Genomic DNA, 144,179 nt, shown 5'->3' with positions numbered 1-144,179 from the left:
CTTCAGTTTGTGTTATATGGGACCTTTCTCAGGACAGAATAAAATGTTTGGGCTGGTTGATTTGTTTTTCGCAGCAAGGAAGCTATTGCTTTATTCATTGAAAGAAACCTTTATCTCTTCCCTCTTGAGAACTATACAAGGGGAGTAATGAAGAGTGCTGCATAAAAGCAGAATAAGCAGTTTCCATGACTGATTGACGATTGATTATTGTGGGGATGTCTCCCTATGGTAGCTTGTCATGATGCTTTTTTTGACAACCTTCCTCCTCTCCCAACATGAAAAGGGCATTTTGATGTGCATTAATTTGGTTTGCTAACTGGGACAAAAAGTGAAACCCTGCTACCCATGTTCCGATGTTTATGCTGATTTGGCTTCCCCAAACACTTAGCTTCAAAACAGAATGCCAGAAATAAACACATCTGATTCCTTGCCAAATACATTTCCCTTATTGGGAAGGTTTAATAGCTAAGGGTTTTCTCCTTTTCTCTCCCCTCCTCTCTTTCCACCACTAGATTAAAATGCCATTTATAAGACAGCCTCAATATAAATTCATTTAGCCACAGGAACTTGCTGCTCATTTATTGTGGTGACATTCCACCATAAAATTAATCTCCACTTGTGCTTTTGCCGGTTAATCTTCACCTTTTGCTCTTTGAAAATTTTTTAAACACTGCCTTCTTTTTGTTCACAAGCCCTGCCAATGAACTGAACTGCATTGCAGCAGCCAGCACAGTTTGAATATATATTTTTCTCAATGCAAAGCTGGAAAAAAATTCCACAGCGAATCTAGACCATTATGTAACATGACAAGGAAATATAAATTTAGACAAATAAAACAGTGGAAATATTCTGGGCTGCTGCTGCTATGGGTCTTTTACACACAATATAGCATGCTTATTTGTGATCCTCTGGCAATGTGAATGTTCAAACAGTGATCACTTGTCAAGCTGCAAAACTCTCATATTTTACTCATATTCTCCATCCCCATTGTTCAGTCTGGACACTGAGGTCTAGCACTGAGGGCCATCTGGCGGTTCCCTCCCTGTGAGAAATGAGGTTACAGGGAACCAGGCAGAGGGCCTTCTCAGTAGTGGCGCCTGCCCTGTAGAACACCCTCCCATCAGATGTCAAGGAAATAAACAACTATCTGACTTTCAGAAGACATCTGAAGGCAGCCCTGTTTAGGGAAGTTTTTAATGTCTGATGTTTTATCATGTTTTTAATATTCTGTTGGTCAGATGGGTGGAATAATAATAATAATAATAATAATAATAATAATAATAATAATAATAATAATAATGGTAAATTCCTAAGAAGGATGCAAAGGCAGAACCCTACAGATAAATGATGCTCTTGAACTATCTTCCGCTGTCCATTTTTAGAGAGTTGAATTAATATATTCTGCATCAAGCAGGTTGTGCGGATAAGGGAAGACCCGGGTGGGGAGGAAGAAAGGGATCTCTTTGTACGACAGGTTCTCAACTGAGAGGGCAAAAGTGGTAGTTTCACACAATGGAAGAAGTTTGAGTATAGCAGTGGTGGGAAGCCTTTGAGCGGAAAAAGTAGTGGTTTAAAACAAAGGCAGAAGTTTGAAGAAAGCAAGGATGGAGGATGCCAGGATGCCAGGATACCTCGTCCAGAATACCAGTTCTTTTAATAGGGCTCAGTTGAGGCAGAGAGATGGAAGTTAGAAACAGCCAGGTCGCCAGCCACTATGAACAGGAGCTGGTCCCAGCAGTGAGCGAAAGAATGGCAAGTGAAGGTCCTTCTGAGTTTGGGCCCCTCAGCTGATGCCTGACCTGACAAACTGCTTTTGCTGGACCTGACCAGACCTCCCTTCAGCTGTTTTGGCTAGGACTGATGGAAAACGTGGTCCAAAACATTTGGAGGGCACCAGGTTCGCAGAGGCTGGTCTATACACTCTCTGACTTTAGACGCTACTCATAGGAAGGACTCTCAATTGCATACTTATAAAGAATAAGCTCTTTGTTGCAAGGAGTAAAGGTTCTAAACCCACATATATCCATCAGGTTTCTTCAGCTGGTGTAAGATCCCGAATCTCCCATATAATACATTAACTGGGATTTTCTCTGCATTTGTATGATTAATTCTTTCAGCCATTAGAGAGTTTCATTACCATACTGACCTTACTGAGGCTCAAACGATATGCAAACATTTGTAATGACTTCCAATGATGCATTCAGATCAGGAAAAGCTGCTTCTCGTGGATTGGGAGTAGCGGAGTGGTAGGTGATGGGCATATTTAACTGTTTCCCCATCTGCTGTTTCAACATCTAAGTACCGGTAGTTTCCTCCAGGTGACTTGTAACTCTGTGAGGGGTAAACCACAGTGCCCAGAATGCTTTGAGAGACAGAATGCACGATGAATGTGCTTTGAAAATACAGTGTGTACACAGTCTAAGATTCCAAGCAGGTTCTCCTTTGCTGTGGAGGTGTAGCAGCTATTTTAGTACAGAAGTATAAGCATGTACATTCATTTTTCAGTTGCACCGGGAAAAATTATTTACATAGAAGATTGTGTGTATGTTTACCAACGACTCATTTGCCTGTGATCATCTCTCCCAACAAACTTCAACAGTAATCAGGAAACTGAGGGATTAGGTTACTTTCTCTACCTATATCAAAACCCACACATCAGTGGAAAATAAGACAGAGAAGTATGTACTTCTTAGAAACTTACTGGGTAAATAAATTTAGTTTCGTATTGAATTGTTCAAAGGGAGAAGGCCTGTCTTTCCCAGGGGATACTATGGAACTCTGGGGCATTTTCGCCACACCCAGTATTAGAAAGGATAATGGCCTCAACTGCAACTGGGTATCGTCTACACACTGTCCGGTTAAATGTACTTTAACTTTTTAATAGAGGCCTGAGGGTTTAAATCAAAGTGAGTTGTAGCAAAGCATCTCAGACAATGATCTGATCAATCATAAGAGGGTCAGGCAAAAGCAAAACCATTTTTCTTCTCAACCAGACGTATTCTTGTGCCTGTAGAAAATATACTGTTGGTGAATTTATTGTTTAGGAAACATAGGTGACAGCAGTTTGGATGAAAGGGAAGGTATACATCAGCAATATCACAAATCTTGCGAATGAGTTGTAAAACCAAATTCCATAGCATAAATTAAAAGTTCCATTGTGGGGTTTGCCTGCTAATTTTTTCAGTAAAGAGCTGAATGTTTGGTTTGAAAACCCTGTGTCAATTTTTCATTCCACTTTTCAGAAATAGTTGCAGCAGTTTTTAAAAGAGAAGGCGAGGGGGGCTGGCCAACAATCTAGCAATGTATTTTAAAATCAATTCCCACCACCCGCAGTAATTACAGGGTAACCTTGTGGGAAACGCGGCTGCCTCTTATGTACAACATTCTGATTAGAGCATCTGTTGCTGGTCTGTTAAATTACCTTTTAGACGTAACTGAGGCACATGAGATCTGTGTGAATTTCCCTTCATTCGCATTCTCAAGGGACAAATGGAGAGCAACAACTTTTGGACATTGTCTTAGAACAGCCTCACCCAGTCTTGTGCTCTCCACGTGTTTTGAACTACAACTCCAGTCAGGCCCAGCATGCAGTGGCTGGGGTTTGATGGAAGCTGTTGTCCCAAATACCTGGAGGGCACCAGGTTGCCAAATCCTGTCATAGAATATATAGTGGGATAGTGGAAGTTGAAAAGGAATCCATTTTGTTTGAGAATGATGCTAGACAATACATGGTTCTTAAACCACACAATATTCAAGGGAAAGATCCTCATCTTTGTGTGTCCTTCAGGAGTCCATATGTTCTCCTGCGCCATTTGACATCCATATAAAACAGTTGGGAGTGGCCATCTGGGAATTTGGAATTTAGTGCCTTCAGGAAGCCAGTGACATACAGCTCTATCTCTCCATTCCATCTGAATCAAGAGAGGTCTGCAGGTGTTGGACTGGTGCCTTAAAAAAGTGGAGCTGGATGGCAGCCAATAGACTATGTCTGAAGCCTAGTAAGAAATGAGTGCTGTGGGGTGGGTGCTTTTGTGTCTGGGAATTATGTGGATGACCTGCTTTGGGAGGGAACGTACAGGCTCATAGTCAGCAACAGTCAACCTGAAATTGAGCCCTATCTAGGATCAGCACTTTGTTGATAATAGCAAGCTCCTCCTTGCAATGAGTGACTGCAAAGTGACTGTTCGATTATTAGGGCCCAGACCAGACCAGGAGTCTTTTCCTCTGACAGAGCAGAGGAGACTCTCATTGTACTGGGGCTTCTGAGATGGAGTCCACTGAATCAGAGCATGGCAGTGAGATATTCTCAGGCCAGAGGGCCACTGGCACTGTGGTCTACTCTTGTGGAAGTGATTCTGGGGTTTGCCCCCTATGCAACTCCTCTTCTGACCAGAGGAAGGGGAATCTAACCCCAGGGATCATGACATTCAAGGGCATTCATTATCAACCTCCAATCCTTAAGTCTAGTGTGGGTGATATACTGTATATAAAAACATATTTGCAAGTGAATTTTCACACAGAGCTTTGACAGAATGGATTTAGAAAAGCATATGTGTAAAATGGATTTGGAGTTGAAATAGACCTATCCATCCATCCCTACTCAGAAGAATACTGTATCGCTAATTAGCAAAGTTCTCTTCAGTGCATTTATAGTGAGCGGGCAGGCATATCAGACTAGATTGGAAGAAGATGCATCAGGAACTGTATCCTTTAGCCACTATATTTCTCTTTTCAGTGTATCATGTTCTTTTGCTTGCATTAGCTCTGAACATTCAGAAATCAGCAATGGACGCATTAATCCATTCCTGGGGAAAGGCCATCCAAACTTATTTATCTGTCATGGTGAGTCCAGCACGACATCATAAATTGCTTGAGCCATTGAAAAACAATAAACTGAACATGTTACAAGAGGAGCCAGTGTCTTTCATTGGTATTGCTTCTTTCAAGATGACAGGAGACCTCAAGAGGCCTGAAAATTCTTAGTTGTACGAGTTTGTGACTAATAGGTGGTTTGATGTGACAAGGGCTAACTGTCTAGGGAAATTGAAGCATCTTTAAGCTCAAAACCCTTTGTGTCTCATTCTTCTTTAGGTTATTGTTGTGAGGTCTGTGGGGGCCTCTTTTACAGTTTGCATTTACAGACAATATGCGATCAGCAAGATCTCTGTAGTTTTACTGTCAGTATTGATCTGCTGTCATTCAGTTCTGTAGCTAATTTGCTTGTTAGCAATAGTTTTTCAAGTAAGTGATAGTTTGGGTTGCATTTTAAAGACAGCCTACCTATATAATTATGAAATTATTTTCTACAAAGATGAAGCAATATGATACGTCCACAGAATGTTGCTGAACTTTTAAGGTATGAAAGAACATCCTTTCTAAAGCTGACATTATTTTAGGTGCATGGGGAGTCTCATGCAATTTTTTCAGATTTTGGATTTATGTGGTTATAGAAATGCAAATATCTCAATGTCAGAAATTAAATTGTATGTTTTTGGTGCCAATCTGAGCAAAATTTCAGATTGGAGTGGAGGTTTTAGCTTCTGGTGATTTTTTTATGTACACATACTCAAATCTGGGTAAGAGGATTTTTGTCTCAGGCTGAAAAGTCAAATACAGTGGTACCTCGGGTTACAGACGCTTCAGATTACAGACTCCGCTAACCCAGAAATAGTACCTTGGGTTAAGAACTTTGCTTCAGGATGAGAACAGAAATCGTGTGGTGGTAGCAGGAAGCCCCATTACCTAAAGTGGTACCTCAGGTTAAGAACAGTTTCAGGTTAAGAATGGACCTCCAGAATGAATTAGGTTCTTAACCCGAGGTACCACTGTATGAAAAAAAAAAGAGGCTGGACTATAGATAATGACTGTGCATTGTATCCTATTTGAGGAAGATTCTCCAATATTCTAAGCATGGCTGATAAGAATCTGGAAAAATGTTATTTTTGATTAACAGCTGTTTCTGGGCCATTTTCAAAGATATTAGAAAAAGTGAGCAGGGATCGTAGCATCATAGAATTATAGTTGGAAGGGTCCCTGAGGGTCATCTAGTTCAACCCCCCATAATGAAGTAATCTCAACTAAGGCATCCATGACAGATGGCCATCCAAACTCTGCTAAGAAACCTCCAGTGAAGGTGAGTCCACCAGTCCATTCCACTGTCAAATAGCTCTTACCACCAGAAAGTTCTTCCTGATGTTTAGTCAGAATCTCCTTTCTTGTAACTTGTATCCATTTGTTCAGGTTCTACCATCTGGAGCAGGAGAAAACAAGCTAGCTCCATCTTCTGTGTGACAACCCATCAGATATTTGAAGATGGCTCTCATATCTCCTCTCAGTACAGTGGTGCCTTGCAAGACGAAATTAATTCGTTCCGCGAGTTTTTTCGTCTAGCGAATTTTTCGTCTTGCGAAGCACGGTGTCGGAAAAGTTTTGGAAAAGCTTCAAAAACCGCCAAAAACCTCAAAAAAGGCTACCACACCGTGTTCTATGAGTTGCTCCTCGAAGTCAAGTCACAACTGTATTAACGGTGTTAAGGAAAAGGAAACAAACTTGCAAAAAACGCAAAACGTTTTCGTCTTGCGAAGCAAGCCCATAGGGAAATTCGTCTTGCGAAGCAGCTCAAAAACCGCAAAACCCTTTCGTCTAGCGAGTTTTTCGTCTTGCGAGGCATTCGTCTTGCGGGGCACCACTGTATCTTCTTTACCAATGTAAACATACCCAGCTCCCTCAACCATTCCTCATAAGCCCTTGTTTCCAGACCCTTTATCATCTTGGTTGCCATCCTCTGTTCCACATTCCAGCCTGTCCTTCTTCTTCTTACATTGTGGCATCCAGAACTGGACACCATAGTCCAGGTGTGGTCTGACCAAGGCAAAATAGAACATCATTCTACCCAGTTTCTCACAAAGAATAATGCATTTAACAGCACAATCCTGCATGTTTATACTTACAAGTAAGCATTGCTTAGTTCATCTGAACTTACCACAAGGTTACATGTCTTTTTCTTATCCCCTTAGAGCTTCTCAGCTTGAATCCTGTGATTCTCTGATCTCCTACAGTACACCTTTGTGCCCTCTCCCTTTGTAATGGAACACGTTGACTGTTCTGATCCTTGGAGTCAAAATGGAGACACTGAAAGAACAGGCAACATGTCACCCTTTCTGAATTTATACATTACAAATGCATTAGCCAAGCAGGGTGATAATCATACAGTACCTATCCATTGAATTTAAACTGTGGCCTGGTTAACCAGTGGACCTCCAATGCGGACATTCCAGAGTGTGTGTGTGTGTGTGTGTGTGTGTGTGTGTGTGTATGCTGAAGAATCAACCAATTTTTGGAAATTAAAATGTGACACTTAAACAGAAAGGTAATATGCTGCTCTCTAAAGCAAACCAGGGCAGTCATTGTCAAGATACCAAAGTTAAAGAAACAATATGCAACTGTGAACATTTAGAAATTTCTAAATGTTAGACTATTGTTTTAGACAGCCACTGAAAATCTTTTCATTTCAGCAAGCCTAATTAGACATAATTTAGTTACCCATATTCATTTTAAAAGTTTTAGTAATTTTATTTGTGTTTTAAGGATAATTATTTCATGTATAAATGTTTGTTAAGCTTTTGTGAATTTCAGCTGTGTTTTATTTACTATTTTGTTATATTGCTCAAAGGGTTTTTTTATTAAGCAATTTATAAGTGTTCCAAAATAAATAAATACAACAAACAGAAATATACTGTTGTGAGGATAGGTTGTCAATTGATGGCACAAACCATTAGCATTTCTATAAAAGTCAGATTCCGGATGTATTCAAAACACACATATTTTACATGATTGACTAGAATTGCAGATTTAGTGTAAAATCCTAATTAGCTGAAGTCAATGTGAAAACTCCTATTGATTATATTCCCAAAGCAGTTTGAGACTGCATGTCTTCTAATTACAGTAGGCAAGAGATGTGATTTAACAAATGTTCCCCTATTGAATAGAAATAAAAAATGCATAAGAAAAGTGTTTCTTCCATCTTATTGATAGCTAAAGAGCATCACTTTTCTGCTGCAAGTTTGTTTGTTTAATTCCTCCTTCCTGTAAAAGCTCCAGCCTTTTTCAGTAGTAATAAGCTAAATATAAATATCTCAGACTCTTATCTATTCAGTGCTAACTCTAACATGGCTGCATTCCAAAGATTTTTTAAAAAATAAATAAAATAAAATCCACTATATATTTTGGAAGGTGGTTTGTCTCTCCCTTTACCTGTTTTTTTCTTTCTTTATGTTTGGACGGCTCTTTTTTCAGGGTGGGAGAGCAGCAAGAGAGCACAGCAAGAGAGCTTGTAGCACCCAAAATAGCTGCCACAATCTCACGTGAACAAACAGGATGTCCCATTTTTTTCCAGGGCACATAGCAGGTATGCTATTACTAATGCCGATAATGCCTGTTGCCTTTGTCCATGGAGTTTTCTTGGCAAGGATACTGGAGTGGCTTGCCGGTTCCTGCTCCAGGTGGATCACGTTAGGTCAAAACTCTCCACTATGACCTGTCCATCTTGGGTGGCCCTGCACGGCATAGCTCATAGCTTCTCTGAGTTATTCAAGCCCCTTCGCCACAAGGGGCCACAAGGCAGTGATCCATTAAGAAATCTCAATAACCTCAGATATGCAGATGACATAACCTTGATGGCAGAAAGTGAGGAGGAATTAAAAAACCTTTTAATGAGGGTGAAAGAGGAGAGCACAAAATATGGTCTGAAGCTTAACATCAAAAAAAGAAGATCATGGCCACTGGGCCCATCACCTCCTGCCAAATAGAAGGGGGAGAAATAGAGGCAGTGAGAGATTTACTTTCTTGGGCTCCATGATCACTGCAGATGGTGACAGCAGTAACGAAATTAAAAGACGCCTGCTCCTTGGGAGAAAGGTGATAGCAAACCTAGACAGCATCTTAAAAAGCAGAGATATCACCTTGCCAACAAAGGCCCGTATAGTTAAAGCCATGGTTTTCCCAGTAGTGATGTATGGAAGTGAGAGCTGGACCATAAAGAAGGCTGATCGCCGAAGAATTGATGCTTTTGAATTATGGTGATGGAGGAGACTCTTGAGAGTCCCATGGACTGCAAGAAGATCAAACCTATCCATTCTTAAGAAAATCAGCCCTGAGTGCTCACTGGAAGGACAGATCGTGAAGCTGAGGCTCCAGTACTTTGGCCACCTCATGAGAAGAGAAGACTCCCTGGAAAAGACCCTGATGTTGGGAAAGATGGAGGGCACAAGGAGAAGGGGACGACAGAGGAAGAGATGGTTGGACAGTGTTCTCAAAGCTACAAACATGAGTCTGACCAAACTGCAGGAGGCAGTGGAAGATAGGAGTGCCTGGCGTGCTCTGGTCCATGGGGTCACGAAGAGTTGGACACGACTAAACAACGAATGCTGATAATAAAACAAATTCACAAAGTTAAAAACAAGCTCAGAATTAATATGATTGCAGCTTCTATCTAGCAAACAGGGGCAAAAAAATTACTCTGGGAAGGCCACTTGAAACAGGTGAGTCTTTAACACCTTCTAAAAATCCTGAAGTGTGACTGGACATTGCAATGTTACTGGAAGGGAGTTTCAAAACTGTGGAGCCAGCACAGTATTGTCTCTCTTTCTCTCTCTCTTTTGAGGTTGCCCATTTCATAGACCAAGGAAGTGGACACAACAAGAGGTCCTCTGATTGAGATCTCAGTGTACTGGCGGGGTGGTATTGGTACAGGTATAAACCTACTTAAAACTTTCAAGGTTCAAATCAGCACTTCAGAAATGCAGTGGAAGCCAGTGAAGGTTGTTTAAAACAGAAGTTATTGAAACCTTCAGGACACTGGTGGTTGCATTTTGAACCAGGTGAAGTTTCTGGACTGTCTTTAAAGGCAGCCCCATGTAGAATGCATTGCAGTAGTCTAGTCTGGCTGACACCACCAGAGCCTGCATTACTGTGACTAAGTCTGCCATCCCCAAAAAGGGCTACAGTTAGCATACCAGCCCATACTGATAAAACTGTCCTGGCCAGGTCCAACATTCTTCAGCAAGAATGTCAGATCTTCAGCTGGCTTTTAATGGCAAGCTATATGGAGGTAGGCAGTTACTAAAAATACCTACATAGGTTTCATATGTGATGTGTCATATGCTCCGAGCCTTCAGAACACAACAAGGTACACATAAATAAAAGGGCAATGCCCATTTAGTGTTTTCTCACCAGGTTCCTTAATGATGGTACTTTGTTTCCCTCTCTCCCTGGCTAATAAGGAAAAAGAAATAATTTTAAACACAACAAGCAATTAAGTTGTCGGGAAATCAATAAGGATTCTTCTCATTTGTAGATCAGATTTAGGAAGAATTAAAACTCAAACCTGCATAATGACTTTTTAAATCTGCCAACAGCCTGCATGAGCCACTTTTTCATTTATTTATCTGTTGATCTAGCTGCTTATTTATTTAAAAATAAGGTTTATCAATTTGAAGAGTTAATTATAATGTTATGAATGTGATATAGACCACAGCTTAGGCAAAACATTGGCTGAAGTAGCATGTGCTATTCAAATCGCTTGTAAAACTTAGTGGAACAAGTGTTTTACATATTTCGTTAAAGATATATTAATCTCATCTCACAGGAGCTGTCAGTGTTACAACTAACCCCGGAGCTGTAAAATGAGCTGTAAAATGGATTTGATGTTAGAATATTTATTATAAGTTTTGTCATTATGGGTAAGATTAACGATACAGCCCGATGATAGTCTATTGCTCTTTGTGATACAGTGATGTCTAATACAAGAACTGCTTAGTAATTATAGCTGACTTAGTGGAAATAAAAGGGCATGGAAGGGGCATGCTGGAATAATTATGAGTAATAGAGAGACAAATGCTTTGAGCAAGGTAATAGGGAGATAGCAATTTCATGGGGGCTGATTGTAGAAAGGGTTAAGTCCCAAATAAGTTGGCAGCTTTAATGCTAGAATAAAGTTGTAATTTATTTTTGTTCAACTGAATTATAAACCAGAGATTTGCTCGATATGTGAGATTTGTCTTTGGGGCTCTACGCAGAGGGCTGCATGTAAGCCACATGGTTAACTCTGTCCCCAAGATGTTACATGCACATTATCAAATCTGAAGGCAGGCTTTCTGATCCACCCAAGGCGATCTGTGCATGGGAACAGGGCTTCTCTTCTCTTTGATGTCTGTGTTTGGGAAGGGGGTGCCTCAATCACATTTTGGTGGGGCTGAACCCAGACACTCCCTTCCCCCAACTTTCCCAAACATGAGTTGACAGCATCGATCATTTGGTCAGCTGGAAAAGCTTCGCTTCGGAGTAACAGGTCTGCAGGGATGCTAGCAGAATTTCCTGGGTCAGGTGTACTATATGTGCATTGGGGTCCCTGCATTTCTCTCGCAATATGTTGGCAAGAACTGCTGATTAATTTAGCCTGGCCTACCTAACAAGGATTTATGGAAGTGAGAGCTGGACCATAAAGAAGGCTGATCGCCGAAGAATTGAAGCTTTTGAATTCTGGTGCTGGAGGAGACTCTTGAGAATCCCATGGACTGCAAGAAGATCAAACCTATCCATTCTTAAGGAAATCAGCCCTGAGTGCTCACTGGAAGGACAGATCCTGATGCTGAGGCTCCAATACTTTGGCCACCTCATGAGAAGAGAAGACTCCCTGGAAAAGACCCTGATGTTGGGAAAGATGGAGAGCACAAGGAGAAGGGGACGACAGAGAATGAGATGGTTGGATAGTGTTCTCGAAGCTACCAGCATGAGTTTGACCAAACTGTGGGAGGCAGAGGAAGACAGGAGTGCCTGGCGTGTTCTGGTCCAGGGGGTCACGAAGAGTCAAACCCAACTAAACAACTAAACAACAACACCTAACAGGGATGTTGCAAAGATGAATGGGAGAATAATGTACATAATCTTGAAGTCCTCACCTCTTGCAGCAATATCCTGTAGTGATATAAATAACATTTTTTGAAACAACCAAGAAGTGGAACATAATGACAGAACATGACATGTGGTAGAGACTGAACCCATCCTCATGTGCATATCAGCATCAGAACTCATGAAAAGTAGTTGGTGTTGACAAAGTAAAAACACACACACACAAAAATACAATTTTTTCCCCTAGAATTGGTCACTGGCAATTTGAGAAAACCTGGGTTGGCTTTTGATGGGAGTCATGCCATGACCAGTGAGTTCATCTTGGCCTCGATTACTGGAATTAGCACATTACCATCTCTGTGGTTTGCAGGCTATAATATTAGGTCATCTGGGTTTGTGAGACTCACCACCCCCAGCAAGATAATGGGTAGCGTATTAAAGCGTTTTAAAAGAATGAAGGACAAGCGCTGACAGTTATGATCATGATGTACTTATTATTCAAAATACTTACAGATTTGGTATCTATAAGGGTTATTGATGAGATAAAAGATCAATGTTGGGCTCATGTACACAGACCACCACTTCATCAACTATAAGATCCTGCACTTCCTTGACCTTCTGCAATGGTAATGAGATTGACTTCAGTACTGAGCTGTTATCTATACCTGATAAAGAACAAATTATACAATCAGCAGAATCAAACAGTAAAACTTTACCACCTCAAGCTGCATTGGGGGAGACATCTTTATATGCTCTCTAGTTGGGTGGGGGTGAGGAGAGTAAACTCCCTGAATATTGATTTCTGCTTAACCTATTGTCTTCAGATCTTCAGGCATTCTTGCTCAGTGTCCCCTATTCTGTGTTTTCTTTCTTTTCAAAGGAGAGAACATGAGCTCCTTTGGGACCAATTCCATGTTCCATCTAGTCCAGCACCCTGTGCTTACATTGCAGGAAACCCACAAACGGGATCCAAACACAAGAGCACCGTCTGCTCCTACAGTTACCAACAACTGATATTCAGAAGTGATATTGCCTCTGACTGTGGAGGCAAAGTATAGCCATCATGGCTGCTATGCTTTGCACCAGACACGAACCAATCTCTTTTTATAAAGTAGTTTGGTTGAATGTGCATATATCATTTGAAGCATGGCATTGAAGAGATTGGTGAAATCAAACGTAAATGCACTGAACACACAGACCTGAGTCAGGTCATTGGTCCATCTAGCTCACTAGGATTGACTGTTCTGACTCATGGTTCCTCTTCAAGGTTTGCACATTATTATTTCTATTATTATTTATTAAATTTCTATACCACCCATCATTTGAGGAGCACAGAGCGGTTTACAATACAAAACAAAAAATACATAAAATAGTAACAACAACAACAAGACCTCCCCTCAAATGGGACATTCTAAGTTAAAGATAGAGCTTAATCAATTCGTATAAACTATTCCTTCCCAAGCTTGTGTGTTGAACCTCAACTACTAGATTTAGTTTCCACACATGTGCTGATAACTGTCAGAGTTATCAAACAAGGTCATGTAGAACTCACCAGCAAGACTCTTAAGTGCCCTTGAGGGGACAGTGCACAGTTAATTCACTGTGCCAAAAAAACCAACACCAGAGCCATCCCAGCCCAGATGTCCAGAAGAGGAATAAATATGAATAATAATAATAATAATAATAATAATAATAATAATAATAATAATAATAATAATAATAATAATTTATTATTTATACCCCACCCATCTGGCTGGGCCTCCCCAGCCACTCTGGGCGGCTTCCATAGAAACCAAAAATACAGTAAAATATCACAGGGCTGCCTTAAGATGTCTTCTGAATGTCAGGTAGTTGTTTATTGCTTTGACATCTGCTGGAAGGGCGTTCCACAGGGCGGGCACCACTACCGAGAAGGCCCTCTGCCTGGTTCCCTGTAGCTTTGCTTCTCGCAATGAGGGAACCGCCAGAAGGCCCTCGGCGCTGGACCTCAGCGTCCGGGCAGACTGATGGGGGTGGAGACGCTCCTTCAGGTATACTGGACCGAGGCCGTTTAGGGCTTTAAAGGTCAGCACCAACACTTTGAATTGTGCTCGGAAACGTACTGGGAGCCAATGTAGGTCTTTCAAGACCGGTGTTATATGGTCTCGGCGGCCGCCCCCAGTCACCGTCTAGCTGCCGCATTCTGGATTAGTTGTAGTTTCCGAGTCACCTTCAAAGGTAGCCCCACGTAGAGTGCATTGCAGTAGTCCAAGCGGGAGATAACCAGAGCATGCACCACTCTGGCGAGACGGTCCACAGGCAGATAGGGTCTCAGCCTACGTACCAGATGGAGCTGGTAAACAGCTGCCCTGGACACAGATTTGACCTGTGCCTCCATGGACAGCCGTGAGTCCAAAATGACTCCCAGGCTGCGCACCTGGTCCTTCAGGGGCACAGTTACCCCATTCAGGACAAGGGAATCCTCCACACCTGCCCGCCTCAATCTGTGGGATTGGGAAATGGGGTATCTGTACTGAGTTATCTCTTCCCATGAGGAGGGAAATGTATAGGGGTACATGAGGGCATCATCTGAGGGCATCATCAAGCACACAGTGTTCTTCAACAGAAATCTTGGGATCGAGTGAAGATTTGAAATCCTGCCATACTCTTGGAATGCCATACTTCTGTGTATCTCCTTCCCGCCCATCCCTCCAGCTCCAGCCTTTTATTTCACTGATTGCCAGACTAGGTGTAGAGTTTCTCTCTCCCGCAATGAATGGCATCTGATTTCCAAAACCCCTGGAGGCCAGGCATAGTTGCTATAAGCATTCCTATCAAGTCTATGGTGAACAAATAATTGTATCTTTCTGATTGTACTTACCACCAGTGTCTTAACATCCTAGCCTTTGCATAATGTTTTAAGCTGTGAGGTTTATTTTAGAATCAGGTGTGCAATTAATCTGAATGAGTAATTATTTTAACTAAATGGACTGTGTGCCTGGCCAAATTAATTTTAAGCCCCAAGTGTTTTTTATTCACAGGGCCAAGGCTGGGTGTTGAATAATTATCTACATAAACTTCTGTTTTATTTTAGGGATTGCACTCCTCAGTCTGTTTGGCACTTGGAAACAGTCCTGGAAATGTCTGCTGTTGCTCACTTTATGTCTGTCCCAAATCTAAAGCAATTGCAGTGTAATCCCATGCAAGTCCAATGGGGTTTACTCCCAGGTAAAGGAATATGAGATTGCAGTCTTATGTTGCTTTAAAAAGAGACCAAAGAGATTGGCAAAATGAAATCCAATATATTTATTTACTTATTTGATTGAAGGTATTTACATGCCATTTAATCATTAGCATGGAGATAAAGCAAAACACATATCACTGGCACAGGTGAATACATAATAATCCACTGCATCATTTAAAAGTCTGGTTCTTTTACCTTACATCAATTTTAAAAATTCCTTCCTAATTTGCAAAATAAAAAAATGTAATATTTAAGGGTAATCTTCTGATACTATGAATTTGGCATCAAGTGCAGAAAATGACTTAGTGAAATGTTTTTAATCCATGTATTTTATTATTTTTTTATATAAATCCTTGGAAGGGGCCATCTTTCAAATGTTAGAGAAATCACAGTATTTATTTGGAATTGCCTTTTGTTTCATCTGAAGACTCTTGCATATAAAAGAATTGACCAGATTTCAATCTTAGTAACTGCATTTGCTGTGCTATCATTTCACGTAGAGGGGTTTGTGCATGTTTCATATACAGATGTTGGGAAGTAGATAGAAATCTCTGGTTTGCAGTTCTCTAACCTCTTATAGCAGAGTGACCCTTCACTGGTTTCATGGACAGCAGGGAGACCACTATAATGTGTTTGCAAAGAGATGATGTGCACATATATGTAAATACACATGCAGGATCTTCAGAGAGCTTCCCTTAAGAGATGATAATTTAATTTTGGGACACTGCTGCTCTGTTTACTACCATTCCCTCCCACCTGGAGGGAGGGATCAATGATGAGGAAAAGCTTCAGAGCCTAATTTGCATCTCGAAAGTTTTCAGCTTAGGCTGGGTGATAGTTAAATGAACAACTACAGTTGCATAACAGCTTAACTCCATCTAACATAAGGTTCTCAATGAACCTTAAATTTTAGGTGATGGTTTTAGTGTACACCAAATATTCAGAGTAAGTTTTTTTGGTATCTTGCCTTTCTAATGCAAAGCATTTAAATGCATAATCACAGAAGTATCAGTTGGACTAGCACCTTTGGAAATCTGGGAAGAAAATGTTTAACCAACCTTCAGACTCCTTTCACTAGAGAACCTAGAGAAAGGGACATATTATTATTATTATTATTATTATTATTATTATTATTATTATTATTATTATTATTATTATTATTATGTTAGTTACTTTGTCTTGCTCAGGGTGACCCAAAGTGACTACAAACAAATAAACAACATCCCACCCACTTCTAAACAGCCACAGGTAGTCAAAGGCCAAATATCTGGTTATAGAGGAAAGCTTTTGCCTGGTGCTTAAAGCTATGTAATGAAGATATCAGGCAAACCTCCCCGGAGACAGCATTCCACAAATGGGGAGCCATTACAGAAAAGGCCCGTTCTTGTGTTGTTCTTCTCTGAACCTCAGATGATGACTGCAGGGTCTGGAATGATTCATATGGGGAGAGGGAGTCCTTGAGGTACTGGGGGTCCTGAGCCATTTAAGGATTTATAGGTCAAAACTAATACTTTGAATTGGGCCCAGAAACTAATTGGCAGTCAATGCAGTCAGCTCAGGATTATTTGCTCAAACTGTCTTGCCTGGTGAGCTGCTGAATTCTACAACAATGGAAGGTTTATAAAGCATCGTTCGAATGTTGATAAGGCTTGGCTCCTTCCCACCTGCCCTGGTAATGTACGAAGCCTTAAAAGCTAGTGATGGAATGAGAAGTTTGACATCATCTATTCCTCCTAAATGGCTTCCAATTTTTACATTACCCGAGTGGTTCAGCATCTCCCACAACACTGGAGAAATGCTAGGAACTGATCTAAATCATTTACAACCTGCCCAGAGAACTTTTGTTATTGAGTGGGATATACATATTGAAAATGAATGAATAAATCTGATTCTGATATTTGTGTGTGTGTGTGTGTGTGTGTGTGTGTGTGTGTGTGTGTGTGTGTTTAATGACATTCAGATGTGATTAAAACTTCAGTCAAGTGGAGGTGTCAAAATCCCTGGTGAGGCTGCGATGTGCTTTAGAAGACTGTCTCCATATTATAATGCTGAAGGACTTTTGCACTTTCACATTCCATTTCATTTTATTTGACAGCCCCATGAATTGGTGGGTTTGTTTGTTTGTTTTCCTGTTTGCTTTTAAGCAAAAGCCCTTTCCCTTTTCCAGCATGATGACCCCCTAAGTAAATAACAGAGGGCCTTATGGAGACTCCACATGCTTTTGTGTGATTATTTATAGGTCTACAGTGAATTCTCCACTTTAACGCTGCTTATTGGTACTTATTCTTGAGTAATCCACACTCAACAGCTGGCCAATTCTTTTCTACGGAAATGTCAGCTCTTGTGCCCATCCTACTTAGGGTCTATTTTGGTGGGCACCACGACACTCCACGTAGTCCATTTTAAACGTATATCCATATATATTGGTTGCCTCTGCAAAGGTCCACATCCTCAGATTAGTAGCTCAGAGAAATGGTGTTCCAAATATGGATGATTTTTGCTTGTATATTGCACAAAAGCTAGTTCAGGAAATAGAGAAGGACTGTACTGCAGTGGCAGAGTGATCTGAATGCTTCATATATTGGCATCTTCAAACCTGGGACTCTTCAGATAAGATTGGAAACATTATTTGTCCAAGACCCTGGAGAGACACTCCCTGTCAGTGTCCACAATACTGAGATGGACCAGTGGTACAACTCTGTAGAAGGCAGCTTTCTGGGTCCTGTTCTGTGTATCTCAGTGTCTAGAAGCATGTTATCCTCAGCATGAATGCTAATCTTACTATTTTTTTCTGTTTCATTACAAAGGACAGCTCTCCATTTGAAGGGGCCCTGGGATTAAAGGGCACCCATTTCAAATCTGATTTTCTTAGGGGACAGGAGGGACCTTGAAGCTGCCAACCAACACTTAATATCTGGACAGCAAACTAAGCAGATGTGCGAGTCATCTGGCTACAGTTCTCCCCAATATTGTGGGATGTATTGTATTTCTACTTTAGTTACAGCAATTGAGTTAGACACACCAGAGTAGACTCAATGAAATTAAAGGACATTATTTACATTGGTTTATTCCTTTCAGTGGGTCTACTCTGAGTAGAACTTAGTTGGATAGAAGCCATTATTCCTCCTCGCCCCCAAAAAAAAATTCCCCGAAGGGGAAATTTAGTTTAGTCACAAATTATATTCACACTTTTCTTTGTTTTTCCTAGAAGTTGGTGCCTTCCCCCCCCCATCACATATCCTGCCTGCCCCCCCGCCATGTTTGTTCTAATGAATTCATGTAGTGCTATTGACTTTTTCGAACTTTTTGTTTTTTGCATCTCACCCTCCCATTCAAATTATTTGGGTTATGGATTTTTACAATCTGACCCTAAAGCTACCTAATTCCTTGAACATTGATTGACTCTCTCCATTGCACTGAAGGAACCAAGTATGCATTCTTTACCACACCCTGAAACTGCATTTTTTCTCCTTAGTCAGCATGCACAAATACTTCTTATCCTCCCATCTCTTTTTTGGTGACCTTAAAGCCACAGATGTTAGATTTTTCTAGATTTGTCTCTCCACCCACCCCTTTCAAGGATGTATTTGAAAAATGTATTAGCTAAAATTGAACATGTTAAACTAATTAGGCTATGCAAATGCAGCTCAGCAGGACTGCTTTTAAAGTCAATTATACTTACCCAAATGTTCAAATAAAAGAAAATCTGTTTCAATAACAACCTAACAAGCATGTGGAACAAATAAGGCCTCTAATTAACTTTTCAGAATGTGTTTTAGAGTTCTGCTTTTTTCCAATGCTGAAAATGTAACTGAATCTGATTCTCTCTTAGTGTCCTGCTCAGCACTCACAAACCTCTGCAACCTGGCTATCCTTTGAGCAACCCAGCCATCAATGCTGGCCACAAGCTTGTGGCTACACGGAACAAACCTTTTTTCAGTTATAGCATCCATCCTTTGCCACTCGAAGCTATACCACCACTTGTCTTAAGGAAGAGGAAGGGATGTTGTTGTGGGTGGCACAGAGGGTGGGGTTGACCCCTGGATTCCCCCCCCCCACCAGCCCATTTTTGTTTGTTTAGAAAAGTGGGGAAATAAAGAATGGGGAGGGAGACAAGTGATATGCTATTCTCTGGAAAATTCATAGAATTGTAGACTTGGAAGGGACCACAAAAGTCATTTAGTCCAACTGCAATGCAGGAATCTTTTGCCCAACATGGGGCTTGAACCCACAACCTCTGAGATTAAGAGTCTTGTGCTGTACTGGCTGAACTATTCATACTTAAGCTTATAACCTTATTGTCATGGGGTGTTATAATTAACGTTTCTAAGGCTTTGTACACACCATACACTTAAGGCACACCCACCCCAAGAATCCTGGGAACCAGAGTTTATCCCTCATAGAGCTACAGTTCCAAGCACCTTCTAACAAACTAGTTTCCAGGATTCTGGGGGGGGTGTGTGTGTGTGCTTTAAATGTATAGTGTATGCAGCCTTAGTTACAATAATCCTCAAGGCAAACAGTATATATAAACAAGAGGAATATGAAGACCGGTATAGCAGAAAGAGGATGGTAGGGGAGGCACATAGTAGTAGTAGTAGTAGTAGTAGTAGTAGTAGTAGTAGTAATAATACTTTTATTATTTATATCCTGCCCATCTTCCTGGGTTTCCCCAGCCACTCTGGGAAGCTTACAGAGTGAAAATAAAGTGTAAGATTGCACACTGTCTTGGAATGTGTGTATTCCAATAATTTACAAAAAGGCTTCACCTACCAAGAAGCTTATTGGTCTCTCAGCCTTCTCTGTTTCTTCTATGAATGTGTGAGCTTAGCTGAAAAAGTTACTTCCTAAATTCTGTTCCACTATTCACATATATACAGTGTTTAAAAGATTTCTAATTAATGTAATGATCATTAGTTCTGGTTTGATTTAGTTTTGATGTAGTTTTAGGTTAACTGTAAATATAAACTGTACACACAGTAAACTCCAATTTATATTTTGTTAATTTTATGGTGTGTGTAGGCTTTTAGTACTGGATTCATTGCTTTTTTATATGTTTTAAGCTTTGTATATTTTTTGGTGTGTTTGTGTGTGTGTTGTGTGTATATATTCTCTCTCTGTCAATCCTTTTTTGGTGATGTTTGATATTTTTTCCTGTCTGATATATTGGCAGGAAGTATGTGATCTATTTTCTGATGAAAAATACTGATGTTTAAAAATTATTTGTTTGTTTTTTCTCTTGGCATTTCTGTGTCTTTGTGACATAGCATTTCAGGTATTAGAAGCCTGGGCTGTAGCATCTTCTTGCCATGGGCTGCCAGGTCTGGCTGGCTTCGGTTCCTGGGTCAAAAGCTCCAGACTGCTTTAAAAGGCAGGTCTTGGGTTTGTGGAGTGAAGCAAGGATACTCCACTGCTTGGAAAGTAGCACTACTCTGCTGGGAAGACACAAGCCAGCCTTGCAGATGTGTGTCAGCTTCAGAGAGGTTGGCAGAGTGCAACGGAGCTCAGCTGGGAGAACTGCCTGCTTGTGGCAACTTGGCAGGAAGTCTTACAAATAAATACAAAAGCAAACACTGGCCAGGATCCCAAGAAGGCTTTGGACTTGTAGTTCTCAAATAACATCCCCATCCCACACTCCACATGGCAAACCCCTTTGGAAATGGAGAGGTTTCAAAAACTGATGGTGCATGAGTAGCCTAACCATGATCCACTGCACAGCATTCTCAGTATGAGGAGGAGGAAGAAGAAGAGTTTGGATTTGATATCCCACTTTATCACTACCCGAAGGAGTCTCAAAGCAGCTAACATTCTCCTTTCCCTTCCTCCCCCACAACAAACACTCTGTGAGGTGAGTGGGGCTGAGAGACTTCAAAGAAGTGTGACTGGCCCAAGGTCATCCAGCAGCTGCATGTGGAGGAGCGGAGACGCGAACCTGGTTCCCCAGATTACGAGTCCACTGGTCTTAACCACTACACCACACTGACTCTACAGGAACAGGGCTACAACATAAATGCACATGCCACCAGATCCTTTATGTGCTGATTCAAGGCTTATACTGGAACTTATGACGTTGCCTTGCAAGAGGGATAGGGACCCCGTGGCTATCCAGAGGTTGTTCAGTTCTAAATCCCATTTACCCAGGCAGCTTGGCCAATGATTAGGGATGGTTTTTAGTCCTGTTCTATCTGGAAAGCTACAGGTTCCCCATTTGTGCCTTGTACTGAGTACAGTGGTACCTCAGGTTACATACGCTTCAGGTTGCATATGCTTCAGGTTGCATATGCTTCAGGTTACCGACTCCGCTAACCCAGATTAGAACTTTGGGTTAAGAACTTTGCTTCAGGATGAGAACAGAAATCGTGCAGCAGCAGCGCAGCAGCAGCAGCAGGTCCCATTAGCTAAAGTGGTACCTCAGGTTAAGAACAGTTTCAGGTTAAGAACAGACCTCCAGAACAAATTAAGTTCTTAACCCGAGGTACCACTGTACCAGAAGAAGCGTCTCCATCCCTATCATTCAGCAAGAAGTGAGATTGCAGGGAACCAGGTAGAGGGTCTTCTCAGTAGCTGTGCCCAACCTTGTGGAATGCCCTCCGCTCGGATGTCAGGGAAATAAAAAACTATCTGACTTAGAAGACATCTGAAGGCAGCCCTGTATAGGGAAGTTTTCGGTGTTTGATTTGTGTGTGTGTGTGTGCGGTTTTCTAATTTGTTGGAAGCCACCGAGAGTGGCTGGGGCAACCCAGTTAGATGGAAATCATCATCATCATCATCATTCACCATCCTCCTCTAAATCCCTTCCCCATTGAGTTCAATAAAACTTACCCCCAAGTATGTATGCATATGGTCACACTCAGCAATATAGTTTACCCCTCACAGAGCTACAATTCCAAGCACGCTTAATGAACTACAGTTCCTATGATTGTTTCATGGAAGCAAAGATGGGAGAAAGAAAGAACAACAATAACAAAACAACAACAACAACAATTTTATTATTTATACCCTGCCCATCTGGCTGGGTTTCCCCAGCCACTCTGGGCAGCTTACAGCATATCTAAAAACGTAATAAGAACACCAAACATTAAAAACCTCCCAATACAGCACTGCCTTCAGATGTCTTCTAAACGTTGTGTAATTCTTTATCTCCTTGACACCTGAAGGGAGGGCATTCCACAGAGAGGGAGCCACTACCAAGAATTTCCTCCACCTGGTTCCCTGCAACTTCACTTCTCGCAGTGAGGGAACCAGCAGAAGACCCTCAGAGGAGGACCTCAGTGTCCAGGCTAAGCAATGGAGGGGGAGATGCTCCTTCAGGTATACTGGGACGAGGGCGTTTAGGGCTTTAAAGATCAGCACCAACACTTTGAATTGTGCTCAGAAACGTACTGAGAGCCAGTGAAGATCCTAAAAGATAGAGTTGTGCTTTCGTTTTGGAGCTCTGTTAAATGCTTTCGTTTTGGAGCTCTGTTATTTGGTTAAAAATAAATAAATCCACTGAAGTGCAAGATTTGCTGCCAAAGATATTAATGGAATGAATCAGGGTGGAAAACCTTTGACCCTCCAGATGTTGCTTGACTACAACTCCCATCATCCCTGACTGCTGGCCATGCCTATGTTTAACTCTCCTAATAAAACTTGGGTTGTGATCATGCCATAGATAGATAGATAGATAGATAGATAGATAGATAGATAGATAGATAGATAGATGATAGATAGACAGACAGAGACATTTTATTCTTGGGACAAAAGGGGAGCTAGCTTTTTCTGAGCTTCATCCCAGCCTAGAAGATGAGCTCAACATGTACGCAAGTGTGGTGAACTCAGGGGATTTACTAAGCATCAATGAAAGCATTTTATTGTGCGCTCCAATGCTGTCATCCAGTTAGCTAACAAATATGATAGGTTTTTAACCTAATCCACCGTGTCCTTGCCAAAGCTCCTTGAGTATTACGTCACCTTGCTTTGGGCCAAGAGTCTGATTCCCCCAGATGGTCATCACAGAGCTGCTGACAGGTCTTCTGACTGAGACACCAGAGAACAGGAACTCTCCCGTTTATCTAGTACTACTGACAAAGTGGGAGAGAACTGCTGATATGCTTATGCAAAAGCACTCTATCAGGCATTACATACTGTCTGTGTTCTCGGAATGTTTGGGGTGTGATAAATCAGAGCACATGCTTTCTGACATCTTCCTGCTTTTTTGCCACAGTGTAGAGTTTCCCTCGGTTGAAACCAGGGTGACAGAAAAAGATGTGGAAAAAGCCAAGTGTGACATCATCAGCCAACTGGTAGCAGTCACGGAACAATAAATAATACTTTGTAGGCTTGTAAAAGTGAATCCCAGATAATATGCGCTCCATAATTCCTCTGATCTGCACATTTGACCTGTTATGCAATCTATGATATTAAATATCAACCTGCTCTATCAAATATTGGGGATGATGGCTGCTTGGAAACATGGAAGGCGGAAGAGGAGAACATCACAGGCTGGCTTGGACATCAAACAATATTGCAATGCAAAGCCCCATTTACTATATGTGTTCATACTATATTATTCATTCATTTATACAATATCTATTTTATTTGCCTTGCACTATGAATGTATCATTTGACCAAACTGCGGGAGGCAGTGGAAGACAGGAGTGCCTGGCGTGCTCTGGTCCATGGGGTCACGAAGAGTCAGACACAGCTAAATAACTAAACAACAACAACAACATGAATGTATCAGGAAGTTTTTAATATTTGACATTTTATTATTTTTTATATTTTACTGGAAGCTGCCCAGAATGGCTGGGGAAACCCAGCCAGATGGGCGGGGTATAAATAATAAAATAATTATTGAATGAACATGGCGCTGTGCAGAAGAACATAAGCAAAAAGGAAGGAAGGAAGGAAGGAAGGAAGGAAGGAAGGAAGGAAGGAAGGAAGGAAGGAAGGAAGGAAACCCAACAAGCCTTTCACAACAACAGTGATGACTTGTAGAACCCTGGAACTGAAGGCCAGCCAGACCTGGCAGCACATGGCAAGAAGATGCTACAGCACAGACCTCTATGTATATCACTGGGTGGCCAGTCACTGCCTCTCAGCCTAACCTTCCTCACAGGGTTGTTGTGGGGATTAAATGAAGAGAGAAGAGAACTCTGCCTGCCACCTTGAGCTTCTTGGAGAAAAGGGCAGCATCCAAGTCCAGTAAATAAATAAAAAATATATCACACCATTGATATGCATGACACTATACAGAGTGTTAAAGGGAATAGCCCCTGGCCTGGGGAACTTACCCTCTGAAGCCCGACCCAGAGGAAACAACAGCAATGGGAGGGAGGAGGACTAGGAAGCAATATCTAGGGAAGAATATACTTCATGACAGATCCATTTACCTGGGCTTACTTACGTGGGGTAAAATAGTTGTACCAAAGGCTTCATGGAAAAGGTGGGCCTTTGAGTAAGGAAGCCTTGGGAATTTGTTCTTTGTGTAGAACCAAAGGTGTTGCAACAACAGGGCAAACCAAGCATGCACTTCTATTTTATCCAGAGGCAGCTGAGAAATCAGCTGTCAGTTGGATAGGAGAAAGATTTGTTTTAAATGGAATGTGTTTCATGCAGTTTTAGGTCTTGTGGCCCAGTCTCATTAGGTCTCATGGAGGACAGCTCCAATCACATTGGCCACCCACACATTACTGATCATGGTGAATTCCTGGACTCGGGAAAGTCTGTGTGCATATAGAGACTGCCTCACCTCTTGACACTTCCCTTTTAATGTATTGTTTTTGGCATGCTGATCAGCTTCATTTGTGACTGGTACCTGGAGTTGCTTGGGAATTCTAAGAAGCTAAAAATAATCAGAGCAGTTTTGAAAAGTTCATGCCATCGTTTTGATTCACTGTGGTATCTAATTGTAGCCAAACCTGCTCCTTGATCTCAGGTACCACCCCAGGAAACATTGTGGATGGCTATCTGTCATGTACCATCTAGACGAGCTTCCTGCTTTGCAGGGGGTTGGACTAGATGACCCCTGAGTGCCTTTCCAACTCTACGATTCTATGATCCTTCAAAGCTTCTCCATGTGTCTGGTGCATATGCATAGCAAAGAGAATCTTTCCAAAATCTTTCTGTGTATAAACAGCTGATACTCAGATTTGCTGCTTTCCAAATAGTCTCAGTTGCAGCAGTGTAGTGTAGGTTGTAGTGGGAGCCACTAAAGCTGCCTGAGTACTGTAATACTAGCCTGTACACTGAAGAGAAGCCTGGCCTCAATAATTTGTCCTTACGAGCACAAGGAAGGTAGATGGAGCCCTCTGCTTGGCCTGCACAGAGCCTCCACAGTTTCCAACCTCTGCTGGGGAAGTGGCAGTAAGGCCACACTGGGCTCCAGGGCACAGAGACCCCCAGAGGCAGGCAGGCAGGCAAGTTTGGGGAGCAGAAGATGGGACCCGCCAGGATGTGCCTGGGCAGTGGCAGCCTGTCACGGTCTGGTTCACAGGCGATCAAAGTCCCAGCTGGGGACGTCGGGACCGGGGGCAAGATGGCAGGGTGGGAGCAAGAATGGGAGTCCAGAAGCCAGGAGTCAGGAGGCCAAGAGTCCGAGGGTCAGAGAGCCAGGAGTCAAGAAGCTAAGGGTCCGAGGGTCAGGAAGCAAGGAATCACGAAGTCACGCGTCCGAGGATCAAGAAGCAAGGAGCCAAACGCAGCAAGGCAGGGAATGTATTGCTGTGGCAAAGAGCTGAAGGGAAATGCTGACCTTATATCCCATATATCCCTTCCTGGCTCTTGCCACCAGGTGCTGTGAGTTACCAGTTGGCCTCACCTCTCCTCAACTTAGGAAGGCCCCAGTCCTGCAAAGCCCTACTGGTCACAGAGCCTGGCTCCTGCACGCACTCGTGACGCAGCCCACCAATGGACTGCTCTGCTACCTTCTCCAGGGTGGGGTGGGGATCCTCGCAGAAGCTAGCACCTGTGTGGGGACACTTTGTTGCATCCCCTCAGAATTTGGCCATGCCCCCTGGACCTCGCCATGCTGCTCACTTGTGCTTCCAGCCCATGGAATGGGACGTGTGTGAGAGAGAGAATGGCAATATATTAATGCGTCCAGGAGCATGCATGGGGCATCAAGATAGAGGGACCAGCTACCTTGCACAGAACAAAATACTTGGATCAGAAGAGACCATCAAATACTGGATATACTCAGTGGGCCTTGCCTTCATATTAAAGGGCAGCTGAAACAATCTGCTCCATTTTATGGAAATTAGATGCAGCTGTTGCGCTCCTGGCAAGTTGTTCCTCCAGAAATATTGGATATCCCGAGTCTATAAATACTGCTGCCAATATATATTTAGTTATATCTGTGTTTATTTAAAAGAAACATAAATGGAGGGTCCTTCCCCACCACTCAGGGAGCATTTTGAAAGACAAACTATGTGAGTTTCTCCCATTCATCCCCTTTCTCTCTGCTTTGGCCTACTGTAAGATTTTCAATTTTGGAACAGCCCTTGTTTGAAACTTGCATGGTAACGTAATAAGAAGTGGGTTGCACTGCAGATGAGAGATTTGGCACGGGGAGGAGTAGGAACAAGCGAGGCCATTGTATCTCTCTGAGGAATGTATGTTCTAGGATCAAAAAACCCTTTGGTGTGATTGAAGGGGTAAGGCATTTAAAGAGTCACTCATGCATTGAAAAGTCTAGAAATTATAGATTAAGGTTCCCATCTTAACTTTTGTGCTGTGCAGACTTTAAACATTCCCTACATCTTGGACTCACTTCCAACTTAGCCTTCATATGCCCACACTACAGCAGTGAGTAGGATGGCTACTTATGCCTGATTCTCCTTAAGGTGTAATTTTTGTGTGTGTGACCTGAAAAGTGGGGAAAAATTGGGAGTGGATACAAAGAAATGCTAGTGGAAACACAGTAAATGTGTGCTTAGAATTGCATGGGACAATGACAATAAAGATCTATCTATCTATCTATCTATCTATCTATCATCTATCTATCTATCTATCTATCATCTATCTATCTATCTATCTATCTATCTATCTATCTATCTATCTATGATGATCCAGCAATTGGGTGATAACTGGGCACAGGGGTAGTGCTTCGTCGTTTGTCACCTGAGGTGGATCAGGAAGTACTGTCCCCCCCCTGCCACTGCCATGCCACACCAATTCAAAGTGTTGATGCTGACCTTTAAAGCCCTAAACGGCCTCAGTCCTCTATACCTGAAGGAGCATTTCCATCCCAATCATCCAGCCCAGACACTGAGGTCCAGTGCCGAAGACCTTCTGGCAGTTCCCTTGCTGTGAGAAGTGAGGTTACAGGGAACCAGGCAGAGGGCCTTATCGGTAGTGGCGCCTGCCCTGTGGAACGCCCTCCCATCAGATGTCAAGGAAATAAACTATTTTACTTTTAAAAGATAACTGTTTAGAGAAGTTTTTAATGTCTGACGCTGTATTGTTTTTAATATTCAGTTGGAAGCCGCCCAGAGTGACTGGGGAAACCTAGCCAGATGGGTGGGGTATAAATAATAAATTATTAAATTATTATTATTACCAGCCCCACTGAAGACTCCCATATCTAGGTTATGTGGTGGTACAGGTTCCAACAAGATCTCAAGCAGATCTTGCCAGAATTCGGTGCTTATGTCAGTACTGCTTCTCCACTGGTGCTTTTTCGCCACCAGCAGTTGAGGTGACATAGCAGACAAGGCACCCGAAATAGCTGCTTTACCCCGTCTCATGGGTGGGCTGGCACCTGATTGCGTGAAATGGGAAAGGGGGAAATGTTCTTTCTCTCCCTTCTCGGTCCATAAAAATGGCAGAAAGACAGGCAGCCAATGTTCTCAAGGACAGGAAGTCACAGATCCCACTGACACAAAGCTGCCCAGAAGAAATATATCTTTTCATTTTGCTGTTAGGATTATTGTTGCTTTGATCTAATTTGCTTGCATCTTTCTAGCTATGCCTCAACTTTGTGTGTGTGTCTGTGTGTCATATCAAACACATCACATTTTGCTGGGAATATCCCTTAAACTCTTCAGCTTTTTGAAAAAACAAACAAAATGAATGTTCGCAAAGGTAAGGACACCATTTATTTAACATTTTGACAAAAAAGTGTGACTAGTCCCTTCGTTGAACAGATGCTTTGAGGTAAAGCAGCATTCCCATTATATTTTATAATATTTCTTATCAAGATCTTTATTCACTACTGCCAGGTTTGAGAATGCTGTCAGCTGGGCCTCCTATGGTGGCCACCCCATAGTGGTGCAGCTGAGAGCATCTGCAAACCTGGAATAAAGATCTTGATAAGGGAAGGAGAATGACCTTCATTCTGTCTGGCAACATACAAGAAGGGTAAATCAAAATTACATTGGGAGAAATATTGGTCCAAATCTGCAAAATGCAGTGTAAATATGTGATATAATCCAAGTCCATTAGAGTTTTCATGGCAATGTGACCCACAGTATACAAAGTGGAGCTGGAGACTCTTTTTGGATAAAACGGGTCCCTTCGCTTCAAAAAACAAAACAAAACCCAACAACTAGAAATTGTTCCACAGAGTTGTATGCAATTCAAGACAGAAGCCCAAGTTGCCTATTGAAAATGGGATTGTCATGGAAGTCTATTTCATAGGAAATCTAAGCTTAGAGTGTTTGTCATGCCTGCCCCCCCCCCCCGTCTGTCTGTCTGTCTGTCTCTCTCTCTCTCTCGCTTCTGTTTTTATGGTATACATAGATACGTTGTGGGGTCAGATGAAACATTATACTGTAATCCAGCCCCTTAGGTTGGCAAGTATCACCTTAGATTAGAGTCACGACATTTCATGGACAGCTTTTTTGTGCTCCTAAGTTCGGGATCTTGAAAAGAAGTCTCTTATTTCTGGGTGGTCACTGTCGAGGTAGCTTCAAGCATACAAAATATAAAAAGTATGCATGAAATATGCCAGTATATTAAATTAACATCCTGCAAAAAGCTCCCTTTTTAAAATCCAGATGCTTATATTGCTTTTGACAGACTCTCGGCGGTAAAGTTTTAACTTTAAAGAAGGAGCTTTCTGTTTCTGTTTTCAAGTTAAAAATAATGAAAGGAAAACACACTGAAATTCCCACATTATTAAATAAAACATTTAAATGGCCGGGGGCCAATAATTGTCACGCCATGAACAAATGCCTTACGGTAATATGTTCCATAACTGTTTGCTAAAAACTACCAATTTTAACACATTTGCACATGATTAGACACAATAAAAAGTTACTTATTGAAGCCAGTGAGACAGAAGACTTGTGCCCAGGGGAAGGAAAACTTCACTGCACAACTCAACGAGAGAGGTGGTTTTGAAATAAGTTCCATGCTGTGAAAACAGATCATAAATACGCAGGCACTGTGTGATTGCCTTTGTTCTTCTGGTCAGGAGTTCATAACACTGCCACTTGGTGACTGCATCCTGGGGGATTTAGGAATAAAAGAATTTTTAACAATAAGTATTGGGTAAAACAAGCATGACCCTAGACAAAAGGTATAATTAAAACATCATTTTAATATTTTAATCCTCCTTTTTTAAAAAAAAGAGAAATCAGAAATGTATTTTGTCAAACAGTATGGATTAAGGTTGATTCTAATGCATGCATTTAGATTTGTGGTTTAACTTTTAAAGGTTTGGGTGCCATTTTGCATTCTTATGAAATTGATGGGGTCGCTTCACTTATTCTCAAGCCATCCCAGGAGGGAAGTTATGCTGGGAGATGGGTGATTTGTCCAAAATTATCCAGGGTGCTTCACTGATGGAGGGAAGTTTAAATCCACATGGTCCTGGCCAAATCCAATTCAATCCACCATGGCACATTTGCTTTCTTATTTAGTCCTTTGACAAATCTTGTGGAATCATGATGGGGGGGGGGATTAGACCCCATATTTCATAGTAAATTACGGTTTGACATCAAATGATGCTGATGACCATATCATAGTATCAGCCAATGAAGACTTATTTTGAATAACTTCTATTTTTGTCTTTCATGCTGGGACAACTTAGTGCAAGGTAATGCATTTGAAAACGCTGTATTTAGACCCCAGCTCCAATTAGGGTATGATATTAATTTCATCCTCACGTTTTATTTTGAGTAGTCTGGTTAATGTAGGATGTTTATATTTAGGATACAATTCCCAAACATTTTTAGAGAACATTTTTCCTTCCTAATACCCAGCTTCCAGTAATATTCCTGGTTAATGAGCTTCAAGTTCCTGAGCAAAAGTCCACCTTCAAGAAACAAGCAGCAGAATCTTAGCTCTCTGTGCACAGAAACAGACGACATTTCTGGAAATGAATGATTGAACATGCTGTGGAGCATCTGCATGACACATCAGCACGCCTCATGGCATACGCTAGTGATGTCAACACGCCCTGCAGCAAGCTCAACGCAGCCTCTGAGACCAGCTCTCTCAGCTCAGGCAGGGAGACTGCTGGGCAGTGAGGCAGGCAGCAAACCTAGCCTGTCCCAATTGCCCAATGTCAGGAACAAAGACTGCAGATTCTGCCCCCGACCCGCAATTGCACAGAGAACCTGCAACAAGGCTGAGCATCCCTGGATCCTGATAAATTGTAGTTTTCCCCATGGCAAAACATATTGGTACCCATGATGGCTATAACAGCTCCAGGAGAGATCTGGATTGGTTCTGTATTGACCCTTTAAAACCCACAGGGTATCCAATCTCATAGAATCAGAGAATCAGAGAATCAGAGAATCATAGAGTTGGAAGAGACCACAAGGGCCATCGAGTCCAACCCCCTGCCAAGCAGGAAACACCATCAGAGCACTCCTGACATATGGTTGTCAAGCCTCTGCTTAAAGACCTCCAAAGAAGGAGACTCCACCATGGAGCATTGGATCTCAATTGCACCCTCAGTGCCACCAGTTTAAGGACAAAGATGCACTAAAATCAGAATGCTCAATTTACGCAGACAGTAAACCAAAATTAAACTCTGCTGAGTGCGAGCTCAAACTTTGCAATTGGTGGCGGATGGGTCAACCTTTGGAAAAGTAACTGCTCTGTTTCTGGCTGCCAAGCCTGAGACACTGAATTAGGGTCTGTCTTTCAAAAACTGCTGAGTGCTTGCAATCTGAGAAAACAAGCTCTGTAACAGCATTTTAAGAAGGCCATCCAAAATCAATGGTTGTTTTAAATAATATTGGTTTAGTTTTCAGAGATGCTGGGCAACTGTAGCTGCTATTGAGTTCAAATGGAGGTGTTGATACTCAACACTTCTTAATCCGAGACGACTTCTTTTCATTTGCTTTGCAAAAAGAAGGTCCAGTGTTCAGGATACGGTATGCTTTCTCCCCGCATCCCCAGCTGAAATAAGCTATATTTCTTAGCAGTGATATTGTTGCATAGCTCATGAATGGTTTGAGAGAGCTTCCTCAAAACATGCTGCTGAACTAGAAATATTAATAGCAACCTAAAAATTATTGCACAACTTCTGAGTAAACATGGTTACGATAGCAGCCTCAGCCATTAAGGACACAGAGTAAATGAATGTGCTCTCTATTTTGTGCTGCAAATTAGCAAAGCCTATTCATCCTCCAGTAGCTGCATGCCTGATGACTGTGGTTTCCTTTCTCCCATAGCTGCTGGACAATGTTCGGAATGCTGTTGTTCGGAATGCTGGGAATGCTGCTGAAATCCAAAAATAACCCAATTCAGGTATGCAGGCCAACATCAACATTTCCCCCTGAATATATAGGCATGTTTCCTGGAGTCTGGAAATCCTAGCTTCCATCTCTTTTAGTCAATGCACTTCACAGAAAGACATTTCTGCCCAGCAAGGTGCGATCACATTACTTAGTAGTCGGAGAAGATGACAGCAGCATGTGCGTTCACCTGCACCCTGCTGTCTTGCATCATCGTTGCTGGCAAATGGTGGTGTACATCCTTCAAGAGAGCCAGGATCACTCCCTTCTACAAGGATGCATTGAACACCCCCTGAATCTGCTTGCTCGTAGCCCCTCTGCAAATTTTTATAATCTGAGTGGGGCAAGGGGCAAGGAGACATGTTGTTGCTGGCCAGATTATCGCAAGGACCTTGTCTGTTGTGGTTTGCAATAAGAGCACATTAGGCATAGGAGCCAATTCCTAGGGACTGTGGGGACTTCAGAATAAAATATTTGAGGGGAACGGGCCCCCGCAAAGTTGATGGGCACTCCCATTCCAATAGTTTGTGTGCACTGCATCATGTGATTTATTACAGATGGTGGGGCTTACCTGGGCCCCACAATTTTTTATTCAAGTTGGCATCCCTGCTGCTGACCTGCTTCTTCAAAATGAAAAATAAAAAAGCAAAGGAAGAAAACCAATCTATATAAAAACTTGAATTGACTTCATGGGCAGGAGAAATTACAGGTTTTCTGCAGTCACACAATTTCACTAACTCAGAAGTCGGTGAATTACAAATCCGAATGTTTATTTTAGATGCAGTTAATAACTGTTATACAAGTATTCTATCTAATTAACTTACAAGCAGTACAGGGAAAGTATTCCTATTTTCACATGCCACTTAATGTTTCCAGAGAACAAAGAGTTTGAGTCTTGGTTCTGATGTCATCTGTAGGGTGAACTACTCTTTGAAAGCAGAAGGAGGAGGATGAAAAATGAAAAAAGAAGCAAAAATGGAGGTGGGGGAAGAGATTAGTAAAAGAAAAGAAGCCAGTAGGAGCTATATGTTCCATGCAGAACTTTCTCCTGGGGGCTAGCCTAGATGGTGAAGCTTGAAGTGTTTGGTGAATATTAATAAGATGAATTGATTTTCTCACAGGTTTATTGTCTTTTCCTTCTGTGTATGATGCTAGGAAAAAAGAGGAGCTGAGCTACAGTCAGCTACAGTGCAGGTTTTAGGAAATATTAAAATGATCTCTAGCAAAGGCAGATTTACGGCAGTGTGACTGATTCCACCACACTGGGCACTGAGCTGAGGGGTGCCACAACTACGACATATTGAATTGAGCAGAATGGAAACAAAATTTGGGCCTCACACAGGGCAGCACTGAAATTTGGAAGACCAAAGTCCTTCCCTGTCTCCAGGATTCATATATGGCATTTGATGTGCAAGCAACAGCAGCTTTGAGACCCTGGAGGTTTTCAAACAATAAAGATCAACCTCCATTTAGGTGGTCCACAAAGAGGTTGTGGAATAGTCAAGAAACTCTGTATTTTGCCCTGCACTTGAGAGAGAAAGTCCACCAACCAACAATGGAGATCAAGGCCATTTTGACTGTCTAACACAAGGCCCTATTCCAGGGTCCATGGTTTTCATAATATGGTGCTGGGATGGTCTAACATGGCCCTTGGCAGCAGCCTGGCCTAGAGCCTGGGATTTTCATAACACAGTACTAGCTTTGACAATGGCTACATTCATACCATAAACTTTAAGCACTATCATACCACTTTGAACAGTCATGAATTATGAGAGCTGAAGTTTGTTAAAGGTGATGAGAATTGTAGGAGACTCCCTATTCCGTACAGAGCTACAATTCTCAGAGTTCCCAGTGAATAGGGATTGAATGCTAAAGCACTCTGGGGAATAAGGGTCTCCTAACACATCTCAGAATAAGGAATAAACTACAACTCCCAGAATTCTTTGGGGGGAAGCCATGACTGCTTAAAGTGGTACCATAGTGTTTTAAATGCATGCTGTGAATGTGGCCAGTGAGACTGGTGCTGAAGATAAAAAGTTTATTATATTGTCTTGCAAGATGCCCAGCAATTTCCAAGTGACCCACATGTGGGGGGGGGGGAGTGAGCTCAAGGGCCTAGGGAGAGGAGTGTCAGATTGGGAATTTATATGATTCTGCCCTTCCTCGTTTCATTTTTCCTCAGCATCCTTCATCCTGTCAAGCAAATAAATAAGAGTTTGCAGTTGCTGAAAGTCTAATTATTTGCCCTGATGCCAAGTCTCTGAAGGTGGACAAATTGCTAGTCCAAGGATTCCTGCACTGAATATTCAAGAATCACTTCTGCCTGGTTTTTACTGACCACACTCCAATTATAATATTTGCCAAAGCCAAGCGGAAGGAGTTATGCACACCAGGGAAAACACATTCTTCTGTTTTGATTTCTTTTTTTAACAACAAAATATTTTTATGCTGCTTTTTTTACATCTCAGTAGAGGACACACTCTACACACAGAGAAAGAACACTTTTTTTAAAAAAAAGCAACTGTCTTTTAAATTTTTAAACACTTATTTTTAGTAACTTTTACTGCGGGAAATAAGAGGACGAGAAAATGATTCATGTATAGAGAAGTAAGCAAAGTAGGTGCAAGTAGTGACTTTAAATTGGACATTAAACTAATCCAGGGCTATACCTTAATAAAGGCTAGAGCTGGGAATTCTTATGGATTTTCTAGCTCATTGCTAGGATGACAGAGAAATGCAATAAATGTTCTATTACTTACACAAGCTGCTAGTTTTCAGAAAATTAGTCACCAGTGACCTTTTACCCTTTGTCTTGCTCTCCCCCCACAGTAAATGCAAATGAAGCTCCAGGTTTATTTGATGGAGTTTCTCTAGTTTATGCAGTTAGACTCACCATTGTTATGCTGCTCCCATTTTCAGCATTAAAGTTTTTTTTTAAAAAAAAAAATGTTTGTATGCCTTTTACAAACGAAAAAGTCAAGTCCTAGTACTTGGCTAAGCCATCTCAAATCCAGATCATCTAATGAAAGAATAATCACCATTCGAAATACAAAACTTAACTTCAGCTCATTGTGCAGGAAAAATAACAATATTTTATTTGAGTACTGAAATTTAACATTTATATTCAGTTGTAGGAGGCACATAGACTGGGCTGGAGAAGGAGGGGGGGAGAGAAGGTTTACGTCGCTCTGTGTGTGCCAACTCCATGGTGGAATTATATTGATTAGTTTTCCAGTTAGCAGGTAGACCTCCTTCTGACCCTATTTTCAGGGTCACTAGATCATAATGCGATAGCACTAAGAGGCTGACGTCCCTCCCATATTGGTTTCTGAGAAAAGTATGGACACTGGGACAGGGAGAAATCACACTCTCATTTATTTATTTATTTAGGGAGGCATAAATGCATATATAAATTGCATGCACAATGTAATAGCATGTGGCTGTGCCACATATAAGATAGAAAAATTAATCCAGCCTTCAGCACAGAGAGACCTTTAAAAATTGAATCTTGCCCAACCCTGCTCTGTCTTGTCTAGATCAGAAATATAGCTGTAGATAATCTCTACATAGCTATAGATACAAAATGTTGGCCTTCATATTATATATTATGATAGATAGATGGGTAGATAGATAGACAGATAGATATAGATATATCTGCACCTGAGAAATGCAACTTCCCCCAGGGAACTTTTATATAACTTTTTGTTATTCTTCAGCTATTTGCACATCAAGCGAATAAAGAATCCTCCCCAAAAGAGGGGAAATACCTTTATTTCCCTCTTCCTCTGGGTGTCAGGCATATGCGCCGCTGTTTATTTGTGGGAAATAATTTTGTGAAAGCTCAATGCAGGGTTCATAGCTGACATTTTCCATGGCAGGTGCACAACCCTGGAGAAAAAGCAAAGAACAAGCAAAGAAAGTGTCTAAAGAATGCTTTTAGGTGCTATTTCTGATTGTTATTTGAAGCGTACAGTTGACCTGAGTTCTGCAAAGGCACAAAGTCTGGACGCAAGGACTCAAATATCCTCTCCTTAACGTTGGACCTTTCAGTATGCCTTTGAACTCGGTGCTCTCTGAACGTGTTGTAACTGTAGGAGAGCGCATGGATGGTCGGTCGGAGTGGGGTTCTTTTAAAAAATGAAAAAGGCTTAGTTTCCAGCAGTTGCAGCAGCTGTTGCATCTGTCTCTGAGTTTCCTTAACTGAAATATAAGCAGGAAGAGAACAATGAAGAACATGTTACTAGTACAATTATCATTTATGCAGGGGTTGTTTTTTTTAAAGAGTCTAGGCAGTGCTGAACAGAAATATTTCACAGCAAATGGCTTCATGCCTTCTTTGGATAAAGCAATCCTTCTCTGGAAAGGAGCAAGGAGAATTCATTAGGTGGGTAGAAGTCTCTGTCGTGTGGCAAATCAGCAAATGGGATTGGCAAGGTGAGTATTAGGCAGGCTTCTGCTCTGGCATATCGGAGCATAATGTTCATTTGGTAGAGCAAATAAATGTGCCACCAGAGTTAACAGGCAGAGGATGTTCAGAGAATAGCTCACCCCCATGTGCACACACATTTTGCACAAGTACAGTGGTACCTCGGGTTACATACGCTTCAGGTTACATACGCTTCAGGTTACAGACCCCGCTAACCCAGAAATAGTGCTTCAGGTAAAGAACTTTGCTTCAGGATAAGAACAGAAATCGTGCTCCGGCGGCGCGGCAGCAGCAGGAGGCCCCGTTAGCTAAAGTGGTGCTTCAGGTTAAGAACAGTTTCAGGTTAAAAACGGACCTCCAGAACGAATTAAGTACTTAAGCCGAGGCACCACTGTATTGTTAAAATGTGGAATTGGTTTTTCAGAACAGGAAAAAACAAAAATGAGACATTCCTATATATTTCCTGATCATATAGGGAGGAAACCGCAGTTTTGCTTGCCTGATGGAGAACTCTCCCCTCTTCCTCCCCTGAATGTTGTTCTGGGGGTTCTCCCCCCCAATAATTTTGTGAGGGATCAGGGGGAGGAGAACAGGGGAACCCTGTCGCACTAGCAAAAGTTCCTGTGCAGACTTCCACTATCAGGACCACTACAGACCCTCTTGATTGTTAAGAGCAGCTCTTGGTAGTGCCAGCACACAGAAATTCAGGGTTGGTGGGCTGGTAGAGGACATTTTCTGTGGCAGCCCCCAAATGTCAGGGACCGTGCTGAGGAGGGCTGCACTGAGGAAGAATGATTGGAGCCACCCCCTCCCCCAATCCTGATCCTGATCCTGAATCTTCCCAGGAGCAGTAAGACAGCATAGATTTAGAAGAATGGTTTGCAGAGGGGCATAGTTCAGAAGGCAGAAGCTGGGAAATACTGGATGGGGAACAGCTAGCAGAAGAAACACTAGAAGAAAGTTAACAGATTCACAGTCTCTGGATAGCATCCACCCCCTTCTCCAAAGTCACAGAGAGCTCATAAAGTGTCAGAACAGAAAGCACAGAGGATACAAGCTCAGATTGCAAGATGTAGAAGTGACGTAGATTAATAGGGATGCAAGTGGAGGGGGTAAGCCTTAATTGGGAGCACCACCATTTCTAGGAGATGTGTTCTTCGTTCTCTCACTGTGATTATTAAAGATTCTAACTAGTAAGGCTTTCCTTTTGTTTGATCTCATATCTACTGCCGGGGGGGAGGAAGCCGATCCCCTGAAGCATGACACCAAATTGTGAAAGTCCATCCCCACAGAGGTGCACCTGACACCTTCATTGTGTAGTTTTCATCACATTCTGAAGTCACACCCCTTTGCCCTAACCCTTTGAGACTTGATGTGAATATTTTTAGAACTGCTCCCATGCTGGCTATTTGATTTTTTTTAAAAAAAATGCTGTAAGTCACCCTGGGACCTTGTGGTGAACAGCAGGTAAGAAACTGTTAACTCTGGTGGGGGAATAATGGTAATAATACAGAAAGCTGATGTTGACGTTTAAAGCATTATACAGCCAGGGATTCCTATACCTAAAGGACTGCCTCTCTCTGTACGAACTTTCCCAGGTTGTGAGAGCATCATCTGAGACCCTCTGTGTGTATAGGAGAGGTCTAGAGGGTGGTAATGAGAGAACAGGGTTTTTCTGTATTTGCTCCGCACCTAGGAAAAGCTCTTCCCAGCGAGGCCCACCTGCTACCACCTATGTCATTGTTTCAGTGCCAGGCAAAGACTTTTCGCTTGCTGATGGAATTTTGGAAACACCAGTGATTCTGTGTTTTTACTCTGATTTGTGTAATTATCCTTAAGTATTTTTATTCCCATATTTTATTTTTTGCTGTAAATCATTTTGGGACTAATTTGTTGTCAAATTAATAAACTAACTAACTAAAAACGGCCACCCGTGTGGTCCCTTCCAACACAACAATTATATGATTCTATGAGCTTGTTACACAGCTGCTGTTGCCCTGACACTAGGTATTGTACCAGATTTTCTCAGTTTAGGGTGGTAAGTATAGAAGCAGCAAGCATTTCTGTTTGTGTGGTGTTGGTGGTATAAAATTAAATGTATGAAATATATAAAAGCTAACACTTCCATCCGCAAGGCAGATAATGAAACGGAACTCTGTTGTTGTTGTTTTCATTTAACATCCTTGCACAGCTTCCTCTTCCACTTTTTGGTGTGATAGGAATAGCCTCTTCTCTACTCATCTAAGACCTTCTAATGCAATCTTTCCTTTTCTACTTAAGAAAGATGTATTGGATTCACTAGCACCGGTTTAGTTGTCAGCTTTGCGGCCTGCATATTATTAACAAGACCAAATGACTTTTGATGAAGAGCCAAAAGTGTTACCATGCTAACAATGCCCCCAAATGCATACGGTCTACAGGCAAACAGCTGGTCCTTCTCCAAACTTTGCACAATACAGGTATCACAGAACAGGCTGTCGTTACAGGCAGCATGTGTGCCTTCAGTGATGAAAGCAGAGAGCCAGCTGTTCGGTGGCTAGGGTGCACATATTCCAAATGCATGGCCACATACTTGACACCAGGCAATATACAAGTGATGCTGAATTCATAAATTACTGTCAGTCCAGATTAACATCAGTCTATCTCATCACAGCTATCAGGAGAAACTCGCCATTCTATCCCTTCTCGATGTTTCGCAGTGAGTAGGCACAGTGCAATATATACAGTGATATACTTGCATTTGGTTGCCTAGATTAAGGAGCAGAAATCTGCAGATTCTCATTTTAAATGCAAATCCTTGCATTCTGATTGTGAGCACATGGCGTTGGACAGCCATCAGCCTCCATAAAAGCATAAACGGGCAGAGGAGAAAAGAGACATCCCCTTACACTGCAATCCTATGCATGTTTATTTGAGGCTAAACTCCATGGATATCAGTGGGACTCACTTCAGAGTAAAAATGCATAGGATTATAATAATAATAATAATAATAATAATAATAATAATAAATTTTATTTATATCCCGCCCTCCCCAGCCACAGCCGGGCTCAGGGCGGCTAACAACAATCAAATAATCAGTCAAATAATCACACAATCTAAAAATATTTCATTATAAAAATTAATTAAATCAAATTGATGGCAACCAATTAAGCAGAATTATGTGCAGGTTGCCAGAGGAGGGAGTCAGGCTGCGCCCTGACCAAAGGCCTGGCGGAACAACTCTGTCTTGCAGGCCCTGCGGAAAGATGTCAGGTCCCGCAGGGCCCTAGTCTCTTTTGACAGAGCATTCCACCAGTTTGGAGCTGCAGCCGAGAAGGCCCTGGCTCTAGTTGAGGCCAGCCTAACCTCTCTGAGGCCTGGGACCTTGAGGATGTTATTATTTGCAGACCGTAGGTTTCTCTGTGGGGCATACCAGGAGAGGCGGTCCCGTAGGTACGAGGGTCCTAGGCCGTATAGGGCTTTAAAGGTTAAAACCAGCACCTTAAACCTGATCCTGTACTCCACCGGGAGCCAGTGCAGCTGGTATAATACCGGATGAATGTGGTCTCGCAGCGAAGACCCCATAAGGAGTCTCGCCGCGGCATTCTGCACCCGCTGGAGTTTCTGGGTCAGTCTCAAGGGCAGCCCCACGTAGAGCGAGTTACAATAATCCAGTCTGGAGGTGACCGTCGCATGGATCACAGTGGCTAGGTCAGGACGAGAGAGATAAGGGGCCAACTGCTTAGCTTGGCGGAGATGAAAAAATGCCGCCTTTGTTATAGCTGTAATCTGCGACTCCATAGAAAGGGAGGTATCGAAGATTACACCCAAACTCTTAACGGCCGGTGCTGGCACTAATTGCACCCCCGCAAGAGATGGGAGTTGCCCCCTCGATCCCATATCGTCCCGCCCCAGCCAGAGGACCTCTGTCTTCGAAGGATTTAACTTCAACCGGCTCCCACGTAACCATCCAGCCACAGCTTCCAGACATCTGGTCAGTGTGTCTGGGGCCGAGTCAGGATGGCCATCCATCAACAGATAGAGTTGGGTGTCATCAGCATACTGATGGCAACCCAGCCCAAAACTCCGGACAAGCTGGGCGAGGGGGCGCATAAAGATGTTAAAAAGCATCGGGGAGAGAATTGCACCCTGAGGCACTCCACACACCAAGGAGTGGCGTGATGACAATTCCCCCCCAAGCGCCACCCTCTGTCCCCGACCAGAGAGAAACGAGCGCAGCCATTGAAGGACTGTGCCCTGGATCCCCACGTCGGCAAGGCGGTGGTCCAGGAGTTCGTGATCGACCATGTCAAAGGCTGCTGACAGATCTAGAAGAATCAGCAGCCCTGACCCGCCTCGATCCAGCTGCCTGCGGAGATCATCTGTTAGGGCGACCAGAGCCGTCTCGGTCCCATGACCAGCGCGGAAGCCGGACTGGAATGGGTCCAGAGCAGATGTTTCATCCAGAAACCTACCAAGCTGTTCAGCAACCGCTCTCTCAATCACCTTACCCAGGAATGGAAGATTCGAGACCGGGCGGTAATTGGATAGATCTGAGGGATCTAATGATGTTTTCTTTAAGAGCGGACGCACCACCGCCTCCTTCAGTTCCCCTGGGAATATCCCGGTGCCAAGGGACAAATTGATGATATCCCCCAGGGGGCCCCGCACCTCGTCTGGACACGCTCTAATCAGCCATGACGGGCACGGGTCAAGAGGACAGGTGGTGGGCTTTCCAGCTTGGAGGAATCTGTCCACATCGGCTGGAGATATCCGGTCAAAGTGGTCCAATACTGGACCCGAGGACAGTCGAGGGGCCTCCAGTTCCTTTATTGTATCCAAATTGGCAGGGAGGTCATGGCGGAGCAACAGGACCTTCTCCGCAAAAAAGCTCGCAAATGCCTCACAGCTGTGTGTCAGATTGTTATTTAAATTTGGCTGTCCTTCAAGGGACGTTAAAGACCGAATTATACTAAATAATTGCGCCGGGCGAGAGCTAGCGGATGCAATGGAGGCCGAGAAGTAAGACTTCTTAGCAGCCTTCACTGCCATCTCATAGGTTTTCATAAAAACCCTATAAGATGTTCTTGAGGCTCCGTCACGGGCACCCCGCCATACTCGCTCTAGCCGTCTGAGGTCCCGCTTCATTTTCCGAAGCTCCTCGGTAAACCAGGGAGCCCGGTTTCTGCGGGGTCGCAGAGGGCGCTTAGGTGCGATCTCATCGATGGCTGCCAGGAGCTGGGTATTCCAGCCCTCAACAAGCTCAGTCAATGAGTCGCCAGGGGGAGCAAGGTCCTGCAAGGCTTGACGGAATCTATCCGGGTCCATCAGCCTCCGCGGGCGAGCCCAAATCGGCTCGCCACCTAAGCAGGGTGGGGGTGGAAAGTCAATCCTGGCTTTCAGAGCGTAGTGATCAGACCATGGCACCTTCATCGAAGGAGACATGATCACATCTATACCGGCGCCAAAGATCAAATCCAGCGTGTGGCCTGCTTGATGTGTGGGGCCCGAAACAAACTGGGAGAGCCCTAGTGTCGCCATGGAAGACACCAGGTCCAGAGCCTGTGAGGAGGGAGTGGCATCAGCGTGGAAGTTGAAGTCTCCCAATACCAATAGGTTAGGGAACTCCAAGGCCCAGCCGGCCACCGCCTCCAGCAGGCCTGACAGGGTGGCTGCTGGTGCGCTAGGTGGCCGGTACACCAGCCAGACAGCCAAGCTCTCCTCGGAGCCCCACACTAGGCCAACACATTCAATGCCGGGGATCGATGGCGATGGTAGAGCCCTGAAAGAACAATTTTCCCGGATTAATACTGCCACCCCTCCCCCCCGGCCCACAGTCCGTGACTGGTGGAGGACGGAGAAACCCGGGGGCGCCATCTCTCGTAAGGTAACAGTTACCCCTTCGCGCACCCAGGTCTCCGTCACACAAGCCAGGTCAACTCCCTGCGAGATAAAGAAATCTCGCAGGGTAGCGGTTTTGTTGCCTATAGACCTGGCATTGCACAACACCAGTGAAGGAGGTGAGTAATCCTTGCTCACCCTACCCTCGTCTCTCGGGATGGGGCGCAGATTGGAAGGGGTACGATGCATGTCTCACAAATGACATCCTTCCCACCTTCAGAGGAAATGACATCCTTCCCACCTTCAGAGGAAAAAGGACCTTCAGAAAACAAAGCCAGTTCATATGTTACTGTGCAATATGCTTCTTGCTTTTCTATTACCAGATCCCATTCCTACTGTGAGGGGTCACATATCATTCATCTGCCAATGCTGCTGTCCCCAAGGAGGTATAATTTGCCTATCCCATATGATTTTACTGTTGTTGTTGTTGTTTAGTCATTTAGTCATGTCTGACTCTTCGTGACCCCCTGGACCAGAGCACGCCAGGCACTCCTGTCTTCCACTCCCTCCCGCAGTTTGGTCAGACTCATGTTTGTAGCTTCGAGAACACTGTTCAACCATCTCGTCCTCTGTCATCCCCTTCGCCTTGTGCCCTCAATCTTTCCCAACATCAGGGTCTTTTCCAGGGAGTCTTCTCTTCTCATGAGGTGGCCAAAGTATTGGAGCCTCAGCTTCACGATCTGTCCTTCCAGTGAGCACTCAGGGCTGATTTCCTTAAGAATGGGTGCATTTGATCTTCTTGCAGTCCATGGGACTCTCAAGAGTCTCCTCCAGCACCATAATTCAAAAGCATCAATTATTCGGCAATCAGCCTTCTTTATGGTCCAGCTCTCACTTCCATACATCACTACTGGGAAAACCATGGCCTTAACTATACGGACCTTTGTTGGCAGATTTTACTGTTACCCCTGCTTTTTTCTCTAGAAAAATAGGTGCTGGTACTCACCATGAGGTTGTTACAGTAAGTGCCACACTTTTTAACAACAAGAAGAAAAAAGAGGTGCCGGTACTGTGCACCCCCTGAAAAAAGCACTGCCTGTGACCAACATGGGCCTCACTCATGGACCACATCAATTGTGACATATTCATAGAATCATAGAATCATAGAATCACAGAATCACAGAATCATAGAATCATAGAGTTGGAATAGACCACAAGGGCCATCAATCCAACCCCCTGCCAAGCAGGAAACACCATCAGAGCACTCCTGACATATGGTTGTCAAGCCTCTGCCTAAAGACCTCCAAAGAAGGAGACTCCACCACACTCCTTGGCAGCAAATTCCACTGTCAAACAGCTCTTACTGTCATATCATATCTTACTTACATATCATAGATATGTCGGATCGGCTGGGGGCTAGGACAACCGCTCAGGCATACGACAGGAACGTTTACAGCCTGTGTCTCCCATCAGCGTGCAGGTCTAGGGAGTTCCAAACCACCTTCCCCAACGATTTATAGGGACTCATGCCTTGGAGACCTTGAGCACACATTCAGAGTCCAGCAGAGATAAACGTAGTCAGAGCTAGGCGGGGTTGTAAGCACTAAACTACTTTATTAAGAATAAGGCAAAACAAAAGAAAACATGTCTCCTTTCTCTGGTCTTCCTCGGAGAGGAATCAGAAGTGAAAGCAAAAACAAATGGAAACAGAGTACAGTAAACATCCGCTCCCGTGATTCCAACAGTCGGTGCTGGAATGCATAGACATGTGATGAACCAATCCCACATTTCTGCACAGTGAGAGGAATAGAAACCCAACAAGATATAGTTCAGGACCAAGGAAAGTTCAAAATGTAGTAGCAGGTCGTCCAAACCTCAAATAGGCTCAATTTCACCTGTGCCACAGAATCTATATACCTTGCTTTTTCGTGTATAACATGCCCCTGTGTATAAGACGTCCCCTATTTGGGGGGACTCAAATTTTTAAAAATGGGGGGAGATTGCCCATAGTTGTTGAGCTCACTCACCTGCATGGCCAACGCTGCCAGTAGCACACGTCACAGAAGCCGCCAGTCGCCCACCCAATTAATGCAACAACAGCCAATCAACAGCAGCCCTTGACACAGCCAACAATCACCAGAACAATTGCTACTGACAATCTCCTACTCGCGGCAGCAACCAATCACCCGTTCCCACTCGGAACTACCCATGCATAAGACGACAAGTTTTTAACATTATTTTAATGGGAAAAGTCCTCATCTTATACAGTGGTACCTCGGGTTACATACGCTTCAGGTTACAGACACTGCAGGTTACAGACTCCACTAACCCAGAAATAGTACCTTGGGTTAAGAACTTTGCTTCAGGATGAGAACAGAAATCGTGCTCTGGCGGCGCAGCAGCAGCGGGAGGCCCCATTAGCTAAAGTGGTGCTTCAGGTTAAGAACAGTTTCATGTTAACAATGGACCTCCAGAATGAATTAAGTTCTTAACCCGAGGTACTACTGTACACGGAAAAGTACAGTAAGAGTGGTGCTTTCATCACTGTTACCACAAGTCTCCGGAATGACCTCTTCCTATGTGAGATCACAAGCCATGTATCTGCAATGGCATTCCATGATGCAAACTCATATATTGTGGATGGAATTTAGCAGTTAAGTTACATGTGATTGAGAAAGAGCATATGGTGGCATTCAACTACACTTTACTCAGAGTCATCCCATTTCAATTAATGAATATGACTAAGTTGTCTGCATTAATTTCAATGAGTCTACTCTGTGTAAAACTTAATTGACTATCGCCCGTAGTTGTAGGCAGACTAGGAACAAAGCATCACTGCTATCGTTCAGTTTAGTATATGGGGGAACAGCAACACAATTGAAATGGTGTTCCAAGGGAAATGGCTGCTTGTGTCTGAACAACAATGGTTTTTCTAGCAAATATCTAATGAATAGTCTAGCAGGCTCCCTTGTGTAGCCAGCAATTAGGTGCTGCCCACTAGTATTCACACCACAAAGATTAACTAGCATAAAGTTGCAGCTTACTCTGAAATGCTCCATTTGAGTCATTAAATTAGCAAGTTGAATCAATCACTGTTTTCCACATGTAATTATACAGTGTCAAAACTGGTTACAACAGTTGACCATTAGATGACTGCGATTGTTCAGTTAATGGAATGAGAGGATTCTCCTTTCTATGACAAAATATACTGTCATTTAAATTGGTGTTGTTTTCTGATTTTAAAAAGATGCCTTGTTCTTAGTACTCTCGTGTAACCCTTTTCCCTTTTTTAGTTCTTTTAATTTCTTAGAGACAGCACAGATTATTTTTTTCTGTCACATACCTTTCCCAAAACAAACACTTGTGTTGCAGGTAGGGATGGGTAAATCCGTCAATTCCCATTTCTCCCAGTTTCTCATTTCTTTCAAATCTTAAGTTTAGTTTTCTGTTTCCACATCAGTTTGCGATATTTTTTTTAAAAAGTGCTTAAAATTAACCAGCATTTTAGTGAGAATTTCTCCTAATATACACATTTGTAGCTAATTTGGTCTAATCACATTTTCACAAATCAATTTCCCCTTAAACAGGCACCCCCAAACTCGGCCCCCAGATGTTTGGGGACTACAACTCCCATCATCCTTAGCTAACAGGACCAGTGGTCAGGGATGATGGGAATTCTAGTCCCAAAACATCTGGAGGGCTGAGTTTGGGGATGCCTGCCCTAGAATAAAGCATTCTTGTACATTATTTTCACTAATACGTGCATTTTTATGGGCACTTTATTTTATTTAATCTAATTTATATAGAGCTTACTAAAACAAAAGATCTCTAAGAAGTTGACAAAATTGGGTGTGTTTCAGTTTTCGTGTTATTTCAGAAACTTATAATTAAGTAGGTCTTTAAATGAAAACTGAATTGAATTTGTCCCCCAGTTCTAGTTGCTTAGGGATGAACATATTCCCCTACTATACCACCTGAAGATGGTCCTTAATGTTCAAAAGGCCCAATGCTAGCAAGATTGTCCTTTCTCACATCCATTTTTGGAACCTATGCTTGTTATTGATCTATGTATTTGTATTTTGTTGTGCAGGTGGCTTGCCGGTTGACTGTTTTGTTCCTCTTTTGAAATGGATGGTGTGTTTTCTGCCCCAAGCAAGGCTGCTCTCCTCCGTCCATTGTTCCTACGAACATTATAGATACAATCTACTTGGGATGGAGCTTGTGGAACAACCAAATCCACAGTTCTTACTCCATCTAATTCTGAATATATATTAATTATTGTGTGTTTCTACATGGAGGCACTAGATTTATACCCCTACATCTTATCAGGAAGATTGTGTATAAGAGCTTGCTCAAATGCCATTTCCCCCCCACCCTCTTGACCCAAATTCTTTTCTACGCTCTGCCCCAATATTATTTTTCATAAGTCAGGAAACGTTTTCCATATGTCTTGCCACACTATCCAAAGGGACTCTGCAGCTGTACTTTTTGTACTTTATCATGTTCAGACTGACTCTGAAGTGCAGACCCCTCCCAGTGACAGTGCCCCATGCGAAAGATCATAACAACACATTTTTGGCACGTTATTGTTCTTCCTTTCTCTCTTTGTGTCAAAGCTCCTCAATGCGCTCCCTCACTCTCTTGGCATATAGAATGAAATGAACCCTATTTCACAAGTTTGAGTAGAAATTTGCTATAAACGAACAGCTGAAGAAATAAACAGAAAAGTCTCTGTGTATCTCATTTATTGTCATCACAAAAGTGAATGTAGGTGCACGGCTCTCATAACACAACCCACCAGCCAAGAGTAACTTACAGAAATAAGCAGAGCCACTACAGAGGTTGAAGGGCACTGCAGTTCAGTAGGTGCAGTTTGCTGAAAAGGCAAAGCAGGGTGAGAAGAAAGGCAAAGGCTGGAATCCCATGCATGCTGAAGTGACTGGCACGAAGCCCTATAGAAACCAGTGGATTGACTTCTGAGTAAATGCACATATGATTGCGCTCTTAAAGCAAGATGGTGAAAGAAGTTTATGAGATTGGAGAGAAGAAAAGTCACAAAAGGGCCATGTGTGGATGATTAGGGAATGTTGGAGAATTCCATGAAATGGGAATGGAAGCATAAATTGTGGGTGTAATAGGTATGAGTTACTCGTGCGTAAACTGGTGCCTTTCTCGGTTAATTTGCCTTGTTAAACCTTTCTGACTGCACAGCCCCTTCTCATCGTGGCTGCCTCAGTCACTGGCAGAATCCGTCAGTGGGCGTTTCTTGAACCTCTTCCAGCATAAAAGTTGTTTGACACCCAGTCTCCTCCTCCTCTCACTGCGCGGGAGTCTTCTGCGCAGGGTAGGCGTGGGTAGCGGAGGACCTGGGCTCTCCTCACTGATGTCCAGTGAAGAGTCCTGGAGCCCTCTCTCCAATTCCCCCATCTGCCCCCCTTTATCCCTGGTGTTGCACTGATTGGCTTCCCCCTCTACTGAGCTGTTTCTCCCCCTGCTGCTGGGTCCTTCGCCAGCATCATCTGGGAGCCTCCCCTTCGCCTCTCGCTCCGATGTCAGTTCCCTGACAGTGGGTGTTTGTTTATTTGTACCATTTCAGGAATGGAAATCAGCCCAGTCAACTCTGTTCCCATCTCCCCTTTTGCATTGTATTTTTGCCAGGAGCTGAACTGCAGCAAAATGGAAACATTGCTGTATGCAGTGAACACACGCCAGACTGGAAATTGATGCTTTCTTATATCCCTATTTGTGATGGAGGTGAGATTTACATTGAGGAGTTAAGAATATGAGGGAGGCATGGAGTGAGAGAAGAAGGATGGGGCAAAGATAAACTTTGCTGCTGCCTCATAAGTGTGGGAGAAGTGAAGGTGGCAGTGGAGAAGGGATTTAGGCTTTCATTGTGAGCATGGGGAATGTGAGGTGACTGGAGAGGTAGGCAATGCAATTCACTTGCTTTCTACAATCCCTTGCAACTGATCAAAAAAAGGCAACAAAAAACAAGGGGGAAATTGAGGGTTCGATGGGATTTATCCCCAGGTAAATGTATAAAGGATTGCAGCCAAAAGAGCATTACAGTAATCAAAATACAAAACAGCAAATTGCACTCACACTTTGATTTGATCAATAGAGGAAAGAATGAATTGTAGTGATATTCTTAAAATGAGTTTTCTTGCTCCTCGTAGTGCATTGAGCTCCTAGCTACATGGCTTCCATGAGCACCACACAGTTCAAACTGGCATGCAGAGTCTGGAAAAACAAATAGCTGAATAAATACCTCACTTTGAAAGCATAATCGATCATAAATGCATTCCACGTCATTTTGCCTTTCTAAAACAGATTAGTGAAGAGTGTTAGAGAAGCCACTACTTGCTTCTTTCAAAATATGCTCAGAAATAATACCTAACACATTCTATTGAATTCTGGATGTGGTTCAGGAAAAGAATAATCTCGCATAACTGTGGCACAAGAAAAAGCCCCATTGCTTTTATATTGGCTGTCAATGTGGAATCAATTTAAGGCTTCACCCAGGGCACCTAGATCTGAGAAGCACATTCAATGTGCTGTTGAATATGCGTGAATAAAAACCATCCATATTGGGTGGGAGAGTGCTTTCAGCAAAACAAAAAACAGAAACAACAGGGTGTAGTTCAAACCTAAAATGTATGTATTCTAAGAATTGGACCCTATGAGCGGAATTCTGCCCATGAAACTCTACCTACCACTGGTGGAAAGGGGTAGCTATTTGGGGGGTATTTTATTTTTATTTTTATTGCCAATTTCTCATTTCATCTGAAAAAATGACAGTGTGTTTATTCACATACAAGACTATGAAATCTGATGCTATATGACTTGAAGCAAAACATAGTTTGTATCAATTTATGTAGTCAAAGTACTGCAAAGCCCATGATGCAGCAGTCTATAATTAAAACAAATTCACAAGTAGCTTACTGTTTATGTGACCTTAAACTACAAAACCCATAAGGCAATCTGACTGTGAGTGATAACATCCAGATTAATTTTTCTCATCTGGATATTCTCATGGGAATATCAGCACAAACATAAGCAAATAAAACTTGCATTCTGAACAACTTTGCTGCTGAAGATCAGGAACTGGAACTGGAAAAATGCAATTCCTTCAAAGGTTTTTGCATATATCTAAAACAGGGAAAGCAACACAGGTCAGGACCTTTAATTCAAATTCATTTATTACACACACACCTGCACCCATTATCAGAATGTGGCTGGCTGGGGAGAGATCTACATCACAGGGATCCATATTCTCATGTTCTCATACAGGCCACAAAACTCAGATTTCTAAAAAGAATGCTTTATTGGCTACAGTCATGTAGGTGCAAATGACGGTTACTTCAGTCTGGTACTCCTATTCACAGTTCATGTCTGGGAGAACCATCATCTTAAGCAATGGGCAGTCCTGGCATGAATGGACTAAGTAAAGCTTTCCTCTGGAGTTCCAGCTCCTTCCATTTCTGGTAATTTCCATGGTGTCATTCAAAGCCACCAAAGAGTTTCATAAATGAGCAGGGATTTGAAATTGGGCACACAACTCAAGCTCTTAGAATGATATTTCAGGTGATAGTGGAGCAGCAGGCAAGAATGGATAAAGCACATGAAGAAAAACACAGGTTTATCTGTTTTGTTTTGCTACAACAACCACTCATTGTGAAGACATTTGATGCCATGCAACTTTTATAAGCGAAATGAAGAGCATAAACAGTAGGTGATTGACAGGGAAATTGCACTGAAGAGGACAAACCAGACTAGACAGTCTATCAGAAATTGTCTGACCGCTGACAGATGTGTGGAAATGAATCCAAAGAAACCCTCAGCCCTGGCTGTAGCATCTGCCAAGCATCCAGATGCTGTTAGTGAAGCAAGTTCTTTCAGCAACATGGCCTCCAGGTTGCCTGACAGCTGAACAGAGACGTGAAGGGAGAGAGGGAGGTGTGGTTAATTATTTAAGAGCAAATAACTTCTTATCTCTTCACGTTAAAGTCATTTGTAATGCTGCTTCAGTTCAGCATGCTATTTCTGTTAGCCAAATCTGGCCACATAACTTTGTGCTTTCTTTTTCTTTTCAAAATGCATGCAGAGAGCCAGATTTTCAAATGTTCTCATAAGCCCCATCATTATTTATGTCCATATTCTTTGCTTAAATGAGCACAACATGCGGAATTGATCTTGCCACTCACTTTGGTGCCTAAATGGTAGCAGAGTACTCATGATAATCTGAAATGTGGGTGGCTGAGCCCTTCCAAATACTTGCACACACATGAGCCACAATTCACAGAGTTCCCAATGCACACAAAGAGAACATTGTTGTGCTTTTTGACATATACTACCACTGCCAGATTGCTTAATGGTGCTACTTCAGGACAGCACTTCAGGGCAAAGATTATTCAGTCATCATGCCATGGACTTGCTTCTGATACAGGACTGGGCAAAACTGTTGGAGAAAAGCAAATACATTTACTTCTCACTGAACTTCTAGCTAATGCATGTGTTACTTTAAACCACATGAGAGCACTGCTTCTGTAGCTTCTTTGTCTAAGTTAATTCCTAAAAGCTGAGCCATTTTGTTGTTCTCTCACAACGGGTTGAGATATGTTATCTGCTATTTTCTCTCTCTTTCTTAACTCTCCTCATCCTATAATACTTCCTGCCAAGATAAATCTGCTCCTGCATGAATAAAGCCTTTGAACTCCAGAAATTGTAAGTGATCTTTTCAGAGTAACTCACCCAAGCTGCAAGCTCTCCTAACAAAAGCCATCTCATAGAATAGGATGAACTCTTCATACTGTAAGTGGACACCACAGACATGACCCTCAGCAAGAGCTTGTCTGGCACTTGCTCATCCATTCTAGGTGATTTGTTGGGCATATTAAGTGAGAGAAACTGAAGACATTATAGGAGATGAGGTAAGTTTGTGGCTACAATTAGGCTTGGTGATACAGTGGCACGTGAAGGAATAGAGGATAAGTTCAGACATCTCAAACTCTTCCACAGGAGGTCATTTTATGGATTCTGCCATGTGAAATAGATGATTTCTCATCTTGCACATTCTTGGAAATGGGTGTTGATTGCTAGCGATGATTTGCTCACACAAATAACCACATATCATTATGGACACTTCTGCTGGTATATTTCTCCTCTACATTTTTTATTTTAAAAATGCTTTGTGTTTCTGTTTCTGATCTTACCCCTTTCTGTAATTTATTTAGGTGTGGGGGTTTTTTTCTTTTTGTAAATCTACCAAGGAGGAAAATAAAATAAAATTGGGATTAAGGGGTTTTCCTCAGGATGGTGAAGAATGTGTTTGTTGTGACCCTTTGCTGTAGTGGTGGTAGCACTCTCCCTTCTTCTGACAGGAAATGCTCTGCAGTGAGGGGACAAAAAATGGGGGAGGGGTCGAGGAGGGTCAGTTGTGGGGGGGGAGCAATGTCCCTATTTTCATCTGAGGAATGTTAGAGAGTATATGGTAGGCCTTTGGGGATGATGTTATACATATATTTTTCACAAGATCGTGTCTGCATAGAAAAGGACAGATTTCTGAGATTTCTGATTTCAGTCTTCTAACACAGTGTTGTCATGTTCTTCATCATGTTCAATATTATATTTCATTCAAGCATTGGTTTTAAAATGTTTGTGTACATTATATTTTAGGTGCATTATGAAAACAGTACTTTTCTGCTCCACTTATTACTAACAAAGAAATCCTGCTATTGAGAACCAACATATAACGCAGTTGGGATACTGCCAGGGAGACAAAGTCCATCATGGCCCCACGTCGTCTCAGGACGTCCATCGATCTCCCGTAGACACGCAGTATCAACAATTAGCGACACGAGCTCCAGAAATAGCTTGCCACATTCCAGAACTAATGCACGCTCTATCAGCAGATAATGCACAGTGAAAGATGCACGCAGGAGAGCATATTTACAAGTTTATTCAGCGTTGGTCAGAACAAAGAAAAACATGACTGCCTGCTTCAGTGTCTCTGACACACAGAGAGAAAAACGAAAGCAATAGAAAACATAAACATCCTGTGTACAGGAAATACGCAGACTCTGTGACTCACAAAGCCTGCTCCCTTTTAAGGTAGAATGGAAATATCCTAACAGTTCCGCATTTTTCAAATTACATTGGGTGTAGGATGCTTAGAGTAGGCTCATGAAAACAATCTGACTTATGATTAATTGAAGTCCTACAGTTGTGGTTTCCCCAGAGAATTCTGGGAGCTGTAGCTTGTTAAGCATCCCAAGAGACCCTCTATTCCCCTCATTAAGTTACAATTCCAAGAGTGGTTCACCAATCCCTATTCTGGCAAATGTAGGCTCTGAGGGGAATTGGGTTCTTCTAACAACTCTCAACACCCTTAACAAACTACATCTCCCATAATTCTTAGAGGAAAGCCATGCCTGTTTAAAGTGGTATAACGGAGCTTTAAATGTGAATGTGACCTCAGTCTGGTTCCATCACATAGATTCTTGCAAAATGGAAGAAGAAGAAGAAGAAGAAGAAGAAGAAGAAGAAGAAGAAGAAGAAGAAGAAGAAGAATAGTAGTAGTAGTAGTAGTAGTAGTAGTAGTAGTAGTAGTAGTAGTAGTTTGGATTTGATATCCCACTTTATCACTACCCTAAGGAGTCTCAAAGCGGCTAACAGCCTACTTTCCCTTCCTCCCCCACAACAAACACTCTGTGAGGTGAGTGAGGCCGAGAGACTTCAAAGAAGTGTGACTAGCCCAAGGTCACCCAGCAGCTGCATGTGGAGGAGTGGTGACACGAACCCGGTTCTCCAGATTACGGACATATAAAGCTGGAGCTCAGAGACTGCTGAACCATCTCTAGAAAAACATGCAGTAAATAAATAAAATATATAAATCTCTGAATTTCTAAAACTGCCATGAGCAGTAATATGTAATAAAGTAATATGTAAATTTTATTAAATAGATGAAATAACATAAATGAATTTCAGACAGTGGACAACATGGCTTAGATATTGGACATTGCATGAAATATTTAACTTTAGGAAAGCTCAAATGTGTAGTGGGCAAAAAAGAGCGATAATTCAATAGTTGTTTAAAACAATACTTTTTTAAAAGTACCAGTATTTTGAGGTACTGAGATCAAGCAGATGTAGTTTAATAGCAGAACACATTCTTTTTATATGAAAGTCCATGGATTTAGTCTCCAGACAGGGCTGGAATACAACCCTGCCTGAACTTGCCAGTGGCTTCAGACAACATTGAACTAAATGGACCTAACTTGGTATAAATGATCTAACTTGGTATAAGGCAGCTTCTAGTGTCCCTTCCTATTAAGAAGTGTCCTTAAACACATTAAGCCCAACAACAAATGGTTTCAGGTTAAGTGTGTGTGTGTGTGTGTGTGTGTGTGTGTGTGTGTGTAATTGTACTTTACCTACACTGAAAATAATACTGTGACTGGTTCAAACTGAATGGAACAATATTAAAGCTGTTGACATAACAGTGTCTGCTGTGCTACAATTATGATGACATAATTTCAAGAACCTCTTATTATAATGAAAACCACAGTTACGGCAATAGAAAGCAGATCATCTGAATTTCAGACTTTAAGAACATATCCTTACCACCACCCCACAAATAATAAAGTGATACAGTCCTTGCCTTTATCCACAGTAAGTGCATAAAACTGTTGTATTAACTACTATTTTTTTGGAGTTATCCATAATCTTCCATTACAGATCTGTCACATAATATGCACGTAACAATGATGACATGACGGTGACATTGGCAATGCATGGTATTATTAAGCTTAGGCCCACCTAGGCTTCAGGACCATGATCTCTCTCTCTCTTTTTTTTTCTTTGTCTCTTCAATTGAAAAAATATAGAAAGCAAAGAACTGGAAATCAGATTTTACCTTAGGAGATTTTGTCTTATTCATTAGTGGGGCGGGGGGAGATATTTAAGGGTGAAATTAGACATGACATAGGGGTTTTGTGTTGAGGCTCCTGACATTTTTATTTCTGAAAAAAACACCATGAGTCCCAGATGAAGAGGGTGTCTAATACTTGCCCCTTCCCCTGTGCTATGCCCCCAATCCATATCCCACCACCAAGTTTTCTATGAGTCCTCCACAGTTTTCACTTCCAGAGTCTCAGAAACACAACTGGATGGAGATATTGGAAATATAATTTATTTGTTTTAAAAGATTTATATGATGTCACCATTTGGGGCCAATGCACATTGTGGTAAGGAAAGACTTATATAGCTTTTATAATTAAAAAACAAGACAAAGAACAAGACAACAGCAATCTAATTACAAGAACATCACAAAATATAGATCATGTGTGTGTGAAATCCATGAAGGTAACAAGGAAAATTATCAGGTGAGCCCTCCAGCCAGAGCACTTGAAACATTAGCCATCAAAGCCCATGTAAAGACTTTTCAAAATCACCAGCCTTTATTCATCCTATTGTTTACCTCAACCATTATTTCCCTGGGCACCTAGGAAGGCTTCAGCGTGTAGAGTACAGAGCCAACCCAACCATTAGGTACAGTGAAGCAGTGGCTTCAAATCGTGGAAGGACAAAAGGTCACATCCTGTTCGCCCCAGCAATTCTGGTGCTCGGAATTGCTGGTCATCTTCCCTATTCCTGGGCAGCAAGTGGCAAGGCATTGCAGAACATCTACTTCTCATTGACTTTCTGCAACAGGAGGGCATTCCAGTGGCAGCAGAAGTGGTGGGGTCGGAAGGATGCAGAGGCAGCTGAGTGGGGAGGGCAGGAGATGGCACATTCACATTTTGCCTCAAGGGGCAAAATGGGATGGGCTGCCTCTGGAAGGCTAGACTACTGAAGCAATGATTTATAGAATAATATAAAGGATACTCACAAACACTCCTCAGACAGCTCAGATGTATGATAATCACAGTAGAAACTCTGCACCGCACCCAAGAGAGTTTCAACAACAGTCTCTGGGCGGATCTACACTTGTGGTTTATAACGTTAAAATGTGTTATTAAAATGTGACACCAGAGGGCACTGCAGTGATCCACCAGCAAAGGGAAACTGTGTTAAATGTTATAGAACGTTATATCGAATAACATTTAAAAGATTGATGTAGATCCAGCCTTTGTCTCCTTTGATAATTTTCTAATGCAATTTCTTTTCTCATTATGATGCAGAATGATGGAAAAAAGAGGAGACAATGCAGTTAGCAACACTAATTCAAAAGACTCTGGGAAAAGTTGGTACTCTTCCACAGTCACCAAAAAGGTCTACAACATGGGGAAAGAAGAGGGATTTTTTTGCAGATTCTGTTCTGCCCCTGCCTGCAACTCCCTGTGTTCCCTTCCATGCTGTTCTGGAGGGTCCCCAGAACAGAGAACATCACCCCTCCTCTCCCCTTCCATCAAGTGGAGGGGCCACTAGATCAGATGCCCTTCTGTGAATAATAGGGAGCCATTGCATTCAATTCATTCAATTCACTTTGTTCTGTAATGAGGGCATTAGACCTAATTTCATTCATTATTTTATTTATTATCATGTGTTAAATTTCTATACTGCCCTTCACCCAAAGATCACAGTGTGGTTTGCAATATAGTAAGACAAAAATACAATAAAACAATACCCCCATAGTATTATTACCTATTTCCTAAACACTTTCCCTATTCACAGGTGTCTTTTTACAGCAGACTTTAAATTTTAATTTAATTGCAATTGCAATTTTTATGCTTAAAAAGTTACTTGCATTTTTATATTTTCTGCATCCACCTGACTTTAATATATGATGATGGCAATTCATGTATTTAAATGCAACTACTACTACTATCAACAGTACCAGCAATACTACTACAATATACTATGAATGCTGAGGATGAAGGGATTTATTTTGTAGAACAAGAAAGCATTAGAGGACCAAGAGTGCATCAAGTTGTTGTTGTTGTTGTTGTTTTAAAAAGGTAACAGCTAAGATATATTAAATGTTTAAGTGCATTAAGGCTCCTTGCTTCTGTTGAGCAAATGATGCATCTTACAGGCCTTGTAAAAATATTAGCGGGCTGTCATAAATGATAGTCCTTATGAAATGATACTGCTTTCCCGAACCTGCTAATCTGTCGTTATGCCATTTGGGGAAGGGTCCGGCAACAGCTGTTAGAATGTTGTCCCTGTAGGTCAGAGACTGAAGATGGGAAAATCCTTAATAAAATGTTGTCAGAAGCTACAGGTGGGAAATAAAGACGCTCTTGTGACCTGTAATCCTATTCCCTCATAAAGTCACAGAGTGCACAGCCGTTTCAGTGGTTGAAATTAGACAACACACTAGTGGTCTTCCTATATCAACTTTTGCGGTTTGCCTATTTCGCTCCTGGTGAAGAGAATCTAGGAGAAGGACAATAGTTTGGCTTCTGTCTCTCCCCCCACCCTTCCTTGCTTGCCTTTAAAAAGCACCCTTAACAACAGGAACAAGTCCCTCTTAGATTGTTTAATAGGCATTATTTTTTAAAAGGAAAAAAAAATATTGCCACAGTCACCTTCTGTATAGTAAATTTCACCCCAATTATAACTTGCCTTACATAACAATAAGTGTGGGTCATATCGGGGCAGACTTTGGTAATACGGCACCCTGAGCAAGGACAAAATTTGGCACCCATCTTGCCTTCTGTTCTGCACATGTTCTCAAGTGCTCTTATTATTAATTATAATATTCTGTTGGGAGCCACCCAGAGTGGCTGGGGAAACCCAGCCAGATGGGCGGGGTATAACTACTACTACTAATAATAAATAATATTTGCACTACATCATAGTTGCAGCAACTCAAGCGCCCCCTCAGCTCAACACCCTCTTCGGGGGAACTGCCTGCACCACCCTAAATCCAGCACTGGTCATATCCTTAAGCTTATTGAGCAGCCTCTTTTTTCACTGATATTACTGGGAAGACTTATGAAATAAAACATTACACAGTAATAAGCAAGGATTGGGGGAGGGATCTATACAACATTTGTATGCAGCTTATATTTTCAGAAAATGAGCCAATCCACATCCCTCTTAAGATAAAGGACCCCGATTTGACCACATTCATGCCGATATCCTAAGCTTTTGCATCATCAGAACTACACATGAGATGGATATTACACCTCCGACCATTCATGTGATATTAGTTTAATCACACTCTAGCAGAGCAGGAAGTGTCTCCCATTCTACTTTAAGCATATATCTCCTTGTGAAGCAAATGTTAGTATAGGAACAATCCTATGGGCTATTATCAGGACTCCTCTCTGATGAATCTATTGAATGCAACAAAACAAAAGCAGCACTGTTGAAATACATGTATTTCTTTCTGGCTAAAGTGGAGTTTGAGGGGGAAAGAACAGACTTCCAGAGATGGATTTTCAGCATTTGGAATGAAAATCTCTTTTTAAAAATTAGTCCTTCATTCTGGGTAGGGTGCGGTGAAGGTGGGGGGGGGGTCTTTGCAGGGAATAACCCATCTATCTAGTTTGCCTGTTTTAGTTTCTTCTCTCTCCCCTTCCACCCCAAATTTGTCCTATAGTACGAATGGGAGTAATATTGTATTAGACAGAATTGCTAAGCAAGCAATATTATTTCATAAATGACACCTGCTTCTGTAGCCCATTCATTTCTATCAGTGTTTACATTTTAAAAATTCCGAGAAGATTACTTAATGCTAAGTAGGTAATCAGTTAGGTTTTGAAATCCATATTTAATCACATGTGATTGCATATGATTTCTCATTAGAGGATACAGCAAATGGCTAAGGAAAATAGAACTTAGTGCTGGCATCATTATTAACTGGCTCCAGAAAGAATGAATTGTCATTGCTAAAAATGTAGTGCCATCAAAAACTCCTTTTCCACTTGCGCGAGGAGCACTATTGCTAATAGACTTCGGAGCTTGAAATAAATAAATCTTTGGAATCCTGTTGCATCTCTTGGGGTGTGACATTTGACAGTCTTTTATAGCGCCGAACGAAACAAGTTTGTGAGCTGGAATTCAATTGTGGTGTATTGATTCCTTGCATCAGTCATTATTCCCTGCTGATTGACAGCTGAAAATTGGTTACGTTAAGTATTTCATATGTTATATTGGCTGACATTTGCTTGCCTGCTCTTGTGTCAATATTGTTGTAAAGATCTCCAGCTCTATGAGATAGCAATATACACCGACTGTGGCTTTTGTGTGATGTTCCAGTGTTTTTCCTGACATAATTTAAGACATATTAAAAACCAGCAGCATCTTCTCTCTTGAGGAGCTTAATGCCAATATTATTGTCTTCCAGGGGAAGATCATGTATGCCCATAATCGGGTGCTAATTTCCACCCATATGCTCATGTTTAGGCATTAGGCACTATAACTGTAAAACTGAGCCTGATTGATTGATTCATGTCAAGCCTCATCTCAGCTCATGCAGTGGAAAGTCATCCAGCTGACCCTTTTTACACTAAAGAAAGAGATTTGTGTTCCTTTCTTTCACCTGGAACCATCAAATTGACTGAATAATCTGTAATACATTAGTGCTGACATTTGTTAGGCGAGAATTAAACAAGACACAGTAATCATTCCCTTGAATAAAAAATGTGTTTGATTTCCAGCAGAGTTCTATTAAACGAATGATAGAGTTGTCTGCTTCAAAGCAGAGAATGGTGAATATTCTCAGAGATAATGAGCTCCATTAACGCTTTAGTGACTCAGGATCACAGTTCCCTCAGCTTGCCTGGTGCAGCTGAACTGAAGCTGAAGGCTTCTTTAAAATTAAAAGAAAAAAGAAAAATCACACATACACACACACACACTCACAAAGATGAATTGCCAGTGGTCAATAAATAAATCATAAAATTAATATATCATAAAGTGGGTCACCATTGTTGTTTTATTGATTGTGTCACCACAAACATAAGGATCTTATTATTAAGACTTGACTCATTTAGGAATCAGCTGCCATGCAGTTATTACTATGGGTGTCTCATGCAGCAGTGACACATTAATTAATTAATAGCCCCTTTTCTATTAAAAGAAGGTAGTTTATCTTGCACTATAGCAAGTACACAGTTTTAGAAGATTTGTGAATTGGTTCATGGGAACCAGATCCTTGGAGATGTGGAGGGCCATGGCCATTCATCTCTGTTGAGGTGCAGAGCTGTTTGTCCATCAGTGGTGGATGTTGTGGTTGATGCTGTCTCATCACCAGTGTGAAAGTACAATTCAACTGCTAGTTCATTGGCTTCTGGCATAGTGGAAGGGGCCAACCTTGTCCTCCAATTCAGACAGCATAATGTCTTGGGATAACCCTCATTGGGATGGACTGGAACCAAAGAGTCCCTGCCACTGATTGAAGGACCTTCCACCATCAGAAGGACTCTGAACATTAACAGACTAAGTCCTGTCACCAGAGGAAGGGAACTTTGGTCCTAGTGTTATGCACACGGCCCAAGATTCACTTTGGTTTTTAAAAATTCCAGTCTGTTTCTGAGTCACTCTGTACTCTCTCTGCTTCATTCTGTAGTGTGGATTCCAACCTGCTCTGAATAAAATGAAGTTCTGTGTTTCCCATTCACTATAATGAACATTTAACCTTTCCCTCTTTTGGCCAAAGTGGACGATATTTACAGGCACAGAAGTCCTTCCAGGGTTGATTAAACCTGTCAAATCATAGGCAAATGTATCTAGGCATTTTCATGCAAGGCATCTTTAAAGTTCTGTTCTAAAGAAGAAAACGAAGTATATAGCATTTTCATTTTCTGCTATAATTGGATTCATTTTTTCAGGAATGGTCACCACTTCTGATGGGATGAATCCTTCCAAAATTTAGAACGGTAGTTTCAATGGTTCTCCCACAAGGGCTGACTTGATCATTTTACAATAGTAATCACAGAAGGGCAGATTGGGGGGGGGGAGCAAAGACCCCCAAGAAAGACTGTGGGCTGTGGTGGTAAAAATGTCACCCCTCTCCTTGGTTTTTTTTTTGGGGGGGTGAATCCCTGTAAGAGGGATCTATCCACTGACTTGCAGAGGTTAAAGGGGTAGTGAAAACTCCCCAGAAAAAAACTGGGGTGTGTTAAATGTCACTCCCCAGCAATGATCCTGTTTCCCCAAGGGTCATTACTGGGGGTGGGGTGGGTTTTTTCTCCCTGCCAAGAGATTTTGGAGGCTTCAACATTTTCTCCCTGGGAGAGAGCTCAATCTCCATGGGCTTGCATCAAGGAGGGTAGATAGGGGAAGACAATGGATCCCCAAGAAAGACTGAGTAGGGGAAAATGTCACCTGTCAAGGCCTCTGTTCATGAGGGATACATAGATACAAGGGAGAGTGCTCCTGCCGTCAGATCCTGCTTGTGAGCTTTCCGTAGGCATCTGGCTGGCCCCTGTGACAACAGGATGTTGCATTAGATGCACCACTGGCCTGATCCAGCAGGCTACTCTCATTATCTTAACCCTACTCCCTACCTGTGAGACTTTTCACTGAAATTTCCTCTCCCTCCCAAATAATTTCTTAATGCAGTTTGTTTTTCCCATTTATTGATGGAGAATGATAAGAAATAAAAATGCAGCAGACATGTTCAGCACAGCACTGGTTTGGCTGGGACTTTCCCTAACCAACAAGGTCTGATGTGGTCTGATGTACGTTCTGGCTTATTACTCAGCGCTGACCTCCTGGCTCGGCTCCTGGCTCCTGGCTCCCAGCTGTTGGCTTGGCTCTGACAGCTGCCCACAGCTCAGCCTTGACAGAAGGTCACAGAAATCATCTACGAGAAGCCAGAAAGACACAAATCTCTAAACCAGATTTGTGAACAAACTCGAGAATTAGCCTCCAAATCTCAAAGCCACGGGCATGTTTTGCATTTCCCCACCATCAATAGGTGCGTAACTTGGAAGTAAATGTCGAAGAACCTCAAGGCATGTTTTCTGTGGCGAATATCAACAGGTGAGATTGTGACTGAATAGCATTTTTATTTCTCTCCCCCCCCCAAATCACAGAAGGATGTTCGAAACTATTCAGAAAAGAAAACAGAAATTGCTATTTGATTCTGAGGCCAAATTCCTCTGTAGCGATGTACTGAGTTGAGTTCCCCCCTCCCTTTTAATTTGTTTGCATTTGTTTGTGGCATTCATTTATTTATTACCATCCCATTGAAGGGGAGAAAAAAAATTCTAGAAAACATGAATGGATTGTCTAGTTTCATTCTTACAACAACCTAGTAAGGTTGGTGAGGCCAATAAATTATTACTGACCCAAGGTCACCCTAAGAGCTTTGTGGCTGAGTAGGAATTTCAACCCAGTTTGCCTTGGTGATATACATCTAAAATTTCAGTACATGAAATCTTTTATAAGATTTTAGAACAGAAATTGTCATTAGCATTATTATTGGAATTAGAATTTTAGCCTGCATTCCTAACCCCACTCACCTGGGTGGGAGTAAGCCCTATTTAATTCAATGGGACTTACTTTCAGTAGATGTAGTTTGGATTCCAGCCTTAATCACACTTTCCCAGTTTAAAAATTCAGGGCTGTGCCAATTTCAATATATTAACACTGGCCTGTTTGCGACTTCCAACACTCTCTACTTTTCATATGCAACAGACTCCGTTAATTTACTATAAGAAACAATGGCAAGGAATCATGTCTGCAAAGCTCTGGCAAACTGGAAGGACAGCTTGTCACACTTTGTTCTTGCAAAGACAGAATTTGCCTGATTTGTTTCATATTTCCCCAAAGCCTTGAGAGGAAACTTGCCTCTAGCAATGAGCTACCTAACTCTTCCACGTCCATCTTCTGGGGTGTCACCTGCTAAGGTGAGGAGTCTGGAAAAGCCTGGACACTGTATGCACGGGTGGCCTTGTGTTTATGGGAGACAAAGGCAAAATCCTCTGGATTACCTGAAGATATCATATAACACACAAGATGGAGTTACTATTATTCTCTTCTAAGACATATTGTGTTTCCCTTGGGCAGAGAAAAGAACACACAGCCAATCCTGAGAGGGCAGGTCCTATTAAAGATTTATGCAAGCCTGAATTATTTGGCTTTAAACTTTGTCTTTTTCCATTTTTTAATAAGAGGGATGCTTTCTTTAGGCACTGCAACCTGAAGTAGATGGTATCACCAGTAATCCTTGGCTTAGGCAGAGAGCTTCTAAATGGATTGAATTAGGTGCAAGATGGAGCTGTTTGATTTTTTTCTCCTCCCCTTAACCTCCCACCACTATTTCCCCCCTTGTTTATGCTTTTAAGGATTCGTTGCAAAACTTCCCACTAAAGCGGCATTTAAGGTGGGGCTTCAAGTTGCATCAACGTCATTTAGGCCTCTTCCTTCAGTAAGCATGCTAGAAGCTGTTGAAGCTGGTAAATGTTATATTAAGACATTCATAGCAGTAGCAAAGCAGCAATAGACACTAATTACTAAATTTAAGAGGTATATCATTATGACGTTTGCTTTATGTTTACCCAAAATATTATTGTGATATATAAAAATGAAGAGAATCATTCCAGAAATTGTTTCAGAATTTTTTTCTTTTGTTACATCAAAGCACTCAGTTTCCATGCTTTATTTTTGGTTAAAGATAAAGGTAAAGGTACCCCTGACCGTTAGGTCCAGTCGTGAACGACTGTGGGGTTGCAGCGCTCATCTTGCTTTATAGGCCAAGGGAGCCGGCATTTGTCTGCAGACAGCTTCTGGGCCATGTGGCCAGCATGACTAAGCCGCTCCTGGCGAACGAGAGCAGTGCACAGAAACGCCATTTTACCTTCCCGCTGGAGCGGTACCTATTTATCTACTTGCAATTTGACGTGCTTTCGAACTGCTAGGTGGGCAGGAGCAGGGATCGAACAACGGGAGTTCACCCCATCGTGGGGATTCAAACCGCCGACCTTCCGATTGGCAAGCCCAAGTGGCACAGTGGTTTAAACCACAGTGCCACCCGCTGTGGATACGTCTCCATAAATAAATAGGTTTTGCTCATTGAATTCATTCACTTCTCTCTGCAAAACTCTCTTCATTCTTCTTTCATGAATTAGGCAGAAAAGAAGCAATTACTCAGTGCAAAGCAAGTGAATAGTATTAATTAAATCCAGAGTAATGACCATGTGGCCTTCCAGATGTTCTGGACTACAACTCCCAATATCCCTGTACATTCACCAGGCTGGCTGGGGCTGTAAACTGCTTCAAGATTCCTGTTGAAATATGAAGTGGTATACAAATCAGAAAGGGACAAAGGGAGTTTGTGTCTATTTCAAGGACTTTCATCTCCACTCTTTTTCTCACTTCTTTCTGTGTACAGAAGCCAGTGAAGCCAGCCCATTTCTGTATTCCTGCATGTTAACTTGGTTAAGTGTTATCCTAGATGGACCGAGAATGTGAGGCTATGATTTGTTTGTTTGTTTACAAGCATCTATAAACTGCTTAATATTTTGTGTTGTACAACATAGAAACAAACAGTAATGTTAAAACAAAAGTACAACCTAGAACTAAAAAAACAGCCAAATAAAAGCACATGAAACAAGAATCCAGGACATTCAAATACAAAAAACAGCGTCTGCTCTTATGGGTCATAGAAACTGTATGGGCAACACGGTTATTTTCCACTTGCTGTGCCACAATAAACAGCAGAAAGTGGAGGGAATGCTACAGCTGTGCAGCCCATCTTATGTTTCTGCTGAAAGGTGTCACTAATATCTTTGTGTTAACAGCGCTCAGGTTCAAATATTTTCTCACTCTCCTCCTGCCCTCCAATCAATGGGTCTCATTTCTGCTAGGCTTTTTTTTTTTAAGCATATATTTTCCTTTTTCCAAGTTGATGCAAAAGCATATTTATGTTGCTCTTGTTGCTCAGCAACTGTGATCTCTTCACTAGGTCTGACAGTTGCTTTTTCTTCAAGGGAGCCGAAAAGCAAGAAAGAAGCATTGATCCTCAACATATTATCAGATCTTGTCACACACACTTTCAGAGGCTGATAGCATCTAATAATGTTGCTCAAGGCTCACTTTACACATCATTGAACTTTTATGGCTAAACCTGGGTGGGGAATTGCCTAGTGGGAAGGAGGAAGGTGTGGGTGGCTGCCATACACTTGTTTAATTGTTTAAAGCCAACCCCCCCCCCACGGAAATTAAATGAGGCGAACGGCAGGCTCTCCTGTGTTATGTTAAACATAAATTGATTGCTTGTTATTAGAGGCGATGCAAAGTATTCATGAAAAGGTGTTTGCAAAAGCAAAGGGAACCTCTGCCTCTGCGTCCTACAGGCCTTAGGTGGAATGAAGCTCACAAATATTTAAATTGAACAATGGCCTTTAGTTGGAACCATAAATATACAAAACAACAACGCAATTGTACACAAAGAGCTAGACACCTAGGAAACACGCAAACAAGGCAATGATCTAGCTGAGGTCAACTATTGGTTGCAGTGTTCGTAGTCAGCCAGTATTGAGGTAAAATTCAACAGCCAGGCAAGTTGGTGCCATCTTGCTTTCACTTCAGGTTGCAATGTGCTGTGGGCCAGACCGCTGTTGCTCCAAATAATGCTGAGGGAGAAGAAGCAGCAACTGCCTTATAAAGCAGCCATTGAGCCTCCTTTCCTTCACTTCTGTCCCCTTGATCTTCTTTCCTTTAAGAGGAGAGGGGGAAATAACCCCCAGGCTGAACACAGAGGGATGAGAACATTTGGTTTTTAAGAAAAAATTGTGATTTTTAGATTCCCCTCTTCTTCTGTAAGTTGAAAGGGATTCTGTGGGCACCCTGGAATACCTCTGTATATGCCTATATGCCCACAGGCACCCCATTGGCAACCTCTGCCTTGCAATACCAATAGCTAGAATATGTGTGTGTGCTGCCTCTTACAGTATTTAATGGCAATGCTACTTTGGACCATTCTGTTATTTTTGCTCCAATGTGAGTATAGCATGTGGCTTGTGAGGCCTTAGGAGTTAGCATATAAGCATACTTAAAAAAAAAGTTCTTCATTCCATAAATTAAAATCAGATTCCTGGGTTCTGTGCTGGCTATGCCTGAAATGCACAGGCTACTTCAAACATGAAAAGCAGCCGAGCAATTAAAGTGCTCCACCAAGATTAGCTGATAATACAGCAGGCTTCTGGGTGCGATGTCAAGATGTAAAATGAATAAACATAAATTAAGTGTAGTCTTTATGTCTGGCCACATCATGTCACAACAAATTATAATACAGATTACTCAGTGGCAAAACTGATGCACGTCTGTTCCCCTGCGTGTGATGCAGCTCCACATGTTCATTAGCGAGAAGGAGGCTGCACATTTTCTTCCAAAGATTCCAGGCAGAAAACAAAACAGGAAAGAGAAGAAGAAACAAAAAAAGGGAACTAGACAATTTGATATGTGGGGAAATTCCACACACACCCCATTTCAAACACGGGAAGAAATTAGACAGCACAATATGATTCGACACCCCATGCATTTAAACCATGTTTAAGCACGTGTCTGACTGACCTCCCAAGAATCTTGGGAACTGCAGTTTACCTTTTATGGAACTAAAATCCCCAGCACCCATACAAACTCAGTTCCCATGATTCTTTGAAAGGGGGGATGTGCTTAAGTGTTCTTTAAATGTATGTATGGCATGTATGCCAAAGGATATGGGACCTGTGGGAATAACAATACAGGAAAGGGGGCACACGTGTGTGTGTGTGTGTGTGTGTGTGTGTGTGTGTGTGTGTGTGTAAAAGCCTATTCAGGGCTGGCCTATGTTCATCTCCCTCATTTCTTTCTTCTTCTTTTTTATAAACATTTTTATTGATTTTTTTAAACATATCATTTCCAACAATCATATAACATAATTTCTTAGCTTATACAATGTTTTAGACTTCCGTCAACACCTCTGATGATTTTCCGTTCTTTATCACTTATTCTGCATTTCTTAATTTCTCTATTACTCTTAATTATCATTAACTAATAATTCTACTCATATAGTCCATCAGTTGCGTTTGCCACTCTTCCAGTGTGGGCAAATCTTGAGTCTTCCAATGTTTGGCGATAAGAATTCTTGCTGCTGTAGTTGCATACATAAAGAACGTTCTATCCTTCTTTAACACCCTTTGGCCGACAATGCCCAAGAGGAAGGCCTCCGGTTTCTTAGGAAAGGTGTACTTAAACACCTTTTGTTGGGAACATTTTTGATACGAGGGTCATGTCGCCTTTCAGGGAGGTGCTGAAAAGGCGGATGAACCAGCAGACTATGGACAGGTTCTTGAGCAAGAAGCAAAGAGTGGAAGAGGAGCCTTCTTCGAGTGGTCCCCCAGAGTCTTAGAAAATGTACTGTACACTTTGTTGATTTTTAAATGTTTTTCTGTCATGTTTATAAAGTTAATTTATTTTCCCTTCAATTTTTGAACTGCTCTTTACAGTATGTGTGACTTTAAAGAGCAGTTAATAAACTGTTGTTGTACCAAATTTGGCTTTGTTTGGACTTTTTTTGACCATAGGAACGCATTAATTGATTTTCAATGCATTCCTATGGGATTTCGTGATTCGCAAGACGAAAAATTCGCTAGACAACAAAACTTGCGGAACGAATTAATTTCATCTTGCGGGGCACCACTGTAGTCTGTCCATTGCTGAACAGCTCCTAACCACCAGAAAGTTCTTCCTAATGTTTAGTTTCAATATCCCTTCTTGTATTTGAAGGGCCATGTGACAGCCCTTCAAATATTTGAGAATAGCTATCATATCTCCTCTCAATCTTATCTTCTCCAGGATAAACATGCCCAACAAACCATCAACTGTTCCTCATAATATTTTCATATTAGTCGCCTTTTCATATTAGTCACCTTCCTCTGCTCACATTCCAGCATCTCTGTATCCTTCAGGCCCCCAGTACTCCAGAACTGAGTTCTGACATTCAAGGAACATCAGGGTTAGTTCATGAAAATAATCTTCCCTCCTGCTTCTTCCATTTGTGGGAGCAGAGCCAAGACCCCCATGCTCCAGGAGAAGGCCTCCACTCACAGATCTCTTGGACCAAATTCCATTTTGAACCCATAACATCATTGGCACATACTTCCTATATAAAAGGAAATCAGTGAAAGAGGACGTTCTCTGCAGTTTGTGAAGATCTTCAAGCAAAGGCACGTGGTACAATCATTGTGAAACTATACCACTTTATATACTGCAGGTGGAAAACAACATTTAAATGCACCCATGCTGAAATTTCCATGTAGGCACAAAACCCACATGTTAGGGGAAAGGTTACTGAGCCCTCCTGACATCAGCCTCCCTGTTGGAGAGGGGGAGTGCAGGCCAGCTATGCCCCCCTGTCAAACATCTGTTTAGCAGGGGGAAAGGAAAGGGAGATGTGCACCCCAGTCCACAGACCTACACATCTGTCTGATTTGATCTTGCTCCTTTTCAAACTCTTCTGATCCATTCAGAATGCATCAGATTTGCAATCAGATTCTTTTACAAAGATAGGAAAATCCTGAGCAGCTGAGCATGCTTTATTGCAGTGAAGTTTTTCATCAGCTATTTAAATCACACTCGCCCACAAGGCTCAGAGGGGTGGAGGCTGGAATTTTTTATTTTTTAAAAAAGGAAATCAAATTAGTTTGAATGAGTTTCCACCATCTGCAAATCACAAGTAATGAAAAGTGATTTTTCACCAGTCATTAGGGGTCAGGTCCTGTTGATTAAAAACCACATGAATATTATTTATTTATTTATTTTGTCCTGCACCTGCATACTGTCTTATCCTCTTTGACTTTTGGAAATTGGGAGATTGGAAGCATGGTTGTAATACGAGGTTGTATATCATAAAGCTAAGTTGATCTGTGCAATAAATCAGGGCTCCCTCCTATAATGCTAACTAAAAGGTGTCAGCAAAAATGTCCCTCGCCTGTTTGCAAGACAACTAGAAATCCCTTCTCAAATTATCCAAAGCAGAGGTAAGCATGAATAAATAAGTTGTCATTAGGCTTGGGGAATACTTGAATGATGCAACTTCAAATGATGCAAAATAACCAGGACATATCGCAGAAGTGTTTTCTCTCCACTAATGTTTAAATTCTACAGTGATGTCTCCATAATTACAAACAGGGCGATGCAGTTGTGCTGAGATGAAACAGGTTTTTATGATTAAGAAACCATAAAACTAGGAAAGAATATGTTCTCCCTTCTTCCTCCCCCTTTTTAATCAAAGGTGTTAACACATGCAAATTATTGTTATTTCACTTGAGAGATTTATAATGTTAGTGAGTGCTTGACAAAAATCAAATTAAGCAAATAAGAAGGGGAGAAACCACAGGAATGGCTGGTCTGCCTGCTGTATTGTTCGAATTTCATTCAAGTCTCCTGTGGCTCTACATTTAACTGCAAAGGGTAACTACAAAACTCTGCTTTCAAGTATTCACCAGATCACACGAGTGTGCACACATATATATTACAAAGAATACTTTAAAAAGTTTTGTAAGGGAAGAGCTACTATTGAAGGGGGAAATTGTCTCTTTATTTCCTGTTAACATCTAATCCAGTAGCTATTTGTACACTTTCGACACGAACTGGTGTAACACTTTCCCCTTGTGTGGTGCCAAAAAATTCCTCCTGCTTTCCTAACAATTTTTTTTAAAAAAAACCATTTTCCATCAATTGATGACAATATGAAATTGCAACTGAAAAATCATAGAAGTGAAAAATTCAGTTAAATTCTTATGAATTGGGTGCATGGTTCTTGTTATTACCTTACTTTCAAGGTGTCCAAGGGGTGTTTGTGAGTGTCCTTTCATTAGGTTTACAAATAATTTCTCCACTGGCTTTCACTCCCCAGCCTTCCTGGGTGCCTTTATTTCTTGAAAACCCCATGATGTACTCAGCTGGTCTTTACTGTAAGCATAGGAATGTGGCAAAGCTGTGTACCATGCAGTTAGTTGTTGTTTTTAGTGGAATCTTTTACTTTGAAAGAAATCAGTGTGGAAATCCTTTTTTTAAGATTCAGGAAGGACTTTAAAAAGAAAATCGGCAACCCAGTCTGCTTCAGATGCTTGGTAGCCAACCTTTCTGACTTCCGGTGTTTCAGTCAGTGCTCAGGGGAAAATATAATGAGGAACGTCTCCTATGGGGCTCTTTTGGATCAAGGAAGTGCTGGCAGCTGAGGAGGCTGCAGAGTGCTGAGGAAATGTTTAATGGGAAGAAAATTACACACCTTTCACATGGCCACCATAAACAGATAAATTAAGCTCTTTTTATATGCAATAACAGCAGCAAGAATATTACTGGCCCAAAAATGGAAGCAAGAATAATTACCGACGATTGAAGAATGGAGGGTGAAGTTAATGGACTATGTAGAACTAGATAAACTAACAGGAAGGATTTGAAACCGGCGGGACCATAAATTCACAGAAGACTGGAGTAAATTCAGGGACTATCTGAAAAGTATTTGTGATGATCAGACGACATTTGTAGGTTTGCAAGAAGTTTTGTGAGGAGTATTATTGGAAGTATAGCAAAAATGAGAAGAGGAAGGATGATTTGTTAAGAGATGTAAAAGCAATATAAAGTTAAGAAATGCATAAGTGGTTAAAACGGTGGATCATCAGAGGTGCTGAGGGAAGTCTAAAAAGATTGTATAAGTGATAAGTTTTGTGGTACGTTTTATAATTTATATGTTAAAATCAATAAAAAAATTAAAAAATAAACAGATAAATTAACTCAACTAGACAACCCTACAGAAATTCTGACGTGGGTTGAGAAAGAGGCAGAACAAGAGAAGACTCTTTCACAATGGTGGGAGGGGGACCTGCAAAGAAATAAAAGACAGGTTTCATCATTATTATTTTGCTCTTTGACAGTGTCCATGTTGGGGAGGGTAAATAGGAATTCTTGGTACTTTCACCAAACAGGAAAGGCCATTTTTTTTGTGAAACCATAAGTTCTGCTTTTAGGCTGTATGGGATGTAACAATAATTTAGTCTAAGGAAAAGCTCTGCTCATACCCTCCCCACAAAGTTATTTTAACAATTGCTATGCAAAAGCCCTTTTCTCCCTAGTCTGGCCCTGTTGAGTAATATTCCCATTTTGCAGATGAGAAACTGAGGCTGAGATATAGTAAGTTGTTCACAACCACCCACAACCAAGACAGGGCTGGAATGTGAAATCTCCCAAATCAGCACCCATCACTCTAGGCTGTGGACATCAACAGCTGTCTAGTAAGGTACCCAAATGTATGGTGTTTTTTTCACTTGGATCTTCAACTGTTAAGAGAACTTATTAACTGGGTTCAATTGTTTAATTTTGGACTGATTTATTCTGGACACTTTTTCAGGTTGGCCTTTATTGGCATTCTTAAAAACAAGGTGTGCCAGTTTTCCAAATACCTTCCACCACAATCACTAAAGAATACAAGGACTATCATTTTCCCCCAGTTAGGATGCACTGCCAAGAGTTTGGCAAATGTTTAAAAATATGCATTTCCTGTAGATAATGGTGGTGTTAAAAACATAATAAAGTATCAGATCACATTACACAGCTATGCAGAGCCTAAGCCATTGTTCCAAAGCAGAAAGCTAATGAAATTGTTATTTAGGTTAATTTCTTGATGGGACAGAAAGAGTCAGTGAAGAACATGACATAAATCCTAACAGAGTATGTATTTAGAACATATATAGGGTGCTTTTCTATGAAAACAATATTCAAAGCAACTCACAGAAGATGAATACCAGCTATGATAAAAGAACAAAGACAACAAGGACAATTAAAACTTAGGATATGTTAAAGCACAAAAGAAGATATTGTTGTTGTTGTTGTTGTTGTTGTTGTTATTTTACACACTTGAACATTGGGCTGGCACATCAGGTGAACATGGAGGTGTTGGCTGAACTCAATTTCCTCCATGTGATGGGTCAGCTCAGGGGAGATGTATCATCCAATATTTCGTCCTATCTGCAAAGATATGGATCAAGTCTCTCCATTGAAATAAATGGTAACTGCTGTGTACAATAAATCTGCAACTGAGCTTTTCCATCCAGAACAGACTGCTGGATGGGACAAAGTGAACAGAATATGCAAAAACATTAAATCACTAGAACTTAAAAACAAGGTTAAGCACTTAAGTCACATTATATTTCAAGAGGACCCGAGTGCTTAATTTTATTTTGATTGAGAGCTCTGAGAGCAGTTTTAATATTGATCGCCTGCTTGTTGTTGTTTTTTAAAGAAGGCACTAAAATTTAGCTATTAAAATGGGAAGTAACTAATTAAAGGAAAGTACAATGGATTGCTATCCAATGTTTCTAATCTGAAAGTTCCTTTGGAATCAATAGAGTAGTTAGCTTCCAAATAAACATGATCAGGATTGGAGTGTACATGGCACAGACAAGGAATTAGGATTGGGGACTGCGGGATCTGAAAAAAATGTAGGATCATTAATTATCCTGCTGTTTGACTCAATATGTGATCTTTATACTAAGTAAATGCCATGGTTAGCAATAGTTCTCTGCAAGGTTGTCATAATTCTTACTTTTAACACTAAGGCACTGAGGTTTACAAAACCATCATCATACACTGTGGTTTCTAAGAAAGACACAGGTTCTCAAACACTCATTTCTCAGTGGTCTGTTTCTGACTGTCTGACACCTTTATGTATAAATCTTCCTTGTACCTCTTGTCTAAGCATGTGTGCAAAGCACTTCGCTGATCTTGCTAAAGAGAGTGGACAAAGCAAATTTCAGCCAGGATGAGGAGAATAACCAGCTGGGTCATTTTCCTACAGTGTCTTATAGGTCAGTTGTGGTCAAATATTTCAAATAAAATCAATGGTGTAATAGAAACCCATGAGCCTGAGGTTGCATGTTGCAGAACATGGCTTCAAATGCATGGCAAATCAGAACAATCTCAGGTTTTTTTAAAAGCAGCAAGTTCCTCATTCTGGGGGGGGGGGGATCCCAAACTAGAAGTGAATGAGTATGTTATTCTATATTCTGCATCAATGTTTATTCGAAATTAAAATATGGAAGATCACATTTATTTAATGCATTTATCCTTAGACTGTGAACTAAGGTAGTAAGACATTTTATTATCTAAAGGTATCAGGTTCAACCTCTCCATCACATGTTCTTATTGAGTCCATGTGGTTAGTAACCAAATTATATTTTCCTCTGATTCACGAAAGGGCTGGAAATTATGAATAAGAATACCCGCTGCCCCCACCATGGTTGCATTAGCTAGGATGAAAACATGCATGATATCAGCCTCTGTGCATCAGAGTATAAGATAATCACTAATTGCAAGGGTGACTAGATGATATCACCTAATACAAGATTATGGTTTTGAATATTGTTCCGCACCTGCATGACAGAGATGAGCCTGCTCTAGACCACTTTTATCCTGTTTCCTTATGAGATTGCCTTTTACTTAGTCAAGCTATTAGAGAACCCACGACCTTCCCAAATACTGTAAGACTCCCGTCATCCCCAGCTAGCATTGTCAATGATCAGGGATGATGCAGTCATAGTCCAACAAAATCTGGAGACCCATAGATTCCCCACCCCTGCCCTAGCCCATCAATCCTAACTATCAGAAGCTCTTCAAAGTGTCATGCATAGGTCTCGGCTACATCTGTTAACCAGAGTTAACAGGGATCAAAGATGGGCCCTTCGACTTGCGAACTTACAAATCATGTACTTCGTTACAGAGCAATACCCCCCGAGGCAAGGCCTTTCTAAGCAGGTTCCACAAGCAAAGTCAATGCCATGTCAAATGAACAGCTTTGTTTTCATTCTTATCACTTCTTCATCCACCTGTGTTCATTTTTTCCCCCTCTTCCTCTTCTTTCCATTTTTGGCCCATTAGCTCACATTTACAAGACACTTCAAAAGATTTAAGGCCTTATGTAGTCCAAGTTCTTGAGACATTCTAAAACATGGATAATCAATGTGGCTCTACTACAACTCCCACTGTCCCTAGCCTTTAACCATGCTGGGTGGTGATCATGGTTATGTATTCCCATGTTCTAAAGTTTAAGAGTGATGGAAGTGTTTGAACACAAAGTTGCTGCATTCTGAAGCATTTGCTTTCACAGAAAAGAACGCGCTCTGTCCATTTATACTATGTTAGAGTTGTACAACAAGATTTCTGATCTGGACTCCTGTGCAGAAATGAATTCTCTTCACCAGAAGAACAAGTTTTAAAGCTTTACTGCACAGTCTTAAATACTAAGTAGAAAAATACAAATGTTACGAAACAACAAAGTAACATATTGTTGGCAATGAGTTTAAGTTCTTAAACTTTCCCCTGCCTCTGGTCCCAGAGAGAGATATTAAGCATCTCCACTAAAATGTAGTTTCAGTGCTAAAATCAAATTGCATCTGCTTCATTCCTCAGTGTGTCAGCATCTCACATAGGCAGGCACAGTAGGTCTTAAGTAAACATATAAAAGGTAAAGGTACCCCTGCCCATGCGGGCCAGTCTTGACAGACTCTAGGGTTGTGCGCTCATCTCACTCTAGAGGCCGGGAGCCAGCGCTGTCCGCAGACACTTCCGGGTCACGTGGTCAGCATGACGAAGCTGCTCTGGCGAACCGGCACCAGAGCAGCACACGGAAACGCCGTTTACCTTCCCACTATAAAGCGGTACCTATTTATCTACTTGCACTTAAGAGTGCTTTCGAACTGCTAGGTGGGCAGGAGCTGGGACCTAACGACGGGAGCTCACCCCACCACGGGGATCGGGGATTCGAACCGCCGACCATGTGATCGGCAAGTCCTAGGCGCTGAGGTTTTGCCCACAGCGCCACCCGCGTCCCTAAGTAAACATATACAGCTTCTTAAATTGCAACAGCAGAAAGTCACAAGGTAAGTCATGAGACTGCTTGCCTAATTGGGAAAAAAATGCCAGCCTTTTGCAATAGGCTTCTTAATGTACAGATTATGTACATTTAATTTATAACTTTAACATATCATACCTAGAATAACCATCTGTATTTACTCAGAGGTTATGTTAACTTACAACATTCAACAGAGGAAAATCGGGACTCCCATCTTTCGGGGTTGTGCTCCCATGCAAGCCATGTGATTTGTGTGAGAATACAGCCTCCCCAAATGGGTGTTTTGGGGGGCCACATTCTTGTGGGAGCCAGGTGACTTCTGCAAGAGCATGGGCACCCTCAAATGGGTGTTTTTGGGGAGCCATGCTTTTGTGGAAGCCAGGTGAGTTGTGCGAGAGCATGGCCCCTAAAAACAGGCATCTTTGGGGGCTGCACTCTTGGGGGACCCAAAACAGGACATCGTGGGATCCAATCAGAAGCTGGGGTGACTTCTGTAATTCCAGTATGTCCTGGACAGTTCAGAGGTGGGTGCTACTCCAAATAACTCTACTTCAGTATCAAATAACAGGCGGGACTTGGCCTGGAAAGGGAAATAAGAGGCACCCAGCTAATTTTCCTTAGAAGGAACATTAATTGAGGTGTTAAGTGTACTATGCAGTGTGGTAATAATAATACTCTGCACTGTATGGTTGAGGAGCCCGGGACCCTTCATATGTTGCTGGACTACAGCTCCCATCATTCCTGACCATTGCCCATCCTGCTAGGGACTGACGGGAGTTGGAGTCCAACAAACCTCTGGAGGGCTGTGTGAATCCTATCCCTGCCCTCCCATAATAAGCAAAGTCCTTTCCTTGATTTCCTTAACTCACACATATCTAATTTTAATCTGTAGTTTCCTGCCTTGTCCTTTATATTGCTTTGCACAATGCCATAGACAGTGACAATGATATATGAATAATAAGTAACATACTCAGTAAGGTCGAATAAATAATATACTCTAAATAATATACACAGCACAATATTTACTCACGAAACCTGAGCTACAAGCAACCATAAAATGATGCAGATAATGTATACAAGGAAGTGGACTCATCAAATTTGCACATGGCTGCAAAAACAAATAATAAATAAATGGAATAAGGATATAGAATGCAGTTATTCCAATCTGTAAAGTTTAAAATATATTATCAGTCAACAATGCAATCCTACGCATGCCTACTCAGAAGTAAGGCCCATTGAGTTCAATGGGATTTACTGAAAACAATGATACTTACTGGTAGCAGGCATAATTTATAATAGACTTATCCTCAAAGCATCAATGAAATTCACAAGAGTTGTATTAGTGGAGCCACCTGAAGAGTGGGAGGCCTACAGAAACTGTTAGACAGCAAAATATTTTGAATCATGTTCTGCATTATTTGCAAATAAACTTTCGGTGGCTAATCCAGATGACTTTCCTTTACACACCCAACTATTTAAACTGAAACTTGTAACAAAAAAAAATTTAAAATGGAGTGGGTTTAAGTTGTCAGTTGCATTTAAAGCAAAATGGAACCTCGTCTGAGGCCGCAAGCAACCCAATACCAAAGGTACTGGCAAGCCGTAAGTTAACTACAAGGCATCTGATCTCTTTATTAAGTGTTAGAAAACAGTCAGCAAACTCCAAACATATCTGATTTGTTAGTGTGCATGTGTCAGGGAAAAAAACCCTAGGCGTTAGTATATATAAATGACAACTTTTAAAATAGTAAAGAAAGATGGTTAAAATAATTTGTGCATACAGCTTCACAGTATATTTTCTTTGAGGCAAATCTGGGAATCAAGGCAAGATATTTTTTATTTTTTTTTTTTGTAAACTAAGCAGATGTTTATGATTAGGTCTTAGTTAACATCACCCAGCTGTCCAATGATGATTTTATAGAGGGGAGAGCATTGTAGAATGCCACATGTTTATATAAATCATGGCTATGGCAGTTGTGTTACTGGGGCAAAAGTGCTACATTTCCCATTTTAGGTAACCTCTTCAAATCACACCATATAACACGGCAATAGGCTACACTCCCCAACACAGTATCTGCTTCCAGTTTCCTGTAGAGAACTGATGTGTGTCATTATGCATAAGCCAGCATTGTATAAGCTTACAAAGAATCAGTACAGCATCTAGTGGGGTATGGTGTGTGCAAAATCCTGTACCCCACAGGATTTGGAGTATACAGTATCCACACCTGTAGGATATGAAGTTCTTGATACCCCTAAAAAAGTGTACCTTTAACTGTTATCTGAACATGCTTCACTTTGCAGATGTATGTGCTTTTTCGTCTTTGAATCAACACTGTTCTGGTTCCACTTGCATTTATGCTTTGAAATTCATACTTTTTCCTAATTGGCAATGAATGCATATTATTTCATAATGTGTACAGAAATACTAGGGTAAAGTGTGCATATAAAATTGTATATATTAATGAAACATACAAAAAAATGCATTATAGGATGGAAAATTGCTTGCAAGAATGGGCATATTAGGCATGGGCGTAGCCAGGATTTTTGTTGGTGGGGGGCGGGCAGGACTTTTGTTGGGGCAGCAGAACCAATGTGACTGGCCAGTTAGTTATGTATTTCTATTGTTTTACTTGATGTAGGCCCCTGTCCCCGCCCCCTTGGTGAAGCCCATGATATTAAGCAAACTTGCATTAAAATGTTTAAATTAGGAGAAGTTTGCATTTTCATGAGAACTTTATTTTTTAAGGCAAAATGATGTGGAAATGTGGAGAGCTGAATTTAAGATTGGAAAAATAATACGAGAGAGAAACTGAGACGGACAGTTTTAAGCATCCCTGTGTCAAAGTACATAGAAATAAACAGGGATATTTCATGAAAACAGCTTTTCTATCCTCATATGTTTTGGGCAACAAACTTTGCTATATTTAAACAAAGAAAAGCCAACAGCATCCAGCTTCACCACCTCTCAAAGTTCAAAGAAGTATAGGCTTTGAATTTTCTCTCTCATTCTGCTCTCATTTCTTGAGTGCCAGTGATTTTACATTGCTGCAAGAAATAGCAGCCAGCCTGTCATTTGCAAAGTGTCTAAAAGAACTCGCCATAAAGTCTTTCATGACTTTACAAACTGTAAAGATCTCTGAATACGAAAAAACCCACACACAAGCCAACAACCAGTCTTTCTCCCTCCATCTTTACAAAGCCAGCTAGTTACAATATGCCAGGAAATGAGACTTACTTTCAGTAAGATGAATAAATATAGACATCAAACATATTCCTTCATAGATCAGTATCTCACTTTTGCAAATATCACGCTGAAGAGACACATTCCAGCTCTGTATAATGAAGGGGGATAATATGCTTTGAAGCTTTGGGCCCAACCATATGGTTCACTTGCTTCAGTTCACACTTTTGACTCTGCAGGATATTATTAACTTGTCAATATTGTAAACCTGGGTATCTCTTGGATTGTTTGTATATGGGTTGATTGGGTTGGAAAACCTTGGGGGAGAAAGGGACTAGCCTTGATTTGCCATATTTTGAATCTGATGTTTCGTCTGTCTAGGTAGTTGCAAACTTCCATGTTTTAATTACCCCGTTAAATTCCCTGTTTTTGTATGGAATGTGTCAGGAGCTCCATCTGTAGGGTTGTTATACATCTGGAATATCAACAACTTTGTCCCAAAAAGAAAAAGAAAGTGCAACAGCTAGGAAGGAAGGAAGGAAGGAAGGAAGGAAGGAAGGAAGGAAGGAAGGAAGGAAAGCTTGATAACTTTGCCAAAAAAAAATCTCAATAATGTTTGTGTCCAGATTTTCACTTTTTGAAATATGGCAATCCTACCTTTCTGGGTGTTTTAAACACAGTTAACAGAGTAGCGCTATGGCCACTGGTTTTGCCAAGGCCATCTCAGCTCCCCGCCCACCACAATACCTGCCTACCTACACACGTAGGCTCCAACCGTGATGAAGGTGCTCAGTTGTGAAGGGAAGCCTACATACATCAAGCAGGTTCCCCTGCTTCCTTTCTGCTCCATGTAATCTTAACTGTGTAATTTAGAACAGTATGATTGCTGAAACATACGAGAGTTAGTATAAGCAACAATCGTGCGTGCAGTTGACACACAATCACCAATGTGTGGGTTCTTTTGGACACAGAAGAAGGCAGAATGGGGAAAGAATGGGGGCAGGGAGGGGCAGGGGGAGTGCAGCTGACTTTTATTCACTGACAGTGGACCAGAGTGAAGACTTGCTCCCTCTGGACTGCCACCAAAGCCCCACCGCCTGCAAAGGCCCTAATCGGGCCAAAATTCAAACAGTCTTGGCTGGCAATTCCAGGAGCCATTATGGCTGGCTGATGAATCCAACAGTCGGCTACAAAGGTGGATGAATTTTTGGCCATGAGGGGGCCACCACCCACCCTGAACTGGGTCAGCAGCACTTGTCTTAAGCACTTGCCTCTTGGAACTGGTGAATCTGCCAATTTTTGCTGCTCTCAGTTTCTCATTTTTCTGGTCCTCAGTTCTCCACGTTTGTGAATTCATAATAATTTTAGCACAAATTTCTTCTTTTATACGCATTTTCAACGGAAATTTTCAAAAAAACACATATTTGTGCAATGCCATTTCCCCTAATGTAATGCATTTCTGTACATTTTTTTCACGGATATATGTGTTTTTATGCATACTTTAGCATGTGCTTTTGGCACACTTTAGTTGACTGTAGAACTGTATTACAAAACTCAGAGATGTGCAAATTTCAAAGAATGTCTGTGTTTCAGTGCATATATTGTTTTGGAAAGTGCAAATTACAGTGGTACCTCAGCTTACATACACTTCATGTTACATACGCTTCAGGTTACATACGCTTCAGGTTACAGACTCTGCTAACCCAGAAATAGTACTTCGGGTTAAGAACTTTGCTTCAGGATAAGAACAGAAATCGTGCTCCGGTGGCGCGGCGGCAGCAGGAGGCCCCATTAGCTAAAGTGGTGCTTCAGGTTAAGAACAGTTTCAGGTTAAGAACGGACCTCCAGAATGAATTAAGTACTTAACCCGAGGTACCACTGTATGTAGGTTAACCTTTAAGTGCAATTTGAGTCTCATTCCCTATCCATGCTCTACTTGCTTGCAGTCCTGGTTGCACAAGCACACTGCTGTTTTATGCCCTCCTGGTGGAATACAAATACTGTTTTCCAAAAGACAGATTTCCAAGTCTACACTCACAAATCAAGGCCCATGTTTGAGCCAAATTTAGTTTTCTTTTTTAAAAAAGTTTTAAAATATTCAACATTGTAACTGGTTCATGCTAAAGTTATTGATACCTGGCAGATGGTTTACACACACAAAAAAAAGTGGTGGAAAGGATTCATGCCCAAAATATGAGTGTTTGTGATGGAAAACCTTTGGCTCATACCCCGAAGAGGACTCTTGCCTAACTAATCCCTTTGTACACCTACCAAAAAGATGCTCCAAAGAGATATGGGCCAGAGAGCTGTCATATTCAACTGCCAGATACTTAATGGTAGGACTGAGTGGGGAAGCAGCTCTCCCTAATATCCATTACGGGATATGTCAAAGAAACAATATCTGAGCATTCAAAGCTCATGAAGTGTTTTGGATCACATTTAGGAGTGGTAGGTTTGAGCAGAAGATGAAAAACAACAAATGAGACATTTGATACCAGAATACTAGTGGAACATTTCCAAAGTTGATTGGCGGTGGATCATCCAGATGTGAGATTTCCCACCTCTGTTCTGCAGTGATATGTTGCCTCGTTTGATTCTCCTACATGTGCTCTTAGGCTCTGAGCCCTTTTCAGACTTTCCAATGCAATTAGAGATATCAGTCTGCTGTCCAGCAGCTAACTTTTGATGAACCTCTGCTCTTCCCTTCTGATGCCTCTTTATCTTTAATTGGACAGTCCACCACAGCCTCTAAAATAGGACACATGACCACCTCAAGTTCCCTTATCCAAAACTTTCCTACCACAGATAGGTCCAGTTTGGGCATTTAGCATAGAAGGAGGCTACAAAGTGTGCCTCTGTGTTAGAATCATATAATTTATGATTCTAGGGGCCCAAGGGTCAACTAGCCCAACCCTCTGCAATGCAGGAATCTCAGCCAAAGCATCCATGACAGATGGCCATCCAACCTCTGCTTAAAAACCTCCAAGGAAGGAGGTTGGTTGTGCCAGTTCTTCCTAGAAGTACATCTCTGACTGGATCATTTCTCTGGTAAGGTAAAAGTAAAGGGACCCCTGACCTTTAGGTCCAGTCGTGGCTGACTCTGGGGTTGTGGTGCTCATCTCGCTTTATTGGCCGAGGGAGCCAGCGTACAGCTTCCGGGTCATGTGGCCAGCATGACTAAGCCGCTTCTGGCGAACCAGAGCAGCGCACGGAAACGCTGTTTACCTTCCCGCCAGAGCGGTACCTATTTATCTACTTGCACTTTGACGTGCTTTCGAACTGCTAGGTTAGCAGGAGCAGGGACCGAGCAACGGGAGCTCACCCCATTTCTCTGGTAATGGGCATAAAATCCAGTGCCCTACTTAGCTGAATTAGGAGGGCTCCCCAAATGTGGTGGCAATATGTCCTACTTTACAGAGGACAGTCCTCTGTTTTGAAGGGCTGTTGAGGTCAGTCCTCCACATGAATATGTCCTCTGTTTGAAGGCTCTCTAGTCTGAGACTACTTTCAAGATAACATCACCCAAGTCATCTGGTATCTTCCCCACTATGCATTTCTCTTTAAATTATAGTAATTCTTTACAAATGCTTGTCTATGCATATACATTACTGTATTCAAAATCCATGCATGTTGGTGTTCTCTTTTGCTCTGCCTTTTGGCAATGCATCACTGGCCACCCCACCCCAAACACAGCAGAATTTGCTTAGCACATTCTTTAAGTGGTAAATCCACATTACCATCTGATGAATGAATGTCCCTATAAAACTATTAAGTCCAGACTCTAATATCACCCACCTGTGTCTCCAGTAACAATCACACACAGCACTGAAACACGACTGCAGGAATGGTATACGAATTGCATCCTGGACTATTTGAAGGACAGGCTTAACACTCTGAATATAGACAAATTCACATTATGTTTGCAAATCATGTCCTTGGGAAAATGCCTGTAATCTGGGGCAATGCACTGGAGCAGCCACTAACAACACCAGAGAGCTAGAAATGCCTCTGTTTATACTTTAAACCCAACATGATGTATCATTCTGCAGGACAGACCTGTCTCTGGATTGCACTGGATGATCATAAAGCCAAGGCACATTTTCTTATTGATGCAGCTCTTCATTCCTCAACCAATTGGTGTCATGATTTACTTAAACAAGGAAGATCCCAGATGTTTTTTCTAATGTTCTGCAGAGATTATTTCAAGCTTTAAAGCCAGACGTGTGACACTCGCTATTTTCTGAGCTAAATCTACTGCAGTTTTAGGCAAATGAGGGTATCAGTGTTAAGTTTGTTTTAACGTCCTTGATCAAATACCTCCAAAGTAATAAAAGCATGGAATATTTTGGTTCTTTGCTCTCCGTCTAAATGAGAAGCTTTTTAAAACTCCAGTAATCACTGGCAGGTATAGTGAAGGGGAGGGAAGCAGGCCTGGTGGGCGGTGGGGAGACAGAAGGGGAAAGGCAATGCAAAAAATCCAAACACTAATGCTGGATCTAACTGCCTGGCAGAATTGCCGTTTCAGTGCATTCAGTCCTGGCAAATCGGAGCATGCTGGGTTCTGCAGCCCATGATAAATTCTGCTGGTTGGCACCAATGCCAGCTATGCAGTCCATGTACCGGACTTTCTATGCTGCATGGCAGTGTTCAAAGGGAAAGGGTCCTTTTCTGTTGGGTGTTTTCACATGTTTACCTTCTCCCTGCAGTGGTACCTACTTATCTACTTGCACTGGTGTGCTTTCCAACCGCTACTTTGGCAGAAGCTGGGACAGAACAACAGATTTGAACTGCCAGCCGTCCTATCGGCAAGCTCAAGAGGCTCCAGTGGTTTAGACCACAGTGCCACCTGCGTCCTTTACCTTGTACCTTTTTTACCAGGCCTCCAATGCCACCTGGCAATGTTCAAAGGGAAAGGGTGATTTTCTGTTGGGTGCTTTCACACAACTCGCCTTGTATCCCAGGTCAATATTAGAGCCTTCAAAAATGTGCACCTACCCAAATTTTGTGATACAGCCATCCAACCAAATAGCATGTAGAATGTTTCCAGAGGTGTTTAGAAATAATCCCAGGGAACTCTGGGAACTGTACCTCTGTAAGGGTAATAGGGGACTCTTAACTACTTTCAGCACCCTTAACAAACTACAGTTCCCAGGATGCTCTGGGGGAAGCCATGACTGTTTAAAGTGGTGTGATAGTGCTTTTAATGTATAGTGCATTTGGGGCCCAAATCTAGATCCTCAGGAGCCCATTCAAGGGAATGCAGCACATCTTGATCAGCTAAACTTAGGTTACAACAGGCTCCACATGAAAAAGCGGAGAACATTTCTACATTTAATACTACTACAAGTCTTCCAGCATATCCACGCAAGCCTCGCCTATAGTCATACGTGCTGAGGAAGACAGATCATTTGGCAATTCACCATGAGGTAGGCAAATATCCACTGGGCACTTTAGTGAGAGACCAATAATTCTGCGTGTGACCTAAACCTCATTTGAACCCCAGGTCTTCAGGTGTGAGAGGTTAATGCATTAACCCACTGCAGCATTTAGCTCCCCAGCCATGGTACCTATTTCAATATACTTTAGCGCTAGTCTGCAAATATGACATTCAGAAGTGGTTCCCAAGAGAACAGGGCACATCAGAGATGGTATTGCCCTGAATAATGCATCACACAAAGATGTCTTTGGCTGTCTAGAGAAAAGACTTTGGTTCTCTAATGGCATGGGAAGAGCATGGCTGTTATTTGCAGGTGCAGTGCTGTGAAGGTATCAGGTCGAGTTGGGATTGTATTTTTGGCAGTCAGAACACAAAAAGGCTCCCTGCGCTATCAGAGACTGGGGGTTGCATCCCATGGTAGTAAACCAATTGAAATTCATGGACCTGGCTAACTTGGGTCTATTAATTTCAGTGGGTCTACTTTGAGTAGACATTACTTGACTACAAGCCTGAGGTTTTGGTTTTTTTTAACAGAGCAATCCTAACTATAGAAAGGAATTGGGAGGAATTTGACTTATACCACCCCTTTTGCTGGCTTGGTTCTGCAGGGTTGCAAGGTCATGTGGCTGAGCTTAATGGGGTTTGGAATGGGTGTAAGTTCTTACTCTGTCCCACCATATCTCTGGAACACCCCTTGGGGGGGGGGACTTACACCAATGTAAGTTCTGCAGGCTTAAATTCTATCAGATGAGACCTGGTGAGGGACTTAAGCGTATCTCTGGATTAACAGGGGTTAAGCATTTATGCTGTTGTAGCCCCGGATCAGCTGGGATAGCCCAAGATCCACTGAATCCAAACTCCATCATCCCAGTGGATCTTGGGTTTGGATTGTGCTGTAAGTAGCCAATCCCTTGGTGGTCCCATGTCTCTTTTGATTTCCTATGCTGTGGGTGTCATTTCAGCTGTTTGCTGAAACTATAGTTCCTGAGATAAAAAATGGGTAGCACCAGAGCACATTCCAAAGTAGAAGGTGAAAAGTTTTGCAGGTGGTTCATTTCTAAGCATGGCAAATGTTGAAAAATAGGGCTGAAGCTTCTCAACAAATTTCAGTATGCAAATTCTTTCTTTTTTTAAAAAAAAATCTTTATTTTAACTTCTGTGTAGCTAATTGTCAACATCAAACAACAAATAGCAACAGCCAACAATTAACTGCAACAAAGCGAGCAACAAAATTTAAATGGTAATTACAAATACATGGTCCGTTGTGTTTTCATTCATAATTATTTGGTATGCATATAATCAATAGGTTGTAATAGTATTATAGCTCTGTGGGAAAATCTTATCTCAGGGCTATGAGCACCACATTTTTACAGAAGCTGTGTTTCAATAATTCTTCTTAATAAGCAATGGAAGGGTTTGGGATTTGTTTGTTTGCTTGTGGCTCCATGTCAGTACTTTGTTGCCTAAGTTACACAACCAGTGACTGGCAGCCTACCCTTGACAGCTAGGAGAGAGCATAGAAAGCCTGCCATTTCCCCAATGAGTTAAACATGTCTCTGTTGGGAAGGAATAGCATAATCAGCAGAGTGGTAATCCAGCTAAGCCCTTGGTCTGGCATGCTAGAAAATTGGAATGTAGCCCCTACTATGATGCAGCTTATGATAGCTTATTGGGACTCATCCATAGCGCTAATAAAGGGGATCAGATGTACTGTTTCAGTGCATTCAATCCCTGCAGTAAACATGGGGAGGGTCCTTTAGCCTCTGGTCCCTGCAATTTGAGAAGGCTGGTAGGATCCGTTGAAGGTCCAAGTACTGCCGTAAACCTTGGAAATGGCTATGTGTATATGTTGGGAACTGCCTGTACACAGAATTATTTGCCGCGGCATCAAATCAGGACTGTGTGAAGATGCTCCAAGTAACAGAGTCACGTGCTCAGTATCCTCATAATTCATTCAACAACAACAACAACAACAATAATAATAATAATAATAATAATAATAATAATAATAATAATAATAATAATAATAATAATTTATTATTTATACCCCACCCATCTGGTTGGGCTTCCCCAGCCACTCTGGGTGGCTTCCAACAAAGTATTAAAATACAGTGGTCAGTTAAACATTAAAAGCTTCCCTAAACAGGGCTGCCTTCAGATGTCTTCTAAAAATCTGGTAGTTGTTCTTCTCTTTGACATCTGCTGGGAGGGAGTTCCACAGGGAGGGCGCCACTACCGAGAAGGCCCTCTGCTTGGTTCCCTGTAGCTTTGCTTCTCGCAGTGAGGGAACCACCAGAAGGCCCTCGGCACTGGACCTCAGTGTCCGGGCAGAACGATGGGGGTGGAGACACTCCTTCAGGTATACTGGACCGAGGCTGTTTAGGGCTTTAAACATCAGCACCAACACTTGGAATTGTATGCTCGGAAAAGTACTGGGAGCCAATGTAGACCTTTGAAGACCGGTGTTATGTGGTCTTGGCGGCCACTCCCAGTCTGTAGGTATGGAAGAAGAAAAAGAAAGCACCACATGTAAAAGAGTGATTCAAACTAGAAGCTTCACAGTTAAAGGAATATGTAAATCTTGATAGAGGTGTATAAAATTATGCATCGTGGGGAGAAAGTTGATAGAGAGAGGTTTTCTCCTCCTCTCATAAAACTAGAAGGAAGAGTTAAGTTATGGAATTTGCTTCTATAAGATGTAGTGATGGTGACCAACCTGAATGGCTCTAAAAAATGATGACTCTTGTTATCCTCCACTGTGAGAGGCAGTCTGCCTCTGAATGCCAGTTGTTGAGAATCACAAGTGGGGAAAGAGCTGTTGTGCTCAGGTCCTGCTTTCCAGCTTCCCATTGGCATCTGGTTGGACAATGTGAAAACTGGATAGCTTATTGGCTTTATCCAGCAGGCTTTTCTTACATTGTGTTCATAAAGAAGAAAATCACTTCTTCATGAAGAAAAAATCATGCCCAAACAAATTCTGGACAAAACTAAAGGGAATTATCCAGAAGCAACATTATTGCTGTCATTATTGTGGAGACAACAACTTTGCTCATTTAATTCTCCCTACTATATACGCGGGTGGCACTGTGGGTTAAACCACAGAGCCCAGGGCTTACCGATCAGAAGGACAGCGGTTCGAATCCCCACGATGGGGTGAGCTCCTGTTGCTCGGTCCCTGCTCCTGCCCACCTAGCACATCAAAGTGCAAGTAGATAAATAGGTACCACTCCGGCGGGAAGGTAAACGGTGTTTCCATGCGCTGCTCTGGTTCACCAGAAGTGGCTTAGTCATGCTGGCCACATGACCTGGAAGTTGTACGCCAGCTCCCTCGGCTAGTAAAGCTAGATGAGCACCACAACCCCAGAGTCGTCCAAGACTGGACCTAATGGTCAGGGGTCCCTTTACCCTTTACCTTATACACTGCAATAATATTTATTTGGCATCCCATAAACAGTGCTGACTAAATGCCAGACAAAGATGGCAAAGCCCAGTTACTTGTTCCCCAGCCAAATTATAGTTTATACATTGTTAGCCAGGGTAGTTTCATGGCTAGAGTATTGGACTAAAACATGGGAGCTCCAGGTTCCAAATCCCCACTCAGACAGAAGGTAACCTTGATCTAGTCACCACCTCTCAGTCTAACTTATTTCACAGGAGGAAAGGCAGGATACAATAAATTATTTTCTTCCAGGTCGGCCTCAGAGGATGCTTCTAGATGGTTCTTTCCCCTGCAACAGAAAATGGAGAAAAGGAGGCCTCAAAAAAAAAAGGACCTAGGTATGGTTACGATGACAAAAACATAGAATTAAAAAATCTGGATGCATTCATTCGTTCAGCAGCGTCTGTGGAATTTTTAAATGAGGTAAACTGTTAACCTCGAAGTCACTCTGACCTCAAAAGCTTATTGACTTGTTTAAATCTAGGCAACTGTCAACTCTTACGGCCCAAAACAAATAGCCAATTTAAATTATCTTGCAGAAATGTTTCCACAATATGTGTCATCACCACAAATCTTCAGGAGTGACTAATAAACCAAGAACTCTTATGGTTCCAAAGGTGTGGCCAGTTGTGAAACTCAAAGCTTCAGTTTACAAGGAAGGAACACCCCCAACCTCACAATTAATCCAGAGGTCTGCTTTGCCTTCTATTTGATTATGATGCAAGATATCCTTTTTAAACCATCTAATATATGCAGAGGAAAAATAAAAAAATTCCTTCCAGTAGCACCTTAAAGACCAACTAAGTTGGTCTTTAAGGTGCTACTGGAAGGAATTTTTTTATTTTGACTATGGCAGACCAACACGGCTACCTATCTGTATGCAGAGGAAAGTCATTAACCCTTTTGGTGATTTCTGTCTTATGGGCACATTTCAGTATTACTAAAGATAATGATATCAGCAATTCCTCTTACCATCTTGTGCTACTGATAGTTGTCATACGTAGATGCCTTTGATGTCAATGGACTTTTCATTGGGAGGGGGGAACTACTTCATTTTAAGGATTTATCTTTTTATTCCAGAATATAAACTGAGATCTGAAAAACATGATAGAGGAGGGGCACGACTTATTTATTTATTTAACCCTTACAGCTGTAAGCAGACTGGTCTTTCCAAAGCACCTACAGATGGGGCCCTGCAAATGTCCTGGAAAAACCGGGAGATCCCATTTTTTCTCACCAGAGGATCGCAGCCTTTTTGGGTTCCATGATCTCATGTGGCTTTGCACTGCGATTTTGGGGCTGCGGAGCGAAAATGCATGAGATCACAGCACCCAAAATGGCCGTCGCCTTCTAGCAAGAAAAATTGGGAAGATGGCATCCTGGAAGATGGTATCCCAATTTTTGCCTGCAGTGTGTTGTAGGGCAGTGTTTCCCAACCGGTGTTCCGCGGCACACTACTGTGCCGTGAGACATCGGCTGGTGTGCCGTGGGAGGGAGGCGGGCGAGTCGGGCGGCGAGAGGCGGCGGCGGCGAGGATCCGCGTCGAGCCGGGGGCGGCTCCGCGGTGGTGGTGCCGAGCGGCGGGGCAGCGCGCGCAAAAGGGAGGAGCGCGAGACAGCGGAGGAGGAGGAGGCCGGCATGTCCGGGCAGCAGCAGCAACAGCAGCAGCAGCAACTCCCGGCGACGGCTCCTCAAGCCCCGCCGCCGCCCCCTCCTCCGCCTGCTATCGCCGCCACCACCACAACAGCCGCCGCCGCCTCAGCTGCCGCCGTCCCTCAGTCCCTCGCTCTGCTGCCTCCTCCCACCCCAGCAAGGGGGAGGGAAAAAACTTTCACTTTTGTGCGTCCCTCCCGGCGTGACGCTGCGCGCTGACGTCACGGGGCGGGGCTTTAATGGTGGTGTGCCGCGAGATTTTTTTCCGGTAAACAGGTGTGCCGTTGCCCAAAAACGTTTGGGAAACACTGTTGTAGGGTATGAAATAGGATTTATCTAGCTCTTCATGAGATGTGCTATGGATGCCTCCACTGGACTTATGTGAACTGTGGCATCCAGTTCTCTGCAGACCCCAATGATCTGCTCCTCAAAGTAAAGTGCCTAGCAAAACTGTCATAATAGGCGTCCAATCCTCCACTTTCTGGCGAGATTTAACAAGCCAAGATTTAATCAGCAGGAAAAGCTCTGGTGATGAGGATGCAGTGAAGGTGGAGAAGTAGTCCTTCGCCGCCACCAGGATCACATTATATGCATGATAATGTGCTCTTGTGTTTGGTCAGATTCACCTCAGGATTTATGGCACTCATATTCTGCCTCATTTAGTGTAGCAGCAAATTTAGAAGTGCAAGATCCCTTCATGATAGTCAGAGCCATGCCCCTCACAGCCACACCCTCTTCTAAGATTATACAATCTTATAATTATACAGTTGTTATTATTAAGGATGTATTGCAGCAATCAATCTCCAGTGTAGATCTCTTATTTTCTATTGCACATATGCAGGCAAATGATTTGGAGTGCTCCTCGATGTTCCTTCCATGGGCCTTCTTCAGAGTGTACCTCATAGTGAACAATGATCTGTAAATGACAATGGGCTTATTACAAAAACCCCCCCTCACTCTACCAAGGGCTTTGCAGCTGCTCACTCTGTAGCAAACACCAGATCAAGGGTGTGTCCTGCCATGTGAGTTGCGCCTGTAATGAACTGTGACAGCTGCATGATAGTCCTGGAAGCCATGAAATCTCAAGCTGCACCTGCAGAGGCAGACTTGGCATGGATGTTGAAGTTCCCCCAGGATCTCTCCACTCACTCCCTGCAAGCCCTCTAAATATTTTCAGGCGGCTCCCCAACCATCTGGGGGTAGGCACAAGAAGATGAGAGGAGGGAAAGTTCTATTAGCACAAACATAAAACCTTGAGCTAATGGAATGAGGGCAATGGATACCACCCAGGGCTTGACAAGAACCTGGCAGGCTCAGAATACATGGTTGATGCTCTGTTTTTTAACATGATAGGTTACAATTTGTACAGGCCTGTGACAAGATGGCCATTTTTTCACCTCCTGGGGCTTGTATATTGTGATTCAATGTATTTTTTACTATCCTTGCACTTTTCAGCTTGACTGTAAACCATATTGTGATTCAATGTATTTTTTACTATCCTTGCACTTTTCAGCTTGACTGTAAACCAGGTTGCTACTGCCAAGAAGTGATTAATAAATATAATAATATTGGCAAATGGAAGACTCGACATTGTTAGCCTTCATAATTACTGGTGGGAATACAGGTAACAACAGAGTAGCTCCATTCTTCCCCCTTTTTAAGGATTATGGGAATTATTTTGGAATTAATAGAATATTAGGCATGTAGGAACAGACTGTAATTAAGTATATATATATATATATATATATATATAAAGTTTCCAGTCATCTCTTTGTTTTCTGAGCTTTGTTAAAATGAAAGTGTCTCTATAAAGTTTCCTTTTTGGGAGTCACTGCAGCTGTTTAACCATAAACAAAATACCTCAGTTTTCCTTTTACTCAATTGTGAGAAAGTCACGGAACAGGCTTCAGACACCTTTACAGGAGCTCAAAGATCTTCTCTGCTGACAAAAGGGAAAATAGCTGCAAAATAAAGCTGTCATTAAGAGTAAAGTGAATGCGCTCTGCTCCACTTAATGTCAACATCATCATGCACCACACACCTTCAAGAATCCTCAGTTGGGAAAGTCACACTTTCTGGTCGGGTTTCAGAAGTAAGCAGCCTAGACCGGGAGATCCCTATGGCCAGATTTCCTCAACCCGGTGCCCTCCAGATGTTTTGAACTATAACTTTTGGAAAGGCCGTAGCATAATTGAAAGGCACCTGCTTTGCTTGCTGGAGGTCCCAGGTTCCATCCCTGACATGTCAGGTCAGGCCAGGATAGAACCTTGCCTGAAACCCTGGAGAGCCTCTGCCATACTGTGTAGACACAAGTGGGCTTCTCATAGGCTGCTGGTTGGCCAGCATAAGAACAGGATTCTATACTAGATGGACCTTTGGTCTAATCCAGCATGACTCTTCTTATGTCATCAGGTACCTGTTGCTGGATCTCCAGAGCTTGTCCAAAATAAAATTAAGTCCTGTACTTAAAAATTGTAGCTGAAAGTTTCATAATAAGTATTTCATAATAAGTACCTCCATTTGAAAAGTTACACTTTCCTAAATTTTAAAATGGTCCTTTCACATTATTCACCAGCACCCAACATGTAGACTTAGGATTCAGCTACATTAGTCGAAAAACAGCTTTTTGAATGCATTTTAAACATGCAACATCAGATGGCACTGGAGAGTAAAAAATAATAATAATCTATGCAATTTTCCATAGCAGTTTTTTTCTTTTGTTATAACGATTAAATTTCTGACTTAATTGTAGCATTCCCCCCACCCTGTGTGTAGATCCATCCTTGGTATGTGTCTATGTTTCAGTCCATCTTGATGGAAGCTTTTTTCATATACTTCCATTATTTGCCCTCCATTCCCCAAAAGTAAAACTTTCTGTCTGCCTTGAGCTGATGATGAACAAATCGATATAGATAAAATTGTCTTCTAGAGTTCAACCCAAACCTGAGCAGAGACGTTTTTGAGGTTTCAGGGGTTACTCTGACTGTTTTTCTTCCAGAGAGATTTTCAATTTGATAAGCCTCTGCACTTTCACATTCAGGAAGATAGCAGAAGAACGAAGCTGTGAAAGAAGCTGGGTTCACCCTCCCGACCAGGCATCTCCCCAGATGTGTGGTGCGCCCAATAGTTGTTGAGAAAATCAGCTCTAGTGAGATTTTCATCCTAGTTCTTCAAATGTAAGAAGCAGGGATAAGATTCAGATCAGTTTTCCCAGTCTGAATCTCTGATGATTTTTAAAGTTCACCTTTCAGTATATGACAGACACTGTTAGCTTACTGGTTATCAAAGCAAAAGGATTTGCTTCTCCAGATGTAGACTGAAGAAGTAGGAGTTCAAAACTGAAGCACTGTTTATTCTTGTTTCATTTTCTTTTAAAGTCTTATAGGCCTTATGGTTATCAAAAATTGCCACAGAATTAGAAATCAGATCAAGGGTGCCAGAAGCCCAACCTGGTTGTTCTTCCAATTTCAAGGTTATTTTGAAGAAGAAGAAGAAGAAGAAGAAGAAGAAGAAGAAGAAGAAGAAGAAGAAGAAAACAACCATGAAAGTTGCAAGCAAAGTGGTCAGAATCAGGTGTTTATAATAACATTTTTAAGAATGCTTTGATATGAGGTTTCATACAAAGAGCTGGTTAATAGGGGCTTAATAGTAAGTGTGTTTCAGATTGCATCTAGACTGTGATCCAATACAAGCTGACTTGGGAATACAACCTGTTGGTTTATTTACTTATTTATTTCAATTTATGCAATCCCATTAGAAATGACACACACAAGTGACATGCACAGTAAAAGACAAAATTAAAACAAACCATGCAACAAATCAATAAATCAATAAAACCGATCTAGCAATAGATAAAATCCTGGTGCCCCCAGACAGTATTTTGCGAGATTCAGACACAAACTGGAACTGTAGGTCCAAGCATTTCAAGAGCAGTAAAGGGCTATGTTGCACTAGTGCAACAAATCAACTTTAAAAAAACCATCATTTTGAGGTTTTGAAAGAGATGTGGAAATGAATTGAAAAGTGTGGGATCAATCAGTGACTCATGGGATGCCGTTTAAACAGCCTGCAAGTAAACCAGGATGAATACTCCTTGTCTTATAACTTCCTGGTAAACATAGGAGCCAACTCTAGAGGCAGAGCTCCCTTCCGCTGCCACCATCCCACCAGTAAAATATTTGAGGGGGCTGGGCTTTGCCCAAAGTTGATTAACATTGCCATTCAAATTGGCGGGGTGTGTGTGTGATCGATTATGTGGAGGAGAGCTTACCTGCCCCCCATGCTATTTCATTCTAGTTGGTACCCCTGCTTATAAACAAATTATAACAAATGCTCAGTAAAATCCAAATATAATCCTCTCCACGAAATCTTTGCGCAAGTGGACTTCCGGTCGGTGCCAGCGCTTAATGGCGGTCCTGCCTCCGAGCTCCGGAGAAGGACTGCTTCGCAAGTTCGGGTCCTACCCGCTACGGCGAGCGGGGGACCCCTAAAATCTCAGGCGCTGAAGCCTGAGAACAAGGAGACTCGGTGGGCACCTTTGCGCCCCCCGGTACCGTGAAAGAGCCTTTTTAAAGGCTACGGATCGACATCGGGAGTGAGCGCGGTGCTGAGAGTCGCTACCCAGCCTGCGAAGTGAAGCCGCGTCGCCATAAGCGGAGAGCGCCGATTTCTTCCTGAAAAGAAATTCTGGACGGAATTCCCGTGAGTAGGATTTGAAAAACAATTGGGACCCTTTTAAATCTTGAAAATTGAGCTGAAAGCGGGGGATTAAATCAAGGAAGTCTGCCTCCCCCCGACTGCATGAAAGTGAAAGCAACGGAACTTTAAACTTGCATCCGATGAAACCCGCTTTTTAATTAACTTAACCGGGCACTGAGACTTTGGATCTCCCCTCTAGCTAGCAGGGCAGAGGGGAGGTGAATGGGACTTTAAAAACTGCATGATTTACCTGAAGTAAAATCCTCTGCTGTCTCTCTATTGAAAGTACGAAACGGTCTGCCTTCTCAGAACAATAGGTCACTGAACTGACTTTTGCCTGCAAAGTGATACTGTGATACAAAGTCCACACAGCGACTGACTACAGTGTATTACAAGGAGAAACAGCATAGACTGGGAAACTGTGGCAATTTATAGCTACAAGCTTATAGCAATATTGACTTTGACTGTGTTAATCTCTTTTTTCTATACTTTTGGATATTCTCCTTTGTTCTTGTATTTGGACACTTTATTTTATGGCCATTTTGATTTGCTCCCCCTAGAGGGTAAAGTAAAGTTCGACACGGCCTAGGACAGTGGAATTTTCCAACAGGAAACAGCTCCCGTGGGAAGTGACCTTGACATGAGTGGCGCACAAGAAGAGATTGTCACAAGAGCCAAAATCAGGCAACAACAACAACAGCTGCAACAGCAACAGACAAAGAAAAGAGGCTCAATTTCAGCTGCAACTCCAGGACCAGCAGGAACAACAGAACAGGAAAAAGGAGCAGCTGTCTCTATGGAAGCTGTGACAGACGCTCTGCTTAAGATAAATCAAACTCTGGAGTCTTTGACAAAACAGACTTCAGAAAATACACAAAAATTAACAGAAATATCAGTAAGATTAAACCAGAACACAGAATCCATTAATAAATTGGTGGAGGAAAACGCTACTACACGCCAAATTGCCGAAGATGCCAAAGCTGTTGCTGGAGAGAGGCAAGAGAAATTAGAGCCGATTGCCAAGAAGGTCTATGAGCATGATGCAACTCTGGCCTTGTGGGAGTTACAGAGAAAAGAGAGAAATTTGAAATTAAGATCGATCCCGGAGAACGAGAGAGACAACCTTGCGGAATACCTGACACGGGAGTTTGTGGACTGCTGGGATCTGGAGGAAGACGAATTTAAAATTACAACAGCTTTTAGACTGGGTAAAAAACAGGACAGAAAGACCCCGAGAGACTGCCTGATTACATTTAGATCCAAGGAGGAAAGAGACAAAATACTAGGACTACATTTTGAAAAGGCCCTGCAAATTGGCAACTCAGCTATACAGATTTTCAAAGATATCCCAAAATACATCTTGGACTTAAGAAACTTCTACAAGGACCTGGCTCTTCTGCTAAAGAAAAATTCCATCCGCTTTAGGTGGGAATTTCCACAAGGACTGTCATTTGACTACAAGGCAAAAAAGGTGAAAATAAAGACAATTCAAGATAAAGACAAATTTTTGGCAAGAAATCAGGAGGACTTACAGAAGGGGACTGTGGATGTACTGGCAGAACAGAGGAGAGCACTAGATATCCTGAATCTCTCGATTGGACAAAAACCACCACCATCAGAAGAAGAGCAACAACTTGGAGCTGTTGGAGGAGCCTTAAGAAAATAACAAGATGGCTCTGCAATTCCTTAGTTGGAATTGTAATGGACTGAATGGGCCTTTGAAGAGAAGACAAGTATTTCATATTTTGAACAGAGAACAATTGGACTTGATATGCCTACAAGAAACGCACATAACTAGAGCCCATAGGAGACTACTTACAAATAAAAGGCTAGGACAAGAATTTGTTTCATCAGACAAAGTTAAGAAAAGAGGAGTTGTAATATATGTGAAAGAAAAATGGGCTCCAAAAATGATATTTAAAGATGAACAAGGGAGATACTTGGCAGTGGAGATACAAGTACAAGGAGAAAAACTTTTAGTTGTTGGAATTTATGCACCAAATGAAGGCAAATCTGACTTTTTTAAGAGACTTCATGAAACCCTGACGGACTACTTGGATTACAATATGATAATTATGGGAGACATGAATGGCGTGGTCTCCACTAATATGGATAAGGCACAAAGACTAACAATCAGTAAGGAAGGGAGACTTCCTAAGACTTTCTTTGAAATGACTGAAAACATGGACTTGATAGATATATGGAGAACAAGGAACCCTCTGGAGAGAGAGGGAACCTTTTTCTCCCAAGCAATGTTGACCTGGACCAGAATTGATCAAATTTGGATTACTAGTGGCATGGCCCCAAAGATTAAGAAGGTAGAAATCTGCCCAAAAACTTGCTCCGACCATAACGCCGTGAAGATGGAAATGAAACTAACAACAACTGGTCAATTTAGATGGAGAATGAATGACGCCCTCTTTCGAGACAAGGAAATTGTTATGAAGGCCCAAAAAACCTTAAAAGACTATTTTGAAATAAATTTGAGGGCGGACGTCGAGAAAAGAGTGATCTGGGACGCAAGCAAAGCGGTGATGCGAGGTTTCTTGATTCAACAAAACTCAATAATGAGGAAAAAACAAAATGAGAAAAAAGAAAAGATTCTGGAAAAGATAAAAGAAGCAGAGAAAAAACTAAGAGTAAAACCAAAGTCCCAGGAGATTTTAAGAGAGATCAAGTTATATCAATCACAATATATGGAATTGATGAACCTGGAGATTGAATGGAAGATAAAGCAGATGAAGCAAAAGACATTTGAATCAGCAAATAAATGTGGTAAACTTCTGGCTTGGCAACTGAAGAAAAGGCAGAAACTAAATACAGTCACAAGTTTAGAAGTGGATGGAAAGAATATATCTAAACCTAATGAAATTAGAAATTGCTTCCTGAGTTATTTTAAAAAGCTTTATACTCAAGGCTCGCAAAATGAAGAAGATATAGATAAATTCCTTGATAAATATGGATTACAAAAAATCTCTCATCAAAACAAGATGGATTTGAACCAGAGAATAACAGAACAAGAGATAGAGGCTGCCATTCAGAATATGCAACTGGGCAAATCCCCAGGACCAGATGGATTGACTTCAAGATACTACAAATCGCTGAAGGAATGGCTGATCCAACCATTGAAAGAAGTCTGCAATGAGATCCTTGAGGGAAAAAAGACACCTGAATCGTGGAAAGAAGCATATATTTCACTCATACCAAAGACAGAGACTGAAAAGACTCAACTGAAGAACTACCGCCCAATATCACTACTTAATGTGGATTACAAAATCTTTGCAGACATTTTGGCAAAAAGATTTAAAAGAGTGTTGATGGAGAAGATTCATGGGGACCAAGCAGGCTTTCTCCCTAAAAGACACCTAGCAGACAATGTAAGGAATGTGATAGATATTTTGGAAAAGCTAGAGGTGAATATAAACACTAAAGCAGTATTGATCTTTGTGGACGCGGAGAAAGCCTTTGACAATATTTCTTGGAGCTTCATGATAAAGAATCTCCATGGGATGGGGGTTGGTCAAGGTTTTGAGAATGGTATGGCCGCAATATACTCTGAACAAAAAGCTAAATTGATTGTAAATAATGTAGTGACGGAGGAACTTAAGATAGAAAAAGGAACACGACAGGGGTGTCCAATTTCCCCATTACTTTTTATCTCAGTTCTGGAGGTGTTGCTGAATATGATAAGGGAAGACCAGCAGGTTAAGGGAGTGCAGGTCGGAGCTAAACATTACAAGCTAAGAGCGTTTGCAGATGACCTAGTATTGACTTTGCAAGAGCCAAACACTAGTACGAAAAAGGTTTTAGAAATAATACAACAGTTTGGCCAGGTAGCTGGATTTAAGCTGAATAAACAAAAAACCAAAGTCTTAGGAAAAAATTTAACAGAGGCAGAAAAGGAGAAGTTTCAAGAGGAGACAGGGTTGACACTGGTCAAGAAGGTGAAATATCTAGGGGTCTATTTGACATCTAAAAATGTGAATTTGTACAAAGACAACTACGAAAAATGTTGGTCGGAAATTAAAAAAGATCTAGAAATATGGTCAAATTTGAAATTGTCAATGTTAGGCCGAATTGCTGTGATCAAAATGAATGTATTGCCTAGAATGTTATTTTTGTTCCAGACCTTGCAGATCCTGGATAAGATGGAATGTTTTAATAGGTGGCAGAAAGATATCTCGAAATTTGTCTGGCAGGGCAAAAAGCCCAGAATTAAATTTAAAATATTGACAGATGCTAAAGAAAGAGGGGGTTTTGCCCTGCCGGACTTGAAATTGTACTATGAGGCAGCAGCATTTTGCTGGCTGAAAGAATGGATGCTCCTCGAAAATACAGACATCTTAGATCTGGAAGGTTTTAACAATGCTTTTGGTTGGCATGCATATCTATGGTATGACAAAGTTAATAGTGTCTTTAAGAATCACATTGTTAGAAAAGCACTGTTTAATGTTTGGAGAAGATATAAAGATCTGTTGGAAAACAAAACCCCTAGATGGGTCTCACCAGTGGAGGCCAAGGCAGTGAAGAAACTCAATATGGAGGTCGGATGGCCGAAGTATTGGGAAATTTTGGAACAGGATGGAGATAAGTTGAAATTGCAAAGTTATGAGAAACTGAAGCATAAGGTACAAAATTGGTTTCAATACCATCAAATAGTGGAATTTTTCAAACAGGACAGGAAAATTGGCTTCCAGATGGAAAAATCAAAATTAGAAACTGAATTGTTAGAACCTAGTACTAAGAATTTATCTAGAATGTATAACTTGTTGCTGAAATGGAATACACAGGAGGAAACAGTCAAATCAGCCATGATTAAGTGGGCACAGGATGTTGGCCATAACATCATGTCAGATGACTGGGAATGGTTATGGAACACCGGTATCAAATTTACGGCATGTAATGCCTTAAAGGAAAACATTATGAAAATGGTATACAGGTGGTACATGACCCCAGTCAAGCTGGCAAAAATTTATCATCTGCCCGATAACAAATGTTGGAAATGCAAAGAGACTGAAGGTACCTTCTACCACCTTTGGTGGACATGCCCGAAGATAAAGGCTTTCTGGGAAATGATCTATAATGAAATGAAAAAGGTACTCAAATGTACCTTTCCTAAAAAACCAGAGGCCTTTCTCTTGGGCATTGTCGGCCAATTGGTGTCAAAGAAGGATAGAGCTTTTTTCTTGTACGCTACAACAGCAGCAAGAATACTCATCGCAAAGCATTGGAAGACACAAGATCTACCCACTCTGGAAGAATGGCAGATGAAAGTGATGGACTATATGACATTGGCCGAGATGACAGGCAGAATCCGTGACCAAGGAAAAGAGACAGCAGAAGAAGAATGGAGAAAATTCAAAAGTTACCTTAAGGACTATTATAAACTTAATGAAGGTTAGAGTGTTTCTGTTCTTAGGAACAAAGGGATACAGTGACATGAGGTTAGATTATAGAGATGACTAAGATGACTGAGGTTGGAAAGTAACAACTGGGAGTTGCTATAAAATTATGGACATTGGGATGCAGAAAGGGGGGGTATGGGGAAGTCCCAGAAAAGAGGTTTATGAAAATATGTTACGAAATTATACGTGTATGTTTGTTTTTCTAAGTGTTTGTTTGTTTTTTAAAATTTGTAAAACCAATAAAAATTTTATAAAAAAAAAAAGAAATCTTTGCGCAAGTGAATCGGGACAATGCTGAACAAACGGGTGGTGTGGAGGAGCCGATCAACCAATCCGACTACAAAAGTAAAAAACTGACCAAGTTACCATTATTCTGCAGAGGCTGAAATAAAATAATAACATTATGATCGAATGATATTAAGAGATGTTAAAAGTCCTGGGAGAATAAAATAATCTTTGCCTCATGCCAAGAAACCATTCAAGTATGCAGCAGACAAGCTTATCCATGAACTCTACCAGTCCCAGTGACATTTATTTTGGAGGAACCAACGCACTGGTTTACACAAACACTATTCTACAGTACTTCTTTGCTGAGAAAATTGTTGCTCTTGCTGCTGTTGTTCATGGTGATGATGATAATTTTGTTGAGTCAGTGGCTTTTTACTCTGTAGTGTACTCATTTCCCCTTTTGACTTAATGTGCTCTTTTGGTGCAGGTTATGGGTCCCCCCGGGCCCTGTTCATAAAGAAATATTTTCCAAGTAACATTCTAGCACATGCTATTAGCTTTACAAGTGTCGAACGTGTTTGTATTTGATCGAATATGCAGTTCATTTAATCACATTTCCATTAAGTGGAAGTAGGAATGGCTTGCTTATCGAGGGAATTCATAATTCCAGTGGAGAACGAGATGAAAAGCAGGCACTAAAGTAGAAAATATGCATATTCAGTAAACATAAAAGAGAGCCTTGTTATTCAAAGAGAAGAGCACAAACTACAAAGCTGAAGTGGGAGTAAATCGCACACCACTAAGCTACAAATCATGAATTAATTTACTTACAAACTGATCCTCAGGAGCTGGCAAAGTTGATGAAAGGCATCCCAAAGGGTCGCATAAACCACAGCAGGGGCTTTTTGCACAGGTATTGTAAAGCATCAGGTGAGGGTCATAGGAGGGGTTGCCATTAGCCACCCCTGGGAACCAATTGCCTATATGTTAAGCCACAATCAATGTGCTAGTTACTCTTGAAAGCAGCGGCTGGCTGTGAATTTTTTGTAGGGGAACAATGAGGGCCGGAGGAGCCAACTTGTGAAGGCAATGGGGAGGCAACGTTGTGGTGTCCTGATGTTGCATGTGTGAGTATCACACCTCCCATCCATGAGCTGAGCAGAAGGTTCCTGGATTTGGAAAGAAGGTGTCAGGCCCTGACATGATTCTGGAAACCTCCTCCTTCCTTCCCAAAGCCGGGTGTCTGACAACTGCCCAGTTGGCTCTTTAAAGAAAAAAGAAAAAACATCATTGCTGAGTGTGTTTCCTGACTCTACTCTTGATGACATGAATTGAGGTTGGGAAGGAACGTTACACATAGACAGTGGGGGAAAGGACCCCGAGAAGGCTTGTGACATGGGATGGGGCAGGGCCACCCCACTCATGGGATGAACTGAGGCAGCCCCAGCTGCTTCCGGCAAGATCTCACATATCTCTTGTGAGATCTTAAAGGATCTTGCTGTGCAACCCCAGTAAGTGAGCCTTTGGCAGCCCTGAGATGGAGCTCCTTCTCTGTGATAAGTCCCTTTCATGCCATGAGCACCCGAAAGATTGTTTCAGCAATCTGTACTCGGGTGACTCTTTCTGTGTTACTGATTTTGCTTCTTTCGCGAGCACAGCTTTGTAACTGCATATCTGCTTCTGTATTCAAAATTAAGACATTTCTTGTGGTAGTGCAGGGAATTTGAATCACTTTGCATTCAACACAAAATGCACTCTTTGCTGTGTGACTAATTTTCCAGATAACCAACACCGATTTAACTCAGCGATGGGTTGTGGAGAGGGTGAGGGAAGGAGGAATTACAATGCATCATCTGTTCAGGTCATTCAGTGTTTCACAGGTTTAATCAGGCTTTCTTCATCCTCCATTACACTCATTAGGTCCTGTTAGGCTAGTGCTCAGAGTTGATCTGTATCTTGGTAAAGACTATTGTGGATGATTAACTGTAATTACCAGTAATGGCCCCATACCTGCTCGGAGTAGGCTGATGATGCCATCATCGTGTGCAGGCATCTGTTCTGCGGCAAACAGGCTCAGCCTATTATCCATTTAGTCATTCATGTTTGAACCCACAGGTTGCGATCTGTGTGGCCTCAGCCCTCCTTGACAGGTAAACCCATGTTTAGATATTATGAATTGATGCAGATATGTTGAGGACAATGAAAGGCAAGCTAGTGGCACAGAAAACAATAAAACTGATAAAACAATCAAGATGAAAAGTAATTCAGCTGAATGATCTTTGTAACTGTTCTCAATATTTATAAGACTTTTCTCTCTCTCCGTTACTTATAGTGAACATTGCCATAAGTTTAAATGAAGACAGTATGGCCATAGGCACAATCCTAGCAAATTAAATCACTTTAAAATTACTAGGGGCATAATCCAGTCAAAATTAAGCTCCCATTAAAAAGGACTGAACAGAATGTTCTCTGGTTTTGATACTTGCTTTGAAGGTAGCACATTTTCTGCTATATTGCATTTTCCCTGTTTCAGTACTGCTTGTTTCTTTGACTGCTGCTGTTTCTTACTTCCTTCTTTGCCCTCCTCACTGTCCTCAGCCTTGTATGTGCATAGTCCTGTTTACACTGATCACTGCAACCGGTTAGATTAATGCTGTTTAGGAGCCATCACATCAAATGTAGCACCATGGTATCATTGACAAAAAGCATGTCGTCCACTGCAGTCAATAAAATTAAATGGCAGTGTGGGTAAATGAGGCCATGGGCAGTGAGGGCAAAGCCAAAGGAGATGGCACCAAGAAGAACAGTACTGACATAACACATTTTTGCAAGTGCCCCAAACTCCTCAAAATAGGAGGCACTTTTCAGCACAAACAAAAATTGACACAGAAGAGGGTAATTGGTTGCAGCTCAGCCCTACTTTTAATTCCCATTGACTGAAATGGAAGTGATTTAAGTGCATGCTTTATGCCGCAATACAAATCAATGGGGTTTAAAGATGCTCATGTTTGGCTGGATTGCACCTATTGGTTTTAATGGAAGAATTAAGTACATGCATAATTCTGTCCCATTGATTCGAGACTTAGCAGTGCTTAATTGTGGCTGGCTTGTGCCCCATTCTAATAGCTGTAATCTTAGAAACGTTACTTATTTGAACGAATGGTTATGCAGCCCGTCTCCAGTTTCATTGATTCCAGTCCTTGAGTGAGTAGCGTTGTATGTTTTGAACACACAGGCATCTCACTGTTTAAAGGACACCATCATTTAGAGATCGTAGACTTGGCAGGCCTGTGTGAAATTCTAGCATTTGAACCAATAAACTGTGGCTTAAGTAAAACAAATATAAGATTGCACCAATGGTTACAGTTGGCGACTCGGTTTACAAGCTGAGTTCCTGACTTGCGAACACAAGTATATGATGTTGGGCTGGTGTTTTTGTCGCAATTTGAAGCCAGAAAGTCACTTGGACATTGAACACAAAGGCTTCAGGACAATATCGATTGTTATTCGTGTTGCCTTTGCATCTGCCCTTCCTCCAAGGACCTCAGAGGCTTCTCCAGGACCAACCATTTTATCTTCACAACAATATCCATGTGACAGGATAGAGGGAGGGATGAAGAGCCAAAGTCACCCAGACAGCACCAGGCTTTTCTGCTCCCCAAAGACCTCCAAAGTAATCTCCAAAGTAAAATCTCAGGGTTACACGTTAATGAAGCTATGCATGTGAGGGAAACCGCATTGATCATCCTTTCTTTGTGGAAAAGTGACGTAAAAATAAAATGAATGAATGAATGAAGATAAAAACTTTTACAGTGGTACCTCAGGTTAAGAACTTAATTCGTTCTGGAGGTCCGTTCTTAACCTGAAACTGTTCTTAACCTGAGGTACCACTTTAGCTAATGGGGCCTCCCGCTGCTGCTGCATCACTGCTGCGCAATTTCTGTTCTCATCCTGAAGCAAAGTTCTTAACCCGAGGTACTACTTCCAGATTAGTGGAGTCTGTAACCTGAAGCGTCTGTAACCCGAGGTACCACTGTACATGTTCTGAGGCTTGAACAAAAGTAAGGGTCACATTTGTTGAGCTACCAACTTTGCTTTCACGCGCCCCCATCCGCCCTGGCATGTGGCCCCCATAGGTTGCCAACATAGAATCACAGAAGTGTTGCAAGGGGCCATGAGGGTCATCTAGTCCAACCCCCTGCGGTATAGGAATCTTTCGGGGCTCAAACCCACAACCCTGAGATTAAGAGTTTAATGAACATGTGGTCCACAGGCTGAAATAGGTTTCCCACCCTTGCATTACACTCTCCACGTGAATTTCCACCCAGAAGCAGTTAGGATTCATTGGGGAAAGCAATTTTTATCTGTAATCCATATTGGAGCTGTAAGCCTTAATCAATGAATTGGTTGGTCAATCAAATGGGTTAATCAGTGAGAGCAAATGTGAACCATGGCAGCTGAGACCAAAGAGAAGACTTGCTTATTTGTTAAAAAGCTGCGGTGGTTCTGTTGTCTCATTGTGATAGGGAATGAGAAAGAAAAATGCTCAAAACAACCTGAATAGCAGCTCTTATGGAGTATTAAATTGCCAGGTTTTGCACTCCTCTTTTTTCTCAATATTTTCAAAGATGCACCTATATTGGGCTTTCTAAAAATATGCAGATGCATTTTAATTTAATGCATTAATCAATTAAGCTGCAGATTTTATCTCTTGAAAGGACATCTGTATAATGCTGATTTCCGTGAGCATGCTCTGAGGCTGTGGCACTGGAAGAAGATGTCTTATGGGTAGAGCTCTGTTATCTGGTAGAGAATAATAATAATAATAATAATAATAATAATAATAATAATAATAATAATATATTTAGACCACACCCATCTGGTTGGGTTTTCCCAACCACTCTGGGGATTCAGAGAAACTATTGGAAGGCAGATACCACGACTTGGGTCCTGCTGCCTAAAAGAATTTATACATTCAGTGGCCAGACAGACACAGAGCACAGCTTTAAAGCATTTACAATACTGGATTTCACGCAAAGTCTTTCTTTGTCTTTCTTTTTATGAATTGTAGCAAGGGGAAAAAATCATTGCTTTCTGAGAAGTTTCTACATTTTATCCTGACTAAGCTTTTATTCATACTTGGCTTTGACCAATGTATCATTAGCACATAATGTGTTAAGCACCAGATTAAACAAAATTGGTGCTTGGAAGCATTCAAGGCTGGGATTTTCCCCTTCTCCATTCCCTCCCCCCTTTCTCTACGGTGCAACCTTCAGATCATTTGCTCCAGGTTAGCCCCACTGACTTTAGTAAGATTGCTCTAGGGTGCATCTTCAGAGGACTGTGATGCTAAGTTCTGCACTACATGCAATTGTTCCTACAATAAATGTTCTGTTGAAGGAGTGCTGTTTCTTGGTGTACACGTAAGACCACTTTGAGGATTTTTTCTACAGTCAAGAGGTATATGGATTTTATGAAATAAATAATAAAATAAATAAAGGGAAAAGGGAGAACCTAAGGCCAAATGTAGCCTCCTAAGTCTTCCCATCTGGCCCACCGGACTTTCCTCAGACCACACCCCTTTTTCAGGACCACCCTTCCTTGAGTGGACATTCTGGGAATCAGTGTGTTTTTACATGAGTAGAATGTGTCCTTTTATTTAAAATGCATCTCTGGGTTATTTGTGGGGCATAGGAATTTGTTCATACCCCCCCTTCAAAATATAGTCTGGGCCCCACAAGGTCTGAGGGACAGTGGACCCCTGCTGAAAAAGTTTGCTGACCCATGTATTAGGATGTTATCATGTAAAGCTATGGTTGAGTTATAGGTGCTAATAATAATAATAATAATAATAATAATAATAATAATAATAATAATAATAATTTATTATTTATACCTCACCCATCTGGCTGAGTTTCCCCAGCCACTCTGGGTGGCTTCCAATCAAGTGTTAAAAACAATACAGCATGAAATATTAAAAACTTCCCTAAACAGGGCTGCCTTCAGATGTCTTTTAAAAAGAAGATAGCTGCTTATTTCCTTCACATCTGAAGGGAGGGCGTTCCACAGGGCGGGTGCCACAACCGAGAAGGCCCTCTGCCTGGTTCCCTGTAACCTCCCTTCTCGCAATGAGGAAACCGCCAGAAGGCCCTTGGTGCTGGATCTCAGCGTCCGGGCTGCACGATGGGGGTGGAGACGCTCCTTCAGGTATACAGGACCGAGGCCGTTTAGGGCTTTAAATGTCAGCAACAACACTTTGAATTGTGCTCAGAAACGTACTGGAGCTCGGAAACATACTGGGAGCCAATGCAGATCTCTCAGGACCGGTGTTATGTGGTCCCGGCAGCCACTCCCAGTCACCAGTCTAGCTGCCGCATTCTGGATTAATTGCAGTTTCCGGGTCACCTTCAAAGGTAGCCCCATGTAGAGCGCATTGCAGTAGTCCAATTAAAATAATGCAGTAGCCTAATTAAAATAAACAAAATGAGATTTGCAAAGAAAGAGGCTGTGGCCAGTCACATCTGTGGGTTTCACTCTAACCCTTTTGTGTACTGAATGAATACCTGAGCGAGCTGTGGAGGTCATGCTGTGTAACGCTAGCAACACCCACATGTGCACATATGCTCATGGAATCATATGGCCAACAAACACACACCACGGGAGGTGTGGCCAGCAGGGGTCAGGCTTCATCCTACTTTCAAGAAAGGCTCTGTGCAGGCATTGGGGGTGGGAATTCAGTTCCATTTTATTTAAATGTGAACCTATGCAATTCACATTTTCTGAAATACTGTATGAACAAAAACTTTGAAATGCACACTTCTCTGAATTTTGAAATGTGGTTCTCCAGCCAAATAGCATGCAACAAAACTGCCTTTACTAATGGGAAGTGTACATAGAAATGCATACAACAGTGAAAATAATTTTTTTAAAAATGCATTAAATTTGGAGAAATGTGCTCTGCAGAAATGTGTATTTTAGACAAAATTGCATACAGGAGAAATTCGCCCTAAAATTCTGATGAATTTTCACTATGCCTTTTTAAAAATATATATATCAAACTGTTGTGGGAATGTGCAGAATTATCTTGCTCTCTTTAAATATTAGCTTTTTGGGGTTTTATTGTATTATATGTTGAAAACCTTTAATAAAATTGAGTTTAAAAAAATGTGGAGAACTGAATTTAAGATTGGAAAAATGAGAAACTGAGAGAAACTGAAATTGACAGATTTGTGTATCCCTAGCTATATGACACAAATCTTTCCCACACAAGTAAGGTCCGTTTAAGGGTTTAAAGTCACGCTTGCACTGAGGAGCACTACTGTAGACATTATGCCCGTTTACTCACATTGTATTAGCATAAAACTTCTCCTCTTTTCATCTGCTCTCACTGGAATAAGAGCTAGAACATTATCTTTCTTCTGCTTAAAAGTGATTGGCAGTGGAATACTAAGCCATATAGCTACAGAGGCAAACCACAGAGCTAGACACAGCACAGACAGTACATTCTTAGAGCCTGCCAACAGACCTGTTCCTTATGAAATGCAACCAAGGAACTACAAATTCTGGAATAACATTTCCTTGGCTAATTTTTTAAATATCAACGCAAGGAACATTTATTTTCACTGCTCAAGTGTATGGTATGAATAACATTCTGCTTTTTGAAAGCAGTCTTAATTCGAAGCATTAGATGCTTCCATTTCCCATCTTTTCACAGGAAAGTAGTCGGCAGAGCATGAAACTTGTAATCTCAGGGTTGTGGGTTTGAAGAAAAGATTCCTGCTTTGAGGGGGTTGGACTAGATTACCCTTGCGGTCCCTTCCAACTCTACAATTCTATGAGTCTATGAAATTATGATGAACCATGAAAAAAAATCCATAATTTTGCAGGGAAAAGCATTTGCACCTCCCAACTGTTACTAAGTGTGCCTTCAGGAGTCTTTGGTTCCAAATAGTACATGGGTAGAAGAGTCTAAAAAACCTGGGACACAAATTTTCATGACCCTCTAGCATCCATGTTGGCTCATTTAGAAGAATTAATGTATTTAGCATTAACTCTGGAAGTGTCTACTCAATTCTGACCCAACTAAGCCTCCTGGTGTATCTTTTGCTCTGTTATATTTTCATCTGAACTAGATAGTGGGTTAACAACTCACTTCTCACAGGAGCTCAGGTGGTTAGAGCAGACATAGGCAAACTCTGGCCCTCCAGATGTTTCGGACTACAATTCCCATCATCCCTAGCTAACAGGACCAGTGGTCAGGAATGATGGGAATTGTAGTCCCAAACATCTGGAGGGCTGGAGTTTCCCTATGCCTGGGTTAGAGCATGGTGCTGATAAGGCCAAGGTTGTGGCTTCGATTCCCTAATGGGCCAGCTGCATATTCCTGCAGTGCAGGCGGTTGGACTACATGATCCTTTTGGTCCCTTCCAACTCTACAGTTCTATGATTTTCTGCAGGGCTGGCCCAAGAGCTTTTGCTGCCTGAAAGAAAAGTCCCATTCCATTCCATGTACAAAAGCCCAGCAGAGCATTGACTGTTATCTCAACATTCTCCATTGCATCCCAACGGCAATGGTCGAGTTTAATGGATGCAGGACAGACTGCATGGCACATGCTCAGAATTCTCTCCACTTTCTGCCCCTCAATATTTGCTGTCTGATGCAGTTGCCTCACTCTGCCTCATGTTAGAGCCAGTCCTGCCTTTCTCTTCCAGTACTACTATCCAACTTCTTTTTGTTTCTTTTTCTTTAGATTGTCAACCTGTGAGCAGTTCCCGTGTCATTTCAATTTCTGTACAGTGTTTTCCATCTGTTTCCATGTACGTATGTGTTTTCTGACGTGACTATGTAATTTGTTACCATTATAATTACTGTTATTATTGCTTTCCCCCAATTAGTTTAAGGCAGCATACATAGTCCTCCCTCTCTCCCCACCATTTTATTCATACAATGTGAGGTAGGCTAGGATGAGAGAGTCACCTAGTAAGGTTTCTGTCTGAGTTTTGAACCTGGGTCTTCCCAGCTCTATTCCAGCCACCACACAACACTGCTCCTCTTTAATCATTAACGTACTACTGAGAATATTGATAATATTAGGACAGGTGGCTTTTTTCACAATAATGCTATTTCTTGTTAAAATTAATGTGTGGGGGGAAGCTCCCGAGTGGTGAGAAATAAGCTAGCTGCTCCATACATGAATCCGTCAAACTGTGGGCTTAAGCAAACTTCCCTTTTGCTCACTAAAGAACTTGATTTGCTTGTTCACAAGTGTAATTCCTCTGGACCTATTCCAACCAAATGCCAAATAAATGAGATTTAAAGCACTGCTTAAATATCATTTCATAATTCATAAACTACCATTTCATCAGCACTGTGTTATATAGTTATCTTAATGAAAACACAATAAAATGTTAAAACCCCATTTTACTTCTACGTTAATCTCAGCACAAACAATGAAACAACCTCGGTTGGCCAATAAAATATTCTAAAGCACTAAAAACCCAGTTTACGAGTCGGGAGAGGAGAGCCTCGATGCACTTTGTTTAAGCTTTGCTAGGGCTCCTGCAGGCATTGGTGCTTTGAGAGCAGGCTGGTCAGTCTCATAGGCTTGTATCCAGCGGTGAATTTGCCTTAACAGAAAGCACTTCCATGGGTGGAAGTCTGGACACCCAGTTTCTACTGAAAGCACCTGCATCGTCTAGCCCTCTGCACCACATTGCTTTCTGTTCCAGAGTAATTCTCGACCCTCAGGGCTGGGGAGTGAGGCTTAAGTGGGTGAATGGTGGGTGGGTTCAGCAAAAATCAGAAGTGGTTTCTGCTAAGGCAAAGACACCACTGAATGCAACGCTTTTTTGTTTCCTTATATTATTATGCTGATAGCAAAATCACCACACCAGGCACCTAAAAGCTGCTTCTCATTACTTAAGATCTTTTAAAAAAATAACTTTAATTTGTGCATGTGGTAAATTAAAAACTGACTTTAATTTGTGTCTGTGATACAATCCTGTGTAGGATTATATTACTCAGAAATGCAACATTTAAATTTATTTATTTTAAAAATAAAAACAAAAAAAAACTTTTCAGTATTTTATGCTATATAATGAGGTACTTGGTTTGTTTTAAGATGAGTGAAATTATCTAGACAAGCTAAGTATAAATATAATATTGCTTTGCATGACGTGTTTACCGCTTAGGCATATTTCAAGTGACAGTAAGGAAAAACAGTTTATAACAAAAAGAAGAAGAAGAAGGAATGAAGCCAATTCAAAACAATTATTTAGACATCCTCTTTTTGTAGGATGTAGATATAAGATCAGGGCAGCTCCTATTTCTACCTGGCCTTGTTCAGCAAGGGCTGGTGCTTTCCTCTGATCCAGCAAATAGTAGATGGAAGTAGGTGAAGGTAACAATAGAGAGAAGGCAATAGCCATTTAACAAGCAAGAGCTGCCATCTAGTGTTCAAGTTCCCCTCTGTGATCCTGATACCAACACAGCTTTGCTTCCCAACAAAATGTACTCAAGGAACAGGACAGTATGAGGTTAAGAGAATATACTCTGGTTACTTTGTTTTACATGAGCTCAATAAACTGAGAGAACAATGTGTCACGGCAGTTTTGGACCTGATGTCCTTGTCTGTGCGCACACATGCACATGTTCATTTTAAATGCATGTTGTGCTGCACTGTTTGATTGTGCTTTCCAGCATTATGTTTACAATCCCTATAGATAGGCATTCATAAACTAGGTGCTTGTACATTGAATAATCGTATGCACTCAGAGTGCATATGAACAGGGAAAAGACCATTTTGTAAAGAATTTGCTCAGGCTGTGTGTGATTTCCCCCCCAGGATTATAGATTCTTTAAAAAGTAAAAACTTGTAAAAGAAGCAATAACACCATACATTTGAAGTGGAAAAAAATAAAATGAAAACTAAGATGATTAATTCACCTAAAGATCAGGGGCATTAGGAAGATATCTGTAATATATCTGGTTCTTGTTTCTTGCATGCGCACACTTTGAAAGGAAACTTTTGTGTATGTGGCAGATCTTCATTGCTCACAGAGACAACACAAAGCAAAACAGGCTTGAAAAAGACAAAGGAATGTCGCCTCAAAATATTTACTCCTTGGACGTCTTCTATTACATAAATGGCTTGTTTTTAATCCGCAGGAACCCCTTCTAAACTAATCATATTTACTCCCCGATCCACTTCCCAGTTAAAACAAAGTGCTCGGATTAAGCTGAGCCGAACGGCCTTAAGTCTAAGTGCTTTGGCTTAATTGGGTTGTGCATCAGGAATACAGCCTTGTTCCCCTTCAACACCCCACAGCCACCCCATTCCTAAGCATTCCTACTTGGAAGCAAATTTCATTTCCACCGCCGGTATCAGCGTATAAGAACCATGGCACATTTCCTTTTAAAGCGCAATAGAAAGAACATTGAAGTGTTTGAAACAATCTTAACAATTAGCAGTAGTGATACCTTTGTTGTTGTCGTCATCATTCAGATTGCTGTCACATTTCATTTGTAGCAATGATGTATTTTTAAAAGTCTTAAGAATGATCCAGGTAAAATTAATCATTTCCACCAATAAAGTGCCACTGATTTCAGCAGAAAAGTTAAGCATTTGTTGAAATATGAGTGACCAAAGGGGGCTTATTTTGGCTGAATTGGGTATGTATATATATATGTATGTATGTATGTATGTATGTATGCATGTATGCATGTATGCATGTATGCATGTATGCAGTGTCCTCACACTAATGCTTTTGAGTGATACCCAACTAAGTCCTATTCACTGTAGAACCATTTAAATCAGTGAACCTAAGTTCATTGATCTCAATGGATATACTCTGAGTATAACTAACATTAGATATCACTCTTTGTATTTATAAGAAATAAAAAAGAGAAGGGCTGGCTTTTTGGATTATTGCTATTATTAATAATGGCAAAAACAGCAATTGCAATCATATTTGCAGCCAAATCTAATGTATATTTGCTTCGTGGTATGTCTCACTAACATTTACTCCCTTGTAAGCATATATTGGATTACACCCTTATCTGTTATAAAGTCTTTTGGTGTTTTCCTGACTCTTCATATGCATTGTTATGTGCAATAATCCTTACCACAATCCTGCAGAATTTTTTATTTTTTTAAAAAAAATCTGTAGTTTTTACAGGACTATTACAGTGTTGGGCAAAACTATGGACATTTCTGAAAGCTCTGATCACAAAGATGATATGAAACAATTAATAGTATTTTATTGCATAATTTGAATGAAATTGATATTGCCAACTTATTGGTGCAACAATAAATTCTTTCAGTTTTGTAGCTCAATTTGTGTATATATCAAAACTAATTTGTTTAGCCTAAACAAACATTATTCAACACTGAAAACATTCAGAGGGCATGCTTATAGAAAAGTATTAGTTCCTCTTAATTATAACCTGACACATTTTCTGAGTCACATTTATGCCAGAAACACTCTCCCAAGTGTGCATAGTTTCAGTTCAATGTTCTCCTTTTAGATCCACATTAAAAAAATAAATAAATCCTAATATCCTTTTTAGGCAGTTCTCTTTATGAGAACCACAAGGAGGATTTGGGTCTTAGTGCACAAAATAAAACTGAAATCTGTTCCTCTGTGAGCATACAGGTAAAATAATTTCTTAGCTGGTCAGCAAAGATTTTGAGTCAGTGAAAGGAAGGATGCTTAAACTAATTTGGACACGGAGAGAAACACTCTCTCTCTCTCTCTCTCTCTCTCTCTCACACACACACACACACACACACACACACAATGTTGAGATAAGTTGCTGATTCCTTATTGTGTATATACTGTGCAAGAATCTAGAAATTTGGCTTCCTAGTTACAGATGTGGCTGTGAGACATTCCTGGAGAAAATCTCCCAACCCTCTCACTGGCTTTTCTTCTGCATTTGCAAGACAAGAGCACAGGAAGGTCACTGGAGATGATTTCTGATGGAAAAGAGGCCGCACATTGTGGAGGTAAGTGAGAGAGTATAAAAGAGGAAAGGGATGGAATGAGTCAGCAGGACACAGATGTCCAGAGCAAAACCACAGTAAGGTCTTCCAGTCCACTGTTGCAAGCCTCTTTAAAGCAAAATCCAGACAGAGTCTGCCTCTCTATAAATCTTTCCCCTCTCTCCATTACTATTTGGGTATTGTTGGCCCTAAGCCACCTGATTTGTCTATGATTTATTAACTGCTATGCATTATATATGAGATTCAGGTTTGCCGAAGAGTTACCCTTGCTGCCACTGTTGCATACAAATCAGCTACTGTTAGAGAGGTTTATTGCATCACTTTTGTGTTGCTGGGACTTTGGTGAGGTTTGGGTACCGGGAGCCTTTCTGACTTGGGGGAAAAGGGGGTCTGGTCATCATGTGGGTTTCGTGCGGCTTGCAGTGGCTTGTACCAGGGCTCTTTTTAACAAAAGGGTCAGACTGAGACAGATGGCTGTTTAGTAAGAGATTTCAGATTCTGTGGATTCACTAACTTGGAGACAGGGCTGCCATTTATACATCAAAATGAGTTAAAAGCCTTGTAAGAAAAAAGGAGCACTCAGAAAGGGGGGGTGACTTTATTCCCTTCCTTCCCCTTCCCTAGGAGCTGCTAGTGACGGGTGTGTAACAGCAACAACAACAACAACAGAATTTAAGTTCCTCAGTGGCAGGGCCCTGCGTTTTTTTTGGGGGGGGGAGGGATGTTGTCTAACATAACCTGTCATGTATACTGATGATTCTATCTGAATAATAAATTCAAACACTAAATACTGAGGACTGTAGTTCAGTGGTAGAGCATATGTTTTGCATGCAGAATGTCCCAAATTCAATCCCCAGCCTCTCCAGGTACAACAAGGAGATTCCCCACCTAAAATCCTGAAGAGCCACTGCCAATCAGTGAAGACAATACTGACCTAAATGCACCAATGGCCTGTCGCTATAAGACTGCTTCCTATGCTCCTATTTTTGTCTATGTATACAGGCAACAAAGTGGAAATGAGTCCTAGTTGGCTTTCTAAGAAATCCTATTGCACACAAGGCTGACAAAGAAATGCAATACGCAGTCAAGTCACGCTGCTCTTACTTGGGCATCCAAGCCTGTCCTGCTAATTGATGTAATGATTTGGTTGAAGCAAAGGCTGCAATAATTGGCCTTTGCCCACAGTATTTGTTTGTTGTGTTCCGGAATAGCTATCACTATTTTTATTTTTATGCCAGCAACGCCTAATGGGCAGGAGTTGGTGTTCTTGTTCCACATAGAAATTGCTGTCTTTTATGCAGAAGCAAGCAAGCTACCAAATTCTTCTTCTTTGCTATCCCCGTCTCATTCCTCGCATTGATTTTAAGAGCAAACAATTCTGGTGGGGTGGGGGGAAGCGTCAGCTCCAGGTAAGGGAGGGTGGCTTTGCACAAATAGCCTTGATCTGTTCTGAAACTAATGAAAAGACAAAACGAGACCTGTATTTTGTGCAGGTAAAAGTGGTTATGGGGTGTACAAAGGACTGGTGGAAGGTCAAAGGCAGAGTCTCTTAACATCTGAATTGTTGCTACGTTATTCAAGCCACAAGCCGCACAATCTGTTTCTGAGTGGCATCTGTTCTGAAGTGTTTCTGAAGAAAGGAGTTATTGTTAAGTGAAAGCATTGTGCCTTAAAAGGAGCATGCTAAATATTACCTATTTGCTTTCATGGAAAACATAACTCAGCTTTGCAAGGGCTTGTTTGAGTGCAGCTAAACTAGCATTTGCAACATCATTTCCAGGTTTTGCATAAGGCTAATCACAACAGGCATAATCCAGCCCAAATTAATTGTGCTTTTCACTCGTCATTTAAAGCCCATAATGGTAACTGGATCATGCACACTATTTGTAAGTGAAACTAATATCTGTACTCTCTTCCCCACCTATTCACTGAAAATAGAGCTCTCATATGCAAAAAGCAAGACTCTGTCTTCCTCACAGGATGAAGCATTTATTTTATTTTATTGTTCTAGGTACATCCTGTACAAACCTCAGCGATCTTTCCAGCAACTCTGTAATATATGCCAGCATTATTATTCCCAAATTAGAAATCAGAGATAGTAGTTTGCCTAAAGTAAGTTATCAGCAAGGCTTTGGCTGAATTAAATATGCACAGTGAATATGCTGGGTTACCATTTATGCTGTGTCTTAACTGCTCTGTGATACTAGTTTTGTTTGCCATGGATGTTTTCCTAGATGCAACCCATTTTTGTTGATATATTACCTATTCATTTGCAGTGAATTTACAGTTTATTTGTAAGGGCATTTGGCTTGTGGAAAATAGAAAGGTGGTGTTGTGCCATACACTAAACTGTTATTGCAGTTGGATGTGATTCCCCATACATCTGCTTGGGAATAAGTTACACAAAGACTGAGAGAAAATCTGGTTCTTGGGGGAATTCTGCAGCCATTATTTCTATAGCTGAGATCCAGCAGAAAATTACGTACATATAAGTCCCATTGAAATTAGTTGAAATTGTGGGTATGTAATGGTTATCTTGCCAATGGACCACCCAACTGGGCTAATAAGTTTGAAATGGTTTAGTTGGTCCGAGTACATATACTTTGCCCTCACACCCTTGTTGTGGGATCCCCATGAGCATTGGCTTGGCCACCATTGGCAACATAACGTTGGCCTCTTCTTTATGTTTTATAAATGGCATCATGGATTAAACTGCATTTTGGTGGCTAGCTGTAGCCAAGTTGTTGAGGCTGTGTGTCAGCATCCACAGATGAGTAAATTGAAGCTCCTGCTTCCCTGTATAATGTAAAATCCTAAGAGCATCTGAATATGACCAAGATTGCATATGATCATTATTAATGTACAGCTCAAGGCACGAAATTGCATCCAGATATGTTGGAGGCAGGGAGGAAATGACTAGTTGCCTTTATAAAAAGGAGTTCTATTGTAGTCAAATGTTTACACCAGTCTTTTTCCATTGACACTACAGAATTTAACAAAAGCAGTATGTGTCCTTGGCAAACTAGATACTCCAGCCTACGGATAAAACCTAATTAAACTAAGTGCTACCTGTAGCAAGGACATTCAGCAGCCCAGGAAATTCAGGTAGTCAAAACAAGGAATCATTTTGCAAGGTTCAGAACCATCCTCAAAATTGGAAGGATAGATTGTTGTAGGTTTGTGTGTGTGTGTTTACAAAAAGGTGGGGAGAAGAGTCTGCTTTGTGATAAAGAGCTCAAATGAAAAGCATGCAAAATATTCATTTACATGCTTCATTTTCTTTGTTTCTTTTTTCATATTCTCTCATTGACATTGTCTCATAATTAATCAGAGAATTAGCAAAGATTAATAAGAGTGCGCAATAAAATAAATATGAATAATTTAGCAGTGGAACAGGACAACATTATTAGCCTCTGGGACAGCTCGCTTCCTCGTTCGGGTTCTAATATCTCATTCTGTTGTGTGAAAGACAGCCGGAGCATTCTTATCATTAATATGGGCATTTTAAATAGCATAGGGTGTGGGGAGGGGCGGAGAGGCAGCAATTGGTGGCAATTGCGCGATGCAATGCAGTAGGGAATTGTTTCCAGTGCTGACGTGTAGCATCTCGTATCAACCCAAATGGAAGGACAAAATCTTATTGGCAAATTAACCTCTTATTGGCAAATTAACAAGTGTATTAACTTGTATAAATTCTAAAGTCCCATTTGTGGAATGAAACAGATGTCTCAGGTCTTGGGGTGGGGGCATGATTTGAATATTGTATATATGAGGCATCGCTTGAGAAGGAATGGTCTTACAATCCCTTGCATGGTATACAAATGGGTAATAAAGCATATGTTTTCCGGCACATGTTTATTATGCTCTCAGAACAATTATGCCATGCTTAAAGATAAGCAGAAGACGCCAGCTTTGGTGATGAGATTATGTGATTGTATTAACATCTGATGTATATGATGGTCTTCAGCCATATTGACATGAGAAAGGTTACTGTGTAGCAACTGTTCAATACCTTCCTTTGGACTTCTCTGATAGACCACTTAACTATCTCAGCTTTCCCAGTGATCATCTCATTTATCTAGGATTATTGCACTGAATTTACTGTTTGGTTTTCTTCCAGAACTGAAATGTCAAGTCCAGTGTCATGTATGCAGTAGCTTTGCGCCGTGAGAGCTCAACAGATCCACCAAAAGCTGCTAGCAGTTGATCTTTGGATAGAGCTAGAAATAAATAAATCCTCTTTAGCAGATCAATATTCATCCCATTTAATGCTTGATGTGAAACTTGTGGATTTGCGGTGGTAATGCTGATGTACAGCTAATCGTTGAAAATGGGCATTAGGGCTTTTATAGCATGGCAACATATTGTCAGGCAGGAAGGGAGAATAGCAGTTTGTACAGCTGTGGGTGTGGGTGTGTGCTTGTTTAACAATATTTGCATTATCGTATGCATAATTTTGTAATCTGTGCAGAATGGCTCACAGAACAGCCGTTCTGTGAGGTTGTGCATAGAGTATGTTGCATGGGCAATGGGTGCAAATCTCATTCATAACACATATTAGACAATAAGAAGTAGCAGTTTACCTTCTTCCATCCCTCCACACCAAGACGTGGACATTTATTCCATGCATATCTTGAAGCAACTAAACCCAAGCCCTTGCTGTCTTGAATCCTGACCCAAATTCATGCACATCTAATGACTCACTTCAGGAGAAAGTGGCTTTAAGGAAGTGGAAGGATTGGGGGTGGGGTTCCTGTGGCAGGGAGTCCCAAAAATGGAAATAAGCACTGCATTCATATATATGTTTATGTAGTCATAAATATCCCTATTTTCAGTGGGACTTAGCATGTTTAGGATTGCACCTTAAGAATGTTAACTCACTAAGGAACCAATGAGCAATTTTCATTCTTAATATATATTTGGAATCAGGATCAGCAAATAATGGTGGTGTGATAGTGATGATGTATCACTTTTCCAAAATGGTTAGAGCACTGTTTCTCAAAGTTTGGGGTGGGCCTCACTTCCAGTCCACCTTCATGTGGGCCTCATCACTACAGTCCACTCACTGGCCATGCAGAAGCATTTAGGTTGAACAATAGCAGCTCCATAAGTAGTTTTTTAAAAAAGCGTAAATAGAGAAGAAGAGAGTGAAGCTGCCATAGGAAGGAAAACTGGATGTAATGTGAGCAGAGAGGATGGATGAAAGAAACTGGCAATTCTAGGACAGGCAAAGCATATAGGATTTTAGAAGAAGGAAAGTGAAAATATTTTGAAAAGCAGAGGAGGGGGGAAATAAAAAGTATTTTCTATTTAGAGCCTCTGAATCAGCAAATAAAATGGGGGAGACTGAGCCACAATACCTCTGTAGTCAAGGTTTATAATTAGGAATGTCACAGAATTCCAGCAAAAACAGAAATGAGAGCAGAAATTGTGGATGTTTGCTTATTCGTCCCATATCAGGAATGGAAATGAATCCAGCTAATACAGTCAGTATTTCCTCTTATTGCTTTCAGTCCACAAATGATACATCATTGATTATGCCCCCCCCCTCCAATTTGCACTGCATTTCCTTTGCACTGAAATGAAAGGGGAAGAATAGCATAATGGCAATATACCTTAAGTAAGTGTGCAAGTTGTGTAATTTTTCCACAGCGGACAAGAAGAACAATAGAGTTCTTGGTGGAAGACGAACTGCAGCAGAAAATAAACAGTGTTGCAGCATGCATTGAATACAAGGTGGAACAGAAAACAATGCCACCTTACATTTCGTAGTCTTGAGGAAAGCTGCACTATGGAGTCACTGTGGCAAAGAATTTAACCATTTGCAAAGAGGGATTATATACCAAGAAGAAATGATGCCAGTGATTGCCAAATGATGATGTTAGTCACTGCCTCCAACTTTTTACTGTTTTCTGCCTTGCACTGCTATTTTCTGAGCTGTCCCAAGTGGATCTTATTATGCATCAGGAGATCTATCTGATTATTTTAACAATTACATTACACTGAAAATTGTGGTTTTAGCCCTGTGAGTTAGGTTGCTACTATTCTCTAATTTTGTGGGTGGTAACAGTATAAATGATGTAAGGAGGGAGCTGCAGCCCAAGATAGGAAAAGAGGTAGTAAGGGAACACCTAGCTACAGTACTTTAAATGAATTCAGATCTCCAGGACCTGATGAGCTGCATCCAAGGATACTAAAGGAGCTTGCAGATGCAATTTCAGAGCCTTTGTTTATTACCTTTGAGAATTCTTGGAGAACAGGTGAGGTCCCTATAGACTGGAGGCAGGCAAATGTTGTCCTCATCTTCAAAAAGGGGGTAGTTACCCAGGTAACTACCGACTGGTGAGCTTGACAGCGATACCAGGGAAGGCCATAGAACAAATATTTCAACAGTTGGTTTGTGAGCATTTAGAAAAGGATGCTGTGATTACTAAGACCCAGTATGGGTTTCTCAAAAATAAGTCATATCAGACCAATCTGATTTCTTTTCTTTTTTATGGAATTACAAACTTAGTGGATCAGGCAAGTGCTGTGAAAATAGTACATCTTGATTTCAGTAAGTCCCCCATGATATTCCCCCGAGGAAGCTGGTAAAATGTGGGTTGAACAAGATAACTGTTAGGTGGATTTGTAGCTGGTTGACTGACCGAACCCAAAGAGTTAATGGTTCCTTATCATCCTGGGAAAAACTGGCAAGTGGGATGCCACAGGATTCTGTCCTGGGCCCGCTGTTGTTCAACGTCTTTATAAATGACTTGGATGAAGGAATTGAGGAGATGACACCAAACTGGAAGGGGAGGCTAATGCAGCAGGAAATAGAATCAGAATTCAAAATGACCTTAACAGATTGGAGAACTGGGCGCAAGCTAACAAAGTGAATTTCAATAGGGACAAATGTAAGGTTCAGCACTTAGGCAGGAAGAACCAGCTGCACAAATATAAGATGGGGGACACCTAGCTTACTAGTAGTACATGTGAAAAGGATTTAGTGGCTCTTAGTGGACCACAAGGTCAACAGCTAGTTTTCTCCTGCTCCAGAGGATAGGACTCGAACCAGTGGCTTCAAGTTGAAAGAAATGAGATTCTGACTAAACATTTGGAAAAACTTTCTGGCAATAAGAGCTGTTCAGCAGTGAAACAGACTCCCATGAGAGGTGGTGGACTCTCCTTCCTTGGAGGTTTTTAAACAGAGGTTGGATGGACATCTGTCACGCATGCTTTGGCTGAGATTCCTGCATTGCAGGGGGTTGGACTAGATGGGGTACCTTCCAACTCTAAGATTCTATGATTCTATTATTCCATGGCAGTGGCAATCGAGCAGTCTCTTCTTCTGTATTGGTACTAGATACTACATTGCTGCTCGGAATTGCTGGCACCGCATTCTTCTTTTACTGCCTATAGTTTGTTTGGAAGAGCTTGGAATGCTGCAAGCTTACAACTTCAAGAGAAGTGTTTATTTAAGCATTAAGTGCATAGAACACTTGGCTGGTGACCCTGGAGGGATTTTGCCTTTCCCTTTAATGTAGCATGGCTAATGCTTGCCTGACAACATACTTATCATCCTTGGAGCACATCAGGAAGGGAGGTCCTTGATCCCTCCTGCTCTCTGCTTGTGTCAGAGGTAATATTCTTCTATTTGGGGATGGAGGGGAAGGTATCTGTAAGGAATATTTTCCTTACAAGGCTATTGCACAGAACAGAACACAAGTCTTCAAGTCTGTTGATGGTGGTGTTCTGTGCTGAGCAGGGATGAGGAACCTATGGCCCTCCAGCTGTTGTTGAACTTCAACTCCCATCAGCCCAGCCAGCAGGGTCAGTAGTCAGGGATGGTGGGTATTGTAGTCCCATAACATGTGGAGTCCACAGGTTCCTCATTCCTGATGCTGAAGATAGGATGGTAATATGGGGGCTTTCCACAATGCCTATATGCCCTTTTGGAGGACAAGGCAAGCAAGTAGAGGCAACTATTGTCTTCCTTTGTTGTGGTCTTGGTTCCTCTTCTGTACTCCATTAAGGAATCTTGTTGGCAATGATGTCGTTTTGTAGTGGGGCCAAGTTTGGCAGCAGAATGAAAGAGAGAGAGAGAGCAGAGTGGATTAAGTCTATCTACAGACGAATATTTCGCTGCAGGAGGAGAAAATGTTCTGTGTTTCAGGACGCAAGAATAAAGGAGATGGATGATCCAGAGGATGTAAAGTGATTCTCCCCGGGGGCTGAATATTATAAACAGGTCATTGAGATACCATAAACTGGTTCTTGATAACAGTTGTTTTTAACTGTTCCCATTTCCCCCAGAAAATATAACTCCAAATTAAATTGTGGGGGTATGAAACTGGCATTTTGATGCTAACAATGTCATGTGGACATTGCAAAAGATTAGCATGTATGGGAAGCTCCTACTCCATAATAAGCCTGCAAGTCCCCAATCTAGTTACTGGCAGGCAAATGGAAAGAGCCTGCATGGTTTCCTTGGATATCATGGGAATCTGCATTTTTAAAAGCCTGCCATACTATTGACCTAATCCAGACCTTTGGGGTTCTAAATACCCCCCATATACTTTTTGTTGCAGAATTTACACATAAGTAGGCCTGTAGCATAGTCTTTATAAGACATTGTTACCTGCACAGCAGTAACAAATTTCAGCAATTTCCCATTTACAGGGGTTTTTTTTCCTGTACCCAAAAAGCACCAAGGACACACACACACCCAAAATGTCACAAGGAAACCAACTGAATTTTACACATGGGGTTGAGCTGTTTTTTCAAATCCTAGCCAAGGTAACATATCATGGTAAAAAAAAAATCTCCAAAAAGGATACAGGTTTAATTGCCCAAATTAAAGTTTTCTTTATGACAAAAGAGATCCCACACAACCTATTGATTGGAATCTGTTTGTTTTGTTTTTGTTTTTGTTCTTCCAGCCAATGTTAAGATATTTGGATGAAAGAAACAAAAACTGATCGAGAGAACCAAATGTCTTGATACCACATCCTTGGTTTTGGTTTGGGGACATTTCATTCCCTACATTGGAATTTAGCTTCTGGTGAAACGAGAGAGATTGAGATCCCTGCCCAAAAAGTTTGTTTTAATGTTCTGAGTTACTGTAATGTGGTAACCAAAGGATTTTCTACAATCTATGGACTAATAAATATTTCTGTAGAGTAGCTATGGGTTTCCTATTTGAAGAAGCAGATGAGAAGGTTATGAATTTTACTTACATTATCTGCCCCCCCCCCCCCCGTTCTAGCAGTAGTCCATCTAATAGCGAAATCCTATATATGTCTACTCAGAATCAAGTCTTGTTGAGCTCAATGGGATTGCAGCTTCAATGGCTTTTGCTGGGTGGGAGAGCATTTTGCTTGCCAAAGGTACTTCTAGAGATCACAGGGATATTTTATTTCTTTATTCCAGTTGTTGAAAATATAAAACCATTAAGTGAACTCGGCCCAGCTTTTCTCAAAGTAAAGTGTAGCATTGAAATGGGTGAGACCTCCTTCAGATATCAGTTAAAGGAAGCTCTGAGCAGATGGCCAAATGGAATTTGTCTGTTTGTTATCCGTCTTCTGTGTTAAAATATGCCATTGGAAGTCAGAAAGAAAACATATCCACAAATCTTGTGAGGCAATGTTAATGTATGCAAGGAGGCTTTGTGACCAAAGCTATTCTATGTTGTTGTGTTGATTCCAAGAGTTAGAGAGAGATAAATGCATATAGATTTTTAGATTTGATTATACAAATTCTCATCACTGAGGCAAGCTGGAGTTCCCCTCTATTAAGAGCTCAGGCCTGATTTGAGGGAAAATACCCCCCTACACACTGTCTGTTGAAGTCAAAGAATGACTAGGATTCTTTCCCCACCCACAAAGACCCTTTGAAGTTTAACCTGCATAGCAAATGTTTGGCATTTTGAAGATGGCTGCCCACCGAATTCCTGTTTTCTTTTTCTTCAGAACATATAGGCGGGTTCAGACAGGAAGTGGGGCTTGAAAGGCTAGGGCAAATCCAGTGGGATTAACCACAGCGCAGGGCCTCTGTGTGATCCTGGCTTACTTACTTCAAGATGTAGGGTGGTAGGAAAACGCATGCCTGGGTTGTGCTGCTGAGCTCTTTCTGCAACAAGAATGCCAGAGACAGTCACAATGATGATTCCGACACACACACACACCCCTTCTCTGTGGAAAAAGGCACTGCTGAAATCACTTGGCTGCATTTACACAAAATGTGTTGGCATAAAGGGAATTTTAACATCTCACATCCAGTTTCTCAGTTAACCTGGGTCAAATTAGCACATGCTGAACCGGCTAGTTGAATGGCTAGTGTCTCCACATTGTGGGAGATTGTCAAAATCCACTCTGCCTCATGGACAGGTAAATGGGGCCGAAACACTGTCTTCACTTTGGAATATGAACCTTCCAGGGTGGAACCCATCACTGGCTAATCTGCGGTCCAGGTAGATTAAATATCACTTCACATACACTTGTTAAAGAAAGAAGCATGTGAGGAAACACATGTAATTGAGCTCCTGCAAAACAATACGAACTTCCTGCTGTTCCTGCTTCTGGTGTTCTGCATAGCAACCATTGCATATACAAAATAAATAAATAAATAAATAAATAAATAAATAAATAAATAAATAAATAAATAAAATATGTAGCCCAGGCCACTCACAGAGGCAGCAGCAGAACATGGTGGAAGGCAGATGGGACCTGATCCCTGCACTAGCTCCAGGACAGTGCAGTGTCTGGAGCTAAAATAGATCCAGTGCCAGTCAGCACCAATACAGGATCCAACAGATCCTAGGTCAGGTCACTCATCTTAATCCTGTGTTTTTAAATTGTTGCAACCCACCCTAGGACCTCGAGCTGAAAAGTGAGTAAGAAATCTAAATAATGATGATAGCAACTTACATCTCTACGGTTCATAGAAAATGAAAGAACAACAATGTGCTAGCGAAACAGCTTGACTCCTAAATCAACAGGATAGAAACGGAGATTGTTTGCATTACATTTCCTCCTTCCCTTTTTCCTTTTTGATATTTAACACTGAAAATGAACAGCAGAGGGAGCCCCAACATGGCTTAAGTCAAAAGAAAGGAAGACAGACACAATAGAGTCAGGATTTCAAGGGTGGGGGAGGCAAAGGCTGCCCTCTTTTGGAGCTCTTTAAGCAACACAGCTTGCCATCTTCCCTGAAGTTTGTCCCTTCCCTGCATTTCACCTGAAATTTCAGAGCAAACAGATGCTACATCTGCCAATCTTCCCGGAACATCCCGAAGGCAGAAGAGTGACCCACCTAATTCCCTTCAGTCTTTCTTAGATGAAGCTCTTTAGTATTTGGGTATTTGTGTAATGTATCATCTAATTAGAGATGATCGTTCACTATGCTAAGTAAATATTTCTTTTTAAATATCTATATATTTATCAATAGATCAGGGATAATCCTCTCATGCTGACACAGAGGGATTGCCTATTGTTTCTACCTTTGCTTCATATTCCACACCAAAGATCTGCTGTTTGCTTTAATAGCTCGCACAAGAAGTTTGAGCTGAAATCACTTTCATATTTGCCTTAACTCTTCCCCCCGCCCCTCAGCAAATAAGTGAAAATCAAACACTGACAGTGTCACTCAGGCTGCTGTTTCACAGTGTGGATGATGAACCACGGGGAAATGACAGTCTGAGTATTATGGGAAATCACTGTGTTGCACTTACAAAAGTACACCGAGGTGTTGTTTGGGCTGCACCGAATTTTGCACCAGGGAAAAACTGAAGCATTTCTGGTTCTAAAATGATTCCCAAATCCCTGCTCCTCTGGTTTTCCTTGAACATGTTGTCGTTTGGTATCAATGTACTGCCATTATTTTTCTGGTCCACTGATGCTTCAAAGCATCTAAAGGGTTGTCGTCGTCGTCTTCAGAATTGTCACCACTGGCAATTGCAGACAATCAGGGATTCAAATAACTGTTGTTGGAAGAGTAATTGTTCAGCACTTCTAAAGCAACCAACATTTTAAACATTTTCCTGGAAGACCTATTACAGTCGTTAAGAGTCGTCAACAGGCTCATCTCAGCTATCTGCCAATCTCCCATTCCCACCACCCTTCTGAGTAATAGCCCTCCCCACCTTCTCACTATATAGAAGGATCTGGCAACTTCTGTTTCAGTGTATCTGAAGAAGTGTGCATGCACACGAAAGCTCATACCAAGAACTAACTTAGTTGGTCTTTAAGGTGCTACTGGAAGGAATTTTTTTATTTTAACATTTTTAAAGTGCAGTAATATGCGAAAAGATAAATCAGGTAGAACCATAGAATCATGGAGTTGGAAGGGACCCAATGCAATGCAGGAATATTTTGTGGAGCTTGAACCCATGACTCTGAGGTTAAGAGTCTTATGCTCTACTAACTGAGTTATCCCAGGGTAGACATGATATGAATGGGAAAATGTAATGGAAGGGAGGAAAGGGGAAAGCAAATACTGGGGCAGCTGCTTTTGGTTTGGCCTATGGATAGAGCTGTAATGGTCTTTGTGGGAAGCAGGAGCTGCCTCCTGGTGGTGCTTGGAGTCCTGGCTGGTAGCAGAGACCAGACTATGCCCCCCTTCAAGGGCATAGCAGTCAGGTGAGGTGGGTGGTGAAAGGCCCACTCATCTGTTTCTATGGCAACCTCTTTGCAAATCATAGTACAGTGGTACCTCGGGTTACAGACGCTTCAGGTTACAGACTCTGCTAACCCAGAAATAGTACCTTGGGTTAAGAACTTTGCTTCAGGATGAAAACAGAAATCATGTGCAGTGGTGTAGCAGGAGCGGGAGGCCCCATTAGCTAAAGTGGTACCTCAGGTAAGAATAGTTTCAGGTTAAGAACGGACCTCCGGAACGAATTAAGTTCTTAACCTGAGGTACCACTGTACATAACTAGCCAGCCAAAGTCATTCCTTTGGAACTGGTTTGGCTGGTTTCCTCTTATAGATTCTACCTCACACAAAGGTTTCAAAAGGGCACAAGGTACAATCCAGACTGACACACACATACTCCAAACTCATAACAATATTGGTGACTACTGTCTTCATCGATTGCTGTTTTCAATTGCTTTGGGGCTGAAAGGTGGAATATTAATACATCAAACCAGTGGTGGGGAACTAGATCTTTCCAGTGGTCCAGCTTGTAATCTCCCCTACCCCTTGCAAGTCAGGTTTGGTAGGTGGGTGGGGCTGCCTGCCTGTCAATTGCCTGATATCATTGCCCACACAGGTCTTGCAGATTGCTTTGCCTGCATGGGTCCTGCAAAGTGCTCATTGAGACCTGCCAGTCAGTGGGGAGAGTATCATTGAACCCAGATCCTCCTTTCAGGTTTCCTGCAAACATCTGGTTGGTCACTGTGAGAAGCGGTTGCTAGGCTAGAGGGGCCTTTGGTCTGATCCAGCAGGTCTCTTCTTAAGCTCACAGCCCTCGAGTTGGTCAGTTCCTTTCTATACACTCCCAAGTTCTGTATTCTTACATTCCCTGCATACTCTCAAACCACAGAGGCCACATGTTTCAGTCTAGGCTGAAGGAATGCAGTCACCGACCCTACATGAATTTGACATGACTCTGAAATGGTTCCAAAGTTCAAGAGATAGCTCAGTGTGGCTCAAATGCTTAGCTCACTTACAAACTGTGTTGATTCTACATCATGTTAAATGTATTTTAGCATGGTAATGTGACAAAAGGAATTCTGCAGTGCAAACAAGAATCCAGTCCACTGATTTATGCAGGCATGTCAGCCCAGAAACTAACTGCAGCTGCCTCCACTTCATATGGTTTCTGTACATCTCAGCTAGACAGTGGTTTCCCAAAAATCCTGGAGGGAACACAATTTACTTTCAGGTATATTCTGACAGAATGTCAGGTTCATTTAAAGATGTCCACAATTTATTGAGTTCACATTTATAATTGCAAATGGAATTTACAATTTGTTTTGCCACAATGGAACTTCGGTTGGGGGAAAATACAGGAATTGCTTATAATGGAGAAAGTGTCTATGCAAATCAAGGCTTGCTTTGCACACTAATATCAAGGATGATTTATTAGGGAAATGGTTCCCATTCCAGGTATATGTTGATTGTAAAAAGGAATTGCATAAAAGGCTTGATAAACTCAATCTTTCAGAGAGAGAGAGAGAGAGAGAGAGAGAGAGAGAGAGAGAGAGAGAGAGAGAGAGACTCAATTAATTTGCACTCTGATGTCTCTGAAAAGAGAATTTGAGAAAAGAGAATATGTACTGTAAATGAAAATTGGTGGTTATGTTTGAAATGAGTACTTAATATAATGTAGTGCTCTTTTCCAATGAAAATATCTTCAAAATAATAATGTATTATTATCATTGTCATACATTTTGTTTTATACTTAACTAATCAAAGTTCTCTCCTAACCCAAAAGGTCACATTATTCCCACCCACCGAGGCTCAACAACAAAAACAAACTGGATTTGGCCATTCAACACTCCTACAAATTTGTATTACCATATATTTGCATTGCTAAAAATATGCATTACTATAATGTTAGTAAACTTGAAGTGGGTTGAGTTACTGGTGGCTTTACTACAGCAAGCAGAAGCACAAGAAGTTAGTCTTCCTTGTGTGTCTGTGTGCACAGTATACCCATAAAGTGCATCAAATGCACATTTTCTCACTCTCAAAGAATTCTGGCCACTGCAATTTGTTAAGGGTTGTTGGGAATTGGAAATCTGTGGGGAGTCAACAGCAGAGGGAAAGAATGTGCTCTGAATGTGTTTCAAATATACAGTGTGTACATAGCCTCAGCATAACCTGCAACTGTCCCGGAAAAAAATGGGACATCCTGTTTTTCCCTACAAGAGCACAGTGGCCATTTTGGATGCCATGCTCTCGCACAATTTTGGGACACAATCTTGCCTCAAAAAGGTGCTTTTTGGGGGCTGCAATCTTGCACAGAGCCCCAAAATGTGCATTTGGGGCACCATGCCAGAAAAAGATTATTTTTTTCAGGGGCACGGTCTTGCATAGGTCATGTGACTCACGGGAGTGCAGCCCTGGAAACTGCCTTCCTGGTTTTCCCATTGAAGGGTATGCCTCAGTGTTTTACAGCCCAGCAGCCCAACCTATGAGTGAATTGGTTTCTATTTTACTTTTACTCTTTCACCCTACTATATTCTTTATCCATTTTAAAAGCTTTGTTTAATGTTCTTACCACCTCATTTGTATCATTGAGAGGAGTTGTGTATGTGCTCTACCTCCCTTCTTCATCCATGTGCAAGGAGAATGTGTTATGTCAGGATGCTTGTTTATACGACCAAGTAGACAACACTGAGACATACATCAAAATGTTCAAAACACATGTACTGAATCAACACTAAGAACACATTTGTCAAACTGCAGCTGCTTAATGGGCAAGGGGAAATTGTTCTGTGGGAAAGTTCAAAGGATTTGCTGGCACCAGGAACTGTGCAGGATTTGAATATGCCAATGTTGACTGCATGCACTTTTTGTATCTCAAGGGTAGTGCGCCTGGGGGAAAGCTTCTGTAGGTTTTCACCTCCATATAGCAAATGGATGTTGTCATTTCGAAGCAACAACACACACCTACCATATTGGCCCAAATATAAGCCGTACCCGAATATAAACCGCACCCTTAAAATTCAAGGGGGGGAGGAAAAAAAAGATAATACCCAAATATAAGCCATTCCCCTAAAATTCCGCAGGCACTCACACCCGTTCTGTTTTACCATATGTCTGTTTCAGCAGCAATCTCGTAAAAGCCATTTTTTGTAAGGTCATGAATTTAAGCCACACTTTAACTTTTCACGGTTGGAATTTGGGGAAAAACTGAGGCTTATATTCAGGCCAATATTTCATGGGGTGAATTCACATTCTTGAAAGCCCTGGAAGGTGGCAAGAATCAAAATTAAGCTGCAGCTTACATAGAACCCAGTTCATGGTCACCCATTTACATTAACCATTTACATTAAATTTGCTCAGGAGATAAATGTGTGAAGCGTAATGCATATCCATTTTCTACATTTCTGTTTCATAACTCAGATCCATGACTGTGTGAGGATTTGAGTCCAAGGCTACTTCTACCCTTCAAGTCTCAGACACTGCAAAAGGAAGCCTCCTACCTCACACAGCTGCACTGCTGAAGTTGCATTTTGGAATGAGTAGGCCAAGACAAGTGCAAAGTGCTAGGGACACATTGGCACAGTGCCCTGACCTCTGCATGTTTGAATGTACCATTTCCATGGAATCTGCGCCCATACTCAAGTTGGCTCCTGTATGCACAATTCAGAACTCTCCAGTTCCCAGGATACTGGATTGCATCCAAAGGCATATTCATAGATTCCATTCAATGGTACACTTGAACCCATGGAGGACTGGTGAAGGTGTAACAGATATAAACCTGTTTAGTGTCATCCATAAAGTCATTTGTACCTAATGAACATCTGAACAGGGCTAAGGACATCCATGATTCTGCTTACACATCAACTAAGTGGTGGGTTTCCTCTAAAGATAAAAAAAAGTGTCACAAGTTGAGTGTACAGCAAAGTAGGGGATTTTTTAAGCACAATTAAAGCACATCTTTTGAACATTGTGGATCAAAGGTTACAAAGATGTGCGTGATCTTCAACATAAGATCTTCTCCACCTTCTATCTACCAAAACTTAAACATGTGTCTAGTTCTCTTATCTTCTGTCCTCTGGACACTCACAGAGTAATCCTTGTAGTGCCTAAGGACATTTCCCCATTAATACAACACAGTTGTCACTGACGGAAAAAGAAAAGACTGTTGGGTGTGTGTTTCTGGATGTGTGTCTTTACTGTGAAGGTAAGTTCCAACTGGAGAGATAAAAATGACCATGAAAGAATTTGTAATGAGATAATTATTTATACTTTATTGCACTACACAGTGTTGGGGGGGGGATCTTAATTAGAAAATCAAATTAATTAAATCCTAAAATTAATGAGGGCCAAATGAGACGCTACACATCATTCAGTCAGCTATTGTATGAATGGACAACACACACACACACACAGACACATCACAGGGAACATCATCTGGATCAGGACCTGATATGGGAGAAGTGGCTTTTAACCCCTTGTTGTTGGAACACATAATAACATTCTCCAATTAAAAAAAACAGGTATGGGGAATATTTCAGCTGGGACTATATTGAGGTTGAAGGCCACTCATACAATTGCTAATTGTGAAACTGTTATCTTGTCTAATTGGGCCCTAAGACTGGAGCAGACAATAGCTTTTAAGAAACTCATTGAAAGTGGTTTGAGCAAGATGTTTGCTTGGTCCCACTGACAATCCTGGTTTTTCAAGTTTTTTCAAGCACTATGAAACAAAACTGCAAAACCTGTTAGTAGACACAATAGTGGGATGAGTTCTCACACAAAAACATATTTCTCATACCAACTTGAGACCTGTGATCCCACTTGTGAGATTTCTTTGATTTACATTTACATCCCACCATTCCTTCAAAGAGTTCAGGGTTGTCTCCATGGTTTTCACCTAGATAGATCCTCACCACAACCCTAAGAGGTAGGTTAAGACAGAGTGATTTGACCAAGGTAATCCAGTGACTGCTGACTTGAACCCAGGTCTCCTCTATCCTAGTCTAACCCACAGATAACAATCAAGTATCATCCATATTTTGTTGAGTAAACTTCTCATTAGCCCTAATAATAAATACTCAGTGATGATGTAAGTTGTTGTTCAGCAACATCTGGCTGCTTCTGCTCTAACCACTACTCCATTCTTGTTAAATTTATTTAGTTGTTGCTCTTAGCATTAGTAGTAGTAGTAGTAGTAGTAGTATTGGAAACATTTATATACTGTGTTTCTGGTACAAACTTATACGTGTATGTGCCTGTACAGTGAGAGATACAGTAACAATTCCCTGCCCCTACTAAATCTCTCTCTGTTCTCCTGTGCTTTCTCACCCAGTTAGTCATGTTATGATAGTATTGTTACAAACAGTGCAATTATTAGGCAGCACCAATCCTTGTCCACCTGCCTAACAAATAACAGTCATTGCAGGAGCTTGGTCAAATTATGGACCGGCAAACTAAATGCAACGGTGAAGCCACCCTGTTTCATAAAGAATTTTCATAGGTAAAAGGCAAACTCTTAACACTGCCCCCAAACGCAAAGTGGAAGAGAGAAAGAAGGAGTAGAAGATTAATCACTCTGTTTCCACTGTCAAAGCTCACTTTCTAGATTACTCCAATTTAGCCGGAGAACACTTAGCGCTGTGTATTTCATACCCCCAAATCACATTAATGCATGATTTAAGAAATAAACAAAGGTTAAATATAAAATCCTTCTGGATCCCCTGTTGTTTTAAAATGTAAGGGGCTCTGTAATCCTTTAAACCGGTAAACACTAGCACAGAGACCGTTGTCACTAAATCAAAATCATCTTTGAGGAAACAGCACAGTGCAATTTCCCCCCACTCATGCTAAACACCACTTAATGGGCTGGCAGTTCCATCTTCAGCATCAATACGCATTGACTTTATGGGCAGCCCTTAGGCTGGCTTGTTATCCATCATAAACCAAGATAAAAACTTGCAAAACCCTTAGCACATTAGACGAACTGTATAAATAAAGAGGGTTGTTTGCTGCTTTTAACACTAAGCATTCATGAACCAATGTTTGAGTAGGCCCATTCCCTTGTGGGCATCCTTCCAGAGACAGCATTCTGTGATGGGTCGGGCCAGAGGCAAATGTGGGCAGAGTAATGGATGTGACTCTTAACTTTGTACAGTGGGATACACTCCAGCCATGACAAAATCCAGAGCTTTCTCAATATGCACACTCCATGTCCATATCTCCTATCCACCCCAGGCAAGCATCAGGCATTCCCACAGTTTAAGGGCACATTCCAGCCAGGCAAAAACACTCAAGAAGTGTATGGAGAAGGGGTGTGGAGGGGTGTGGTCTAAGGAGAGTGTGTCGGGTCTGAGGCAGGAGGTTAAAGGCTCACCCATGTCCTAGAAGGTCCAAGTGAAATGAAGGGCAGTACTACAATAATGTTTGAACAAAGATTTGGGGGTGCAGATCTCTTCCATTTTGAAACAGTGCCCTTATTCATTTACACTTTTTTACTTTGAACATTAGATGAGCATTTTTGCCATTACCTTCAGTACTCAATGCAAACTCTAGGAATATTTTAACATATAAGGCATTTGCAATAATTGTTTGCCAATACTAAGTAATCAGTATTTGAGCCATCTTCCCCATTCTCCTAGTAACAACACATCAAGTCCAACCATTCTTTCATCTGGTGTTTTGAGTAGCAAGTAGAATTGTTACACCCTTCCCCTAACTCAAGAGAAGCCAACGTCTAGATGCTTTGGATTCCCAGTTCTCATGACCCCCTAGCCAGCAAGGCCAATGGTCAGGGATGATGGGACTGGTGTGCACATTTTATTATACTCTCTTTCTTCTACATCTTATTTCATTCTGAGATAATGGATATCTGAGAGCTTCGATATTTTCTGCCGGTCTCCCATTTGTATAATGCAGCAAAGTCTGGCATCTAAACATTTCTAAAACAGGATAGTAATGGATTGCACTGAGAGCATTCCCCATCTTCCTTTCAGGCCGGCTTCAACCATTCTGCTAGTGTATAATTCTTGGAGATGAGATACAAACCTATTAAACCGATGACAGCAGCAGGCAAGAATTCAGAGTCGGCAAAATGCCTTGAGATGGACATTTCCCAGACAGACTGATAGCACTTCAACTTTTAAGTGACACCTCTTTTTGAAAGCCATTGGGGGTAGGGAGTACATCATATCCTAGTGTCAGGTGGGATGTTAAACACGGTTCATCTTTATGACTTGACAATCTTTCATCCATGGTCCATATCTTAACAAGTGGTATATTTTGAAGTCACTTTCCTGCGGTGCAAAAAACATATTAGGCAGACATGTCTCCTCCTTGTTTCTTTAGCTGTACAAACTGGGGCAGGCAAGTATTAATCTATTACAGGTGGAGCTTTTCTTTCTTTCTTTCTTTCTTTCTTTCTTTCTTTCTTTCTTTCTCTCTCTCTCTCTCTCTCTCTCTCTCGGCTTTTATGAACATTGTAATTCTCTGCATACGATGCAGACATGAGCCCCAAAGCCAAGGTACAAAATATCTGCTTGGTATAAGCAAAGTTTCAGCATTAAACATACAGTCTGCTTGCAGAAGGTCCTCCGAGGTTCAATCACAAGCAATCCTAGGTAGGTCCAGGAAAAACTGCTCTCTGAAGCTCCAAAGTGCTTCAGCCAGCTCAACAGAGTAGACAAAACTAAGCTAGCTGGACAAATGCTGTGGCACAGTATAAGGCTATTCCTTGTGGGTTTTTGGTTTTGTTTCTTTGGCATTCGGAAAAAAAAATCTAACATATGCTAGATTCTTAGATATTAACACAAATTGGGATCATTACAAAAAAAAAAATTGCATTGTCTATACATAAGATGTCATAGGAATTTTTCCTGCAAGCATCTTCCTTAACTTATAGATTCTATTGAGCTATGGATCTGTGAGAATGAGAACAGCAGCAAGAACCGGGTATAAATTCACTTTAGTATGCATTTTAATGTGGACCTAGATAACTTTCTGAACATCTATCCTTCAAAATTCACATACTTCTGAATTTTGCAATATAGTTTTTTCCAACCAAAAATACATCGAGAAATATGTATACTAGGGGGAGTGTGCACAAAAGGCACTTATTGATGAAAATCACACACAAAATTACATTATTAGGAAAATTGCTTGCAGAGAGCTACGTATACATTAGGCCAAAAAATGTGTGTTAGGAGAAATGCTGGCAAATTTTCATGAGGATTGGAAAAAAGGGGACAGAGATGAAGATGTGATGAACTGAAGATGAGGAAAATGCCTAGTTACCAGTCTACCCTCACAGCACATAAGTGGGCTGAATATGGTTGAACTATAGGTATGAAGTTCTGATCCCAAATAATTTTAAAAAAATTACAAAGTCTAACTGCTGATTAAATCAATTCATTGCTTTGTTGGAGTATCAGCTTCCTAACCATCCAGACTTCTGCCATTTTGGTCTACGACAAACTGCTCCAACTTCCATTCTGATTGTTCATGGAAGGCAAACTGCATTTGGTCATTTCTCCAGTTAAAGCAAACTGTAAGCATTTTGTCCCGTTCAACAAGGATTGCTAACTCTGTAAGTGTCCATAGACAGTTTTCTTCTTATCTCTGGTTCTTTTCTGTCAGTTTGGTGAATCAATGTTTAGATTATTTCCAGAGAGAGAGAGAGAACAGCCTTCATGCAGTGACTGGGAAATGTCAAGGGGTCATCTGAGTGTGGATCCACGATTGGAGCCTGCCTAGGAATGTGCTATTTATGAAGGAGGGGGGTGGGAGTTGGGCTGCAGTTGCAGCCTGTGAAAAATTAAGGTGTCATCGAACAAGCCTTTTAACAATGTTTGGGTAGTGGTTGGCCTCAAGAGCTTTAGACCCCATTTAACTTAGAGCTACAACACCAGAGACAAACAATAGAATATTTTTAAAGCCAGGCTGGGTTTCAGGTCTGTCTGGAATGGCAAAACTTTGAACTTCCCAAAGGAGACAGATGGGGAAGGACTTTATCTGAAATTATTTTGGTAGGTTTCCCCCCCCCCCTCCTGTAATAATGATGCAACAACTGCAGTTTGAAATGAAATCGATTTTTCAGTGATGGTTGCTGTAAGCAGGTATTGAAATTGGTATTGGCAAGTGCTCTTTTGAAATGCCCTCCACAATTACATAAGACCATGAGAAGAGTCTGCTGAATCAGGGCAATGGCCCATCTAGTCTAGCATTGTTCAGCCCAGACACTGAGGTCCAGCTCCAAGGGCCTTCTGGTGGTTCCTTCACCACAAGAAGTGAAGTAACAGGGAACCAGGCAGAGGGCCTTCTTGGTAGTAGCGCCCGCCCTGTGGAACGCCCTCCCATGAGATGTCAAGGAAATAAACAACTATCTGACTTTTAGAAGACATCTGAAGGCAGCCCTGTTTAGGGAAGTTTTTAATGCTTGATGTTTTATCGTGTTTTTAATATTCTGTTGGGAGCTGCCCAGAGTGGCTGGAGAAACCCAGCCAGATGGGTGGGGTATAAATAAATCATCATCATCATCATCCTGTTTTCAAAGCAGTTACCTGTGGGAAGCCTGCAAGCTGGACCCAAAAGCAACAGCATCTTCCTTACTGGTATTCAGATGCATTACTGCCTCTGACCATGGAGCACAGCTGTCAGGGTTAGTAGCCACTGATAGGCTTCTCCTCCATAAATTTGTCCAATCCTTTTTTAAAGCCATCCGAGTTTTGTGGACATCAGTGCCTGCTGTGGGAACAAGTTCCATAGTTTAACTATGTGCTGAGTGGAGATGTACTGTCTTTTATCAGTCCTGACTCTTCCAACATTCCCCTTCACTGGGTGTCCACAAGTTCTAGAGTTAGGAGAGGAGAAGAAGAAGAAGAACAGTTTGGATTTGATACCCCGCTTTATCACTACCCGAAGGAGTCTCAAAGCGGCTAACATTCTCCTTTCCCTTCCTCCCCCACAACAAACACTCTGTGAGGTGAGTGGGGCTGAGAGACTTCAGAGAAGTGTGACAAGCCCAAGGTCACCCAGCAGCTGCATGTGGAGGAGTGGGGACGAAAACCTGGTTCACCAGATTACGAGTCCACCGCTCTTAACTTTTCTCTGTCCACTTTATCGATGTCATATGGAATTCTGCAAACTTCTACAACCTCTCTCTTACTTGCCTTTTCTCCAAACTGAAAAGTCCAAAGCACTGCAACCTTTACTCACAGGAAAGCAGCAAGCTGTATACCAGTAAACCACCATTGCAGAATTTAACTGCGGCTGAAACTGCTTCAAAATTATGTGATTAGATGTGGAAATTTGCAATGTCGCTGTGGACACATTATCACTGGCTGAACATGATAAAACTTCCACTTGCACCTTTACTTTAGATATGACCAAGTAAAATGCTCTTAAAAGTGCCATTTCTCCTGTCTTACACTTGAATTTGTAGATGATCCAACCCAGAAGCTCCTTAAAGGAAGGCAAACAAAAAAAAATCAGTAGGCAAGCATGACATGGTAGCAATTTCATCTGCAGGAGTTTTTGATTGCCATTAATGTTAGCCTACATTTTATTGAAGGAACTGTGAAATCCACTAAAGTAAGCAGTGAATTCTTGAGGGCTGGCTGGCAGCTAGCCTTGTCTTTGTACATGTGGTTAAATTAAATAGTCGTCAGTCCCTGGAAACTGTGAGAGTGGCAGCCCCTAAGTTGTGGACTTCCCTCCCCACAGAGATATGTCTGGCTTCTTCACTAAGCAGTTTTCAGTGAATGCTGAAGACACACCTCTTTACCCTGGCCTTTGATTCCTAAGATGTGTGCTTTCAGGGCCCACGTTATTTCTGTTATTGTAATCCAGGCATAGGCAAACTCTGGCTCTCCAGATGTTTGGGACTGCAATTCCCATCATCCCTGCCCACTGGTCCTGTTAGCTAGAGATGAAGGGAATTGTAGTCCCAAAACATATGGGGGGCCAGAGTTTGCCTATGGCTGTTGTAATCCATTTCCAATGTTTTTAACTTTTGATTTTGTATTGTTGTAACCCACCCTGGGACTTGTTGGTGAAGGGCCAGTGGTTAATAGTAGTACAGTAGTAGTAGTAGTAGTAGTAGTAGTAGTAGTAGTAGTAGTAGTTATTACTAGTATTATTATTATTATTATTATTATTATTATTATTATTATTATTATTATTATTATTATTAGGCCTGGGGTGGGAGTGGGAGACCCAATGGAAAGATTTCCATTTCTGTAAGTTAAGCTACCTCTATTTACAGTGGCTGGGAATCTGAGTACTCTGTAACTACATTTTGAAGAGTGTTTTGAAGTAATCTCCGTTATGCTTTTATGTGCATAGTTAGCTAATTATATTGCAGGGTCAGCACACAAGGAAAAGGGATCAAATTATACTCTAAGCTACATCCTCAGAGCTTGTTGATGTTCATGAAGTGCATTTTCAAAACAAACAAAAACACCACAGGCAAGTAAATGTCTTACAAAACGAAGGTCATGCCAGACCAGAAAAGAGAGAGAGAGTAAAAGATACTTAATTTATCATGTAACGATTTTTATTCATGGTGGAGGGGTTTCTCCCCCTGAAACCAAGAGTTGGTTTGCCTAATGGGAAACCAGCAAAGAAGATTCCAGGTACCGAATTGCAAACCTCTGTTGGAGACCACGGTCCGAAAGGACTCGGTTAATAATGAGCCTTGGATCTCAGTGGGATGCCCCAGGAAATGGATTAGCATTGCTCTAAGCATCTCTGGCGATAAATAAGAGGAAGGGGACCCTACATGAGGCTACCAATGGCTTAGCATAAACCCCCATAACGCACTTCAGGGAAGACTTGCTCCTAATAAATACCCCAATATTGAATATAAAGGGCTCTAGATGGAGTTTGTGGAGATTGCTGACACATGTAGCCTGCATTCCTGGGGTCTGGCACCAGCACAGCTTCCTTCTAAAGAAAGCAAACAGTAGTGGCTCAAGAAGAGCTTTAAACCTGGATTTAATTTCTCACAAATGAAAGAAATGTGTCCCTCCCCCCCCCTTTACTGATAGCTCTTTCTGCAGTCACACAAGAGGCAAACCTCTGATTGTTCCTCCATTAGCCAACAGATTTACATGGTCAGAATAAGAAGGGAAACAATGCCTCCTTTTTTAAAAGCTAAGGGAAGGGGAAATAATATCTCAAGGTAGGAACTCCCTGATGACTCGTTTGGAATGGAAGGAATATTTATGACCAGTCATGATGCCAGTCTTTTGTTTTATAGGAATGAACAGCATAATGGAACCAAACTAGTGGGCTGAAATGGATCCTCCCCACTTCATCTGATTTTATTGGCATTTGTGTTTCTGGAGAAACCGTCAAAAGTTGCCAGTACAAAGCTACCACTTGCCCTAAGTGTCAAAAGAGGAGAATGAAGGATTTCCTGCTTTTCCTGAGGGGAAACATATAATGATGTGATGCACCATTGAGGGGGGGGGGGGTATTACAGGCCTAAAGGCAGGACAGTCACATATATAAAAGCACATTGAGAGCGGAAGACGTTTTTCAAGCTATGCCAAATAAATGCTAATGTAAACTTCAGATCAGATCACACAATTAAGCTACTGACTTGAAGCCTTCGTCTCCTCATCTGCAATTTGGAGGATAATAATAACTTACAAAGTTATTATAAGGATTAGAACTTGAAAATGGTATACACGTATCAAGTAATGTTGTTATACCAAGCCTTAAATCAGAGGTGAACTGGATTCAGCTGGTGGGCCAGTTGTTCTCTGTGTCCTACACCTGGACAGGACCACCAACCTGTCAATCACCTGATGTCAGGTGATCCCTCTTGGCCAACCAGGTTTGAAATCAAGCAGTGCAAGCAAAGATACAGTTCACATATTGCAACTGAATAAGCTGATCACCAGGTCTTATTAAATGCCATGCATACAAGTGTCACACAAGACCCAACAACTGTCAGGTCCTGCAGTGTGCTATTCAATGAGCTTTACAAGACCCAGTTGGCATCAGACTGTCAGGGTGCTTTGCAAGAGACTTAGCAAGACAGGATGATCAAGGGTCTTGTGTGTTCTCAAGACCCAATGATGAGCTGAGTCATGCCTGCAAACCTTGTTTTAGCTGAACCAGGTCTTGACCTGCCCCACACCTGATGTCAGGCATAATGTGAATGGTCAAGAATTGTCTGAAATGGCCTCATGGGTCAAATGAGGAGGCCTGGTGGGCCTAATTAGGTCCACAGGCTGGGGATTCCTCACCCCACCTTTAAGCCTATTGTCAGGGCTGCCACTCAGTCCCAGCTCACATAGGACCACGTTAGCCAGCGTTCAGGTTAAAAGAGTCTTTATTGGATTACAGGTTCCATTTCCAAACTGCAAAGTGCAGCCCTACTTCTTCTAGGTCAGATCGGCGAAGACCCGTCTGAGTCTCCGCCTCTAGCACACCAGCTTAATACCCTAGCCTTGCTCCACCTCCTGCGCCTTTCCTTCCGTCTCTGGGTCCTTCTGCCCCCCGGGGTCTCTTCTTTCCTACTCTCTTCTGACGCGGACCCCCCTGACCCTTCCGCCTCCTTGCGGCGGGCTTTGGGACCTGGTTCACTCTCTGGGCTGCTTACTGCGCCAGCTTCCGCTACATTTGAACTTGGCGCGCGCGCCCAACTCTCAACCTTCCTCTTGATCGTTTCGTCGCTCCCCGAGGTGGGCGTGACTACTCCTGACTCATGCCCTCCCTCCTTCTGAAAGCCTCCGGAACCCGATATCTGGTCCCCTTTCTCCCCGCTGCTCCCTGCTGGGTACGTGGGTCCCGATCTCCAACTGCTGCTCTCTGATCCCTCTCTGGACCCTTCTTCCTGGGGTGTTCCCCTGCTCTCCCCCCTTGCTCTGACCGCTGGCGCTCCCTTCTGGGAATCCTCGGACTCACTGGATAAGCTCGGCGATCTCGGTTCGTCATCCCCACTCATCTTTCCTTCGTATTCCTCCCCCTCGCTCTCTGTCTCCTCCCTTCTCTGCGTCTCTGCTCCTGAACCCCTGACACCTATCATATAAAATTTGAGTCACCAGTGTGATTTCGTTGGACTCCAACTCTCACCTGTCATCTGATTATTCTAACACTTCAAACACAGGTATAAGGTTCACCCTGAAGAAGAGATAAAGACAGCAGGGAAGACTGGGTCTTCTGATATCCACTCAAGGAAGCCAGGTGTTCATGCCAACCCTGTCCTGCCCATCTGTAACTCCTTTCCTAAGGTAAGGCTTATGTTTCTTTGGGAAAGGAAAGTGTGACTAGAAAGGCAGGGGGAGCACATTATACTTACTGGGTCTTTGGAGCATTTTCGGTCCACCCTTAAGGTTTTTCCATTGTTCTACAGGCATACTTCGCAGATGGTTCTGGTGGGAGCCAGTGAGAGCTTGCACATCTCAACAAATTGTAGCAGGTCCTAGCTCTCTGAGACACCTTTGCTGAAGCCTTCAGACACACTCTCTGCACCTGAACACCTCTCTTGCTTTTTATTTGTGCATTATTGCCTGAAATTGTGGACCCAAAGTTGCTAATGTGTTACTACTGTTACACACCAACCCAATCTCTGCTGAGCGGTAACCAGATTCCAAGGGTCTCAGGGTTATGTTTCCGTTGGAAGTTCAGACATGGCAGAGGCTGTAGCGTTTTTAGATATGTTTTACAGATATATGCACCTACAGTCTTCCACAGAGAGGGGGAGAGTTCAAAGCATTACTTCTCAAGCAGGGCTTGTTCCCAACAGCAGCACAGCATTCCAGTCCAAGACACTGAACATGCCATTCCTGTGCCTCTCTCCCAGCCTCTCAAGATGGTTCTGCCCTTCAGTTCTCCCACATGGGGTTCTGCCCAATTCCCTTTCTTCTTCCCAGAAAAGAAGAGGAGGAGGAGGAGGAGGAGGAGTTTGGATTTGATATCCCGCTTTATCACTACCCGAATGAGTCTCAAAGTGGCTAACATTCTCCTTTCCCTTCCTCCCCCACAACAAACACTCTGTGAGGTGAGTGGGGCTAAGAGATTTCAGAGAAGTGTGACTGGCCCAAGGTCACACAGCAGCTGCATCTGGAGGAGCGGAGACACGAACCCGGTTCCCCAGATTACGAGTCTATCACTCTTAACCACTACACCACACTGGCAGAAAACCCTGCCAAAACTCAGAACTCCCTCCTGCCATCTCACACCCCTCCCCATCACCTTGGTTTTACACAGACCTGGGGGGTTCCTCCTAAGGTGATAACGACTGTCTATTGTTTCATAATGACCTACAGTGGTACCTCTGGTTACGAATGCTTCGGGTTACGAACTCCGCTAACCCAGAAGTAGCTGCTCCTGGTTGCGAACTTTGCCCCAGGATGTGAACAGAAATTGCGCACTGGAGGTGTGAACGCAGCGGGAGGCCCCATTAGCAAAAGCACGCCTCGGGATAAGAATGGTTTCAGCTTAAGAATGGACCTCCGGAACGTATTTTTCGCCCTATAGGACGCACCGGCCCATAGGATGCACCTAGGGTTTTTTGGGGGGGAGGAATAAAGAAAAAAATATATCCCCCCCAGCCGCGGCTTCAGCGCGCCCCTCGCTCCGGGCAGCAGGCTGCTATCCGCAGCCTAGGGAGCCCTGCGGGAACTCCCGCGGGCTCCCCAGGCTTGCTGATAGCTTCCTGAAGCCTGGAGAGCGAGAGGGGTCAGTGCGCACCGACCCCTCTCGCTCTCCAAGCTTCAGCGAAAGCCTGCATTTGCCCCATAGGATGCACACAGATTTCCCCTTCATTTTTGGAGGGGGAAAAGTGTGTCCTATAGGGCGAAAAATACGGTAAGTTCGTAACCAGAGGTACCACTATACATTCAACTAGCCCAGACAGGCTACTTTGCATGGACTACACTCAGGAGAACTACTGTAGTCTGTATTTTCTCTTCAGTGTCACAAATATTGCCTGACTACTATGATTTATTAATTCCTGCTATTCACTAATATACTGTAGTACTCCAAATCTGTAACAATACAGACTGGAAATGTTCAGCTGAAAGTGCGGAACATAATTTCAATTAATTAAATAGGAACAGCAACAATTTGCCTCTTAGACTGTAAATATGGGTACCCACTCACCTGACAGGAATCATATGAAAGGGCATGTTTCCTATGTAATAATGTCATAGGCAAGGATTACATGCTTTCGTGGAGTTACGTTTTGTTTACACTGAAACAGATGCATGTGTCAATCAAGCTTTAAAATAAAGAAAGTAGAAGCGTGTCATACCCCACTAAATTTCACTTTGAAATTTCCATGCAAGTGCTGCGAAACTGCTTCTGCCTCGGCTCCCTCGGCTGCTGAAAAACAAACAGCAGCCACCACCAAGTGTCTTATATGCATTACATTAAACAAGCGTGACAGTCGGAGATTCCTTTTATTTGGCAGGATTTTGAATAGCTTCTAAGCTCAATTTGAAAACAGTGTTTGAAATACTGTTTTAGATTTTTCTCTAAAATGGAAACCTCATTCCTTTTTAAAAAACAAAAACAAAAACCAAGAACAACTCCTGATTCTAATTTGTTCTATGTTTGGAAAGAGTATTCCTGTATTTGAAGAAGGAAAAAATAAATTGGTGTGACACAGCCCCCAACAAGCAGCAAAACAGGAAAGAAGCAAAACTCCATAGGGTTTTTTTTGTGGTGGGTGTGATTTACACAATCAACCTAAAATTAATCCAAATGGCAGACGTTTGCACAGAATGCAGAAACTGATGGTCCATTGGTCTGATTTATGCATGTACAGATTGAAGGTTAATATAGTGGCCAGTGCAGACCCTTACTATTTACTAAGATCTCTACCTATGAAAAAGAACATGCACTGAAAAATGGTCAATGGATTGATTGATTGATTGATTGATTGATTGATTAATCAATTCATTCATTCATTGTAATATTTTGTAAATCGGGCAATTGGATTTACTATGGAACAAGTCTGTAAAGAAACCACCCTTCTCCCAACAACTGAGAGGATCTCCCTTTTCTCTTTTTCTTTTGTCATCCCCATTTGTAAAACTTAGCCAAACAAAATCTGGAACCGGTTGCCTTGATGACCTATGTGCAATTTATCAGCCCTTTACATCCCGAAGAATATCGTCTGATTATTTGTTTTAAACATTTCTAAACCATGGCTTAACCTAAACATGGATCCCAGGACAATATACATAAAAATCAAAATGTAAATTCAAGATTTGAACAAACTAAGAGTCAAAACAGAAAAATAAAATCAAAACGATACTACATAATTCAGCTGATACTACATAAGTCAGTGCTGTAGTGTACTAAAGTTTACAGGAGTTCCATGCTCTCCTTTTTGAGGCTCGTGTGTTAATCCCTCTCCTCTCACACAAAGGGAAGCTTACATCAGTGCTTTACTTCCTTGGTAGCTAGCAACACAGCCTTGGAAACCAAACCTCCCACCTGTTCCTTATGATGCCATCATCCAAATATTGCTGGTGAAATATGGGATCTAGCCATGGGAAAGAAGCACACTTGATCCACTAGCAACATAGGAACTGGGCCCATGACTCCTCAAAGAAGTGCTCGTACATCAAAAGCTGACAATCCATTTTATTGGGATTGTGACTGTGTGGTGGGGAATGGGGGGGTGGCATTTGAACAGCATATTCCCACAATACATCAATACCTTTGCTTGAATATACTGCCCCCTCACTCCCAGTGAGTGGACTAACACATGGAAAGAATAAAGTGTTCAACTGGTCTTCCTCACTCCAGGACAGATCATGTGATTCGGTTCCACCGAACCTCAGAGCTTGTAGGTTTGGAAGTCTGAAATACATGCTACATAAGTGCTAAGGTAAAACAGGCTGCTGAACAGGCTTGCTCAACTTTCATCAGCAATGTAGGGTGGCTCAATAAACCTCTTGTGTTGTCCTGTTGATTGGTTCATTGTTGCTGTTGTCAGTGTGCATTTTGTGCCTTCTTGTCTCCTATTGGTAGGCAAAGCAATCCTATGGTGACAAAGGCATCAATTCCTAGGGGCCGAGGCATGTTGCCCCCCAACTTTTTTTAGGGGGTCGGCCCCCCAGTGTTCAGAGGGTGGAGGAGAGAGAACACAGAGCAGGACGTGTTTGGCTGTGCCCCCTGGCTCCTTGTGAAGTTGTGTGTGTGACATCAGGTCATCGTGTTGGGCCCCTGCGATTTCCAGAAGTTGGTGCCGATGTTAGGTGATATGGGACATAGTTTCTTGTGTTTGGATGTATGTATGAAGATTCAGTGGCAGAGCTCCTGCCACTTCCTAAGCCAGCTTACTGCAGCCAAAGCAGAGATGGGGCTGCACTTTCCCCCATACCTTTAATGGTTCTCTCACCCCTTCCATTGCAGTGCAGGACTCCTTGTGGGGTGGGGAATGTCTGGGAAATTAGGATACTTGGGACCCTGCAGAGTCTTGGACACCCTGACATGCTCCCAATAACTTTATTATAGACTCCAGTGTCAGCACATCACTAGCAGAACATCTATGATTTCCACCTTTTCTAGAGGGCTTCTATAAGCAAATGTGCCTTTTCAGTTTAATGCCACAGGTGGGCTTTTAGATTAGGACTTGTGGGCCATGGAGCTCAGTGGGAGACCTTGGATCAGGCACCATCCCTCAGCCTAACCTACTTTACAGGTGAGGATAGACTGAGGACGAGGAGAACCATGTTTAAGAGCCTTGGAAGAAAAGTGGGATGTATATGTACACTTTTCACCAATAAAATAATTTCACCAATGAGTCCCCCTCCCCAGAGGGCCAGTCTTTAAGATTTAAGAGTGCTGCTAGAGCAGACAAGGGTTCATCTGGTCCAGAATCCTGTTCTCACAGTGGCCAATCAGATGCATGTGGGAAGCTTGCAAGGAGGACACAAGTCACAGGGCTTGGGAATCACTTCAGTGGGTATTCAGAGGTCTAAGCAGTGCTTTTTTCAGAGGGTACACAGTACTGGTATACCTGAAGGAGCACCTCCACCCCCATCGTTCAGCCTGGACACTGAGGTCCAGCTCCAAGGGCTTTCTGGCAGTTCCCTCACTGCAAGAAGTGAGGTTACAGGGAACCAGTCAGAGGGCCTTCTTGGTAGTGGTGCCTGCCCTGTGGAAGCCCTCCCATCAGATGTCAAGGAAATAAACAACTATCTGATTTTTAGAAGACATCTGAAGGCAGCCCTGTTTAGGGAAGTTTTTAATGTTTGGTGTTTTATCGTGTTTTTAATATTCTGTTGGGAGCCACCCAGAGTGGCTGGGGAAACTGAGTCAGGTGAGCAGGGTATAAATAATAAATTATTATTATTATTATTATTATTATTATTATTATTATTATTATTATTATCACCTTTTTCTAGAAGAGAAGCACTGGTCAAAAATGTAGCACTTACTGTAGGAACCATGAGAACTGGCATCTTTTTTTCTAGAAGAAAAGCACTGGTTATAAGGCAGTTAGCTCAGGCACTTAGAGCGTGGTGCTGATAATGGCAAGGCTGCAGGTTCGATCCCCGTATCAGACGGCTGCATATTCCTGCATTGCAGGGGGTTGGACTAGATGATCCTCAGGGTCCCTTCCAACTCTACAATTCTATGATTTTATGACCCAACTGCTTCTGACACTATAGTACAGCTTAATCCTGGCTGGTAGCCATGGATATTCTTAACCTCCATAGATTTGCATAAGCCATTTTTTAAAATATCCAACTTGGTAACTATCAATATACCTTGCAGTAGCAAATTCCATAGATTAATTATGTGTTGTACGAAAATTTGCCTTTGGCCAGTTCTAAGAGCACAAGCTTAATTGTATTAACTTTTATTTTTGCTTTATCATCCTGCTTTAAAAAAAAAAATGTAAACTGCATTGAAGGCCATGTCAATAGGAAGGTGGGATTTTATATATATATGTGTGTGTGTGTGTGTATATATATATATATATATATATATATATATGCTTTCGTAGATTTTCACGGGTACAGGAATGCAGGTTTTGGTGTCTTCGGGTGTCTTCCCGTGTAAGAGTTGGGGTGTCTAGGCGACGTTTCGACGAGGTCTCACTCGTCATCTTCAGGCTGGTGCTTTCGGCTTCTTGTTACTGGAACAGAGCAGGATCTCAGTGTTTGAGTTCCTATAAATACTGTTGAGGGGGTGTGGTGTATAGCCTCCAACGTTCTGGGCAGAGAGGAAGTTCCCAGGTTAGTGTGTCTTTTCTTCTTTTGTTCATTAATTACTTGAGGGATATCTTGAGTGATTTCTTGAGTGATATTCTGAGTACCACTTAGGAGGGTCATTAGGTGTGGATTAGTTGCTAAAGCTTTCGTGTCTTGACCTCTTGAGCTTGTAATACGTCCCGCCTGCCAGACATCTGGAAAATAGCCCTCCCCACAAAAACCGACACCAGAACCAGAGGCACACAGAACGCCATCTCCAATCAACCACACCAGACCCAAACCCAGACCCTCTCCACAGATAAATTACAGACACCATCCAGTAGCCAAACCATAGTGGCACCTCCGGATGCTGCACCCCCCTGCAATCCTTACACAGATCTGGCTGGCACAGGGCACAAAACCACAGCTCGCCCCTATACACGAAGCCAAGCCAGAGCACAACTAAGTGAAGTACAGCCATCTTCTCAGAAAAAAC

This window comes from Podarcis bocagei (genome assembly GCF_964188305.1).
Source record: "Podarcis bocagei genome assembly, chromosome: 9".
Classification (NCBI taxonomy): Eukaryota; Metazoa; Chordata; class Lepidosauria; order Squamata; family Lacertidae; genus Podarcis; species Podarcis bocagei.
The sequence above is the reverse complement of the archived record's forward strand: the minus strand, read 5'-3'. Positions refer to the sequence as shown.